Raw genomic sequence first — 144179 nt, 5'->3', positions numbered from 1 at the left:
AAACTTTTGAAGCAAGAGTGTTTTAAACAACCATATCCAGTCCACTTCTATTTTCACACAACTCATATTTTTTCCCCCGCCCATTTCTGCTCTGTGGTCTTTTCTCTCTGTCAGTGGGGTGGCCTCATCTTTTTATCTGTGCTCTATATCTGAGAATTGTACAGTAGCTACGGGAACAGCACTTTAGATACACCTGTTGTTGCTGTGTGTGCTTGTGCATTGATGTAGCAATGGATTTTCAGTACAGCCACTCTTGCCCTCGCTGTGCATCTCCATGGGTGTTCATTTGATGTTGAACTTTGATCCCTTTTCATTGTTTTCATCTCCCATGGCACGAATCCATCTATCTTTATGTTCCAACTATATTTCTATCTACACTTGATAATGTTCCACATTTTTAGGAAGCCCTCTGGTGTCATCATCCCCTTTTGGAGAAATGGAAAACAATATCCTTCTCACTAACTGTAGCATGATACAAGTTTGTATTTTCTCAAATAAAAAGTGAATTTAAGCTTTAGTTTTTCTTCAGAATCGTAATCTCCAGTTATTAACAATTAAAAACAACATTTGTTTTATCAGCTGTCTGCAGTTTCCTACATCCTTCACATATATCATTGTATTTGTATATCTTTTTTTGTCTTCCCTTTTTCTTCTGTTCTCTTCTTTTCTCCAGAGTCCAGATAGTTTATCAGTGGATGAGATGAATAGGCTGGGAAGGTGATATAGATGGTGGCTTTGACCTGTAGACACTCCTCAAACTCGTTCCAAATCAATTTACCGTTCCATCACTGCCACCCAGATGCCCATCTTTCTTCCCTCTCTCTGTCCCCCTCCCTATCTCTTGCCAATCTCCATTCATCAGTGTTCTATCTCCATTCTCTCCTCTCATCTTTTCTGGCAAAATTACTCAGACTTTCTTGACAGTGAGAAAAAAAAAAGTTTGTCTCAGTGTGCCGTACTTTAGAGAAGAAAGGAATACACCAGAATAAATTGGACTTTCAAAAGAAGTTTGCCCTGAAACCTTTTGTTCCGTGGCTCTCATGCAGTATTCATGTTCTCGATGAACTCTTCCGAGCTTTGCTTTAGTTCTTTTTACAAACTTATCAGGGACAGAGTTAATGACCTTGAGGCATTAGTAAAACAGTGTGACTCACACCTGCCGCATCTTTGCTGAGTGTGTGTGTGTGTGTGTGTGTGTGTGTAAGGGTGTAGGAAGGGGAAACAGGGGCCAATACTTTTACATACTTTTATGATGTTTTTATGATGCTCACGCTTTATAAATATGTTGTGCTGTCTTACATGGTTGTTGATGTTTTCTTGATATTCTTTTATGCTCTTTGTGCAAAGCAAAATCCCAATAAAGGTTTATTTCATTCAAACTTTGGAATCATTGGAATTTGATAAACGAATATAAGTTTGATGCTTTTTGTTCAACATGTGAATGCAACAGAACCAATCTGGCATTTGAATGTTTTTTTTTACTAAAGGCCCATATGCTGTATATCAGCATCTCCATATATGACTCGTTCCCCAGCACCAGTAGCAACTTTTGTGTCAACTTCTTCCTTTGTAATTATTAGTACCATACTTCCAGTATTACGGAAGCTTGACATGTCATTGTGGTATTTTATCAGGAATAGAATGAGATTGGGGAAAATCCCTTCTTGTTCCTTTCGTGATCCTGTGTCTGCTCTCCGACAGGGTATTGGAGACTTAGCAGAGATTAATCGATGATGGTATTTGCACAGTTCTTATCACACTGCCTATCTACTGTCATAGAAACCCAGGGATTACATTCACCTCTGATTTACCGCTGACAGCAGTAAAAGGAAGGGGGGGCTCCTATGATTTGTTTTCTTTCTTTCTTTCTTTCCCTCAGCCGTTCAAGAATACATATAAGAAGCACATAAACGTTTTCTGACATGAAGAATCTCTTTTGGTTTACATTGTGTTTCCTCTTTGTCTCACCTGAAATGCCTCCCGACAGAAAAAAAACTGATGAAGCCTACAGTTCAGTCAACTGATCACAGAACAGCAAGATTACGTACGGATGTGAACATTATAAGACATCAGACAAGAGCAGAACCAAGGGATTACATGGGGCTCACAACGTGCAACAAAGACCAAGACACAGAAGGAGAGCAGAGGGTAGGACGCTAACTGAGAGGGATACAGGATGGAGAATGGAGAAGAAAAAAAATCTCAATTAAAATAGGTATTGAAAATAAGTTGCCATGGTTGATTTGTTCAAACTTTTCTGTTGTTTTTTTCCTCAGAGTAAGTGTATTGCAAGCAGTGCGGAACCAGAACAAAGAGCCGCAACACACATCTGTCCTCTCTACTCTGCATGCAGGAGACCACCTCCAGCTGTCTGCATAATAAACACCCTCTCTCTAACACACACACACACACAGACACGCACACACCAAAAAACGAGCAAATATGCAAGCCTGCATGTACACAGTCACACGCAGCCTCAGTTCCTCGTGAACATTGCTGTGAGCTTGAACATTAAGATGTTGTAATTTTTGGGATAATTAGTTGGCCTGTCAGTTTTATGGCTGTACCTTGGTAGCTCAGAGATTAGGCCTCCGAGACCTCCTGCTCTGCTGCACAGCACTGTGCCATTCTGTGTGTGTGTATGTGTGTGTGTGTGTGTGTGTGTGAGAGAAATAGAGAGAGAAGGGAAGCGAGGAATAGAGAGGCAGAGTGAATGCCACTGAGAGGGAATTATAATGCCGCTATTTAATTAGCAAAACCTCATTCAACTTCCATCAGTGATTCCGAACCGCTATCCCCTTCAGTCATATATTGTAATGCGTCTTTGCACATATAATGATTGTAAATTCATAGCTGTCATTTATATTCAAATACCCTTTGTAATCACTGTGATCATAACTTTTCTGATAGAAATACCAGGGTTTTATTTCAGGGTGAAAAGAGCAATACAAATATAATCTAAATGTAATTCCAAAGATTAAAGAAGAGAAGGAAATGTCCAAAGATATGCAACACAGTCACGATGGAAGCGGTCTGTACGTCCCTGATGTTAATAACCACCATTATGTCCTTTTCACCTGCCGTGTTCTCCAGCTCTTTCTGGGAGATGCTGATCCTCTGTTCCCAGGCCACATGAGATATTTTGAGAGTAGAAAATAAACAGAAGAAAATAAAAACAGAAGAAAATTATACAAATGATACAGTAAGCCAGTGAGAAGGCAACCGAAGCTATTTAACTCTTCAACTCATCACGATGGTTCCACTTTCCATCCCTCACACAGGATACTGTAATCAGTATGTTAATGCGCATTTACTGATAAAATGCATGCACAGCACACACGATTGCATTGGCAAGCAACTGTGCCTGCACACACGTTCTCCGAGGATCTGACTTTTTTCTTTTGAAAAAAACTCAACAATTATCCAGCAAGCACAATATTGTACATGCTGAGGGAATAAACCTGGCAGCACAACAAAGTCCGGGTGTTATTCTTTTTTTTTTTTTCACAAGCTGAGATGCAGGAAAGGAAAGGACAGAAAGCAGGCAAAAAAGAGAGACGGTTCCATCATTCTATTTAGCACATGGCTGCAGCTTGTGGACATCTTAAACACCGTGTTTACTGGCTGCAGTCCATTAGCTCATACAGACTGTTAGTAATTAATCTCCTCAGACCTACACTTACACTCACCAACACACCCTCACTCACATGCACACGTATGTGCATGGAGCAATTATTCATGACTTGAAACAGGAGAAGACAAGTAATTGAATTATGTTCCACATAAACAATAAACTGAGGAGAAATAAACCTGCTGTTTCCATAGCCCTGGCTTTCCATACAGCGTTCTTGGCAAGCAGCCTGCATGTAACACACACACACACACACACACACACACACACACACACACACACACAAACAGGGTCATATTCATATTAATCAGTCTAGTCACATGAAAACCTCACAAGCCAAACACAGTTTTTAGTGGATTCTTAGTTCGAAATTTATATTCGGAATTTCAATGGATTTTTGCACCTCATAAATTAGCTATTATTATATGTTTTAGTAACTACAAATACTACATTGGACTGTGAGTTAAATGATTTAGGGAAACGTTGTACAAGTGATGCCAGCTAAGTTGTATCTTAAGGTTAAGAGTGTCAAACAAAACAAAAGATTGCAATGTCAAAGTTGTGCATTACACATTATGACTGAAAAGGTCTTGATATGTTGTGCAAGCAAAGCTGATGTTCATCTGGGCTTTTGTTCTCACTCGACCTCCTGTTATTTTGCACTTAGAGTTTAAAGAAAAGATAGAGAGTTCACGCTCAGAGCTAAAAATTCATTCATCTGCTCGCTGTCATCTCCTCGCTGTGAAGTAGACTCAATGGATGGTTAGTGACAAATTCAATGTAAGCTTCTAATTAATGGAAAGCAGGTCTCATTGGAAGTCTCATTACTAATTGGTATGATGAATGTACATGAACAGTATTGCAGATATTAATCATCACAAGATTCTCTTCGGGACTGATGGTATGTCGTGAGAATTCGATGCAGTAAAAACACTCTGTCATCTTTTTTTCTTTGCTTCTTTTGGTGATTTCTGAATTTGGCATTGGCACCATATGATTTCACCACTAGACGTGACTTTGTCCACAAAAAATAAAATGATGATGAGAATTTGTAGAAAAAGACGAGATGTGAATATGATTTCAGTCAAAATGCTTTATCAAGGAGCTGCTTGAGGCATCGCTGTCAGGAACTGAACCTATAACGGTGTCTTTGGCTACAGACATGTGTTATAACTTACAACTTGCGTTGTTCATACAGAATTTGGGAAGCCAGGGGGGCATCACATCTTTATCACTGCACTAGTGACTTCTACTGGTGGACTGACGTGCCTAAACCTGACTGTCCTCCCAAATAAAACATCTGAATAGGTCGTCTGTCCAAGGAGCTCATTACGACCACAGGCTGTATAAAAGAAGTTGATGTAGTCACAGCTGTCGCCATTTCGTTTTTATCGCAACCACTGAACAGAAGTTACCATATTTGGAGGAGGAGTGACGTAGCAACGGCGTATACGTTTCTGGTTGCGGCAGCGACCTGTCAACCACAGTAAGCTCGCCCTTCATGGTCTTTTTGACTCTAAATGGGACCATCATTTACTAAATGAGCATCATGCTGTATTGAAGAAGACTTGAAACCAGCGATTGAGACCATAAACTCAAGTTCAGAATGTTTACTGAGGTAATTAATCAAGGGAGAAGTAGAGTCATTTTATTATAGACTTTAATCCAATCTGACTTCTTTTTGCAACCGGAGGAGTCGCCCCTTGCTGGTCAGTAGAGAGAATGCAAGTTTTAAGACACTTCCGCATCTGCTTCTGCTTCATCTGCATTTTACTTATTTTAACTGACGTAACATACTTAACTTACACATCCCTAAGTTACTCAACAAAGATACTCTTTTACCCCATATGAGTCGTTTTGGGAGTCATTAGCAATTGTCGTTAAGGTGTAAGTATGTGTTGGTTTTACTGACTTTTTTATGACATTCTACACTATGACCTTATGACATGCTATTTTATGATTTTTTATTACTGTTTAATGACATACTATAATTACTTTTTATTCCATAGTATACTGACGTTTTGCGACATATAATACTATGACATTTCTTTGACTTTTTTTCTTTCATGCTATGACTTTTCTATGACTTTTCTATGAGTTTCTGTGACTTGTTAAACAGAACTCTTGTTTTTGTTCTTGTAAGATTCAGTTGTATATATCTCTCCCACTTCCCACCTAAATAATGTCTCCGTGGCCCTCCAAAAGCCATCTAGATGGCTTACATTATCATCCATCTTCCAAGGAAACAGATGACATTGGATATGGATACCTCTCCAAAGGTTTTGTCTCCTTTCCACAACTAAAGTACTTATTTGGAACAAAGGCTATGCAGAGAGGAAGCCTCCTTTTAAACTTCACTTTTCACAGTCAAATTGTGAAAGCAGGAAGAATAAACACCTCGGAAAGAGCAGGCTTAGAGAAAATAAGAGCCACTAAGAACATCTTATCGTGGCTGAGGATTCATTTATTTTTACTTTGGTCACGCCAAGAAGAAAAATGTAAATGCGATTCTATATTATTTCAAAAGATTAGATCCAAACTCAATCTAACAGATTGTTTTTTCCCCAGAGGTATACTTTTTACTGTACTCTAGTTCATATCCCCTGACAATGAATTTACCATGCATTGCTTCTTTTTTAGCTGATATAAAATTAAAGGTCATCAGAACTTCTTAAAGAAAGCGAGATAAAATAAAACATACCAGAATGAGGGATAACTATTTCAGGTATAATGTATAAAAAATCACATTATTTAATAAATGTGACGTAAAAGTCCAAAGAACAATTTATTAAGTAATAAGAGTAATATTTTGTTATGCACTTCACTTGTCTTTTTACATACCCTACACATCATGACTAATGTGCCAAATATGGTGGAAAATCAACAACACCAATCAAGTTGCAACATTACAGACTTCCCAGAGTGACCCGGTGACCTCTGAGAAACAGACGGCGTCTAGCGGACATCATGCTGGTCTGAGAGTATTGCCTTAGGGTATTACCTTATCCACCACACACACACACACACACACACACACATTTCCCATGGCTCTGTCCGGTCCAGCATATGGCAGACCTTGAGGTTCAAGGACACCAGTGTTTCACAGATTTAGGAGATTCATCACTGACAAACACACATTCATCTCAGGCCTTACCCTGTGGAAAACACACACACACGGGCACACACATCCATGCTTGTGCACACACACGTGCAAACACACTACACACGTGATAAAAAAAAAAAAAAAAGTAAGAGAAGCAGCAGTAGCCATCAGCTCTACACAGATTCGTGTCTATCTGGCGACTGTAGGTGCATGACAGTGGCTTAACAAAAGGACCCCTAAGGGAGAGCTAAACGCAGACACACACATGACTACACGCCATCTCTGTCGTTGACCTTGTGCCGATCCAAGAAGTTATTTCTAGTACAGCGCTGACACAAGCTTTAAATTTCTATTTAACAGTTTACATGAAAAACAATGTAAATCCTCATGTTTGTTTTTCTGGGCCAGTGTGAAATGGAGACACTTGCTTGTTATTCCTGTTGATGTGGGTGGGATTATATTTAATGCGTCCGCACAAATATTGAAATATGCAGACATGCTGTACATGTTATGGCGCGTTGATTCAGAGATACAAAATGCAGGTTATCTGACATATAGTCAACAAACAACTAACATTGGCTACCTCCTCTTATTTATCAGCAGCGTGGCCTCGGTGTCTCAGCCTGACATGTTTGAATAATCCGGCTTGTGCTTGAGTAAACACAGCTCTTATCAGCCTCCCATCGATCTGATTGATCATATATGCTGGCCCGAGCATTTGTCACGACAAAAGGAACAAACAGACACAATAGCTGAGGTAACTTAGATTTATAGTAGATGTTAATCCGTGACGTGTAAGTGTAGTTTGTGTGTCTGTGTGTGTTTTGACTTCACCTCTGCTATTCTAGTCAGATAACATGTCTTTTTGTCTCAGGATCTACTGAAAGGTTTAATGAATGTAAAATCAGTGCCGTACGATTTTTTTATGACTACACTGATTAATATGAATCTGACCCAGCAAGTATGTGTGTTAGTGTACGTGCGTGTGTAGAGGAACTAATTAGCCTGTTTGTTCTACATGCTTTATGGGTGCTGGGGGGACGACAGGAGATGGGCACATACACACCTTCCTCCCTGCAGAGGCCCATCTGTTGTACAGACACACAGACACACACACACACTCACGTACACATTGCCATAGAAAGCTACTATAAAACTGCTGATGAGGGAGCACAGATATTGATGGGATCACTCATTTGAGCTGTCTGTTTGGAAATATTGCTCCACTCGCTGCAGAACAGACACAGCGATGAAGAGGGAATGAAGAGGACAAAGAACGAAGGCAGGGGAAAGAAGAAAACAATTAGCATTTATTTGGATTTTACCATGATTTAAGTTAAAATTACTGGTTGCAACGTATTGTGAAAAGCTATCTCATGATAAACGACGGGTTCACAATGTGGATTTTGCGGATTTGCTCGTTGACTGGCGTGAAAAAAATGTGCTTGTTTCAAAACTCTAATCTCTTCAGATATAATGTTCTTAACACAGGAAGGCATCAATTTTCCCAGGATCAAACTCAGAATCGAGTTATTCTCACGGGTTTGTATGTTTCAATCAATGGCAGAGGTCGATGACCTTTCTATGATGCTTTCATCCACTTTCCTGCCATTCCGGCAATATGTTAACGGATTTAAAAAGCCCCCTGCAGAACAATGATAGTCTTAATATTGATAGTAAATATTTTCTGATGCAACATATAATTGTTGATATTTACAGCATGCTTGGATTTTGATCACTTTGATGAATACATCTTTTACAATATCTGTTTTATGAAATTTGCGGTTGTTGCTTTTTATTTAGTCTTTTTCATCCGTTTTTTTGTTTGTATCATATTCAGTCAGACTCCTCCAAGTCTGGGACAGTTCAGTATAGCATTACCATAGACGGTATATAAGATGTGGACATAATCACTGTGACGTCACCCATTGGTTTGTCGTCTACAGTTCAGTATCTCAACCCCCCCCCCCCCCCCCATGTCTGTGTTATCCCGTCATTGTCTCGTCATCTTTCTGGAAAAAATATATTTTTTTGAAGAATATAGTCATAATAATGCTGGCATACATGCACCTTGGTATCACACTATTACTCTGCTATTTGTCTAGAATACATTTTGAGGTAAAAATAGATTTCCGAAACACGCAAACTGATCCATCCCCCTCTGAAGTTCTCAGAAACTGCCAGCCTTTAGGCTGTGTACATCCCAGTGGAATCTATTTAATTATCACACCACACTAACGCTGCTCACACAAACTGAATGCATACAGTAGTACTTCAAACATCAGGGATCCCCCCACTGTACACTATCAAAACTCCCCAACAAAACAAAAGGAGGTAGAAGAGTCAATGGGACACCTTTCTGAGAGAGATAACTGTGAGACTGGGTAATAACACATCGTGTGGTAAGCTCTTTCTCACTTGGCTGACCTTGAATGACGTCTCAGATGAGAAGAAAATGCTATTTTCACCTCACTTCTGGGCCAGAAGTGGCTTCACTATGAGCTGTGTGTGTGTGTGTCTCTGCTCTACTTTCAGTCAGAGATTGCTTTCTTACAACCGAGGACATTTAATTACAGAGTGACCAGTTCTTTAGCTACACCTGTACCATCGACTGCATGTCTTACCTAATGCAGTCAAATACAGTAATAAATCAACACATAATATCAGGTCTGTTTTTATGTATTATTGTTTTATATTTCATACATGAATTGAACTGAATGTTAGAGACGCTTCTCAATACTATGCAATCCAACTCAACACCACCAGTAACAACAGACTCACAAGTTACAATAGAGTTGAGTTGACACCTCTCTGCCAAGGCACCAGCAAAACAAATATAATGCTTTAAGCATCACAAAGATGGTATTTATTGTAGGGCTATTGGAATAGATTTGATCCCTACTGTACACACACAGTATGTATGCATTTGTACAGGTAGTTAGACCAATAGTTCTGTACGTGCTTATCTCAATAGGAAACTAGAAACACAAAGAGTCTTCAGCCATAGCAGCTATGTTGACCATTTAGCGTGTTACCATACTAAGGTAATTGGTCTTAAAGTATATTTGGCTTGATGAAAGGTAGAGGGACACCAAAAAGATTGAAGTTCATCCTGAGGGGCACATAACGTACCAAATTAAATCCAAATAATCATTTTTGAGACCTTTCACCCAAAGCAACAAAGGTCCACCTCATAGTGGCCCTGAGGAAAAGTCAGGGGTTAACCAAAGTCAATAGGATTTATCCTCTGAGGACCATCACTGGCTATGACTTTCACCGTTTGATATTGCAGTCTGGACTAAAGTGGGGGACCAACAAACTGCTTGACCAACCAACTGACAAAAAAGCATATTTTGCCAACAAAAAACAAAACCTTACACTTGTGATAAAGGTATATTTTTGAACAATCTTCAAAATTATTTTTACTTTTGCCATTTTCTTTTCCCTGTATCGCAAGGAATCTCAATAACATATAAACCAGCTCGTTTATGGAATAACCTGTTCATACTTTCCATTTTTCCTGGTCAGCTGTTCTATCAGTGGAGGGATTATTCTGATAAATGGACGGGTTATTCATGGCAGCGGGAAATTTCAATCACAAGGTCCGAATGATCCAGTTACTTGAATAACACCAAGTGTGTGCAAAATCCAGGTCATCGGTACATGTAGAAGGATCATATTAATGTTTGGGTGACGTCTGACAAATATTATGAGCATGTGCGCAACTGGCTCATTTTAAAAGCAATTCATCTTTTCTCTTCTTCTTTTTAATTATTTTTGAGCTCAGTAGATTAAAACCAAACCAAATAAGTCTTTTGTTTAACTTCTAACAGTAGCCTGGGGGCTGTGTGTGTGTGTGTCCGTTCTGTTTGTGTGAGACTGTGTTTCCCTTTCAACATACCAAACCACAGTTGGATGTCGTTTTCATAAGTTTATTCCTCTATCCATCAAGCACTAGACCCTCAGACCTACCAGACCTCAGATCTCTCCTTCTCACTGTCTGTCTCTCTCTCTCAGTGGGATGCAGGGCCCTTTCCCTCCGGCCTATAACCTCTCAGGTCACATCCTCCCTGTCCTTGACCCTTCCGAGTCAGAGCAGCCTTGGGAAAGTGCCGGCAGACTGATTTACCGATACACGGGATGGTAGAGCTCCGGGGAGGTCAGCAGGGGCTCGCATTGCTTCACTCTCCCACGAACTAGGACCTGTACTCTGAGTTAGTGGTGATTTAGTGATATGGTGTTCTGGTTCTAAGAGGCAATGTCAAAGGACATGTGGGAGATATGTAGAAATCTGAGAAATGTGTCGCAACTGAGCTATTTCTCTGTTTGCAGCTCCATCATCTCGGGCAAGCAGGGAATGGGAGGGGAACAGCTTCTGGTTCAGTTAGACGGTTTCTGTGCGATAAGGTTCACACTCTCCAGTCTCAGGATATTGAACGATTTTCTCTGGTTATAAGCGTTACATATTTTAAATATTCAGGCAGGTGGTTTTAGAGGGTTCTTGTTTATTAGAAAAGGTGTTTTTGGCATATACGACACAAATGCAAAGTGATCAGTAAAGTAAGTACCTACCTTCCCACAGTGCCAATGGCTTCTAGTTGTGGTGGAGTTGAGAGATTAAGCATCAGGATATTTTTACTAAACTAAAACTTATTTTCTCTGTTTTTGAAAAACATCCTCTTCCCCTTACAAGATGCCAATTGGGATTGTACAGAATCTCAAACAACCGTCCATTGTGATGTTTCTGAACCCCATCTGCAAAAGTTATTTTTTTTGTTATCTTCTAAGGTTAAAAATAGGGAAGGAAGCCATAATGTTAACATGACACTTTGTTGGTCCCTGCAGGGAAATTATTTCTCTCTTGACCCCTTTTTACAGATAGGTCAGAGGTCAAGGTCAACTACAAAGCAGCTCCACTGGAGGTGGTAAAAGGTACAGGTCCATCTCAGTGATGGTCAAGTTTGAGATTCTTTTTCACCCATTTATTTACCTTTGACAGCATATTGTTGAGAGAAACAAAATGGTTGTTTTATTGAGAAATGCTTAACATTTGAATAAGATACCTACAGTGTTTCATCATGAGGAAAAAAAATAACAAAAAATAACTCATTTGTGTTTCAAATTGTTTTTACATTTGGATCATGAAGCCCTGTGGACATTTATACACTAGAGAACAGATAGAGGGAGTCGTGGATTTAGATAAAACCCAGTCTACATGGATTACCTTCACATTCGGCATTCCTCCTGTACATCATCAGTTTTAACCGTGTGTGTGACTGTTTATCTGGGGATTAAAAACATTGTGTGACAGAACCATGGCTCCTCTCCTTACATTGTTCCTCTTTGATTTTCAAAAAGATTATTAGCGTCATCCATCTACCATTATATTTTTTGAATAAAAACACAAACCTCACGAACCTGGGAATGCACTCACTCCTTCACTTACACTAATCTGTGGTAGTGTTAGATTTATATCCTGTACCAGAACATTTTCAAAAGAGTTCAACAAAACAATTTAACAAAGTGGGCGAATTACACAGTAAAAGCTGTGATTGATTACCTGATTGATTGATTGGTACTTGGTATTTCCTTTCAAACCCCACTACTCCAAATCTACCCTCTTATGCAACTATGTGGATATTAGTATACGTATACAATACTGTACAAACCTCATTACTATATATCTACATGTACAATTTGAGGTGATTTTGTTTTAAAAAAAACATACTTAAACATACTGTATTTTACCAGCATAATATTATGAAACCGTTTTATAATTGTGAGCATATTTAAACGATGTAGCACAGAGTTTACAGTAAATTAGTAAAAAATAAATAAAAAATCTTCCCAACTGGCGTAATACTGAAATTTACTGTATAATTTTACTGTCAACAAAAATGATTGTATAAAAATGATTGTATAAAAATGCTTAACAGAGCTTATAGCACTGCCTTCGGCCTCTCCATCATGGTGGTCCTTCATTTATTGCCTCTATTAATCATATGGCAGTCATTAATTCAGCCCGGGTAAAAATCACACGCATTTGTCCCATAACAAACATGAGCCGCTTCTGACATGTTTAGAAACAATGTCAAATCACCTAATGAAAGCTCAGCTGTCTTTAGGTTTGTTCATGTTTAGGGCTTCGCTCAAACAAACATCATCAATTTCATTCCACTGATGTTTTGCTTTTTCCATATGAGCTCAAACGGCACATAAACACTCATACTAAGAGGTTCCTTTCAAAATGCGATCCGCATACGATTTACATAAAATGTCACTCACTGCTAAAACATTTAAGCAAATGATTCACTCATTCACCAACATTTACTGCGTTACACTACAAAGCAATACCCCGTTCTGATGACATGTTGTATCAAACAGCCATGTTACTTATTGTGTTCAGAGAGCACAAGGCAGCTTTCATGATACTTGTCTTCATCATGAAACAAGCTAACAGTGGCTATCCTTCACTAAGGAGCCAACTGCAAACATTTCAGAGCCACTTTTAAAGCCTATAGTGATAATTGGGTCCCCGAGCCATGGTTTTATTTTGGGTATTCCTTTCAATTAGTTATTGGTATTAACCCTCAGAAGCCTGACTGAGCACTAATTAACTACAATATTAAATACAACACTACAGAATAAACTAAGATGTTAAGAGTTGTAAAGAGCAAAATAAACAAGTTTGGGTTGTTTTTAAATCATAGGCTATATTATTCATATAGGCTATTAACCAATAATCTATAATTAATAATACATGGAGACAGGACAAAATGTGTATCTTAAAATAAATAGTCTATACTATTTATATAGGTCACAAACGTGTCAAACACAGTAATAATCACACATGAAGACATCTGCTGAGTTGGCAAGCATGATATGAAATATCTCTAGGGAATTCATATCATGTACGGTATGGTAGTGGAAGGCTTAAGTGTTGATGCCCGCACAGTATGCCAGTTTTGTTGAGCAACTCAGACGAGCATATGAACATTTTTATCAACTCAGATCTTTATTCACACACATTTTATGGAGGGTGCCCAGTAAAATGACACGCACACTGTCCCCAGTGGGAATTACACCCTTGCGTGCCAGTGGAACTGTTGGCAGCCTGAAGCAGATTCTGAGTGTTGTTTTCATTGTAGCTCATGTGACTGGCAAGTGGATCCTTTTGTGTCACACTCAAAGTGTGAAAGTCCACGCATTGATCATGTTGATAAATGCTGCGTGTTTATATTAGTCTAACAACCCGATCTCATGGGAAGACGCATGAATAGCACCACATATCCGCGTGATATTGATACACATTGTAGGCCTTTCGTGTGTCATTATATGTCATGTAGTTACCATGAAGTGGCCGAGGTTATGTCTAGCCAAGGTTAGTTAGGTTTTTTAAAAAATATCATAGTTTGGCTTAAAATTAAGATACATACGGAAACAACGCAGAAAGTGAGACAATGTTTTTTTCTTTTCTTTTACTCATTCTTATGTTGTTTTCATGTCATCGTCGTCTGACAGATAGTAAAAGGTTGCTCACAAAATGTACAGTGCAAACTCAGCCTTTACAATCTCTTCACTCACTTTCCACTAAGTTTCCCCACATACACACCAACTGCACGTACACAACTGAACCCCTTAAACATCAATAAGGAATCAGCAAATCCCCGAAGAAACTCCAGCAGGCCAGATCTTCACACATTAAAGCAACCGACATCATGCCAGCCGCATCAGCCACCACGGTCTGTAATAGTTATACAGCTTACATTAAGAAGTACAGTATAAACAGCTTCGTCCATGCACCAGACTTTGTGAAAGGCAACAGTTGCTTCGACCAATCTGTAATAAGCACACTCAGCCCTATGGCACGCATTAAACATTAACACTGGGTCTATACAGCCTTGTAATCCAGCACTCTATTCCTTCATGTGAGCCATGAGGCCAGTTCTTTAAGCCCAAACAGAGATTTAAGCAACACACATCTTGCTTTCTTCAGAACAGAGTACATCAGCCACAGAGTGTGCCGCTTCAATGACAGGCACAAGTGCATCTGGTCACTTTGAACATTTTGTCCCCTACTTTCACAATGCGGTTACTGTCGAATGCATGCTGGTTTCCAATAATGTATGTATTACACGAGGGCCAACAAATGTCTGTCCTTTGTGTGGTTGAACAAGGTGAACCTTTTACCGTGAGCATGCTAATTGGCTCTTGCTACTAAAGCTCTGAAGTAGCGTGTAAAGCCATATTTTGGCAAGTGTTTGCAAAATACTGAGCATATGGATGAGATATGGAGGTTTGTGGATTGTGGATGTTTTTAACTTTTTTTCCACCGTTAAAAGTTGAGTTAAAAATAAAGTGGTAAGACCAAAATTGCAGTACATGTCATACAGACACAAACAGGAAGCAACACACTGTACCTCAAGTACTTTCATCAAGCTTTCTCTGTGGGGAAAAATCACGTTTTCCAGTTCCCATTCAAATGGTCACTTCAATTTAATTCATTTCACGCGGTTACATTTGTAGAGGAGGTGTATTAGATGACATTTTAAAGTCGTTAATCACATCATTTCCATTTCAATCCAGTGTTTTTCAGTGATTTACTTGAAAATGATTGGCTGGCCAGATCCAGTGACACAACTCATGGTGCTGAATGCTACTGAGATCATGGGATTCATTAGTTAACCACACTTCCCCTCTCTTTTCAACAGACAATGATTGCCAGGTAACCTCTGCTGTGGAAGCCTCTCCGTGATGGGTGATGACCAGCCTATGCTTTGTGATTGTTTGTGTGCCTGTGTGTATGTTTGTGTGTGAGTGAGTATGTTGCTGAGTGTGGTACTCCACATTGAGGATAATATGGCTTTTATACTACGCTGCTGCACTGGTGACAGAATCCCAAATTGGCTCGGCAAAACATAAAGGAAGACTTTCAGTGAACCTTTCCCCAGAAATGCAAACTGAATGCCACATACGCACGCACATCCAAAGCCTGGTCCTGTTTAGAGACAGGAATTAGGCTACACTGCTTAGTGGTTTGCAGTTCAACTCTGGTATTAATTGAAAGCTGAATAATCTGCTTTATCGGGAGCAGATGGCAGAGTTCATGAGATGTAACCTTTCTTTTATATGCATCCAAATTGGCTTCTGACTCTGTAACAAGAAGTACAGGATGTTGTTACGATATTTGAGACTGCTACCACAGCCGTAACAGTAAAGTTTGTCTTTTGACTTTAAATTGAGGGTGTTGGCTTTGGAGTTCTCATCATTACAAGTAGCGTGAAGTTGTTTTACTGTCACATTGTATTTGAGATTGAAGGTCTGGATGGACGATTGGGTCAAGTCTTTGACACTGGAGGTCAAGGCTCACATCTCGTCCCAACGGTCAATTTTGGTTACTTTCAATCGTGACAGTGGTTTGTCTTTTTTTGTTGTCTGGATTCTATGAAAATACCCCATTATGCTTTTGATTTAACGCTACAGAGAGTAATTACACTGTTACTCCCTCGGGCCAGCGTCGGACTACAGACAACCACTCTGAGGGGAACCAGACATGCTCCCGCAGCTGGTAAGCAGTTATTTGGGTTCAAGTTAGAGATATAAAAGCCAGGTCTGCAGAATGCCTGTACAATCATTTGGTGCAGAACATATTGAGTGAACAGAGACTACATGTGGAATTAGAAAAAAAACAATCAAGAATGACTGTCAAGAAATAGAAAAAAGGAATGTAAACTAATAAGAGTTGGTGAGGTTAAAAAGAATAAAACCAAATGATTCCACTTCAGAACATAATAAATTCAGTGCCTTAAGAAAATATATTAACATGACAATTCTAAATGACAAGCTGTTCAAATAGTTAACTCCAACAATTTAAATTCAAATACAATTGCAGTTTTTTTGCCAATAAAGTTAAAATGATGATTAAGAATATGACATTCCACAACAGAGATATTAAGTTTGTTAGAATAAGAAACGTTTGTTAAAAAAGTACATTTAGGGGTTTTGCAGTCCCAGTGAAAACGCTGTTGTTGCGGAGAGTCACTCGTAGAAATGAAAGGTTAGAATAGTTCCAGTGGAAAATAATATATACAATTCACCCCATCATTAACTTAAACATTCTGATGCAAAAGTAAGAGAAATCAATATCATGAAAAATATGTATTTATACTTTCTTGGTTTGGTGTTAGAAAAGGTGTTGGCTGTCTTTGTTCAGCAATGTTGATACACATATACAGCATTATGACTGTATTAAGATTTAGATGGACTTTAAGAGACATTTTTTTTTCTGGATTTAACAATTATTTATTGAATATTATTAATGATAATGCAACATATTGACTCCTGTGATGATATATTTCAGATAAAGATACAAATATTTATTTTGTAACTGAGGTTGAGACATATGGTAAGAAGGGCTATATAAATCATAAACTATCTGTACCGATAAATAAAAAACAAAAACTCATCTCATAATTTGTCAACCTCAAATAATTTAATTAAATGTTAAATCGTTTGTCAATTAAATTACCTCCCAATAAAAACTTGACTGTGAACTGTAACACTCCAGTAGATACAAAAAGTTTGGCAAGTGTGGCATTTCCCCTTTAAAGTGTCGGCGTTAACCAGAATCACGTGTGGTAGCAGGAGAGAGAGGGAATGCAAAAAAACTGCCGGTTATTGTGATTCAAGCCCACATTATGTATGATGTATCAGGAGGCAAAATATGCTTGATGGGATAGTAATTAGGAGCCATATATTTTCCCCAGCAATGTGACGCCAAGATCATTACCGCCTATCGCTGTGATGAATGTTTCATGAGACGTAGTGGTTATGAATATATTTGTCCACATTTTGTATGTACATATTAAAATTTTGGAAAGTTCCACTGAGAGGTTGTTTGAGAACATTTAGACTTGAGTTGCCGTCCAGTCATTGGTAACAGCTGTAGGTTGGATGCTGCCAAAAACAAACAAGCAAACAAGCATTAAATAGATCAATTATGGCATAGATAATATAATATTGTTATATGTTTCTCTTATATAATTAATCATTACTTGTATTGTTATTATTATTGTTGTACCTGGATCTTTCAGTGAAAGTTCTGTAGAAAACAGTGAATTCCTGAATAATTTTCTAGTTATTCAGCTATTGGCACACATTGTCAGCTATTGGCAGGATCACTCGAAAATGTTCCAGTGTTGTACGTGTCTCCAGTATATCAGTCGATATCAGTCTCTGGATCAGTAAACGTATTGTGGAAACAGCAACTTTAGGCCGAGCAATTTAAATTTACTGTACATTAAGCTTCATGCATCAGATGTAAACTGAACATGAAGAACTGTAAACACAGACTACTCAGACTTTCCGAAAATGGAATTTATCTCGCACGCAAATGTGCCCACACACACACTTTCACAGTGACACATGCTTGCACATGTACGTCTCTGTCTCTCAGTCTGTTGCAGGTGCAGCTCTTTTGACTGATGAGCCTGTAAGTGTTTCTAAAGAGCGAGCCGCTCTATGACAGCTGTCTCTACATACACTGTTAACATGAAACTCTCCCTTCCCTTTGTACTTTCCCTCTACTCTCGTCCCGCTTTTGCTGGCACTTCTCTCTCTCTCTCTCTCTCTCTCTCTCTCTCTCTCTCTCTCTCTCTTTCTCCCTCTCGCTCCCTCTTCCTCTGTGTCTTTCGGCTCTGGCTAAGCCACGCCGGAGTCAATCTTTCATCCAGAGGACTGAAGTGCCAACTCTCAAGGTACAGTAACAAGAATAAAACTCCAAGTCATCTAAAACAACTCTACTCTGCTCCATAGTCCGATAGGACAGGGTGAAAACCAATCTGTAGTGGTTTAGTGGTTCAGACCAAAGAAGGGAAGCAGCTGCAGCTATGCCACTGCCAGGATTGCATTTCTATCTCCACATATTGGCGGAAAGTTCAACAATCACCCCAGAGCCCAGCCTCAAAATATGATTAGCATGGACCCGGATGATAATGGCTTTTACATGCAATTACGCCAAAGGGGGAATTACCCAGTGTATGGGAATAATGTAGCTGGGGAATGGGACAATTGCTTGCTAATGTCTGTTGTTGTTGGCTGACCCACTGGAAATTTGTTTATTATAAGGTTTTATATTCAGACAGGCTGTGTCTGAATTTTTTTATTCAATTAATGACTTTGAATGTTTTGAAGCAAGACTACAGATGAGGCGATGGACATGTGCTGCACTGATTGAAACAAAACACGAAAGTAAGTTAACAATTTGCACACATTGTTTCCCTCTCCGATGAGAAGGGATGATCAAACTTAGGTAAGAACTCGCAAAGAGATGGTGGAATTGTTGTTCAGGGTTATGTGAAAGCCTGTTGTTTATTGGAATTAGCCGCCACAATTCTTGGCGGATGCAGCAGACACTACTGAGCGTCTGCCGTTGATTTCACTGAACGAAAATACAAACATAGTGTCAAACTCATCACTTTCAGCATTGTTTTGTTTTGAAGTAGATTTAGAAAGAAAGAAAAAATCCAGGACACAAATACTGAAACAGCAGGGGCATTTTCTTTTTAATGAAATAACATGAATAACTTCAAACCTTTGAGCAAGTATTTTTGGCTTTGACAACCAGGACACATGCAACCTGACAAGCCAAGCATTTATTTCTAATCAGACCTAATCAGAACAAACATCAAAATCAATGTGTCATGTTGTTGTTTTTTTGTTCTTTATTTGAACGCACCACCACACATATGGATATGTAAATGATGATCAATAATGATGTATTTCTACTGAGAACTAAAACAAATCAAAGATATAATTCTTTGAGGCTTTGTTTTTTTGTTTACTTAGTTTCGCTGCAAGTTACTCAAAAGGGAGAAAACAAATTAACTCATCACAAAATCTGAGCAAAGATGAGTACAAATGAAGATCAATCCCTTTAGGACTGTATGTTTTCTTTACCTTCTTTAAATTAGAATTTTTAACAAAGTAGATTGAACAAGTAATTGATTGGATGGTGCCTGAGTATTGTTAAAAAGAGAACATCTTTCCAGAATTTCCCCAGGCACCTCTGGTTGGGATCCAACAACAAAGGGAACAATAACTCTTTCTACCACACATGAACACAACTACACTTAATTCCCTGTAATCCAAGACCAAACTATTTTCCTCATCTTTCAGCCTGTGTACTACTGTCATAAGGACAAACAGTATTTGTTATAAATAAATAATAATAACAATAATAATGAGAAGAAGAAGAAAAGGAAGATGGATTGCTGGTGTAAAATTGACCAAATCATAAGTGGATTTTCAGACAAATTGCATTGCATCCACCATATAACACATTGAAAATGCTGACTGCGTGAGATATAATTTTCGCAGTTCAATATATATATCACTATCCAATCCACAGTGCTCCACTTCATTACTATTGTTTGGACATGCTCTGGCCAGAATGCTCATACAAGCCGTATAGCTACTACCCCACAAGGTCTGCTTTTTTCACTGGGAGTCAGCTGCCTCGTCTGGTGGTGTTGGGTAACCCACAGTCAGAGCTCTGTGGCTTGTCTTGGTGTAAACAGATGGTCTCGGCTCTGATGACTAACTTCTGATCTCACCCAGATAGGGAATCAGGCTGTCAGATGAGCTTTCCCAGCTCTACAGAGGTGAGATGACTGAAACAGCTTGAAATATGCAGAGAGTAAATAAAGGCCCTGGTCCCATTTCCTGGAAGAACTTCTATTTAGACAATCACAATCAAACTGTGTGAAGAGAGCCCACTGTTTTTGGATGTGTAGTGTATCTTGCTGCAATATCTATATCTATATCTGTGTTGATATCAAGATATTCTGCTACAAACAGGTGGTGCCGAGGCAGTCTGCAGTAACACCGTTTCAGACTTGCCAAGTTGGTTGCACTCTTTCTATATAAGACATTTCTCTTGCATTTAATGTTATACTTCAATTGTCTTGTTTTTCTTAGCACAAACATTTCAACAAGAGATACACAGGGGTCAAACTGTGTTGTGATGTGTCAGTTAGATGTCAGGCTAACTGTTAGCTAGACGTTTAGTTTCTCATTTTAACCATCAACTGAACATTTTAAACTCCCTGCTACATCCATGGAATTTAAATTATAATTTTAAGTGAGATATAATTTTAAAGAAAGCTATTTTTTAATGTAAGCTAACATTAGCCAAGATAATACAACTGGATGCTTTGTTAGTTATCCATCATTTCACAAACATTGCATGTAAAACATTTCTCAAACTTAGCAAAATTAGAAGTGTTCAGCTAATGCTGCTTAAAAAACATACAATTAATAAAATGATAGCCATGTACACAGCTAATCATCAGAGGTTAATACAACTTCACTTATTAAAATGTGGTTTAGTTTTAGCCATTTTAATGCCTTTTCTTCCTCTGTTTCTTAGATAAACAGAGGAGTGTTACTCTTTTGCTGCTACTATCAGTCTTATCGTGTCTATTTAAATAAGGTAGCCTATTGGACCATTTCACCCCAATACCAATATCTCAATCATTCAAAGCAAGCAGCTGATAAGCCAGCTTTGTTTCTGCAATCGGAAGATTCTTAAATCAAGTTAAGTATTCATTTACACTGAATGTTTTAAATAAAAATCCCAACTAAACAACCTCCCTTTTATAAACCATTAATCATCCTCGCAACTGCTGTAGCCGATGCAGTCACAGAGTGCAGAGCCCAGTCTTAATGAGAACCAAATGTCCTTGACCTTTACTCACACTGTCCACCTTCCCTTCACATTCTTCATACACTGACGGTATTCTTCCATCCGATGATGTCATCTTATAAGAACGGTGCAAAAATGGGGGAGGAAGAAGGACTTTCCAAGTGGGATGAAGTGATCATCCCTTTAGGTATTCTGCTCATAGAGCTTACAAGCTTTATGAGGACCAGAGCATCCAAACGAAGCTGCTTAATACAGTGAAAATATTCCTCTCGATCTCCCCACCTTGCTTTTCAGAAGGGAGACAGGGGGAGGAGGGAGGATTTGGAGGCTTTGTGTGGATTTGATCAGTGTAGACCGTTACTAGGATCTCTTCTCACATTTTCCGTCCAAAGAGACCGAGGCGCTAGCAGACCATCACATCATTACAAGGGCTGTGATAGCCATACCTCTGTTATAAGGGAAAGTAGGCAAGATGCCTTGTGTGTGTGTGTGTGTGTGTGTGTGTCTGCCTGTGCCTCATCTACCAGTTTGGTCCATTTCAGTTTGCCAAGGTGCACTCCAAACGAGAACATTTGTCAAGATCTAACATTTGTCTTAAATGTATGCTTCTCTTTTGTGCTGACTCTTCCTCGTTGTCCCTTTGAAACAATCCACATCATCATATCTGTTTCCTTTGTGTTCTGTAAATGTTGCCCATCAGGACTCTAACTAATCATTCATACCCTTTCGTACGCCGCAGGAACAGCCTGTGGGAGCAATTTTGGGGTTAAGTGTCTTGCCCAAGGACACATCGACATGGACTAGAGGAGTCAGGGATCGTACCGCCGATCCTCTGATTGAAGGACGACCCTGCTCTACCACTGAGCCTATGTCGCCCCTCAAGGGATAGGGTTGTGTTCGAACTATTATTTCTTCATTTCTTATCCCCGTATGCTTAAAATGTGTGTGATTAAAGTTTTTAGTTATCACACTATTCTTTGCGCTTTTACCTCAGGGATCAATCTGTTTTAATGTGGTCATCTGACATCTTTTTAGTGCCATCGTACAGTATGGCGTGCTTAAAGCAGGAGTAGTAATAGTCTTGAGTTAAAGTGGGTTTTATAGAGGGTTATGAGTGAATGATTTTCATTTTGTAATCTTCAAGCGCTGTTGTACTCTCAAACAAACCCAGTGGGGCTACTCTGCAACTAATAGTTGAAGTGAGATTGTGTTTGAATCTGACGCAAAGCAGCGTTGGATGTTTCTCACTATGAAGGCATCGTAAACATTTAGCAGGAGTCCAATGAGATGTTTTATCATAGTTTCATGTATTTCAAACCACAGTCTTGTCTTTTTTTGTAAACCTACCTTTGGCTATAGTCAATAATACTACATATTTTTAAAATCCCAATATATATCATGACTTTAATGCACAGTAATCTCCATACATGTATGTATAGGTATACACGTAGTCCGACATGTAATCAATAAAGCAAAAAGGCTTTTATTGCCCCTAAATGTTAGGTCTGTTCCTCCAGTGGCTTGCTATAATGCTGTATTAACAACATAATGCTTCCATTAGTACAAAGTGTCGTCTTACCAAATCAATACAGACATGTCTGACAGTCCCCACGAGTCTGTCTGTCTGTCTATCTGTCCCCTGCAAACTGTTCATGTCATTAGTGCATTACGGCAGGCACTTCCCTGAACTGTTTGGACGGCTGTAACTGGAGAGGAAGTAAGAACCAGAGCATGACAACCCAGCCGATGCGGCCCAGCTCGTTGATGTCATCTTCCCTCACATGACAATCATCGGAAGTGGAATAGTTTTATCATTTCACAATGTAGCAATAAGCTCTCTCCGGTTCCCGAGGGCCCTGCCAAAGTCTTTCTACATGTATACAGGTGCTCAAAAGAATAACAAAAAAAGTCCATGAATGCCAACCGAGCTATGGAGCTCTTATCATTTTGAGTGCTCACATTAATTTGGAAATGTACAATAAAAGCGCATGTGTGAGCACACATTTTGACACACATTCCTTGCTCCCTCGAACACTCCCACACACACCCACACACACACACACACAAACAATAACGTCCCCATGAAAGGAGGGCTGAGATCTAAGGAGACTTAACCAAGTTTGACAGTCAACAGCCCTATTAAAGCAGGCCCCACTGCAACCAAACACGGCGGTAATTGTAAATGTCAGGCAGAATTAACACAAGAATAAATAGCTCTGCGTTTCTTATGTGTATATATGAGAGGAAGGAAGAGAGAAACATTTTAGCAAAGCCCTAAGACAGCCTTACACAAGTCCGTCTTTAACTAGCTTCATAGCATGTCTTCTGTGTCATTTTAATCTTAAAGGGAATATGATCTGTGCTCAAAAGCATCAAATTATACATTTTGACAGTATAAACAGATTACACATATGTGGAACATGTCATGTATGGCTTTTCATCAGAATACATCTAATATACCATTACACTTGTATGTATTTTTCCACATTCTCTTCCTCAGTGTGATCAAATTGCAAATGAAATGACGATGATGAAAGGACTAACCCAGAACTGGACTCTTCTTGCACATTCCTGCAGGACTGTTGTGGTATGACTGACTGACTGGCTGGCTGGCTGACAGACGGACTGTGGTAAAGAATCTGAACTGGTTTACTTTGGGGAAAGGCCGGAAAGAACTTGTCATGTCTCCTCTGCTGACACAGAGACACACAAGAGGAAAGAGGAATAAAGGGGAGAGAGAAAAAGAAATAGACGGGGAATGTGAGGGAGATAGAAATCTTGCTCTATGCGCTATTTGGAAGCATTCATGCATGTATTCCTTATGGTCTCAGCAGTACGTCTGCTTGTGCCATTTGTTGTTTCGCTGTGTGATGTCCCAGTGCACAGTGTTTTGTTCACTGGTTAGGTCATGGTTCCTGGCCTGAGTCCTTCTAGACTGGGTATGGATTAGCTTACGATTGTTCTGGGAAGAGCTGCCCACACAGCAACTCCATCGGGAACATCCAGAGAACTAGTATTTTACATACTGTATTATGTGCTAACCATCATTTTGTCTTTAAGTCCTTAGCTGGAAAGGAAAAGTTAAAGTCAAAGTAAAAAACTATTTGTATGTGACTGTTGTAAAGTGCTGCGGTTTTTTTCTTTTTGTAATAATTCATTTTAGTTATTCTATATATCACCCATTAACCAATACTTTGTCAAATAAACATAATTTTAGTGTAATCCAGGCCCTCTAACCAAATAGTGCAAACCCACCCGAGAATGCATACGGCCATTTCTTAACCGCCGCAGCAGCTGGAGAGCGCTGGCTACGACATCTTCTGGAACTCAGCTGTTTAAGTCAAAAGTGGCATTAACATGTGGCCTTGCAATTCACGGAGGTCAAGCTGAGCGCGAACGCATGAAAAGTGCTAGAAACACCAGTAGTCAAAGACAGACCTTGTCAGAAATGTATCCCTGTGTCCCTGGCCCTCGACCCCAATCATAAAACTCACAGACACAGAGGAAACCCACCAGTAAATCAGCCTGTCGCTAGCTCTCCCACACTGGGTTTGATCCTGTTGATATATGGCTTTAATATGTGGATGGAAAGATGGTGCAATGAAGGGAATGCAAGACGGACAAAAAGAGAGAGAGAGAGAGAGAGAGAGAGAGAGAGAGAGAGAGGGTAAAGAGAAGAAGAGAGGCACAGAGTAACTTCTCAAATTGTGTGAAAGCTCTCTTAACAGCATTCATAAAAATAATACCATAAACAAATATTTATTTCACCAGTAAGACTGTGAGGAAATGTTCTTTACAATGTCAGCAAAATAAGCTGAAACTTATGCTAATCAAATTAAATTCTATGAATTGAATTTCAGTACTTAATATGTAATTTTAGAAGCATTTCCCTAATTGTGATGTACAGTAAACTATTTACAAATGGGAAACATTGTATTAACACTTTTTACTCTGTTCAAACTTGCTGATATATGTGTAACCTGATTTATTTTTTATTAAATTATATCAAACAAATATCAATCATGATCATCTGTATATCAAGAAACATCAAATGGTTTCAAAAACCCAAAGGCTGACATTTTAGACCAGCAACAGATGCAATACGGTTTTTCCATCATCAGTTTGAGTACACACAGAAAAGTCCCTTTTCCTGTTTACATGTATTTGTAACAGGAGAAGGCCTGTAAACTTGCTCTAATCTCTACAACCCCCCTTTTTTTTTCTTTTTTTTTTGCAAAAATGTCTCAGAGCTGGATGTGAAGTAAACAAACACACTCCATCACACTCAACTGTGTGAAATTCATTCAAGGGAATGATGCAAAAAGTGTGACAACAGTGGAAATCAGCCTCCTATTTAGCATCGTGATCATCATGTAATCATCCTGTCTGCTTCTTTAGAAGGAGAGAGAGAGGGAGGGAGTGGGAGAGTTGCCTATTTACTTCTGTTTAATTGATCCTAATTGGCTGTTAATGTCTAGAAATTGATCTTAATGAATACCACATACACTACTGCGTGATGCCAATAAAGCGGAATTGACTTGAAGAGCAGAGGAGAGAGGCAAGGAGATGAGAGAGAAGAGGAGGAGCGGAAAAGTGAGGACAGAGGGCACAGAGGTGAAGAGCGAGGAAAAGATACTGAACTGAAAAGAAACTGATGATGAAAAGGAACGGGGAGGGAAAAAAGACTAGAGAGAAAGGAGAAAAGAGAGCAACAAAGATGATGGAGAGAGAGAGAGAGAGAGAGAGAGAGAGAGAGAAAGACATAGAGAGATGACAGAGTGCTGACATCAGAGGGCCAGCAGTCCCCTCACATCACTCAGCTTTCATGGAAAATCAATTCTCCCCGGTATGGACGGCGTTGTCAACAGCAGGCAGGACCAGCAGCTCTATAGCCTCGCTTCAGCTATTAACATTAAAAGGCAGAGTGGTAAAGAGTGGTAATAGCAATCTTCAGGTATCATTACAGTCACTCTGATCCTCACATAGGGTTCCGGGCTGTGCACCAGAGTAGGTTCATTTGTGGTGATGTATAATGTGACGACACGTTTTAAGCACTAAATGTAGAGCTGGAGCTGTAGAGGAGCAGCGTTACTCCTCACTGCTGTTGGAGGTGAGGACCAGGTGGGCATTGATGGTGTGCACACTGTGAAGGAGTCACAGGAAGAGGGAGAGGAAGGGACCATCAGTTCCACTGCACCATGGCGACAGGCATCCGAGGAATGGGCGGCGCTCCCCATGCTCCTATGACAACATCGTTCCTCCCATCATCCCTCCACTGACAAGTGAGCAGCTACGTTAGCCGGGGTACGATCCAGCCAGTGAGGCCAAAAGAGGACAGCATCACTGGAGGACATCGAAGTCAGCCAGTTTATAATTACGTTTATTTTAATAAATGTTTTACTTAAAACTAAAACCTTTGATTTTTGTATGGCCTAAGGACATTTTTAGAATCTTTATAGACATTATAACGGTACCATTTAATTGTTGTGGGATTAATTTGTTTTGTTTATTTCTATGAGTAATAAATTATTATGTTTTCAACCCTAACCGTGTCAGACTACTTGGTTGCCTCTGTGTCGCCCTCTACCCGATCAAAGGAACCCCTATCAAAATCCAATCTCCTTCCCCTCTTTACATATACTATTGCACTACTTGTTCAAAACAAGCCTGTTCTGAACGGGCCAAATGCTTGCTTCTGCTTGCAGAAATAAAAATGGCAGTGAAGGAAAAGTCAGGGGATCACCACAGTCATTCGGATACGTGACTGAGAAATGGAAGTCCATTATTTGGCCCTCCAAACAATCTCACTCTCAAGTGGCGATGCAGAACTCCTCTGTGGGCGCCTGTCCGTGGACTGTCGTTCTCCTCTGTGTTCTCCTCCATAGCGCTCTGCAAGTAGCTGCATGGATTCTGCTCTGCACTTCTGTCACTCTGGGTTTGACCTCATCCTTGTGTGCCGTGATGCAAGTGAAAAATACACTTTGAAATCGGATTTGAGTGGCCAGAGCATACGGCAACTGCCTTCGTAAGAATCTGATTGGAATCACATTCTAAACCATTTCCAAATGTGGTCTGGATCCAATTTGCAAAAATCGCATTTCATGTGTTTCAGACTTTCTAAAATCAATTTGGATACAATCTGGATTTGCCAAAAAATGTATTTGGGCTGAGTGTTTGGACAAGGTCTATGACAAGAAGATTTTAAGCTGCCATTTCAGAGACCTAAATGTCTTAGTGTGTAGTGTGGGTTGAAGAGGTGACAAGGTCTAGACTGTGTTTTCCACATGGAGAGAGATGTGGGAAAAGCCAATCCAACACTTGAAATAGCTTGTTCTAAAAGACAGAAAACAGCAAGAACATTGTGTTGAAATGCAAAAATCCTGAGGGTGATTTTAAACTTCTTATGAACTTGTAACAAACACAAACACTGTTTCCTTTCTCGCACTTGTAACTCCTTGGTGATAGTGACTTTACCTTTGGTCTAGCTTGATCAAAACACACAACTACCTCTTCTTTCCATTTAAAAAAAACAAATGTGATGTAGTTGTCTCTCTGCCGTACCACCACTGGTGAGGATGCTGTGATGATAGCTTCCCTTTGTGATGGCACCATTTGTTAAAGTGACAGAAGCGGCCTGAGTACTGCAGTCGTGGGACCTGTGTGTGTGTGCTGTGATGATAACACTGCATGCAACTTTGGTGATAAAATGATTGAAGAGTCAGTGTGTGCTTAGGTTCCACAGAGAGCACAGGCATTAGAAAGCCAGCAACCAACATCCATCTATCTTTGTATGTGTGCACGTGTACATGTGTGTTGGAGGAGACAGTATTGTGACAGCTTAGTGTTCCCCGCAGTGTACATGTGTACATATAAGACCTTCTTTGTGTCAGCACTGCTTCACTTCGTGTGTGTTCTTGCACAGTCTGTACGATGCTGGAAGGCCAAGGCCTTAATTCTTCTACAATCTACTGCTGCACACAGATACACATGGTTCGTAACAAAGGTAATTAACTCATAACATCCCGGTTCTTTATCAGTCAACTTTGAACTCAGGAAGTGAGCTGGCGAGGACGACATTTTCACAGTAGGATGCATGGGTAGCTGAGCGGAGCAGTATGAATTTGCAACATGGCGTCAGGCCCTGCCAAGCAGCTGCACACAGCTGGAGGCCAGTTTACCAGGAACCGAGTGGGAAGAGGGAGTGGAGAGGAGATAGAGGGATGAGGCCTTTATAGGGAGGAGACAGCTCTACACAGGAAGGGTGGGCTATGGGCCACTGACTTACTCACTAACATGCTTTCGAAAATACAGACAGTAGAAAAATAAAAATGACTTGAGATTTGTTTTACAGCTGGATGGGAATGATGACTATATTTCCTACTGTCTAAAAATCTAAAAATCAAATTCAAACTACGGACCCACAATCACTATGGACAGTTGACACGTAATTCAAATAATTAAAAAAACTGCTTCTGAAAATAAAAAATAAAAAAATTGTCAAGGCGGCATTAGCATTTTGCCACATTTAGTAAATAACTTGTCTTTCAGCTTTGGTGTGAATGTGTGCGTAGACTTAAGGAGGTGGTTTTGCCTTCAAGTTAAAACTTACTGCAGCAAAACTGCTTGTGAAAGTTCTGAGACATCCGAGCCTGCATATCAAACAGTGGTGGACGTCAGAAATCTGGAAAAGGGAGAGCTGTATTTTTCATGATTGCATATTACCCTCGTTCAAAATGGGAAATGAATTTTACACATCATGACTTTTTGTTTTCTCGTTATCATTACTCTCCATGTGGAACCTTGCTTGCTGTATGTGTTGCAGCTAGGGGAACGCATTTCAAGCAACATGATGAATGGTGCTGGTTAATGTTCTCCTGAATTATTGCATTATCATACGCTATTGTTTCGAAAGGTTCTAATCTACTTGGACAGAACTGCCACAGGCATCACACTCCAGCACACCTGCCTGCTCCTCTCCCCTGAACTTTCCGTCCTCTCTACCTCCCCCACTTCCGCCCTCCCTCTGTCTTTCCCATCACCCCGGTGGTTTCAGCACCATAGAGGTTCTTTTAGACAAAAACAAGACCGAATTGGTGGCGTTGTCAAGCATACTGTGTTCATTGTTTCTTGAATTGGAGAGGGCAGTGTCCTGTTTTCTCTCTGTGCACATCTGCCTGAGAACATCTGGATAGTGTCAGTCTGTCATCAGTGAGCAGAGCAACCATCACTCTTTTCCCTGTCCGACACATCTCCTCTCCTCCCAGTCAGCAGGAAAGAAAAAAAGAAAAAGAGACAGCGCAGATCTTCCACATTAAAATTACACAACAAAATGAGTTTACCCACGGAGGATCGGAAACAAAATGCTTTATTGGATGTGGCCAGGAGAACAAGGAGGCGGCGGCAGGGAGGAAGGGATTAGAAACATAGGCTGAGGTGGAAGCTGGTTAACAGATGTGGGAGGGTTTGTGGACAATGGTTCAGTATAGACAGGTAGAGTGAAAGATTGTGGAGAATGTGTCTTGTGACAACCTGCTTGTGACAATCCGAAAACCAGACAGACAATAGACAATTCTGCAAAACCCCAGATATTCAATGGTAATTCGAAAAAGTTATTTATTTCTACCAACCATATGATAACAAATTAACATGGTAAAAGTATGGAAAGTTTAGGTAACTAGAAAGGGAAATAAAGACATGTGGAAGTCCTGGCCAGCAATACTAAAGTGGAATAATATACAGTATATAATCGTTTAATTTTCAAAATAAATATATCAAATTTCAAAAATGAAATTTTGATGGCTGTGTTTGCAAATGCTAAATTACTGTTTGACTTTAACATTTACATTTTAGTTGTGTCCAGATTTGTAAAATTAAAAAAAAACACAATTGTCCGTTTATGTGGTCCTATCAATAAAGGCAGGATTCTCTCAGGCATCTTTTGATGAAATCAATGTTAAAACACTTATTTGGATGAAATGCAAAAATCAGTGCGACTTTTTAAAAATGAAGGTACATTATTCTAGATGTCTAGAAGTTTAAGCTAAATAGAAAAATTAAGTTGGATATAACAAATATGTATTCATAATGTATGTATTCAAATGTTTTATTTTCTTTAATTGTGTAATTTCTGCCACAATATATCATATTATAATCTTGTTTTTAATGATTTTATCAGATTGTTCCCCCTTTTTTTTAAATAATTTTGTTTTACTTGACTAATGCTGTATATGTTACTTAGATGTACTGTATATTTATATTCTTCTATGACTTATTGCAAATTTAAATAGAATATTTTACATAATTTTCCACTTGTATATACTTGTAATTTTTACTTCAGAGTTACTTATGTTGTATTTGCTGATTCTTAGATTGTAGGCATTGATGGTGAAGACCTTTCTGGCTACGAATGACCTTATGGACTCCTTCTCTGTTCATGTGGATTGCCCTTTGAACTCAGTGATTTGAAACACATGTTCTGTACACTATATATGTCAGTCACATGATTGCTGGCTTTTATCCTGAAGAAGGCAATATGTGCCAAAAGACTGATCTATGGAGTGTAAAATAAAAAAAAAGATGACATCTGAGTTATGAGTGTTCCACTTTTGATCTTTTAAACAGATGAAAATACCCTTACAGTTAAAAGAAAAGTCAACATTATTATGTGTTAGAATAAAAACACAGGAGCAGGTCTATCATCATCCATTTTTTTGGAAAATATTTTGCGAATATTTATTATAAAAATATAAATGTATCCACTACAAATCATTTTACATTAGTAGACAAGGCCATCTACATTTGCACACGTAAACTCTCACACAGACACACGGGTCAGTCTTCAGACAGAGAATGAGGGTTCAGGATATTGGGTGCATAACAGTATTGCTCTCTCAGATGTCCCAGGTTTATAAAGTAAGTCAAAAACCAAAACACAGATAGCACTGACACATAATTTACTGTATGCTACAAAAAAAAAAGAATCAACATTGCGCTGTATAATGTTAACAAATAAATAATAATGTAACCATAATTGCTTTTTTATTGTAGAAAAAACAAAGCAGACAAATATAATCCAAAATAAGATAAAATATAATACAGATGATTTTTGTCTCTTTTTTAATTAAAAATGTTGCACAATTTTTATTTATTCTTTTATACATACAAACATTTGTACAAAGAGGGATGGCCATGTACATATAGTGGGATCCGTAGCGCTAGCTGCTATCATTACGATGGTTTACATTATGTACATGCTAATTAGAACACATAGCAGCAACAGCAGCATCCACAGGTAGACCGAGTAACAGAGGACCGACTGACGTACTTAACAGGGAGGGGTTTCCCAAAAGCACCAAAATCATCCCTCTCCATTAGATAAGGTTCATCTATACCGAGGCAATAACATTTCTAAGGGTGCTCCAATCTGGATTTTTTTGGGGGGGAAATCATGGAAACACTATATTTATCGTTGGGCATAACAACATTGTATATTAAGTATCAAGATTAAGAGATGAGAAACTTTGAATGAATGGGAAACTGTTTATTTATTGGCAAGCAGCGTGTGCAACATGTTCCACTGCCTACGCAAAGTAATGGAGCAACAATTCCCTCCTGGAACATGGTGTGTAAAAGCGTCTTTAGAGACACAACTCTGGGGAAGCCATTTTAGCAGCACATAGAACAATGCTCTTGTGTCTTCTGATCTGCCTTCATAGACACCACCGATCAAACTTTTACAAATGAATATCGACTGATTGGAGCACCCTTAAACATTTCTATTCTAAGTGCTCAAATATTGTCTATTAAGTGCTTGGAAGAAGCTTAACGACAGCACCCTTGTGGTTAAATAATACCCATCCAACATCCCAAAGTACCCAAGTGCCAGTTTAGAAATACTGGTTATTTGTAGCACTGGGGGATTGACTGGCAGGAGACGGACATTTTTAAGGTTGGACTTCATACCAAGATCATCTAAATTCTATGGTGCCTTTAGGAAACCCCATCCTGGACATATATCGTACGCAAAACTACCTCAGAAAGCAGTCACTTATTGAAAGTGTTCCTTTTCTTTCATTGCATTTTCACACCTTGTTAGTTTAGGGCAGTGATGAGAAAACCACTATGAGAACACGATAAAAGACTGTTGAAAATAAAATCGAAATTGGAGCTTTTTGCTTGGAAATCCTTCCATAATCCAACCCAACTAGAGGAGGCACTCTACTTTTTGCATTAAACACATCAGGATTTCATGGATTAATTAGAACAACATTTTTTTTTTACGGCGAACATCAGATCCCACATGGCTTTTGTTAATAAGTTATGAACTCAGACTAAAGCAAGACTACAGCACTCTCAGATCAGCTGTGTTGATCGAAACCTTCTGAACTGATCGTATGCAGATAACGAACCCCACTCCAATACCGAAAAGGAACATAATACCTGATGTTGTGTGGGGTTGATGATGCTAACCTGTCTTGCCTGAAGAAGAAACTCAGGTACAAACTCACTTCTAGTTTCAAACACTTCCGCATCACAACGAGAATGTCTGCGGCAGAGGCCTGAATGACACCACTTCATCTCTTTTTCCTCTTATAAATGTCTCTCTTACTGTTTTCCCCTTTTCTGTCTTTTTTAACCTGCACTTTTCACTCCTGTCTCTGCTCTACTCCCTCTGTCTGTTTCCCCTTGTTAGGGAAAATAGAACGAATAACGTACACATCCTGAGATTTCACACAAAGGGCATTGGGGGAACGGCATTATAACTGTACAATATCTGTTCATAAGCACATAGAACATAGATGTCACCATAAAGGAAATACTGTGTGTGAAGTGTGTTATGGCCCCTGTACCTTCCAAGCACAGCTTTCAATACATGTGACAGACTCATGGCTTCCAAACAATGAGACAACTTAACTGATTATCATAATTATTGCTTTTATGTGACATGTCTACCGAATGCAAATGCTATAGGTTAGAGCTACAGAGTAAAATGGCTCGGTTAACGTCTAGGTGTGTCCATTCCAGCTCAGTTCTCTCATGGATAAGAGACAATAAATGTAGGTAGTTACAAGAAAATCTCACACCTCAGCCCTCGTTAGTCCAGGAAGGGTCCAAATCCGGATGAGCTGCTGCTGTCTGCCATGCTACATGAGGCATCTCAGTCGTTTCACCGCCTCGTTCCGCAAGCTGCTTAGTCGGCGTGGTGGGAGGAGACTGTGAGCATGCCCGTCCCCTTTTCAGCTGTAAAGGGAAGGCTACGCTGTCCAGCCTAGCAAATACTGGAGAGCTCCGGCTTCATCCCAGTCCAGTCCCAGTTTGTATCCCTAGGCAGGCCTCCCTGACCTCCTTGGCTTTCATTAGCTCTTTCTACCCTCCTAATTGTCTGTAAGGCATTTCAACTTGGGGCATGGAGGGACGGATGGCTGAAGAGTGAGCCAGTTAGCTAGCTGGCAGATCTGCACTGAACTCTTTCCCATTTCACTGTCGAGACTTGACATTGTCTTTCAACGAAACAACGGAAGCCCTCATTTGAATCATGTCATATTCATCCTTCATTTCCATCCGTTTCCAGTTTACATATGAAGCCACTCTGTTAGACTGTGATTATTCAACCACACCGACAGACAGGTCTCTGGTGTTTTTACTCGTTAGGTTCATTTCTTAAACAGGTACTGGGCCATTCTTGGTGTGGGAATCTAGGGCTTTGAGGCTGCTCACGATCTTTTTCTGCGGTCCGACGATAGTCACTCCAACCTTTTTCAGATCCCTGGTTTGGGAAGGAGAGGGAGGGAGAGGGAGGGGGAGGGAAAGAGAAGGGGGAGGAGAGGTCAAAAACACAGACACAAGCAGGGAGGGAGACATGACGGAGGGAAAGATGGAAAGAAAAAAGATAGAGAAGAGTGCATTAGTGATCGTGGATGTGACACCCATGTGATATTTAATGACACGCTCCCAGTGCTGCTCGTCTCACTTTCCCTGTGCATCTGTCATTCACAAAGGACTACATTTCCCAGAAGAACACTGGACTGACACATCCCTGAAGGGGTGTCTAGGGGTGGAGGGGGTGTTGTCTCCACTCTCCATTACTAACAAACAGAGAGGTGGACCTATGAGGCTGCACTGACAGCTGCTATTATGACCCTGTCAGTGGAGGAAATGGCATGGGAGTGCCACGGCGGCAGAAAAGACCTAGCTTCCTGCATCACATTGAACCAGATTTCTTTGACAGGGTAGGTATAAGTATGTGGAGAGGAGCAACACTGGTACATGTGAAGGATATTAGACTCTGATTGTTAACTTGTTAAACTCTTAAAAGGTTAGTTACATGCATTCAAGTGTACTAAAAGTACATTTGTACAGGAAAGACATTTAAAATAAATTAGAGCGTTTCACGTTATGCATCATACACATCAAATACACACAGTAGTTAGTCAGCTTAAAGCATCAAGCCCTTTTTGAAACTTACAGGAACAACAACACCAACCTTAAAATACAAAGCATTATACACAAAGTATTGTTGATATTACAGCAAAGAAGGAGTCACAACGCATGTTAAGGCTCATCTCTTTTACCCATCTAGGAGTAATAAAAATGGTATTGTATTAGTAGAAGCAGAGGAGTTGGAGTCGGAGTGGTGGCATTACTACAACAGACACTTTCGGCTATTATTACTTTTTAGTTTCATTCAAAAATGTGCACAATTATTATGTTTGTTGTATTCAGATGCAAGCAGAGCATTTAGTTGTTCAGAGCAGCCAAAATAGAAGACATTAAGAAACATCTTGACCAGCCAGAAACTGAAACTGACATAAATCACAATATTGTTTCACTCAGTTCTACAAAGTAAAGGGATAGTTCAAATTAAGTAATGCTTTAGATGTAGACTGTACAATTTATTGTGTATTTTAAATAAGTTTGCAATACACAAAACCAAATTAATTGCTGCTTTATGTTGCAGTAACAAACAGCACAAGTATGCCATAAATAGAAAATCGCTTGGTTTCCATCCATCCACTGATATTGTCTTATCTGTTTCTAGGGAGCCTCTTGTTACATTTTGGAGCATTCCAAGTGTCTCTTACTTTTGTTTGGAGTTACAGCTGACAGCAGGATGGAAACATGGCTATTGAGTTATCACTGAATATCAACTAACTATCCCTTTAAAATTCAGACAAGTGAAAGCCCATCAGTGATTCTGGAGGTAGGCTGCTGCTCCCAGACGGGGCCAAGGTCTTTGTCCTCCACCCACCATCCAGAGCCAGAGGAGGCTGAGAGGAGCTGGGCGTTAGAGAGTGGTGATTCCCATGGACGGCTCCCATTCTGGGCAAGTGGCTGGTGTGACGTGGACCTCCGTCAGAACCACTCTACTGAGACACAGCCAGGCCCGGCAGCATTAACACATTGAACTGGATGTCATCAATATGTGCATTCTAGTCAAGAGCACATTTTAGTTGCAATAAATCAGTGGAACTCATGAAGCTTTACCTAAACAATATGAATAAATATGCCGTGGGACCAGAAGAGTAAAGGGGACCTTCTACTCTTAAGCTGTCTAAGAGTGCAATGACATTTCAAAAGCAAACAAAATAGGAAACATGACTTGAACACAACAGTGTTGAGTTGCAACTCATTATAAAGATAGATGAACTTAAAGTCATGTGCAGTAAAGTTGTTCTTTGAACACTAACACAATTATTTATCTCTGCCGTGACTTGATCTCGCTCTTTTGAGAGTCAAAGCAGCTGTGGTGTCATTTTCTCTTTGCATTACCACAGCTATATTTAGACTTTTTGATTCAAGATGCTTTCCTCATAATAAGAGTAGCAATGAGAGTAGATGAACCTGTTCCTCATCTTGATCCGATGAGACTTTTTTCTATGAAAGCCACATGCATCATCTCAAGAACAGGTAGTGATGGACTACTGCAACGTCAAACACGACTTGTGTTTTATTAAAAATCATACATTTAGAACCTTAAAGAAAGTCACACACACCATAAAATGAGAAAGATTAACAGTTGAACGTTTCTTTCTTCAGTGTGTCCGAGCTATTTTTCACATCCCAGAGTAAAATGTCTGCAGTTCTTTTTTTCTTCAGTGTAGTTAAACGTGATATCTAGTGGGGTTTTTTTAAGAGGAGCCAGCCATCTTTAACCACTATATCACTTTGAAATAGACATTGGGACAGGTCATTGTCTCATTTGTTGTGTCACGTTTTGAGTTGCTGAAAGAATGTGGATGCTAGGTAAGGTTTGGGTAGATGATTGATTGGGTAAATTGATGTGCATAGACCATGTGTCGTTGTCAGTGCCTTGTCACTTCAGATTACTTTCCTTTGTCTAGCAGTTAAGTTCATCATTTTCTCAATCAAATACTTGAAATGAACTTTGCATGCACTCTCTCTGATGAAGAAAATAGTCCAAATGATGCGCTATTTCCTAGTCAATCCATTCCATCCTGTCTTGAAAAAGGACTTCAATTTCTCCAGCAGATGAGTCAGCACACTGCAGCCAAGTATGATTACCGCTCCTCTGAGGTCAGAGAATTGCCAAGCCTTGTGCTGAATATCAAGGACTAGATTAAGACTGTACAAATCAATAGAGGAATCTATATTGAGCAATGCATAGTCCCAGCCAAGGCTTGTGGCTGAGCTCGCCTTAGGTGCCTTAGGTTCAGCCTTCACTGGATTAATACTGCACTGATCCAATTTAGCATCTAGATACAGAAAAAGCATCATAGACCAATATGATTTCTTAGGTGGGAGGTTACTACAGTGCGGTTTAAGTGAGATTTCTGTTGCCTTGACCCAATGTGGATTTCCACCCATTTGCAGTGTAAGCTGTTATTGTTTTGTAATGTGTTGACTGAAGAGAACTTTTCATTGATTAAACACGTTCATTGAATACATGGCATGAGCAATGCCGGGAGAAAACATATCTTTAGTGTAGTACCCTTGAGAAAAGAGACAGAGAAACAGAATGTTGCTACAACAGAGAAAATAGGATACTTCCCAATAGTTGCCATATGATATTAGTAGGAAATGAATTCCAAATACACTTCATTTACAAGTCCTTGCAATTCAATTTGCCAACGTTGGATGTTTTAAGCTCTTATTCTCTTCATAGTCCTTTAAAGGGCTCCTACTGGCCAACTAGTGACATCAACTCCACAGCTCATGATTATTTAAAAGGCCACATATTAAGCACTGCTTCTTTCAAGCCCAACACGGTTAATGACTATCTGGTTTGGTAAGTTATTGACAGGAGTTACAGCTCACTGACCGCCGCTCCCCAACTGCCCCCGCTGCTGCAATCACCACAGCGAATGGCTGCTTTGATCATAATGATTAGAAATGTCCAATTATTTACCCCGTCACATTCCACATCAACTAAACCAGCAGCAGGCCAACAGAGCAAGGGACAAAGAGAGAAACACAGAGAAAAAGTGACAAATCATTTCTGCACTCTGACTTATATAAAACCAGCCAGCTGTCCTTGATTTACCCAAGTAGCTGCAGTCTGAACTGTAAATTTAAAGGTTGCTTGTTGATCGGTTACATCTCCCAGTCTGTTACCACTAAGCTTGGGATTCATAATTGCTTTCAGTCTGCCAGCACAGGGCTCTTGGCAGAACCTGATCCACTAGCTCGGAACCTTTTGTCAACCTGAAGATCCTGTCAGTAAAGTCACACCTATAATCTCTGTGTCCGGTACTAAGTCTCCTTCATCCAATGACATTTATGTGCTAAACCCTATGCTGTGATAAATACCCTCTAACATCATTTCCCAAACAAAGTTCCTCAAACTAGTTCTGGATTTCAATCATTTACATATGTACATGTGTCGTCTTCGATATTTAACCAACACAACATTAACATGGTAAAGTTCAGAGAACCAAAGTGGCCTCAACATAACCATGAAAGTATCTTGTCTTCCAAGTAGTTTTCCGTCTGACAATCTTTTTTCCGCATTTTAATTCTTCACAGTATAGCGAGTGCTATGCATACCTATTTGACAGGTGTTCCTTTGTTTGCTCTTTCAAAGGCGCCTCTCTCTACCCTTTTATCTTGTCAAATCTTCCATCTCATCCCCTCCCTCAATAGCTTCTCTCTTATCCTCTCTCCCTTATATAACTTACAACTCTTATCCTCTCTCTTTCCTTCTCTTTTTCAATTTCTCTACTCATCTCTCTTTCTTTTAATGCTCTCACCTTCTCCCTCTGTGGTCATACTTGCAACACTAAGAGCATGGCTAAAGGCCTGTCATTATGAATTACCACAACTCTCATTCTTTAGTAAAAGGGCTGTATAGCTTTCTTTACTTAATGACAACAAGAGTGTGTGTGTGTGTGTTTTCTTCACCAAGAGTCTCTTCAAATCCTGGGCCTTGCTGTGTGTACTGGGGCCCTGTAAACACTGCTGACATGAATGGGCAGAGTTGCATAGTGTGTGTGGTTGTCTTACTCAGTGGAGGTCTTGGCCAGGGTGTCACAGGAGCTGTAGCTGACCCCAGAGAAGGCCTCTTTGCAGGGCAAGGTCCTCATTCCATCCATCCAGTCACCCAGCGTCCCCATCGCGGGAACCTCTGAACTGCTCCTGTCCAACAACAAGTTGGCCGGCCTGAGGGGACACAGGAGAAGGAGTAACATGAATGGATAATGAATGAAAAAATTGTACTTAAATTGAAATTCCTTGGGTAATGACCTGTAACATATTCAGACAAATAAAATATGTCAGTTTATCGCGTCATTTCAGAAACACAAAGGCATTAGTGTCACCCAGAGCATGAGCCCTAGTGGAAGGGGTTTCTTATGATGTGAATATTTACAGAGGGGGTCTTTAGCACATAAGTTCTGATCTTGACACTATCCACAAGCACACAACAAGGCAGCAGAGTCTGGAATGGGGAGTGACGATAAGAACCCCCCCCCCTGGGAAATCAAAGCTTATAGATGGACACTATGTATGGCATGGCTCGTGAAATGCTAGGTGAGCAGCAGCATACGTTGCAATGTTAGAACGAGTAGTGAAGGAAATTCACTGGCAGAAGAAAAGAGTAGGCAGCATGGTCAGCATATAGACGCCTTACTGCATGTTGCAGACAGTGACTGTGTCATGTGTGAGTGCAAAATGGCCAGCAAGCTTTGCTCTGTTCTCTGGACCTTGCCCAAGTTAAACTGTTTAAACCATTGATGTAGTTAAATGCTTTTTTCTGCCACTATCTACTATTGCTACTACTGTCACTAGCCAGCAACCAGTTCTTCATTCCAAGCTGTGTGAACATAACTATTCATCATCTAGTTGTTTTATGGACTGGTAAGTTGAAACCAAATTGAATAAATTCTAATTTGGTAGTTAAAGTAATTATTAGAGAAGCAATTGTGATTGGAATGGAAGTAAATTAATATAAGCAATTCACATTATTTTATTATATCGTTTTACATATGTGAACAAAATGTTTTAGATTTAATTTATGTTTTTTTAAATTTCATTTTCTGTATACATTTGAGCATATACATTATTCTACACATTCTGTGCTTGCATACCTATACAGAGGTAAATGAAAACCAGGCCTCTTGATCTCATTGAGCGGCACTCATCAGGGAGCCACCCACACACACACACACACACACACACACACCTACACACACACACACACACACACACACAGACAGACCGGTCCTATAAGTCTGTTGCATACAGTGCAGTAGTATTACCATTGCCTTTGGGCTTTGAATACAGGGGGGAAATAAAACTGTCACACAAATTATTTCCATAATGTATTAAACATATTCAAGAACAAGATTACTAACAAAAACGGCATCAGTTTCTGTCCAATTTCATTACAGTTTCCTGCAGTACATGTACCATGCGGCAAAATGCAACATTGGATTTGATTAGGGTTGATGGTTTCAATTGGATCAAATCAAATTAAATGCACCGCGTTGGGCTTTAGAGGGCCCAGTCAACAGTAGAGAGTGAAGGAATGGCTGCAGGCGCTGTTTTGACTCGCTCTGATTGATGGTTGCTGATTACGGAGGAAGAAGAGGGACGAGACAGGTGGAAAGACATCCAGAGAGAAAGAGAGGAGAGTGGAGGGGAAGCTGTCCAAGCTTTGAAGTCTTTAGCTGTGTCTTATACAAATGAGGTATACGTTGTTGTTTGGAAACCTGATCGCATCATGGTAGGAGATGGGAAACCAGGTCAAACCACATTAGGTCGAACTGGGACTCAAAACACAATAATCAACAGCTGAATGAGGGATTAGTTATAACATTGTGTATGTCTATTTCTGAATTTGTGAGTGGCATTTAAAACTGGTTGCAAAGGTACCCTTTTTTTATAAGAACACACTGCACCTGTTTTGCAGAGTAGACAAAGGCACCGGCGTCAAGACAGGCACAAACACACACCTACACACACACACACACACACACACGCACAAACTGGAATAGAGCCTTGTGAAAAAGGCAGGACAGGGCAGGTGAGAAAAAAGTTCTCCTGCCGGGAACACTATTCATAGCCTTGTAAATAAACTCATTAGAAAACCAGGAAGTCAAATGCCGCTTGACTGATTTGGAATGGCATGGATGTGTGTTTGCAAGAATCAGGGAAGTAATACACAATGTTAGGCAACTTTCAGGGAGTACAGAAAGTATAATTACATAAGGAATTAATAATAATTAGAAACATCTTAAATGATACATAGTCTTTTAGTAAAAATAGTTTCAATGTTCAATTGTTCTTGTGAAAGGGGCATTGGAATTCAAAGGGATGTATGCACATACAGTATATTAATTTAAATATATCACAAATACATACTTTCTTAACTATATTTCTTATTGTATATATATATATATATATATATATATATATATATATATATATATATACACACAATAGAAAATCAGTAAGCTGCCATCAAAAATGCCATATAGAGAGAAGAAAAGTGAGATGACAACTCAAACAGACAGGAAAAAGCGAAGAAAAAATGAGCATTTGAGGCAGTGGAGTGGGTGTTGTTACAGTGATTGAGTCTTTTCCTGCCAGATCAGAGGCCTGTCAAAATGCCGAGGGCCCCCCAGGACCCCCTGGAGATACTGGTTTGTCGGAAAAGGAGAGAATCGGGGGCTGGGGGGCGCAAGTGGGGGTGGTTTGGATGAGGGAGAAATAAGGAAGTGTGTAAATCTCAGTAGACAGTAGACATTTTTTTATGAGAAAAACGAATGCAAAAATGTTATTTTTTATGTAGTGTATAATGAATGATTGTGATGGTTATGACTGACTTTTTCCCACTATGCATTTGCTGGAAAAAAGTTTGGACAAAAACGTAGTTACGTATGTCCAAAATGTCTTAGATTAGAACTTTTGGGCTGTCACGGTAAGAACGTTTGTTGCAGGATTATTGATCCTCTCCTGTCCTTTCCTGTACCACTTTTCTTCTTTTTCTCCTCTGATCTCATCCTCGCCTTCATCCTCGGCTTTCCTTCCCCCTCTCCTGTACACCCTGCGAGATAAACTGCAAATGACCTTGTTTCTCCACCCTTATCATTTTTTTTTGTTTCCTTTGTTGTTACATTTTCAGCAACATCTCACGGCAGCTCAAGAGACAAGATGATTGGAGAGGAAAACCGAGAATCAGAGGGATGCTACGAAGGAGAAAATAAAGAGAAAAGCAAGCATCTGTCTGACGGTAGAGGGGGATTTAAAAACCCCTCCTGGACTTAAAACCATATAAGAACGCAGAAAACACCCGCTCGAACAGAAGGAAGTATAAATACACTGGAGAGAAAATAAAGACTACCCCTGTTCTCGTTTCCCTTCCCCTTTTCTGCTCCATCTTTCACTCTTCTGACCTCTAAATAACCAGGGCTGTGTAGTCTCTTGTTTTTAGAGCTCCCGAGGGAAGAACGAGGTGGAGGAGGAGAAGAGCTTGAACCGATACTGTACATGTGGGCAGGACAGGGTTAGACCAATGTAGTATGGGCCACATTTGGTATCCTCTGCCTCTGTTGGATGTGATGGATGTGATGACGTTTTAATCAATACTACTCAGGTGGTCTGAGGGAAGCCAATAACCTAAATTGATTCAAGTGTGACATTTTGATTTGATTCCAGTCAAGCATACATGGGTCTTACTCTGAAATCTTAATGTGTATTATTTTCTATTCTTTCAGTTTAGTTTTTTTTTTAAATAAGCTTACATTTGAACATATTAAATGTAAATCTAATTTAAAGGTTCTGTATTAGTTTTCAATGCACTGCATCCCCCATCCAGTTTTCTATACCCCACCTATTCAGCTTAAACAGTTGACATGGAAACAGCTGATGGATAGTGTTGCCCTATTATCTGCCTTTTTTGTATCGTATATATTTGTATACACATCTGTATTCTTTAGTAACTTGAACTGGTTTCCATTCATTGATCTCAGATCAGTTTCCTCTGCAGCCATTGCCCCTTTCTCCCAAGCCCCTCACCAATGAACAGTTTAGCGCTTGTTTCAACTCCAAACCCATTTCCAGCCCAGACCTAAAAACTGAAAATGAACCAAATATCCTTATTCACCAGAAATAATGTGTTAGACAATGAATTACAGAGAGGAGTAATGAAATACATTTGGTTTGCTGTTACAGGTTCACAGAAGCTTGTCATTATTAATTTTGTAAAAAAGCCCAAACCGACTATTTCATGTTGTTTGACATGTATTTAGAAGGAATAGTAGTTATATTCTAGCACTTTGGTTGCAGCCATTGTCAAGTTTTGTTGAAGACAAAGAAATCTTAGAGCAGGATAATCTGTGATCTCATCTGTTTTAGGCACTCTGTAAGGCCAAATCGGATAGACAGTGGCCTCCAACCCTGACTGGGCTCCTGTTGGCCCATAATTAGTCTCTGACAGCCAACCTTGGCCCACTGACCCCAGTCCCTCTCCATCCACATGCAGGGATAGTAAACTCTGACCAGGACCCACCCCTGAAGCCTCCAGATGCTTTGCTCTGGTCCCAGGCTTTAGTCTGGGCTTTGACGAGGAGGGGGTGCTCCATTAGCCAGCCAGGACAGCCCAGAGACAAACGAGTGTGGAGCTGAGTGCAGCTGCTCCCGCTGTGCAACTGCCACCACCACACACACACACACACACACACACACACACACACACACACACAGTTCTCATAAATCACCACAGCCGCCTCTGTCGGCCAGCCTGTGCTTGCCCGGTGTTAAAAGCCAATCAGGAAAATTACATGCAAACTCCAAGGGACCTATTTTCACTTTCTTAAGAAATCATTAGTCAATGTTATGAGCTTTGACGTCTCCGTAATACTGCAGCCGTCTGCCGCAGACCCAGCGCCTTTCCCCCTCACTGCTCAGAATTGACAACAGTACACGGGGTGCCCTGGTTCCCCATGGACCCGTGGGAGAGAATGGAGGTCCCAACAAAGGAGCAAAGTATAAAAGAGAGGGGGGAAATAGGGACAATGTGGTATAAGAACAAGGGGAGATGTAAAGAAGAATATGACTTTAGACTGTATTGCAAAAGGAAAGATGAATAATTCCTTTTTTACCAAGCACGTCTTTTGGTTGTCCAGTACAATAATAATGGTGAATTGTGCTTCATCGATGGAAAATAAAACTGCAACTTTCATCCCAAAGTCCTGTGATCCCAGAGCAGATAATGTGTGGACCAGCAATAACTAATAAGGATAGATAGATGGAAGATATAATGGGAACTACTTCCAGTGTTGGATTGACTAAAGCCAGGTGTTTGTTAGTCAGCTGTATGGGAACCAAAGCAGGAGGAATAAGAAGAAAGGAAACAATAGCCAAACCAACAAATAAAAAGATACCTGGATGTGGTGTTGGCCGTGATTTTGAGGCTTCCGGGGTTGCGAATGAGTTTATCCAGGATGCTGACAATCTGTTCAAATTTAGGCCGGTTATTCCTCTCTTTCTGCCAGCAGTCCAACATCAGCTGGTAAAGGGTAGCCGGGCAGTCCATGGGTGGGGGGAGGCGGTATCCTTCATCTACAGCTTTTATTACCTAGATGTAGGAAGGAAAAGACAAGATTTGAGAAATGACAGAGGAGATATTTTCAGTGCCCAACTGCATCTCGTTTCGCTCCTATGAGCCATAAACCTCTTCACAAAATCCATCTCATATAAATCAGTGGTAGTTGCTGGTACCGTCATTGATTTCATCAGCAAAACTTTTCAAATGTGCAAAAATGCAGTGGGGGGTGCAGTACTCACATCCTGATTGGACATCTCCCAGTATGGCCGTTCCCCATATGACATCACCTCCCAGAGCACAATGCCATAACTCCAAGCGTCACTGGCCGATGTGAACTTCCTGTAGGCAATGGCCTCTGGAGCTGTCCACCGGATAGGGATCTTACCTCCCTGAGAGACAGAGCATAGGAGGAGTATTAATCAGTTTGACTGTCTTTCAGTCAGTCAGTGGCACAATCTCACTGGCTGCAATCATCATGTACTTTGGCAGCTCAGCTTGCTCTTCGAATGAACGTTTGTGTGTTTTAAAGGTATACTAACTTGCTCTTTCACACTTGGAAGAATAAGCATTAAGACAAAAATATACAATACAGAAATATTTCTCAAACATTTTTGATTTGAAAGTAATCATATAAAATGGCATTAAACCTTATTGTAAGAAAAATGAATGTTAATATTCACTTTTAACCAATAAGGACCAGCATCAACCTTAAAGAAAGAAAGATCATTAATCAAACCATAATCTAAAGTGTCGTGCATGTCCTCTCTCTTCAGTGTCTGCTGCTCTTCAGTTTGTCATTCTAGCAGCAAAGCAAGACAAATGAAGAAAGTGGAGCTAAGGAAAGGAGGCCGATGGCAGCCAAAGCTAACAGAGACATTGGCCAAGCCACCCAGCTCTTGCCTGGTGCTGTGCAGTTACACACACACTGAATCTCTCAAAAACACACTCCTGTCCTGCATGATCCGTAAGGAAACACCGTGGGAAGGTATGAAACATCAAAAAACACACACGATCACACTCATGCTTGCTCAAATGAATACAGGTGCACACAGAAACATACAGTGCAAACGCAAACAGAACAACATACACACACACACACACACCGTACCCACCTGCTCCCCCAAGATGTGTAAACACTCACACAAACAAACACACAAACAAAGTAAAACTATATATTTTGCCTTAAAATTTGGGGCCAGACAAAAAAAAAGAAAAAAAAACTTCTGGAGCGGGCTGGATGGAAATTTGCGTGCATGTGTGGATCATTGTCAGTTACGGTAACATGGGCGAGTTTATTATTCTGTCTTATTATTTTAGATTATGTATTTCTGGGAGAAAGGCAAACGGCAAACTGAATGTTTATTTGACAAGCAATTCTCAGCCAGCAAATTATACAGTGTTTAAAAAGGCTGCACGCATGGCCTAGACCACAGGATCCCATGATGAAAATGACCACACACACGCTGCAAAGAGTACAGATGAATGTCTGAACTGTGGTGTGCCAACTGATAATGTTTCATTTTGTGACATGTGATTCATGACGTAAAAAGAAGTGAAATCTCCTCCGTCATCTGGTCTTCCAACATGTTGACACGTCTTTCTTGAAAACTGCAGTTTCTCACTGATTGGGCAATTAGCTTTGAGGTTTTGTATATGAAGATGCAAATTGGTCCTCGCTTGAGCATTGTGTTGTGAGAAAGATCATAAGGACCGTTTAGTAAAGTTGTTATGGAAACTCCATTTATAAATCGAATCAATTGCTGCACAAGCTGTTGCTGTTGTTGTTGTTGTTCAGATTTTAGTGGCGTCTTAAAAGTTGAGAGAGTTGAGGCCAAGTTGCAAATTGAAGTAAAGTAGGTTGAAGCAGTAAATATGACCGGAGACATGGGCAAGGGAATTTGAAAAAAAATAGGATTGTCCATGTCTCAAACTGTCTTGTTGGTACATACCGTTTTTCAATTACAACAAACCTTTAAAAAGTGAGCTATGTTGTCATTGAACATGAGTGCATGGGTTCCCTTATTGGATTATGCGTAGGACATTTGTGCCACATATGATGAACAAAGAATTCTGTCGAGCCTTTGACATTGCAGTTTGTACAGACTACATGGAGAAAATTGACACCCCAACAACATAAATGACTTTGTTATTGCACACCAAATGACCTACACATTGTCGTGCTTTTCATTCGCCTTTTTGATGAGACCGGGCTTGTCTTATCACAACTCTGCTGTTATTTATGTGTTCTTCTCCTCTGCCATGGTAAGAGATTGGAAGATATTGTGTCTGTTTGCCGAGATAACCTGAGTATACAGCATGTCTGGGTGTGTGTGACAAAGACCAAGATGAGAGGATAGCGGTGCTAACGTGGAGCCAATTTCATAATAATCTACATTATCATGAAGTGCTTGTGCATGAAGACAAGAACATTGATCATCATTGCCGTTTGGTGTTCTGATCATTCTTGCTGGAGAAGAAATATCGTGATTTATAAAAGCAACAGAGGATGCTGTAGACAGTTTAGATTGTGTTTGTGCTCCAGCTCACCCTGGTGGTGTAAGCAGCCTCCGGGTCGTCCTCCAGGACTCGGGACAGGCCGAAGTCGGACACTTTACACACCAGGTTGCTGTTGACCAGGATGTTTCGAGCGGCCAGGTCTCGGTGAACGTAGCCCATGTCTGACAGATACTTCATGCCCGAGGCGATGCCACGCAGCATGCCAACCAGCTGGATGCCTGTAAACTGGGCATCATGTTTCTAAAAGAAAGAAGAAAGGCAGAAAGAAAAGAACAGGCACACACTATTAAAGCCCCACTTTAAATGTATATGATATAGAACACAAAGGGAGTCTGACCTTTCTGACTATTTGCGTGAAATGAAACCTTTCTACATTAGTATCCAGAGCATTTCAATTAACCTTTAAAAAACACCTTTGACATTCTGTACCTCATCTTCAGCATTACTGCGAAATACCAGAAGCCAGAGACGCTAGAATGTATGCAAATTAGGATCATACCAATATGTTACAAGAAATCTATCCATCCATCCATTTTAGTTTTTACTCAGGGTTTGCACTGGGCTCCATTTAGCATGTGAGTGAGCACTTTGTCTATGTCCACTTGTATTTCCTTCCCTCACTCTTCACATGCACAGTTTTGCTCTGTGACGGTCATATACCACGTCATGTGCAAGATGAGTGTAAGATGAGTGTGTTTTCCTTTGAAAATCCAACTGGGCCCACCCTACCTCACATTTCGTCTGGAGCAATTAGTGGCCAGACCACCTGGCTTAGTCACTTCAAAGCTTTGCAGATTCAGAACACCGACATTAGCTACAATGCGCAAGCTATGCATTCGTATGTGTGTGTGTGTGTGTTTGCACATATGACACAGTTTCAATGATGGAGTGCAGGCCTTTGGGAAAATGTCAGGAAACAACAGCTACTCCACCTCAATGTGTCTGGATACTGTGCAGACACATGTGGAAAAGGGCTAAAAAAAACAAAAAAGGCATCAGTACACATGCTTTCATGCCAGTGTTGTGGTTTGGCTGTTGTGCTTTGGCTAATTTCAGTGAGGCAGGTCAATTCCTCATTAGAGGCATGGCACGAATACAATTCTCTCCTGGCCTGAACAGCAGTGGGGATTTAGTTCATAAAACGTTGTCATTTGATAAGCTCTGTGTGGAAAGTTTGGCTGAAACAGAGTCAGAACTGCTCAAATCAACCAATATCAGGTCCAGTATTTACTGGATTCATAGAGGTGCCTTCAAACTTTTTTTCTCGAAACAGGTTAGGAAACTTGCTGGTGGACCAATTTGGTTTCACAATAATAATAATAATACAATTATTATACTAAAAATTATATTTGGTCGGTTTGGTGGTGCTGTTTAACTGACTTTTTTAATAAAAACAAAACTGAATAAGAAGTTTTTGCTTTGTGAAGCTGACATAAATGAGAATAGTTGATACAATGTCTGGTAACGTTTGATATAATCTATGTTTGAAAAACATACTGATAACAGAAGACATTTAAACTTGTTGAATCTAGATCATTCTGATAACACACTCTTTATCCACGTGCTCATAGAGTCCTGCACTTTCAAGGTAAATAGTTGGACTTTTTAGACTTCAGCATTTGACAAATGCAACCTTTGCAAACAGATGTCATTTTTAAAATGTAAAGGCAAATATTGACTGTAGTGCTTGACAGAGGGACCTGATGCGTGACATAGACTGTGTGTTGTACAGGTGCAAGTCATTTTCTTTCAGCACATTATGTTCCCTGGTGTTCCTTAATCCTCAGATAGCCATCGAGTTGGTGTTCCCCAAACTTCCTCAGGGTCTGTAGCACTGAGATGCATCATGATTCACTTTACCTGTGTGTGTGTGTGTGTGCGTGTGTGTAGAGGGGGGGTGGGCAGATTGTCAATGTTAATACTTACTCTCAAGAAACTGTCCAGGGATCCGTTCTCCATGTATTCTGTGACAATCATGACGGGTTTACCTGTAACAGAGGAGGGGGGGGGGGGGGGGGTTCAATTCTTGGTCACATCATATCAGTTGTATCGATCTTAAAGAACAACAACAGAACTACCTGTCAAGCACTTCACCAAACAAAGACACTCACAGCCAAACATCATATTAACGTCAGTTCTTTTTATCTGAAACTGTCGTGAGTCAACAGGGAGGGCTGTAACTTGACTTAAAGCAGACGTACATGGGCCCTGATAAGGACCAGGTTGAGCTCTTTTCACACACACACACACACACACACCTACACACACAAGCACACACAAACACACACACTCAACAGAATAAAATGGTCCTAGTCATTGTTTTAGGGTCCCAGCAGGTCAGCTGTCAAAGTGTGACATCTTTATTTCTGTGGAAGATCTGGCTGTAAAGCCACATCGCCTGCTCTCATCTGTACCTGATCAGCCTACGGCCATCACAAGGTTTATTACAGGGGGGAAAAGGAAAAAAAAAAAACCTTTAAGAAACCTTTAAATCAGCCATTGTTAAATGAACAGCATCAGTGTCAGGACTTGTTTGTGTCCCAGATGGCTTTGTTCTCCCTGCTTCACTCTTGACTTACCGCCAGCCATATGCCTCTTCTCCATTTTATTCTGATTAATGTGCCCACCTCCCTCCTCCCCCTGCCCTCTTTTATTCCCGACCTACCTTTCCTCATCCCTACCTCTCTTTCACCATCACCCAATCCTTTCCTTTTCCTTTTTTCCCCTCTTGCATGTATTCATGTGAAACCTCCCCACATCTGGCAAGACACAGACGTTTTCTTCCATTTGTTCAAGGGAATGACACAGGGCTGAGCGGAGAGGGTGATGGAATAGGTTTTATAAAAGAAACAAATCTAATACTGTCATTGGAAAAACATTAGAAAGGATAGAAGTTGGCTGACTTAATATCTTTATTTAAATCAAAGCAGATTTGTTCTGACTAACAATTAAAAATGCCCCTATGAGTCAATCGGACTCTGATAAAAAAGAATAAGAAACTGCTTAAAGTGAATGAGCCAAGACAGAGGGTGTGCTCGACTTAAATAAGGGTGGTACATTTAAAAAAAATGTGTTTTTCACAATGACTGATGCTTTTTGCTACTGTAAAATAGATTTAACTCTCCCAACAGCATGGATTGTATCAATATAGATAACAAAATCTCTTATTATTAAAGTAAAAACTCTCCCATCATTGAAAAACGGTCACAGCTACAGCTAGACACCCTCCACCCACACCCACCATCCCTAAAAGGCTGTGATGGATCGCTCCGTTTACCAGCGGACGGCTTTTATAGTCTCAGACGGGAACACACACACCCGGTCCTCCCTCCTGTCTTCCGCCCTCTTCCCTTCCCTCTTTCGCTCTGTTCTCAACATTGGCAGCAAAGATAAAGGCCCCCAAGCCCCTTTATTTTGTGAACACAAGCGTGAGTGTTGTGAGTGTGTGTGTGTGTGTGTGTGAGTATGTGGGTGCGCCTGCAAATATGCAGGCTGTGGATCAGCCAAAAGCAGCAGCAAGGTAAATGGGGTGTGAAAGTCTCAGGATTATTAAGAATTAACAGGAGCAGCTTAATAAATCACCCTACAGCAGCCTGTGTGTAGGTGTGTGTCTGTGTGTGAGAGCATATCAAATGGACCTCCTAAAACTATGCCATGAACTCATGCTGCTAGAGCTCACGCACATCTGTTCAGGGTATCCCTTTAAATGTCATGTATATACACACACGCACACACACACACACACAAACACACTCATAGTGATGAATATTGGGCTTCCCCTATTAGTCTAAAATCAGCAAATGAAACCACAGTCTTGTGTTATTGCAGCGTTTTTCACCTACTGGGCTTTAATAGGAAGAGTGGCGTAGTGTAAGATGTATTAGACAAACGGTTTAATAATGAAGGATTGCGAACATAAGAACTCTTTCATTTTCAGGAATTCAAGGCTGAATAACAAGGAGGTAGGAACGAAGCTCAATTTGTCAGTGAATGTGCTTTCCTTCCAGAAGTACAAGTAAAACATTTTGTTGAACAAAAACAATACAAAATTTCAAATGTAAAAATTCTATACTGGGTCCAAAACTGGGTCCTCTTTCAACATTTTCAATATATTCACTTCCCTGTCATATTAACTGATTACCAAAACTTTCACAGAAAAAGTATGTGGTAACTTAAAGAAATTCAATAGCATATATTATTATTATTATTATTATTTAGATTCTTCTTATTTATTTATTTTTTGTGTTTTTTGTGTCATTAAGTGTTTTTGTTGTCTACAAAAGGAAATCAAGAGAATCAGAAAAGAGACGGATTATTCACACACTCAACGTTTGAGTGTCCTGTCTGTTGCCGTTTGTACATTACATTATAATTCCTTTGCGATGCTGTTTTTGCTTAGAAGAAGTCACGCTATTAAGTCACTGAAGTCCAATGACTGAAGTCTAAGAGTCAGGGAGCAATTAAAGCATTGAGATTACACAGAAAAGGAGAGATGAAGAAAAGAAGAAGAAAGTAAGGAATGTTCTCCATGTAGTTCATTCTACTCTTTAGAATAACCACACTGGCAGAACTACTTAACAAGCCGGGTGCCGCAGGGAGAGATGGAGGCCAGGCCCGTTTCTCAGCGACAAAGTTCAGAGTCATTATTTCCTTTTTCTGCAGTCATTCCTTTTTAAAGAGGCCTTCTGTGTGCTAATGATACTCTTATAAAGAGGCCCAGAGGGGAGAGACTCAGAGATATGGATTTATGCCCGCTTTGGACGCAGGCTTTGATCAAAGCACATTGATCTGCAGAGATTTACGCCACGGCAACTCAATAAAACTCCTGCTCTCGTTCACAAAAGCGTTGGACACTTTAGAGTCATTTGTCAAAAACAAATGCAAATCCCGAATCGGTAAAAAGACTCCCCGGATCTGTAATGTGAATGAAAACCATATCTCTGTTCTCTCTTACTATATCCTATTTTATTTTACTCTATAGTGTTATTATGTTTTGTTCTAATTTGTTCAGCATTATTACCAATTGTCTCCCAAAATGTATTTTTTCATTTTATTCAATTTGTTGGGACAATTCCAATTAATTTAACATAATAATAATAATACTATAATAACAATAATATGATAACAATAACAACAGTTAATTCCCTTCGATAGGCCTTTATGTCATGAATGCACTTACTGCGTGTTACCACCCCCTCCAGCCTGATGATGTTGGGATGGTCAAACTGTCCCATGATTGACGCCTCGGCGAGGAAGTCCCGCCTCTGCTTGTCTGTGTATCCTCCTTTAAGAGTCTTGATGGCCACACATATCTCCTTCTTGTTCGGCAGCTTCAGGCGACCACTGCACACCTCGCCGAACTCACCTAAAGATAAAATCAGAGAAGATGCAACAAACACAAAATGAAGAGACGTGTTCTTAAATGTTTTTTTTGTTTTCTTATCTCAAACATTTATATCTCAGAATTTGCTTTACTAATATAAAACCCTGCTTATGCAACACAGGGATTCGTTTTTTAATACTATGAGTTTGAATGGTCTTAGGATGATGCAAATGCAGGTATAGGTATAGGTAGCTATACATATTTCTCTAAGAAATCATTACAATTTGAAAATCCATCCATTTTAATTCCCCATAGAAGTTTAATAAATGATCTATGGTTCAACAAGGTACTGACCCTGAATCAATGCAAATACTTTAAAACTGTAAGAACAATTATACCATTATTCAACCTGGCTCTTAGGTTAGTTGTATCCATTCAGACTATGGGTCATGCTAACTTTACACTTGCCATCTCCATTGAGCCGCTGAAAGAGCCAAAAAGAGAAGCAATGTCTGTTTAACCACTAAGAGCATTGCTAACAAGCTTAGCATTAGGCAGAAACACTGTATTTGCAGTTCTGTTTTAGAATTGTGGTTTAACTGTTGTTTAAGGGGTCACAATGTAAAACTTTAACAGATGCAATGAACATTTAGAGTCAAAGATGAAGAATCCGATCAAGGAGGATGTTGATGATTACCCTGTCATTACTTAACTCCGATTAATCAGGGAGAATATTTGTTGATTTTGGAGAGAGATCCTTGCATACTTATGTGATAGACCACCAATTATAGTAATTACACCATGTGTAGCAATACACTTTGAAACTGATCCACCCAAAATCCACAGTCCAAATAACGCAGACAGCAAAGTGATCTTTCAACTTTCCTTCAGTGTCGTATTAAAACGCAGCGTGACTCAACATCCACCCTGGGAGAGATCAATTAGCATTCCTTGCTGGTGAGAGGGTGTGTGCGTTTTCCTCAGCCCATGCCTGTGTGTGTGTGTGTGTGTGCGTGTGTGTGTTTTGTGAGTTTCACCAGGTACTGTAAGCTCTATAAGCAGGCTGGCCACTTCAAAAGGCAGCCAGTCAAGGGATTTGGCTGGACTGTATGGATGAGTGGAATGAGTATATCTGCGTGTATGTACTCCTGTGTGAGCGTGTTTTACCCCATATTGTATATGCATATGGAGTGTGCTCATGCAAGGTGATGTCAGAGCTAAGACATGCGCCGATCTCTCGCAGTCCAGTACAATCATCTTCCACAGCAGCTCTGGATCACAGAGCACGGGTCAAACCTTGGACTTAAAGTAGTGGGGTCTGGAAAAACTTAAGCCAGACTAATTACAGCCTGTCTAAATACCAAACGCATGCCTGTTCTTCTGGCCCCTCAGCAGTGGACGGACGAGCCAGGCCAAGGCACCCTTTTTTCATGTGGTCACTCTGAGAAAGAAGATCTCGGTCTAATAAGGCTTGATTAGGGAAACTCACTCCTTTCCTGAGTAGAGCTAGGTATCCCACTTTGATGTTTAAGTCTGACCCACGCAAGCAGAGCGGAGCGTGTGTTCTGTCTTTTAACACACAATCACCGATTGGCAAGAGGATCAAAGTCTTGTTTAATGTGGACAGATGGGGATGGAGGTGGGGATAGAGAAGGAAGAGGTAAAGTTGTGTATTGTTTGGAGTCCTCATGTGGTCTCATAAAAATCACACAGGTGGGTTGTATTTAAGCTGACGGACAGAAATGTTTACATCACGGCTTAAGCTGTAATGTCCACCTCAGGTGTTCACTTCAAATGTACTTATTCTATAATAGATTAAGAGTAGAGAGCTGAAGTCCCACTCCTTTAACTAGCTGAGTTCAGCTGACACATACTGTACTATCACTCAATGGGCTTCATGCTTTTTCCCAAAAAAAAATAAACATGGTCTGAATGTTTTCTGTCTATTTTCTAAGGTATGCTGTGTCTACTTCTGCGCTGGTTGCTAACATTTGATTCCTGTAAAACCTGTATTTTTTTTTAGCAGCACTCAGATGTAGCAACAACACAGTATGTCCCAGAAACAATAAGAGTCGAAGCCTGAAGGGAGCTGCTTAATGCTAACAAAAGAATCATCATTTTGTCTTAGAGGTATAAATGAACAAAGGTGTGATTCTTAAGCTAAGTGTATCTGACTATCCAAACAGAGTTTGCCCCAAGTGGTTCTAATCATCTAGCACCTAAAGTTTGTTGTTGTTGTTGTTGTGAAAGCAAGGCAATTATTTGATTTCCCCATCGCTTTCCAGCACAGATGAAAATAGACTAAACACAATGTGATGTTGAACTTTATGCAAGTATGGAGAGGCACTAAGATAAATATACTTTGTCTTGGCTATGCACTGTGCGCATTGAACATGTATAGTTTACTGTAGTGTGGCCTTCTTTGTGTGTGAGGGTATTATGGTTCAAGCGATATTGGTTGAAGAGGGATGAGACACATAGTGGTATTAATTACATATATTATGAATTTCCCCTCATATTGTCCACAAATTAAATTGTTTTCTCTCTTCTATATATGCCTGCAACATTGTCCTGTAATGAATGTGTATTTGTGTAAAATGTCACCTCATGTTATGTAAATCGTGATACAGGGATTCCCATAGAGAATCAGTGTAGTGTTAATAGATTCTAGAGTTAATGAAAATACAAACACTTCATATCACAAATAGACACTGACTTGTCCATATTTGATTAATTAAAATAAATGAGCCAATATCTACTTGTGTATTGTAGCCCTATAGATATTCATATGCGTTGTGTCTGCTATATAGTATGAAAAATGCATTGTGGAGTGTAGCGTAGTCCAGTGTGGATTCAGGCATTAGACTCTCAGGCCGTCCTGACAGCTTTACAGTGTGGAGGGCTGGTGAGACTCTGGAGACCGGCCTGCTGTTATATGCTGTGTGCTTTAGTCTCCATCTATTCTGCCTGCACTCAACCTGAATCACAATGCATTACCCTCCCGTCGGCACTCCTGCTCAAGTTATCAGGCAGTACGTGTGGAGAGGAGAGGAAGCGTGTTTTACTGATGCAATCATTAGACTTAGTTCAGAATTAGAGTATTGGGCGATCACCTGTGGGAAATAAAGAAGAGAATGAAGAGGAAAAAGGTGAAGGAAGGAAAGAGGAGAGGTAAAAAATGAACCAACTGACGGTGAGCAGAACAACTTCTAATGTCGCCATTTCTCCCTCTCATCATAGAGGAGAGCTGGAAAGAAGGGACCTCAAGCTGGGGCATTAAATGCTTTCTCATTCCCAGCTGTGCAGTATATGGCACACAGTTAAACTAGCCTGCTGCTATGAAAATGTAGATGTATAGGAGCTCTACATGTACCTCATTTTTTCCTATATTCGATTGAGCACTAGGTGTGTCTTTGTCATTTCGAGCATGAAAGAGTAAAAAAGTAAAGTTAATGCAAGGTGAGAGTGAAAGGAGAGGCCGGTGAGAGGAAGAAACCATTTATTTCTCTTCTTAAACTTTCTATTTTTTCCCTTTTTGATGTGGAGTGACTTTGTTCTCTGCACGGATGAACATTTCCTTTGATGACCTAAGCAAACCGTTGATCTGAGCCCATGCACTCTCATTAACATCCCTACTTTATGCAGTGAGGCAATAGCTAATTGCTTATAGATCTGAGAAGTAGGAATATAATTAGTTTTACTAAATACTAGTGACGGTCTACTATAGTCTGCAGATTTTCCGAAAAGTCACTGATACATTCCATTCCAACAGACTAAAAGAAATTGACAAATTTATCCAAACAGGTTTTCAGAGGGTAGAAATGAAATAAACTGAATTTCCTGTTAAATCTTAGTTTAACTTTTCATGCCTGAAGCGACCTGTGTGGTGTTTGTGTGTACAGCAAAGTGTGGTCAAGCATGTTCCTTTGTCCATTCTCACCTGCTCCCACCACTTTGTCGATGGCGATGCAGGAGGCATCCAGCTCCTTTGCAAACTCGTGCACAGCCTGGCTGGGGTCCTCATATGTGTGTGGGTCCACATAGGTCCTGATACCCGGCAGACGCACTGCAGCAGGAGAGAGCGGGTTGCATCAGTTCATGACCATTTAAAAATAGCGCCTCCATAAGTGTGTCCCTGCAGCTATATGTCCTCTGAACATTTAATGACTTTGTAAGGACATATCACCTTGCTAGTGCTCAGTTTACTTTTTAAAAATAGCACTCAAAACATATTGAGGATAATTGAAGACATGTTTACACTGAACATTGGGCAACAACGCTTCAACTTTGAGGATGATGTAGTCTTCATATAATTGAGTTTTGGTAAAGAATTTCCATGAAATCAGGAGCCAGTGAACATCGGATCGTGTGTTAGGATACACACAAATTAACTTACAATGAATGACTCAACATTTGTTGTGAGATATATAGTTTAAGACAAAGTGAAGCTATCCTTTAAGTAATAAAGTTGGATTTATTAGTCCCTGTGGAGGAAATGTATGCTGTATATCTAACCCATCCAAACTATTCAGGAAGCAGTGGACGGCCGCAGTTCAGTGCCTGGGGAGTGTGGGGGCCGACACCTGGGTCAAGGTTAAAGGTTCCATATAAATAACACATTGTATATGAATAACGGAGAATAAGCAATTGAAGAGGGAGCAAGACAATGAGAGTTTAATCTTAAACATCTTGTCCCTTTGTGTTGGTCCACAGCCGACGTTGTTACTTTAAGCTATTTTACACATTGGTCCGATTTCAACTTCATAAAAAGTCGCGTGAGTGAGATCTTTATGTCACTGGTCAAAAATATATCAATGAAAATACGTTTTTTAAGGAGTAAACTTAAAATCATAAATAGTTTAAACCTTGAATCTCAGTTCATGCTGTAATACTGAGGGACACTTGTTCCCTATTTAAATGAAGCCTCCAGGATTGGTTCGCAAATGAACCGAGAAACCGTCTTCTCAACATGGTCTCGGTCCAATTGCTGTCTTCTCATATGACCAAATGAACCAAAGTAAAGGGGAAACCACTTCAAGCTTAAAAACAGCTGCTCTAAAACAACCACCATCAGTAAAGATAAAGAGAAATCTATCTCTCCGATTGTAACTAGCAAGCTGTCTTTAATGTAACTAGCTAGTTGTACTACTCTGTGAATGGTACAGTGCAGAGAGGAGATATTGAAACACGCCTCACAAAAACAGGGTGTAGTACTTACAGTGGCCGTTGCCAAAGTGCAGTCTTTTCTCATCAGGATGTTTGGATTTGCTGTGGCAACAGAACCTGCCAATCCAAACAGAGAAAGGTCATAAGTAGTGCCACATCTCCCAATAAGACTTCACCCATTGGCCCAGCCAGAAGGCTAGCGAAAGTTGTGTGTGTGTGTGTGTGTGTGTGTGTGTGTAATCCCAGCTCTTACAAACCAAGAGAGGATCAGTAAGTCTTATAATGAGCCATGGATTTATACTCTCTCTGAACAGAACATACTGCCAATTCTAGCCACACACACACACACACACACACACACACACACACACACACACGCACACACACACACACACACACACACAAACACATACAGTTCTTAGTTTTCTCTTATACATACACACGCACACCTACATACAGCTGTTCCAGTATATGTTCCAGGAATTGCAGAAGAGAAATAGAGGAAATCTTACTAATTTGGTGAAACATCAAAAAATAGAGTATGCAGCCATTTTTAAAAAAACGCATACAATCAACTTTCAGGCAGCATTGAAGGGGGACCGACCTGCCAATCAGGACGTAGAGCAGCACAGTGAGGAGGATGATGGCCACGGCAGAGGAAATGGCGATCAGAACAACCTGGCTGCTCTCACTGGAGATGGAGAAGGCTGCTGAAGGACAGAAAGCAACAGGTAATGAGCGGTGTTGAACTTAATTCCATAACAAACTCATGAACACACATCAACTATCTTTCAGTGACGACTTCACACAACACTTTCCGAAACCCAGGACAGAAATGATCATAAATCATCCAGTGGTTTCCAATAACAATGGCTTCATAATCTCACAATTCATTATCAGTTATTTCTCATTAAAGGACCGTATCGGCCCTGTGTCTAATTTTCAACAACAGCAGTATTGTTGATTACGATATTCTGAGCTGAACTCACAGTCAGGGCTGGTCTCAAACTGGAAACTGGGGCTGCTAGCTCCATATCCGGCAGCTGTGCGAGCTCTGATCTGCAGCAGGTAGGCGGTGTTGGGCTTTAGACCATTCAGAGTCACATTACAACCCCGAGCACGGAGGATGGTATAGCTGGTCTCCTGCTCCTCCTGTGAGACAAGATGGACAAAAGAAGAGAGGGACAGAGAAAGGAATTCAATATTTGTGAGACAGTTTTTTTATTTTAATCCTACAATTTACACTAGGTTGAAACTATTAATGAATACCATATACAATAAAGTAAAACACAGGATGCATTATGTGCATGTACACATGTAGAAACCCACACAAACATTTCAGTTTGGCAGCTTTCTTTCCAATCTGATGAATTATGTCCTTCCTATTTAATGACTTCTCTCCTACTGATCTCCACTGATAAAACAACAGGAGGATTTACACACCAGGGCTGCATTCGGCACATTGATTCCAGATGTGGAAGGAAGAAAAACGGTGGAGAGAAGATGAGAGGACAGGAGGTAGAGGGAGAAGAGAGTGCAGTGATATTTCCACAATGATAATAGGAGAGCCCAATCCAATAATGTGATTTATTGTTTATATATATATATATATACATATTGTGCGGTAGTATGCTTCACGTTGGTAATGTGTTACTTATATAGATATCCAGCCATCTAGAAAGATATAAATATGAAAAAAGTGAGTGGATCTGAAACAGTATGGATTACTTAACAGTCAGTTAAGCAATTTACTTATTGCTTACATTTTTGGTTTATTTTGCTTTATTCATGTGTGTGAGATTATTAAAGAAAAAATATATGAAGTGTGATTAAAAGGCATTTTTCAACTTTATTGCTTCAAACAAAGATGTCATAGTTAAAAACCAATGAATGTGAAAGTAGAATGCAAAAGCAACTTTATATTACAGAAGGTAGCCTGTCACTATCAGGACAGGGCAGCGTGATATAATTCAGCACCAGAATTAAAACACTTACTTTTTATTTTACCTTACTATAATTAAAAAAACAGCTGAATTATTTCTTTAACAAAAAAAAAAGATTTTACACAAAATGTTTTGCTTCTCTGTCTCTGCCTCATAACCCACGGTAACACATTGCTGAGCCAATCCAGGCTGAAGAAAAGCTTACAATTACATGATTACCAAACCAATTCGATGCCATGAAACAAACTGCTAAATAGGGGGAAAATAGGACTAGGCTGATCTTAAATCTTAATGACAACCTATTAGAGACGACTTCAACGATCCTAAAAATGAGCTACATGTTTTGCAACGTAGCCAAGCTCATAAAAATCATCCAAGGCCGAATTGTATTGAGGCATAGTCAAATCCTTATTTTATAGACCCAGTTATAAAGAGGCATTCATTGGTACGGGAAATAGCATAAACACAAGTTGACATTCTCACACACACACACACACACACACACAGTGTCCAAAAGAATCCATTCCATTAATGGAGTGGATCAGAGTTTTATGGCGCACAAAGCGTTTTAAACTGCTATATGTGTGAGGAGGTAACTGATACACCAGAACTGCACTGGGACAGCTCTTCATCACAAGTATAAATCTACTCGCAGCTTGTCATCGTTACGCATTCTGGACAGCATGTGATCCCCTGAAAATCACACACAGGTGAGGTACAAGCACCTTTTTGTGTGTGTGTGTGTGTGTGTGTGTGTGATCGAGAGATACAAACAGACAGAGAAAGAAACTCAAGTCAAACACCTCTCTTTTATGCAAACTGCAGCCCGACAAGTTGTGTGATTGACTATTCAATGTGTGTGTGTGTTTGTGTGTCTCACCAGAACACTGCTAGAATTTAATATGGCCTCTGTGCTGCGTTTTACTTTGACAATCTAAACAAAGCTGTAGCAAATTATAGCTTGTATAAAACACACACACACACACACACACACACATATAGATGCAAACTCAAGCAGACCCAAAAACAGGAGATGTGCAGCAGAAGTCTTGTAAATACAGTGTTTGAGCCAGCATTCCTTCCATCTAAGACTAAATAAACAGGCCAAATTAAAGTGGATCTGAAGCTCTCTCTCTCTCTCTCTCTCTCTCTCTCTCTCTCTGCCTTTTAGATTGCAGTGATAAAACATGCAAAAACAATCAGCAAATTCTATTCCCATAAATTCTATTTTCACAAAGTGCACTTGGAAATGCCTTATCGGCTGTAGAGCCCCCTTTAGCTGGTTAGAGCGTGAGGAAGATCGCACAGCCAGCCTGGGATTTCCAAAGATGAAACACCTCTCTTCTTCTGGGAAGTTTTCGGGTTGGAAATCCCCAAGAATATCACCAAACATTCCCTAAGAATTCCCATATATAGGATTCATAATTCGGGAACAGCTCTTGCACTTCGGAAACTTGGGCCTCTGGTTTCACGACCGACTGACAAAATGGTATGTGTTGGCCAAAAGAGCAGTGCGGGCCAAGACGGCGGCAAAAGAGAGGTTAGGGGGGGTTAATTCTAAATAATTTGTCGCGAGGTATGAACCACTTCAGCTTCTAATATTATGAAACTCTTCACATCTTCATCTTCCTTAAACGGTTTATATACAAACTAGCCTTACACTAAATGTGTTATTTATTACTATTCATATGCAATAAAAGCAGGAGAAATGCATTACTTAGCAGGATTGCAAGAACATTGTATGACTAAACATCATTCCTACAGTAATCGTATCCATCACTGGTACTGCATTTATATATCTTGGCTTTATTCAAGTTTGATTTACTTCAAATGTATCATACCATATAGTTTCATACATTTTGTTGTAAGTTTACTATATGATTCTCATTTGGTATCAGTGTAATGCAGCGACTGGCACTGCATCAGTTCGCTGTCTTTTCCTTTTAAATTGAATTGCCACAAATTCATCAGTGGAAATGTGATCATTCCAGTTGATCTCAAACAAGTATACATTTCATGTAACTTCACAAACAACAGATGCCATGCACATTGAAGATTATTTATGCTCTTCAAACCTCCAACAGAATGTATGTGCTATAGCAAATGATCTATTGGATGCACATGGATGAATATTAAGTCCATATTTTTCTCAGTTGGCAGGAAATCTTGCAAAACTGGTGCATTACTTTGAACAGAAGAAGTCCAATCAGCATTAAGGAGTTACAGTCTAAATGACTTGTGACGATTAATATTTGTGTTCTGCTTCACACTATAGAGTTCACACTAAAGCCTCTACAAATGAAATATTCCAACTTTTAAAATGCCCTTCTAAAGCTTTTCTTTGCCCTGCTTAAAGGTCAAAACAGTCTGGTGTGATTTTCAACCCCATAAATAAAACATAACTGTAATGACTTTCGTTGTCGGCCATTGGTTTGACCACAGAAATATATTGGTCCAAGTAATTCATCTACTATAAAGAAGTATTCTAAGTTTGAACGATGTGTGGTTGTTGGCGAAACGTTTTCTTCACTTTTCTACATTAAGAGAAGCTAGAGTCATCGGTGAATGGCTATTGGATTACATGATAATGTACACTGTGTATGTCTGTTTTAAACTTAAGTAAATAAAGACACACGATACCACAAACATTGAAAAGCAGACCGTCTGGCTGATGCTGCAAATCTGAACATCTTCTTGCTAAAAGCTCTTTTTTAATCTCAACCCAAGCTGTTTTTGTGTTCTCCTTTACCATCCTGTTTATGTGTTCATGCAATTATGTCTGCGTATGTGTCCCTAAAAGCCTCTTTCTGTCTCATAAGTGAGTCATGGTGTGGTCTTGGTGTGGGTTATTTGTGCTCCGACTCTTGTCCTCTTTCGGCCTTGATCCATGGCATGCTAGAGGCCCTCAGCGTCCCTCTGCCTGCCACACGAAGAGGCCTCTATCATGGATTGCTATGGGGGGGGTCTCCCCTGGTTGTCCCGGTTCGCTCTTCTGCATGGAATAGCCTTTTGTCTGGGGTTTGAAACCCCTGGGTATGTATGGCTGTTGTAGAGAATCCTCTGGGAACTTGTGTGTTTGTGCCTGTCCCTGAGTGTCTCCAGTAATTCCTGAGAGACGATGTGATTAGCAGGGATGAGCGCAAAGGCCAAGAGATGTTCCATTACAAAACTCTGTCACACAGGCTCTTCCTTAGACTACAGTCTTTCATTCTTTTCCATATCTTCTTTTAATTAATATGCATTTGTAATGTGTAAGCATGTGTGTGCGATCGAAAAAGCTGCAGCTGCTGAAGTAGAGCTTGCGTTGAGCTCTGACCCAGTAACAGTCATTAACTTTTCCTCGCGCTGTTTTCTGTTTGAACTTCTTAGGTAAGGATGGTTGAGCAGGGAACAGAGTTTAGAGAGGAAACAGCTTCTGTCTGCCTACTAATCAAGAGATTAGGGGCCACTGTTGGCATTCAAGCAAACTGGGATCTGGGGAACACACATACACGCACATACGCGTTGAATCTGCCAGTGATTAAACTTGCATCCACGGCTAATTTCACCATCAAATGTCAGCCATAGCACAGCATTGGTGCTGAAAGCCAGTGTAATTCGTTCTGCACTAATTTCCCACACAGAGGAATGAGTGACCCCAGAGACGCATTTACTGTCTGCCATAAAACATGTCTCCATTAAGGAGAGGAGGACAGGATGAGAAATAGAGGGAGAGATAAAAAAAGGGGATGAGAGGTAAACATAAGCGGAGGAGGGGAGGAGTGTGAAGCAAAAGAATAAAGACAGAAAGACAAAAAAAGAAGTAGAAAAAGACAACAGAGGTAAAGTAGTGGAGGAGAAGGATGGGGTGTTGGGAAATAGAGACGAAATGAGAGAAGGGAGAGGATGCAGGGCGAATTAAAAACGAGAACATTTTTGGCTCGTTATAGTAGCGATACTGGGCAACAATCATTCTCATGCCAAAGATTTTAACCCATTCTCAAACTTCCCCGTGTATCAGGGAAACAGGATTTCAAATTTCAAAACTGATTTAAAGTATCCATCAATGAGATGTTTTCTAATGCGACATTTCGCTCCAACAAGCATGATTGGGTGGGTCACTTTAAAAATGTTTTCTGATTAATTACAAATGAACTGTTCAAAATGTAGTCATTAAACCAAAGGCAAGTAACGCAATGTTAAAGTAATATGTAACTTGAATATTATCTACATTTCGGATTACCTAATTACCATATATGCAAATAAGAAAAAAGGCAAGAGAAAAAGAACATTTTAAGATTTAATTAAATTAACCTACAAGCAAATGTTTGGTCTGCTGGACCAAAAATTTTAAGCGGTCCTCTCATTTCCTACAATGACAATTTGTCTTTTCACGCTGGGATGGCTCTTGGCAAAAAAATCATAATTTATAGATTAATTAATTAATAATAGATTTCTGTTACCTTTTTTTTTTAATATCCTAATTGTATAAAGCTGTTTCATGAATATGGTTACTGCCCAAGGCTGATAACATGACATGGGAAAAAGTAGACAATCCAGCAAACACTCCGCTTAAAGCAATAGTTTATCATTTTGAAAATTAACTTTTCATTTTCTTGCCAAGAGTTGGATGAAAAGATTGATACCATGACATGGGATGGATGGCATGCCTGGAGTAGGACTCTAGTGAGCATGTTCTATGGGCCCAAGAATGTGGAAGCTTGAGCGTGCAGAGATTTCTTCAACATATGCGCCCAGTAAGCAAATAACATAATAAAATGTCATCTTTGATGTTGGTATCCTCTACTCCTTAATACATCCATGGATTACACCTTATATTCCATCATGTGTTGGCCGTAGCCTTTGTATTGACAAGACAGATATCACAGTGGTATCAATTTATGACACTGCCTTGCTGAAAAAAGGCACACAAAGCAATGCGTTAACAGTGATATGTTCTGCACCAACCTTTTCGTAGTATTTGATCTCATAGTCGAGGATAATGCCATTGGGTCTTTCTGGCTGCTGCCAGGACAGGGAGACACTGTTCCGAGATGTCTTTTCCTTTCTGATCACTGTTACCGGGGAGGGAGCTGGTTGGGAGACATAGACAGACATAAGAGTGAAAGAGAGAGAGAGAGAGAGTGAGTTCCTTCACAGTGAGGTTCAGTGGAAGTTCAGTCCCCGGTGTTGCATCCTGGCAATTGTCTATGGTTCCTGTTAGCCTAATTCAGTTTGCTGCCCGGTGGGGCTCCATTAAAGGCTTTGGCCCAGGGTTGGTGGGTGGAACGAGACAATGTACACTAATTCAAACACTGGCTTGTGCATATATGCGCACACACACACACACACACACACACACACACACACACACACACACAAACAAAGACTAGAAATATAATACTGACATCAGTGACGTGCATTTCACGTCTGTGAAAGCGAAGTAGATAGTGCTTCGGTTAGTGCTTATGACTCAACCTTAACTCACTAAAATAAAACTTAATGCATTTTACTATTTCGATGGCATTGCAATGAATCAGTTAGAGTTTGATGCTGTTTTTAATATTGGTAGTGGCGGCATAAATCTGTGTCAGTCTTAGTCTTATTGTCACCTCGACTCTCTTCTCTTTCAATGCATACTGAGAAAGTTTGCAGGAATCAAGATGAAGAAAGACAAAACTGTGCCTGGTTACCAAGTTAAGTGTCTCTGGAGCGGGCAAGTATATCAAACTCCCATTCAATCATTCACATTAGTTCCTGCTTACACAAAGCAGTAAAACGGCTTGTCCTTTAGCGTTTATTGTAGCAACCTGCTGCTCAGCATATCCTTTGAAATGTGTTTTAATTTTAATTTTAATATACTATACAAACCATCCCTTCCCCTTTGTCCCACTGCTGCCCCTGTCCCGTTTGGTGTGGCGCTTTCTCCCTCACCAATCTTCCCGGACAATCCTTCGCCCGTGCATTGTCTTGCCTCAGGGGACTTCACATGGTCCCAAGTAATTTAGCACATCCCTCTCTCTATCAAGCCCCGCACCCCTCCCTCGTTCTTTCTTGCTTTCTTGCTCTTCACTCCCTTCCTCATTTCCCTTTTTTACTGCTCTCTAATTGCCAGGCAGCTCCGGGGCCAGCCCGGCATCTGAGGCATCGACTTTTAATTTTATTAGACCACAGGAAAAAAACATGTTTGTCTTTGAAATGTTTGAGCCACTCTTGATTGTGATTATATAGCAGTGTGTGTGTGTGTGTGTGTGTGTTTGTGTTTGTGTATCTATCCAAGCATATACTTGTGTGTATTTCGGCGGGATGTTATTTTTTCTCCTGTAATGAATCCAGATGGGGAGAATCTGTTTCTATACCCCCTGCTCCTTCTCTCCTCCTCTCCCTCTGGTTCTGATAGCGGGGTGATGCATTTTATTGGCTCTGTGGTTTATGGTGGTAATGATTTACTGTGTCTGGGCCGCTTGGAGGCAGCTTCAAGTTCCTCTCCTCCTTCTTTTCCTTCTCTTTGCTTCTCTCTCTCTCTCTCCCTCTCGCTCTCTCCCTGCATATATATTGCCAAGCACTTAATTTGCTGTCACTCTCTGTTTCTGTCTGTGGAATAACTGTAAAACTAATACAGCATACCGGGCCCATAATGGCCTTAAAAAGTGGCCTTCAGCATCGTTCACCTGTGATGCGAGGGACATGACACAGCTGTCCGAACATCTATTTATCCTGTACAAAACTGGTGGACTATTCAAAGTAGTTTATTGGCAGTAACGCTATATAATTCAATGAAAGGAATGCTGAATAATGACTTGAAAGCATTGCTGATATCTGATATTGGCACACTGAATCACACCTATTCTTCTGGTCTTGTTTGTTTGCAGTCATACTGATGGGTTTTCCATTCAGGGAGTCGCCGGGACCCACAGGTGGTCATTTGAGTGGGTCCCCTGTCACATTTGTGTTTTGTGTTGTTTTCCATACTTCTCAGCTTACACATTAGACCAAATCACAATATCAATATATATATATAAGAATAACTATTTATTTTTATTTCAACATTTTGTAATAAAGATAAACTATTTCTGAATGTAAAAAGAAAAAATTCTTTCCGCAAATAGTTTTTACATTTACATTTTCCTTTCACTCATTGAGACTATGTACAGGACGTGATCTCCTTGCGCTTGATATATACGTAGACGGTAAGACAATGTTGAAGAGCAGCCATGTGAGTTTATGTACCAACACCAAGTTTGAAGGGCGAGGAATGGTCTTGTTGCTGCAAGGGCATTAAGTTTCTCCTGCGATGATGGAGACTACAAACACAGGATCTTGTCTGTGCAAGATAGATGTTCACATGGTAGGAAAATCAACAACCAGGTGAAGGAGTGATTTGCCCAGGCGTGTATATATAATGTATGTGCCTGTGCATTCTTCTTGTTAGACCCACTCTGTCAAGTTCAGCTGCAGTTCAGACTGTTGATATTAAACTACTCTAATGTGGATCACAGCTACTCTGTTGTTCGCGTAGTTATGACAATGAGTGGATGGCAAGGGAGGTGGGATAAGGAGGAGCAATCTGACAGCACCTTGACAGCACAGCAAGGACACACATCTCCTGCCCAGGGAAACACTTAATCCAGCTTTTAACAGCTTTGGCATCTGTATATGTGTGTGTGTGTGTGTGTGCGTGTGTTTATGTGAGAGAAAGTGTACTATAGACGAGTGGGGCTTGAGCACTGACATACCTAATCCTTAGTAAACTCTCAGGGCTGATGGGAGGGTGTGCAGCTGCAGGCGGAGATTTTGCTTAGAGGGGGAGAGGACTGTGTGCCTGTGTGGTATAATGAAGGTGCGCGTCTTGGTGTGTGCATGTGCTTGACATGAAAAGATGAAGATTCATCTCTTCTGATGATCGCTCAAACACTAAAGGTGTTTTTTAATCGTCGGATCACACGCAGCCCTATTAGCATTAGTGTAAGTCAAATCTAATAGAAATGCTGATCCCTCTGACTAACCACACCGATGTTTTTTACTAATAAAAGACTCAAAGGCTTTTAATCTCTATTGCCCTATCTCCTCATAACGACATATGATTTGAGTCCTGTCTTATCCCCAGGCTAGACACATGAGCACGGACTGTATGTGGACAAACACACACACACACACACACAAAATCTATATTTACCTCTCATCCCTGCCCTGTCACTTTAAACAGGTCATGTCTACACCTTGTCACTTTGTATACAGTCAAAGTGTGTCAACACCATTTGTCTGTATATTGTGTGTACATACAACCTTTCACATTAGCATATTTATTACACCGACAGGTTTCTTCTCGGGGAGTTTACATATGTATGATTTGTGTTTGCCCTTGAGTCTTTTTCCTAGACAACTGAAACGGTAAAGCTAAATGCTGCATGCTCATCATTATAATTCCAATCACAATTATGTCTTGATTTAAGGAAATGTGTCAAGTCCTGACTGACAGACATGTCCTGCCTCACTGATTACCTGCATATAACCAAAGCACCCGCAGTAACCTGTAAATCAAATCAACTCTCATGTCCCTGGGATAAAGCAGCTACAAAGAGGTGCCATGTGTGCATTCAAATCAAAACAAAGAAAGGACTCGCTTCACGCTTCACGACATATACTGCGACCACTCTGTTTAAATTCACAGCTAGTGCCATCTGCCTATCATCAAGGATGTGATGGAGCGTCTGACCTCGCTGTGTGAGAACTTTTAAGAGAAACACCCATCTGTTCACGCTGCTCAAAAAACACCTTCCAAGTGCTAAATCACCTCCCAAAGTTTGGAGAGTAAAAAAAGGCTTGCAGAAGCATAGGGAGCCATATAAAGAGGAGGAGAATAGCAGGGTGTGTGTGTTGGGTTGGGAAGGATCCTGTTTCCAGATGAAGAGAGAGATAATGATTGAGAGTAAATCAGTAAAAAAAAACTAAATCACTGAACGGCAGACACAAAAACATTACCAAGCACAAAGGCAAACTGTGGAAGAGAACATTGAAGGAAGTGGGGAAAAGGAAAAGAATAAATGGATGTACTACAGCCAGAGCATTGCACATTCCTTGCTAGAGTCAGGGATGTCTGAGGTTTGGCGCCTTCTACTGCAGCTAGATTTATTTCACCACTTCCCTTTGCATTCAAATTCATCTAAAGACTTGATGCGTGGAGAGATATTTGTATAAAAGATTGATGAGAGCTTTAGGTAACCATCCTCACCTTAAAAAGTGTCTGGTTTAAAGGATTTTTTTCATTTTGCAAAAGACATTCGATCCCGGTAGTTAAACAAGAGAATAGCGGCCTGGGATCGTCTTGTAAATGTCCAGTTCTGATGGTTGGAGTGCATATGTTTGGAGCACATAAACTACATGCTAGTTTATTATACGATAAGGATATTTAGAGGGAGAGGGAGAAACGGGGTGCAGTAAAGAGAGATGTATTCAATATTATCCATGTGTTAGGTAGCTACTATTCTTTTTTTGTTGATAGAGTTGCGGTTATACCCACAGTTACATTTAAAATAGACTTGCATTCATGCATTAGAACCACACATCCATGTAGAGTATACGCATGGTGTCTGAACTCTTGTGTTGTACTAAACCGCATAGTCTTGAAACCTAAGCCAGACTACATCTTGCAAGTTCGAGATTTTCATCTAAAAGCTGCTACTCAGTCAAATCACCCGGTGAAGATAGGCTTTGATAATATGTGGTTAAAAACGATCGCTTCAGAATATGTCTGTATGAATATGTGAGTGGATGCCTTTATCCATCTATCCATCTGTTGTGATATCTCACCAGCTTGGTTGGTGGTGATGGTGACAGCGGCGTACTGTCTCATCTTGGGTGCCAGCGATGACACACCGTTCAGTGCTTCGATCTCAAAGGTGTAGTTAGTGTGGGCTAGCAGATCTCCCACCGTCACCGTGGTGTTGTGGAGGCCCGTGGCTCTTGGCAGGAAGTGAACATTGCTCCGGCAAGGCTCGCAACGCAGGTTGCCAGCGTTACTGCCGTTAGCGGCCCCCCCACGGCAGCGTTTGCAGAGGACAGTGAAGGTGACGTCCCTGCGCCCGCCAGCGTCTTCCGGCCAGCTCCAGTCCAGGATAACGGAGGTCTCGTTAATGGAAGAGATCACATTTCGAGGAGCTGAAGGGGGTCCTGGTAGAGAAGGAGATGAAGTGGGATGGAGGTGAGAAAAGAAGGATGGGAGAAACATTTTGGATTGGGAAGAAAAAAGGAAGGAAGAAAGTAAATTAGTAGAAAGGTGACAAGAAAAGGGAAGAGCGCAAATAAAGGATAGATTGAAAATAGTTTACTTTAAGTAGCAGAGTGACATTAGGTAGGATTAGATTTAGCAGCAGTCATCTGCCAAGAAAAATGCATACAAGCATCTAAAAAGGGGGGTTGGTAGGTTTTCTCTAAAACATAGTGATGGCTTTATTGGCTGGAGTTTGTCTGTATTAAAGGCTCACTTTTTTCCCAGGAAGTGAGTTATCTTTAAAGTGCAAATGTAGCATACCTACTTGGAGATTTTTCAATCAATAAAAGACGTAGTAAATGTTGCAAAATGTATACAAAACCTCTGTAATTGCAGTTTAATTATGGTTATATCAAGGGTTTAGTTAATATCAGTCTGTGTATGTAGTCCAAAATGAATCTGTTTTCCTCTCTTTTTTGATCAGTATGAGGAAAAAAAAGGGCTTGACAGCATCTGTAAAACTCAGGCGGACATATAAAAGTAAAAATTACAAACAGATCCCTCTGATTATTTCCAGATTTGTGTATCAAAGCTACGACTGTAATTACATCGGGGAACAAAACAGAACTGCCAGATAATTCTGTTGAGAAGTTGCAGGAGAAGAAGGGAAATGGGATTAGTGGATTGTGTCTCGAGATAGAATGTTTGGTTTGGTTTGTTTGACAATTTACTCCACTCCCAAACTATGCATAGCTCCTGTCTTGGTAATCTGCATTACAGTCTTTGACTGTGTTTGCGCAAGAGAGAAATCAGAAGGTAGATACACCAAATACTTGAAAATAGAAAATTCCAATACAACTCTTTAGTTTAGGGCAGTTCTGCAGCTCCTAAACTGAAAACAATTTGTCCCAAGAAGTTTCTGGTTGCATTTTGAATGGCTCCAGTTCTGGAAGTTAGTTTTCCATTCATTCACTTAATTGACGTTTCAGAAAATATAAAGAGTCTCTTTATAAAGAGTTTTAAGAATGAAACTAAGCCAACTAACTATGAGATGAATCTTGACCATAAAACATTTGACTCTGTGCAAAAAAAAGGGGAAAAGGTATAAGACTGTATATATAATTATTTTTGTGAAGGAATTACCCATAAACCATTCCTGACGGCGGCTCGCCACCTCTGGAAACTCCCCAAAACTTTAAAACTGGCCATTTTAAAACAGTTTAGGCAACTGCATGGCTTATTCCTCGCTTAAAATATTGTCAGAAACACTTTTCGGTGAAGTATTTTTGTAATATAAGACAAAGTTGGAAATCCGGGAGCAGCACATGGAGCAGACACTGAAGACACATAAACCTCACTTGCCGCTCACGGTCAAGGAAAACATTTCCATGGTAACAGAGAGCTGTGTGAAGTGCTTTCCATGACGTTGTGAATAACACACGTTCATGCCAAGACTTGTGGCTTCTTCAGGAGTATACCATTGATTCACAATCCCATAGCTCCTGGTAAGTCTACCTTGGTTGTGATATTATGGTCAAAATCCCGTTTCAGAACATGAACAGGATTTTTTACTTCTGGAGATTCACGGTTGGGCTCTACTGAAAGCATATAATGAAATACATTCGAAGCAAAATAAGGACACACTGACGGGGTAAAGTTTGTAACAGGCTACTACTATTCAAATTTACGGCAAAAGAACATAATCTATCGTTTTATGATCAACGTCTCCCATATGTTTCCTAACCATTGATATCAGTGCCAATAGCAGTCAAGCAAACAACACCAAATAATTTATCAAGATCTACTGACAAAACTATTGCTCCTTTCGTTAACCCAGTGAAACCCTCCTTAGAGAAAGCAGCTTATGAATAGATACGATCATGAACAGTGTCTATTATTAAGAATGCATTTATCAACATACTCTGTGTATTCTTAAAAGTGAGACTGTATGTTCTCTGATAGTAATCTGACCCTGACAAGCCTCTGCCTCACCTACACAGCTAACTCCCCAGACCACATCAAACTCGTGGTCCTGTAATTCATTCAAGATATTACCTGTGCAGGCATGCACATGTACACATGCAGGCAATCATACACTAATTCCAAATGTCAAAATAATACATTGAGATAAACATGTGATATGAATTATGGTGTGTCAGAAGAGGGGATGTGTGCGTAATATCCGATCCCTCACGAGACTCATGCATTTGCAATTCTGTTTAGGCTCTTTCCAGCCTCCTACTCGTCACTGGAGATCACTACATTTTGAAAGAAAAGGGGATTTCATGGGTTCTTTCAGCAAGCCGACCAGCACTTTTGATTTTGGAGGAGGTGCTGTGGGACGTAGGGGTATTCATTGATGCCTTTTTAATTGATGAAACAGAATTATTGGTAGACATACTATACTTATATACACTGTTAAGACAGCTGTTACATAAAAGTCTGTGTTGAATACAGCAGGAAAATACAAAACGGATGAAAGTATGTTTTTTTTTTATCATTTGTTCGAGTTTATTATTCTAATTTCTCTGCCAACATTTTCAAATTTCCAGAGTCAACTCGAAACAACCTCTATCCCACCGCTAACAGCATAATCACGATCATTATCTTCCAACATATTATCTATTCATTTGCAGCTCTCGTGTCGCTCAATCTGTCCCGATGAGGTGAAATTTGCCTAGTTGACAAGATGGCATTGAGATAATCTCAACAGGGACCTACCGTGACTGTCATTCTAATTAGGATTCCGTCTATGGCTGGGGGCATCGATTTGTATTTTCTACTGTTCTCAACATGGTGCAAGACATTTTTTTTTCTTTTCTCCCATCCCATTTAGTAACAGATGTATTCATAACGTGACATCAGGGAATGCAGTGATTTATAGTTTTCTGGGGAATGCATTTTGGAAAGCTCGCAGGAGCTATCTGCATCTGCAATCCATTTGCATGACAGGGATACAAAAAAAAAAGAGAGTCACGTAGTGAACCATCTTAGGCAACCATGACTATGGTGACCTTTAAATAAATAAGGAATGTTAACGCTCTTTGGAGTAAACCATTTTTATTGGTGAATTGGGAAGCAATCTTTAACTGCACTATGTGTACGAATCCAACTACAAATGATATTCTGCAAACTAAATAAACTACAGATGAGTAGAAGCACAAGCCTCTGGATTCAACAAACAGTGTGCAAACACAATATAATCTTCGTTGTAGTATATGCATAACAATATGGAGCAAAGACAAAGTTTTCTGCTAAAGTGATTCAGTGTGAAAAGCATCTGAAACCATTTCCACCATCATAGGACACTAAAACTCAACGACAGCCAAATGAATGGGTTTCAGTATCTCTTCAAGGGTAAGACAGGTTTCACTGCATGTTTTATGGGCTAATGAGAAAAATCCCCCCACACCACATTGGAGGGCTGCTCTGGTCGGATATCAGTGGAAAGGGCGGCACCTGCATCAAATCAGGATGTCACCGACTCCTCATTTGATATATCAAATAGCCCCAAATGTTGCTGCAATGCTAACTGTAATATAAAAGCACACTTACGGGTACAGGCCATGGCTGCAGGGTCTCCCTCAGCACGGAAGTAGTTTTTTTCACAGCCACAGTGCAGCGACCCCTCATGGTGAGCGAAGCTATGAGGCGGGCACTTTGAACACTCCATATTTCCGACAGTGGATTTGTAGAAGCCCGCCCTGCACACTGGAGACAGAAGAACACAGACAGATGCATGAGTGTCATGCACATAGATAGCTTTCTAATGGCTGCATTCTTTGCCGGTGCACCTACAAGTAAGAAATGAAAGATGGGGATTATTTAATGCACTCACTCACACACACACACAAACACACGTAAACAAACTGCAAGAGGACTCAATGTAAATCTGCTGAAACCAATGACTGCTGGTTAAAAATATAAAATAAAACAATAATTCTCGGAATTTGTCTCTATTTCTCGCTCTCTTCATCTCTCAGGAGGCACAACATGAATAATGCAAATTGTCCCCTCAGATAAAAGGACTGTTCTCTCTAAATATCTGTGGTGTTAAATCTGCACTCAGCAGCTCTTTAAACTCCTACTCGCCACAAATCTGTTGCAATATGTGCAAGTAGTGTGACACGCCACCTCTGCAAAGTGTATTGCATGTGTGTGTGTGTGTCTCTGTGTAGGAAGGAAGATCAAATGCAACGTTCCCTTTTGTGTTCATCTCACCTTTCTTTATCAATTTAGTTCCATCGCACTTTTATTTTTTCTTGTCTTCTCCTCTTTCACATGTTTGTCATCTTATCTAGACTTGATGATGAGATACAAAGCATTTACTGCCCATAGCCAGCAGGGTTTAACACCAACAGCCCTGCACTTCAAAGCAATAGTATTTTTACTGCCATTACACAATAACTTCAAATAACATAGGTATTTCACAAACACGGCAGGAATTCAGTATTTTTAAGTGCGACCGAAAATGTCAAATCACATATTTTTGCTAAATTTTTTTAAAAAAAATCTATATTAAAAAGTAAAAACTGGTGAACTTTCAGATACTCGGGTGCCCATGACTGGAATTGGGGTCCGAATAGCATTAAAAACACTACACACACAGTCACGTTTAAGGCAAAATTGAAAGACTGTACCACTGTAAAGACACGGGTTGTATGTAGCTCATTTAATGGACCAGTTTTAATATAATAGGAGATGTGTCTACTTGTGCTTGTTGTTATAATAATGATTGTGTTTTTTTTGGTGGTTTTATATGCTGCCTATGCCTTACGTCACAATCTACAGTATGCACACGTAAACACACACACACACACACACACACCTCTACAACATCAAGGACCACAATGGAAGTAAGTCATGTGACTTTTTTGTGTTCTCTTACTTGTGCATGAACAGTACATTGGTGTTTCAATCATGCAAGTGTCTTTTTTTTTAAATTAATTGTCAAATTAGCAAAACAAAAAAACTCAAGTTCTTCCCCAGGTTAAACGGGCCTTATGTGTGGAGCTCATGCATGTTCTCCCCATGTTAGCGTGGGTTCTCCCCGGGTTCTCCGGCTTCCTCCCTCAGTCTAAAGACATGCAGCTTAGGTTAACTGATGACTCTAAATTGCCCGTAGGTGTGAATGTGAGCGTGAATGGTTGTCTGTCTCTTCTGTGTTAGCCCTGCGATAGTCTGTCGACCTGTCCTGTACCCCGCCTATGCCCTATGTCAGCTGGGATCGGCTCAGGATGAGCGGTTAAAGATAATGGATGGACAATTAATGAATCACATGATTGTTATTAAAATGCAAACTTGGGACTTTTAAAATAATCTGATATATTGCAGGCATACACAGACAAGCAAGCTCTCTCTCTCTCTCTCTCTCTCTCTCTCTCTCTCTCTCGCACACACACACACAGTAATCAAAAAATGTCTAGCAACAATAGCAGCGAGCCAGCAGAATGTGTGGGCTCAGCAGAACAGCTCTGAGAGATCCCAGTGGTGGACAACATTCTTCTGCAAAAGCCAACCCTGCTGATACTACTGCCATATTCATCACTGACACTGGCACACCAAGGTCCCATGCTGCATTAAACACTCCTCTTCCTCCCCTTTACAGTGTGGTTGTGCATCTGCATGTGTGTGTGTGTGTGTGTGTGTGTGTGTGTGTGTGTGTTTGTCTGTGTCTGTGTGAGTGAGAGTAATACAATGTGAAGCGGGTTTAAACAGCCCAATATAATCCTATTGATGGAATGACAACCACAACACTTGGTGGATAACACAAAACAGACCACCCTGATTGGTAGACATAACAGGAAATTAGACCTGACAGCCAGCACCCCCAGCCAATCAGGTAAGAGTAATGAGATAACTGCTGGGTCAGCAGAAATGCATAAGAAGCACAAAACAGAAGAGTAGATAAACAGACAAACGTTAGAATTAATCCATTTCATAACAGTGACCATCTGATCCCTGTCTTCACAAACAGCTGTTGACAGAGTACATATCCTGGCATTGAGCTCACTGGGGATAAGAAACTAATCAATTAGGGATATATTCATATTCACACGGAAATATTTGTGCAAGATTTTTTTTTTTCTAGAATAACAAATTAAGACAAATGAGATGGATCAAGACAATTCATTCATCTCAAAGAGTACAGCTGTAGACTATACAAGCCCATTGGCTCCTACTGAAGACTAATTCTTTCACAAGTCACATGTCACAAATATATAGATTCATTTTGAAAAAGGCTAAATAACAGCTGGGCATAGTAGTTTTCAGCAAAAAGTACTCGGAAAGTTGTAACAATACATTAGTTGAGGACCACTTTCAACTGTGGATTAATACATATTTTTAGGATAAGAACATATTTGTGGTACTGGGAGTCTGTAGGACTGACTAAAATCAAACCACTTAGCACATGCTTAGTATAAGGCAGGAACATGTCGCTCTGGGCAATGGTGTAGCTCATTGCTTCAGTTTAAAAAATGGAGGTAATATTACAGAGGACTGTGCAGTATAATTCTTTAGCTTCCAAAAAGACTTTCTAGAATAATCAATTTGTTAATATTACGGTTAAAATAACATAATAAAACACCAGGCTTATCCTTTAAGCAAGGCCCTCTGCAACCACTGGAGGAACTTAACATCTCATGAGACACGGACGAACAACTCTGATAAGTCAACACTCCACAAACGTCATAAAAACAGCCTCATTTCCTCTTGAAAGTTAAAAATATACAGGGATTTTACAGTGTGTAACACAGCCGTGAAACTTATTAGGCACAGAGAGGATCCCATAAACTTTGAATGTAAAAATCAATAACCAAAGCTGCACTTACGTTACGAGGTTTTCATATGACAGTATAGTGATATGTTGTATTTTCTTCACCGCAAACCCTAAAAGTATTTTTATAACAGTAGGAAAAGGATAATAAAAGCTGTTTCTTCCCCGTGTGTCTGCCATGATGAAAAGCAGCTCTGACAGAGGCTGATGGGAAAATCAGATTCGGCTCGCAGGAGGTTAACTACTCATGTACAGGAGACCCAAGTTGTGATACACTGACACTCACCAGCACTGTGTGCAGGGGCATGAGTGGATAGTATGATACCGTGTGTGGTAGTATGTGTGTGTATGTTTGTGTCCCGGGAGATGAAACACAGCACCTCTTCAGATGACAGAGTATGTGTGATTAATTAAAATATGTGTGTGTGTGTGTGTGTGTGTATGAAAATACCACAAACGGACAGACACACATTTCACAAGAGCATCAGTGCCTTGACAAATAGAGAGGAAATGAAATATTTGCAGAGGAGAAAAAATATGAAGGTTATCCCCCTGAATCATCTTTTATTTATTTTCAAATCAATAACAGCAGCAGGAACAGCGTGTAAGGTCTGTATCACTGTATCGCTGTAAGTAGTACTCACACGCATCTCTCTCTCACACACAGACAAACACGCATTCAAATTCTTGCAAACACTCACACACCCTCCAGGGTATAACACAACGTCTTGCTACTTTCTACATAATGACAGCTGGAACACAATCTCTTCGTTCACTTTTAGTACACACTTACATTTACAAACACACACACACACTTACATGGGCACGTGTGCACACGTACAGCTGCAGCAGCCACACGATATGGTGGTTGTAAAATAACTGGGGCTGCAATTTGCTCAATCAATAGTCTAGGTCATGGGACACCCTCATCAATAATTAACGTGACTGCTGGATAGGTCCAGTGGTCACAGGCAGTCCCTCTACTTTACTACGTGTTAGTTGACAACCTGACCCGACCTTGGTGAGACCGAATTTTGTTACTATGCATCTTTTAATAAAAGGGACGGATTTCAAAGAATTTTAAGACAACAAAGAGAATTCATTGTCTAAATTGACGACTTTAAAGCAAAGATAATTCACAATGTTAAGAGTGGTTTTAAAATAGAATATGTTTGGGATTAGCTTAGAGCTAAACGTTTCACATCCGCTGTCACTGTGTGAAGAAATGACATGAACTTTAGAACCACAAATCCATTACATGATTACAATCTCATCAGAAGTATTAATAAGCCTTTGATAGAATTTACCGTGCTCGTCGGCAACACGTGAGCGAAGATTACACTTAACATGCTACTTCTCGCATTACCTCTTCACCTTGACCTCAAAGGATACAAGTAAATTGACTGGTGTCACGTAGGGGAAATGGGAAAGTACCTCTTCCCTTGACCCCTATCTTTGTGTCAGCCTAACCCGAAGCTTCAGATTTGGTCTCCATCGCTCTCTCTCTCTTTCTCTCGCTCGCACACTTCAAGGTTCAGTCTAGCTGCAGCCGGAGCAAAACGCAGACCCAACAATTGATTTCCTGTTTCCATACCACCTCCACCTCTTTTCTTTTTCAATCCGACAAGATCCCAATGACTTTCGCTCCCTCTCTCCTCCCCTTCCATCTTCCTCCGTCTCCACCTCCCCTTTCTTCCTGCCCACCCTCCCCCAGTTCTTTTCTGTGGCTTTCCCTTCTCTTTCTTTCGCTCCATCCTTCCCCCCTTAATTGGAATAGCTCTCTTTGAAATGGAAAAGTTATTTACTTTGACAGCTCAGGCATTTGGCTGGCGGTCTTATCCGGAGCCACTTGTAATGTTACTGGAAACATGGCAACAGTAAACATCTTGCCCCCCTGCCATGAAATCCGCCTTCGGTCCAACCAGTAACAAGCTAGAGAAATCTGGAAAAGGTCAAAGTCTTTTATGAAACCACGGTACATTTTGGTGGGAGGATTTTCCCAGGCTGATAATTGTGTTATTGTTGAAGAATAGTGCATTTTGGCATGACACAGGCACATAAATGAGTAATAACATAGAAGTGCACACACAGCTATATTTTCAACAATTCATTAATGATGGTCTTTTTTTTAACCATCTGAAAATGAGCCGAGAGTTTAAGTATTGAATGCTGTATGAAGGATTTGTGGCATATTTTTCAAATTTAAAGAAATTTAAATATCAGCAGCTATACATGAATATTGTCACCTTTAAATCCTGGATGACCTAACCCTGAGATAGCTGTAATAACAAGCACACATGTCACAGAAAAGTAAAGACACATTGCTATACTGAGGGCTCCAGTCCTCTCTAAGAGACAAAGTGGCACAGACATCCATAAAGCTGAATCACAATCAATTTGTTAAAGCTAAAATGTCCGTAACCCGATAAAATGAACTCATTTTTGTCAGAGAGATAAATGAACGCAATCATCACAATTGATAGGTGGTGCCTTGGGGCAAATTGCTACGCATTCCATCTATCTTATGTTAAATTATTTTGTCATTTGCAATGATACTCACATTGGGAACATATTGGAGTTTTTTCTCATGTCATTATGGTGAGCGCCAATGTGCTGTTGCTCGCCAGTCCGAGCAGATAATGATTCTGTACATCTGCAAGTTTCCAGAGCCAGTATCCATCAACTGAAGGACACATTAACTGTCCAAACTAAACCTTTAAAGTGATTCCGATGAGAGCTGCCAAAGCCAATCAGAATATAACAAAGGCCTGTGATGAGCTTTCAGCTCTTTAGGTTGTAATTGCTGCTGATTTCTATATTGTGGTCGTTTCAGTTAGAGGAACGATTGGGTGGGATATAGCTGCGACATCAGCAGTAGTAGGTGGTTTCGTTGTTGATTTGTTAGAGATCTGTGTGTCTGTAAAATTCCTAACTGCTCAAATGAATCACTCATAGATGGAACATTATGAAATGGGCACGATCATTGACACATTTGAAAATGGAATGAACTACTCAATTTCTTTTCATGCTTTTAGGAAATACAATAGTGATGGCATATGATTAGACATTTTCGTTTACAGCCAACAAAGCCAAATCTATATAATCCAACAAACTGCGATCTTTCAGCCAGAAGACTGCTTTTCGTTCCCCATGTGAAACGAGAAGTAAACGTTGATGGGTTTTTTTTTATGGCACTTCCGTAGCTGTTTGAACCCAAATGATGATCTTTTCCTCAAACTAACCAAGTAGTTTTGTTGCCTAAACCTAACGGAGTTGTTTCCTGTGAAACTGTATTCTTGCAAATGTACCTTTTCGTAAGATATCTAATAAATCTGACGCATTAATAATACTTTTTATTATTATTATTAAAGCTCCCTGTTTTATTTTAACTCAATCTTAGTTCAAATGTCTCACTAAAACTAGCAATGAACCAGCTTTCTGAACTAGCAACAATGCTCATCTAAGTTTCCCACAGCATCTAAAATGAGGCCACCGGATCAATTTCTGACCCTGACGTTCAGTTATATCATTGCCATGACCTCATAAGCTGCATTTTCAGCAGCCATAGAAATGTAACAGTTGGCTTCGTCAGCTGCAGTGATGTGAAGGGCCAGATTGTGATGCTAACTGCAGGCTAATGGCCTGGAGAGACCCACTATTCAAGTCTGTTTATCTATACCCACTCAAAGAGACTCTTCTCCTGCCTGATGCAGTGCGTGTGTGTGTGTGTGTGTGTGCGTTCGACTCAGAGTCCTGAATACTAATCATTATACCACACAACCACCAGCAGTTTCTGTCTGTGTGAAAGAAAGTTACCATGTGTATGTGTTTGTGTGTTAGTGTGTGTTTCGTGCATGTGAGTGCAAGCGCAAACTGGCACAGAAGAGCTTAATTAAGTGATCTGATCCAACACTGATTTGCATAATAAAGCAGCCTGATGAGGAGGATAAGAGGAGGGCGAAAGGAAATAGAAGACGATGAAGGGATTTAGGGGAGGTGCATGTGAGGAGGTGAAATAGAGGTGGAGGAGGAGGAAGAAGAAGAAGAAGTGAAAGATCTGGAAGGTCTACTTCGATAGTAGCAAACAGGAACGCAGGAAGGAAATACATGTTTATAAGTAAAAACACTACAGGCCACACAAGTACATTATCATATGAACAGACCAGATACTGTGTATGTGTGTGTGTGTGTGTGTGTGTGTGTGTGTGTGTGGTTTGTGTGCCTCAAGGTTGTATGCAACCTGCGATATTGTGTTTGTGTGTGAAATGATACATCTTTCTCACTAAATTGTCCAAAAACATAATTACTTTTCAACATAAAAAAGCACAATTATTTCAAGTAGATGAGGAGTATGTCAGTGATTAATGTTGCTTATAGATGTTAATCATCTATAAGCAGTTTATCCAAAGCTTGCTGTCTGCATGCACCAAACATTATTTTGATAGTAGCAAATATTTGCCATCATATTTCAGTCTAACCTTGATGATGAAAATCACTAAACTCCTCCCTTTGTTTCCTCCCCCTCTCTTTTCACAAAAGCTCTGCTCAGTGCAGGGGGAAATTAACAGGATCAACACATCAGATAACGTCTAATAGAATATATTTGTTTGCGGAGCTGCTGCACTTTGGAATCAGCCAGGGACACCTTTGAATCTAATAAAAACAGTGAGGGGGCAAGACTCACATGTCAAGATATTTAAATTGCAGATTTAGGGAGATTTAAAAAACAGTGTTGAATCGGGTTGAATGAACTGATTGTGAGTGTGTGTGTGTGTGAGAGAGAGAGAAGCTGCTGTTTTGTGAAGGACAATAAACTGGGGCATGACAGGGCAAGTACTGCACAACCCCCCCCCATACACACACACACACACACACACACACACAGAGGCATGGATCAACTCCCTGCTGTATCCATCAAGAATGTAATAACTGTTTCCTACACCCTCCACACTCCAGAGATCAGCCAGGTCAGTAATAAAATCCAGGACAAACCACCACAAACACACACACACACACCCACACACACTGAGGTGATGATAATTCTAATGAAGGACAGAGATAGACCTTCACCACGCACATACGCTAAACACAAATGTATCTGTCCTCATTACACATCTGTTCAAGTTACATATTGATAACTTTGTCACCCCAAACTGTGTGTGCGTGTCATAGATTGGGAGATGGAGACAAAAGAGAGGATGAAGGAGGTTGACAGCAGAGACAGAGCGAGGGAGAGAGAGTAGAAAAACCCCAAACAACAAGATAAGGAGATGCTCGCACATTCCCACACTAACCGTGCACACACACCAACAATAAACCTGTTTGTCTCGATCCATCACACTCAGTACCAATACACTGTTAACATTTCCACGGAGACCAACACACTAGTAGGCCGATGTGTGTGTGTGTATATGTGTGTATATGCATTGTGTTGTGTTTGAAGATGACACTGACCTCTTAAAGCCCTCTCGCTTGCCCAAACACAGACACACACACACACACATGCACATTCCACTGTGACATGCCTTGGAAACGCACACTGCACAACCACACCGGCCTTAAACCCATTTGCCTCCACTCATCCTTTACAGGACTATTGTGCTGCTTTGAATGCAACTGATAAACAGCCATGTACACCAAGCACACAAACACACTAGCTGTCGTCATCTTGGTGATGTAGAGCCGGACACACCATTGTACCATAATCCCATGTGTGACAAAAGTAGCCGGTGGCAACCATGCCACCATTTCCATGCCAATATGGGAAAGTTGATGTGGAACTCTTGCTTGGTTTTCCATCTTCAACCAGAAGATTTATATATGTTATTTATATATATATATATGTTATTTCCGTAAGTAATCCATTACAGTGCATTTGTTTTCTGTCATAGGTCCTATGAAATCAGCTCTTCACAGTAAAATCTAAATCAATCAAAATCTGATTGAGTAATAGACGGATGCACAGAGGAATAGCTCTATAATGAATGATAGATGGATGGATGGGGAACTGGAGTGAAAGGATACAGGGTGACGGGGAGAGGGTGAGGAAAGAGGGCGAAAGATCAAGATAGTAATTCCAATTTCATAAGCATCTTTCAACAACAAGTAAATATGTGTCTATGTGTGTGTTTGTGTGAGTGTGTGTGTGTGTGTGTGCCAGGTCCTCTTTTTGTGCCCAGGGACAGTTTTATTGACCAGTGCCAGAGAGGACATCCTCTCTACTTTAAGAGAAAATAGGCCATCTACAACGCTGCACACACACACACACACACACACACACACACACACACACACACACAATGACGGTGACCCACTTCTCTCAATGTGTTCAATCGGCAATACTTAAACAAAGATCTTGATGTTGGGCACTTTTCACACTGATGCAAGACAGCCCATAAACCCGTGATATCAACAACTATTTATTGTTTTACCACACATAATACGATTTATAAAATCATAAACACAGTCACAGTAATCGAGTATAACGCAACATTTTAATGAGATGCAAATGAAATAAAAGTATTTTCAATTCATCATTTGGGGTTTTATTGAGCTTTAGTGATTTTCCACCATTATATTCATATATTTATGCATTTCTTCTCATTCCATTGTAAATATATTGCTTGTACGTATAAGCAACATTTCCCTTTTGTTATATACGGTGATTTTTTTTTATGTGTAGAACACAATGTTATCTCTTATAGATATAACTTCTGTTTTCTAACTCCAGTTTGAGGTCCTTTGAGTGTCTAATGTAATTCAGATGAATAAGCGTCCATATGGTTGCTGACACTGAGTCGGAGAGAAGCTACTCTGCCTGTTGAGGTCTGGGTGGAGAGCTGCAGTAAAGCCCACTAGGGAAGACCACTTTCACTGCTGAAACACCTGAGGACGGCTGAAGGACACACACACACACACACACACACACACATATGCATACACTGACTGACACCGACACACAAGCCTCAGTACGTGGCTGCTGCCATATGCTAAAGAGCCCCCAGGCTCCTCTCACTTCAGACAACATGACATTCTGGCTTTCGGATCGCCCACCGTGTTACTGTCACTGGGGTCTGCACTACCTCCACTGGAGAACGGATGCTGGGACGAACTGAAAACTGAAGGAAAATACAAACATTTGGTTCAAACAACTCCTGGCTTTCGTTTTCTGGTCCTTTCCTCACATCATCTTTGGGTTTATCTCCACTGATAAACATATGTCAGTGTTGCACTCACCCTCTCTCCTTAACTCAAATCTGATAAGCCCATTTTACTGTTGAATGTCTTATTAGATTATTGTTAGGACTGGAGATGATTTCATTCTGAAATAAAAAACAGCAACGCTGGTTCTCTGCAGTCTGAAATTCCAACATCTGGTTTCCGTCTGTTGCTACAGGAGACAACATAATCTAAGCTACAAACAGGGCCAGCATCCATAACAGTTTTAGCCACTTTAAATTTGCATTGTTCCACTGTAGCTAAAGCTGTTTCTTCATGTTTTAAGGACTCTTAGTAATGTTTGTTTTTCTTTTCATGCAATCTTTTAAAAGCCTGTACAGGATGCATGTGTTTTGAAGCATTAGGATGGATCAAAAGGGCAAAGGTAGATATAATACAACGGAAATAAAACTGGTTCTTCAGCTAAAATTCTCATCTAATGCCACTTCATTTTTCAGATGGCATTCCAAACTAGCACACCTTACCACAGCTCACTACATCACACACAACCAAATATTTGACATGCATCGCATTAGTTCTCACCTTGAAAGTGAACATCACCCTATGAATCTCTTGACAGAGGCAGGAAGGTCAGAATCTATTTGTTAAGGTCTGAGAATTCCTGTGTGCAGCCCATGCCCAAAGTGGCTAATGGGATTCTCCTGCATGCCGCAGGGGGATAAAATGAGAGGCAATTTGATCAGGGTTTCATACAACAAAATAATAATCACATTCACAGCTTCATGCCAATGTCGCAGCCCCATGCACTTGCAGCGATGAGCATTCAAATTAGCCCTATCTCATTTGATGCCGTGTTATGTTCCCCAGTAACGCTCCGAGCCTGTGACATTCTTCTGTGAGAGCAAACAAAAGAGGAGAATTTTACACAAGAGCAAGACACAGAAAGTAACAGACTGGGATGTCCAAATCTTGTTTTGTTTTATTTTGTAGTTGTTTATTGTTTATTTATTTAAATAACCACTTAACCTGGAAACCAGAGACCCTGACCGACACTTTCATTTCAAATGAACATTTATGAAAAAAAAAGTTACTTTCTTTGACTTGTTGTCAGGAAAAACATATGCTGGATAGAAAGAATGTAAGCGTGTTACCATGGAATCATTTCATTTAGCTGCATAATAAAATAGACTAGAAAGTCATGCACCTTAATTAAAGGGAGAAGGAATGAGCTGTTGTCGTACAGTAATAAGAGATTTTTACTTTAACTGTCTATTAGAACTTGTCATAATGGCTCAATCTTAAAATATGAATAAAAAACACGAAATCACACAAGACACAAGTATTTGCCAAACACATGGCGGAAATAATCTTATTTTACAGGAAGGTATATGGGATTATGTTTGGCTACAACGCAATGCCTATTGGGTCTATTGGGTTTTATGTTCTGGTTAGATTCTAGTGAGAATGTGATCATGTGGTGAACGCTCAGGGTGTTTCCCTCCCTTGAACCCAATGCATGTTGGGGTAGTGTCCAGTCCCAGCATGCATTGGGTCCCTCTGGAAAAGATTAAGTGAGCAGAGAAAATTCAGGAATTCATAACTGAACTTCCTAGTTCATGAACCACTGAGAGCTAAATGCAATGCTTTGCGGAAATAGCAAAATGGGGTCTCCTCAGGCAATATCAGTGTATTAGGTGAGTGCTTAAATACTATGAGCGTGTTTCTGTCATGTGCACATGTACAAATCCATAGAAAATGTGCGTGCGTGTGCGTGTGCGTGTGCGTGTGTGTGTGTGTGTGTGTGTGTGTGTGTGTTTGTGTGTGTGCAGCGGGATTCCTGGGGCAGGTGTCTCAGCAGTGGTTGGGGCAGAGCAGTGCTAAATCACTCCTCATCTGACACACATCACCACAGGGTGTCCAACCATGTGTTACTGCTAAAAAAAGGGGGGGGGGGAGAAAGAGAGAGAGAACCGTCGGTAGCGGTTACTGGGTCATAGCGAAGAATATCAACCTTTGTATAAATCAGCATATTCTGATTTAGGTTTAAGTTATGCAAGTGTGTGGGTGAGAGATAGACAGAGGGAAAGAGCAAGAGGGAAGGAATATATACATGCTATGCCCTTGGAAGTGTGTTAATGCATGCATGTGTGCACCCAGTGTGAGTGTGTGTGTGTGTGTGTGTGTGTGTGTGTGTGTGTGTGTGTGTGTGTGTGACAGACCAGCGCAGGTGAACCACAGACAGAGCCAGACATCCTGGCACAATCCAAGTACACATCAAGACTCTCGCCTTACCCCCCCCTCCCCAACTCTCTTGTGGATCCTCCTCTCCCTCTCCCATCATCCTCGGCTTGAGCACCGTATGCAACGCACATACAATCACACACACACACGTGCAATGGTACAAGCAACTAATTCATATTAAGGGCTAATAAGTATCCATTGTTACATATCGTCCATATGTTCACAGGAATGCAACCCTGCCACGATCGAATCAAACACACAGAGTATACTGAGCACAACCACAGGCTCAGAAGCCCGCTGAGTGTGTAAACAACATTGTTGTGTGAATAGTGTGTGTGCGGCGATGAGTCACCACCGTTGATGACATGAGCCTGGATAGTAATGGGTTCTTTCAAAACTAACTTTCTGTTCTAATCTTAGAACACACACACACACACACACCACAAAGGACGCTGTAGAGATCCATTCTAGCTTTGTGAAACAACGCACTAGAGGCCAATTAGAAATAACAAAAATAACTACAACAATTAAATATATGAAGACTTTTTCAGATGAGAGACACTGCCGAGAACATGTGGTGGAGTAGAAGAAAATCTACAATGTAAATATAGCTGAAATATAATTGCAGCCATTGGCAGGATCTAAGCAGCATGGGGATTGTGCATCAATTCACCAGTGAATAGTGTCATAGAGTGGCCATGTGTTGTATTTCATCTTCACAGTTGTCCTTAAAATGGATTAACTTGGATTAAGGACACAATTATATGAATTTAATTTCCTGACAGAGAGGGGGGGGGGGACCAGGATAATATGTATGAGGGTGTGCAAAATGAAATGAGATAATAATACAAATGTATGATACAAATAGATAAAAATAATTTGGTTTGGCATCAGATTCACGAATTACCTTTGCTCAGGAATGACTCAGTCTCGACTTTCTAAACCTTTCATTTCTGCGAGTGTGTGCCCTAGGGGTGTGGTGGATTGTGGATTGTGGGTGTTTGGTGAAAGTGAGGTTGAGGCTCTTGGAGAAGTGCAGGTTCAGCAGAAGTGTATTTCCTGTGTGGCGCCCTGTGGAGCTGATGTTGGCGGGAGTCTGAGGAGCCCCAGCTCATCGCAGCGGGAAACAAAAGTGAAATAACCAGATTCTTGTCGTCATCCTCCCAAAGCAATGCTTACAGATTCTACAAAAGTTGTTGTACAGTATACACAGTATTTCTTGCTCTCACACACACACACACACCTACTGTGCCCAAAATGATACGCTAAGGCAGTGAGAACTGTTTGCCTCGCACATTGCCTTATTCTATTATTATCATTCTTGGATGTGTGGTAGTTTGTACTAAAACATCTTCTTTGTGTACACACACAAACACACCCATCTGACCATTAATCAAAGAAGAACTTCTTTGAAACCAAAGCTGACTCACATTGTCAAAATGCTATTGGCCTTTTAATAGAAATCCGATACTGGCCCGTCTTTGTCTTCCACGGCTTCCTCCCTGACCACAGCTAGTGAAACTTAACTCAACACTCTGTAAAAACCTGCAATGAAACCTGCCTCACCCCGTCTAGAGAGTTATAGTGTCCTGTGATGGTCCAAATGCTGCTTCCGAAGCTTTACCCGCCCCAGGAAGAGAGTCACAATGTTCAATCCAATGCATTATGTAACAATTAATTCTTATTATCACAGCATTTTAGTCGAACTCTTCTCTTCCCACAGTCTATAAAATATGTTAACAGACGAACGGTCTATGTGGCAAACTGTCCAACTGTCCACAGGAATAGGACACCAGCAAAAGCAATCAATAAACTCTTGTTCAGGAAGATTATCCTTTCGTTTTAGCGCCATTGGTTCGCCTTTCTGTAGGTTAATGTTATGAGGAATGGCAAGAGCAAGAAAGGCTCTCACTGCTGCAATTCATCAAGGGAGAAAGTGAACATTCATCATAGGGTTGCCAAGGAGTCTTGTAAAGAATGGACTGCCACGGCCCATTTAAGTTTGAACCATAATTTGAATGCTTTTGCGTATTATTTCAGTATTAAGGGCCATTATTAAGGAGCCAAGTATATTGTTTCTTTCTATTTGAGAAATTATATGCAATTAGTGAAATGGCGAAGATTTGGAATAACACAAAACGATGAAAAAAAGACCTCTCTTTCTCACACACACACACACACACACATATACATACATGCAATGGTGTCCCCCTTAATACCGGGGCCAGTGACAGGCTGAAAGGCGAGAGTGATGGATGGGCAGGGCTTAATCACCTTTAATCAGCCCCGTCCTTGAATAATGATGAACAGCCCCTTTTACACACACAGAATGCAGAGAGAAAGAGGAAAAAGAAGAGAGAGAGAGAGAGAGAAGCTTGGAGAAAAGATGCATACTCTTTGTTGAATTCATGAGTAGTGGCAGATGCCGTCCCTCCTCCTCTGCTTTCATTCCATACATCCACTTAGTCAATGCAGCAGACTCACTTCCTATAAGGCACACTGGCTACTGCGTTCCGCTGCTTGGCTCTCACAAACTCATCCATGTTTCTTTATGTATACAAAAACCAACCAACAGACGGCGTCCACATTTAGACAAGCAAAAGCTAGAAGGCGGTGTTGTTTTGTTCTGTGACTGCCACGTTAATAGAAATTCCACGAAAAGCTGAGACATAAATAGGGTGCGACTCTTAAGCGCTCTGTGAATGTTATAACGTGCTCTCGGCTCTCCAGGTGTGAAAAGCATGCTGGCCCTCAGGAGTGAAGCTCCTGTTGAATGCAATAGTTAATCATTTTCGACCATTTCATGGTTAAATGCAACTGATTACATCTTTTCTCTGCTATCATGTTAAATGTCTCATCTTTAGGAGCTATTGGAAATAGCACTTAATCACTTGCACTGCACACTTCATGCACAGTACGAGTATGAATTCAGCTCTCATCAGACGCCGCAGACAATGAAGGTAATCCTGTATAAATAAAGCATTTTAGTAACCACAGCCCCAGCCTCTTGACCCCTCCCACTCTCCCATCAACCACCCCAGGTTCGGTGTGGATGACAGGCAGCTGAAGGGCAGTGCTGTCAGGGAGGCCAAAGGCTGAAGCGTGGGGGGCCTGGCGGGGCGGCTGAGCCGCAGGACAATGCCATTACAGTGGGGATGAGGACTGCATGAATGACCTGAGGAAATCATGGGGCCAGAAGGAATGTTCTCCTGCTGGGCGCACACATGGTATTTCACTCTGCAGCACAGTGATAACCCCCACTCTCCCCAATAGCAGCCACCCAGAGCAGTCCATCATTAAAAAGAAAGCTGGTGAAGGGTCCTCATTGGAGGCAGATGCAGATGCAGAATATGGCATGGTTATGTGTAGGCAAACATATGAAAGCTGCACCGTGCTCTCAACCATACTCATACTCTACGTCTCATGCCCCCCCATCCTCTACCGCTCAAACACGGAGCAGGCAGCCTTCCTTTACACTTGATAACAGTATGTGTGAGTGGCCTTCCTTTGATATCCATGCAGCCTCATGTGGCCCCATGTTATAAGCCTGAAAGGAGCCAACAGCAGCATGTTACAAGCCCTTATAGACTAGTCTATAGTGTCTGTTACATACTCTTCATTGACAGCAGCCACAGGTTACCATAGTTCACTGGCTGAGAAGGGTCCTGCAGTGGTAGGTTTTTGAGGCTAAATACCCTGTAGGACACACTGTGTAGGAAGGACAGTCCAACAGAGAACAGGTTGTGGAGCCCGATAGCTGCATAGTCACTTACAGTAAAGTCACGAGTAGCCGTGCTGATACAGTTGATCAAGCATAGCTAGCTGACTAGCCAACCCCACAAAAATAACACTGACATATTAGTATAATGATTCATGTGAAAGTGAGACCGACCAAAGTGTTATTTTCTTTTCCAATTGGATAACAGAGTAAAGCCCAGTAATATAGAGCATTTACCTGCTTAGAGATGAATTTTGTTCAAATTGAGACACTCACAATCTGATTTACATACACTTGCAACGGCTATCTGCCCATTCCCTGGGAGGTCCTATTCACAAAAGATATTGTCCTTTTTTTGCGACTGATTGCAAATATCCATCGGGCAAAGCATAAATGTTGACTTTGCGCCAAAAACACAGTGAAAAATGAAATCTTCAGAACATAAGCTACATGTCCCAACTGAAAAGGTGCCGACGCAATCCTCAAACCCACAGGCGAGCAATTTAAACATGACAGAGAGAAAACGTATTTGGGATTTAATATGCGATGATCACTGGAAAGTCAGGGCGTGACTCCGCTTATAATTGTGCTTCACTTACCACCAGCTCTCTGAAGAAGCTAATTATTTCATGTAACAGCATGTGGCAATTAGCGCTGTTCTTTGTGATTTGGACTGTTTTTGTAATGAGGTTTTATTTGTATAGAAAGGGGACAATTTTAGTATGTGGGTTCACGGACACAGTTTGGTCTCTCCAATTTCTAAAAGTCAGTCCACATAGTTGGGCTTGATTTCCACTTGTGTTCTGAAATATAGGACCGGCAAGCAGTGATGTGTCAGAGAACATACTGCATGTAAGAAAACATCTCACCAGATGTTAAGAATCTAGTGAAATTAACTGAAAGTGATGCGGTGTGCCCCATCTGACTCAACAGGCTTCCTCATCTCTCCCATGCACTGGAAGCGTCTTTCGTGCCAGTGAAACCCTTCTTCTCTTTCCTTATTGTTTTTAGTGGGCCATAAATAGCAGGCTAAATTAATGAGGCCACAGAGACGGTGATGGAGGAGTTTGGGAATAAAGGAATGGAGAGATGAAGGGAGTGATAGATGGCATCATTATGAAACAGCACATCTCACTTAACAGAAATGTTGGCTTTGGAAGTTGCATGTCTTAGCATGTGCCAAATCTTGTCTCGCTTTGCTTGAATGTACAAACACACACACATACAAAGTAGACATAGTGACAAAAGCAAACAAAGCTCTTCGATGCACCATATTCACACACACACACACACACACACACACACCGAGAAATCCGCATGAACATATACACAGACATACATACAAACTTAATATATGCAAGCTGGACCAATGAGCTCATGTTAAGCACCACGTACTGTATACACAAAAAGACCTTTCCCAAGCCCAAATCAACTCTCTCTCTCACACACACACACACACACACACACACACACACACACACACACACACACCACCATAATTAGCTGAACTGCAGCTATGTGAAATGAAGATAGCCTATTCTTTCCCCACCTGGGGACAATTTACTGAGTATCTCAGTTAAGCTGAGCACACTGGTAATTAACATTGAACCCTAGTCAGTTAGCTGGCTGATAGCAGAACTCTGCATTTACGCATTGTTTTAGGTGAAAGACTTTAAAGACCCCATTATTTTGCAAACCAGAATGAGCCATTCTGTGCTGCAGCATCCTCACACTAGAAGGAGAACTTCAAAATTCATATGGAGTAAAAACTAATTACTGAGAAACTAGAAGAGTGCTACACTGAACAACTCTCCAGCACTCTGTTAGATCCCAACAAGTAGCTTAAAGTCGGTTTGATAGGTGAAAACGGACAAAAATCCACTATATTTAATTGGTCCTTAACTCAGGGCCTGTGTAAAAACAATTGGCAGACAAATACACGTAGAAAATACATAATAGGAGTAAAACATTTACCTATTTGGCCTCCTAGAATTCGTGGTTTTCCACACAAATGTACTGTTGTCAAGGACGAGATGCAAAAGCAATAGAGAACGCATTATTTATCCTTAATACCAGAAAAAAAACGACACTGCAATTTCTCTTTAAAATAAATAATTTGGTAAAGAAGTACAAAAATAGACTGCACAGAGAAAAAACAAAACAATCCTGATACACTGCTAGGCAGAGTTGTGGGGGGAGATTGACATACAAGATGAAAGATGTTTGCGTCGTAATTAAAAGGTGTGCACTCCAGTGGTTAATGTATGACACTGCAATTAACACCTGATGTTGCTGTTAATGAGATGCAGCGCAATTTATCAACGATCGAGCAGTCATGTCTCTTTCTCCCACACTTTCCGTCTCTCAAGCCCTACATTTCTGCATGTGTGCAGAGAGTGTCACTCAGCAAGATATTTGCATGGTAAGTACATGCAGACGGCAGCCACAGCCAGTAACCTTCCAGGAGCCATTTACATGTAAATCGATGGATTAATTGGCTAAAGCTCATTAGAGTGGGGGTCTCATCAATACCACACACCTCAATTACCCCTGGCAATGAGCTGTCATCCCCAACCCACACACACACACACACACACAAAAGAATCAGTGGTGAACATTAGGCCTCTTAAATAGGAATTTGTGCTTGCCCAAGAAGTTATTATTATTATTATTGTATCATACAGATGTTTATTTAAGTAATTCAGATCGAACCAGATTAAACGTGGCTATTTATTGTGTAGTGATTGAATACAAAAAAACCAAAACATCATATAAGAGGAGAAGAAACTGATATCCAGGTCCACATCAATATAGCTGTTTGCACCAACAGCAATACAAAACCGGTGAGAAAAGCAGGGAATCTGTCAGGGGTCTTTGCATTAATCAGTGAGATTTATCTAACATTCCTCAAGGTTTTGCACCTTGGCATTGCCTCCAGGTGCTGAAATTGAACACATGATAGCAAAAGACTAGCAGAGCGGAAGAAATGGAAAAATTGGTCGGTTGTATCGTTAGGCGTGGGCCGTGCTACCTTCACCTTGACAAATGCCTGGTGCCATCCATTTGAACAGGAGAGAGATGAAGGGAAATGAATTGGAGGAGGTGGGAAATCTGTGGATGATGAGTACAGTAATCTTGTTGGACACCGCTGTCTGCCATTTTTCTCTGCTCGTCTTCAGACCACTTCTAACCTCCCGTGCATATTTGTGTGCGTGTGTACGTGTGTGAGAGAGAGCGAATGTGTGCGCGAGTGTGTAATTTGTAAGAAAGGTCAGTGCTCATCTCCACAGTATCCCTCAACCTTTAAAGGTTGGATCCTTTATCCTGGTATAAGTGATACTTTATTCCAGCCCCTTCAAGAGGAGAGACTTGGACAAAGACAAAAAGAGAGGCCTCTAGTTTAAGGGGAGTAGCATTAAACATTTTTGGCAGCACAAACACTTGTTGACAGACAATGGTGGTATTGGTCAAGCCTAAAGCGAGAATGTGGGGCTCACTGAGAATAATGAGCTGCATAGCTCGCCACGGTACCAGCAGCAACTCATTGATATCATCAACCCAGCTAATAACAATATAACTTTATTTTCATAGCCATTAGCTTTAACGTCACCATCGAGACCCAGCAGTCTCCAAATAAAACAAACCACATCTACTTAGGCATTCTGCTATGGGACATGAATCAGATTTTTAAAAATAGGGAAGTAAAGAGCAGCAGATTTAAAATACAGGCACAATGATGAGGAAATGACTCTTTTTGTTATAACATGTACATTTACCATGTAACATGCATGTTAATTAAACATGTAGAGCACTAAGGAAGGTACAGATATGACTCATGGTAAAGCATCATATAAACACACTCATTAGATGTGTGCATGGAGAGAAAGACAATGCAGCCAAAGATAAAGTGGATTATTAGATATATTAGAGAAAATTATTTTAAACATAAGATTTTTTTGTACATGATATACATTCAAAAAATGTGGTCAACAAAGTACATTTTCCTTCTTTGTATTCTTTGTAACTTTTTTTTCCAAACGCAAAGGAATCGCATTATTTACTATTGACAACAATGGAGAAAGCATTTGAAGCACATACAATTCCGTACAAACACACTCAATACAGTGTTTTGTATTGACGCTGGAAACGGGCATATTCTCATCCAGATTGCATTAAATGGTCAAAGATGGAAATAAAGACAAACACAGAAGTGGGCAAAGACACACTCACACAGCTGCAGACCGTTAAGGTTGTCTGGTGTGGTCTAGCGTTGCAGTCTGCATGCTTGGCTGCTCTGGGCATGCTCTGCTGTGTTTGGCATTCAGAGTGCAGGGACAGCTAAAGGCCTGATCACTGAGGCCTGACCGCTTTTAATCAGCACACAAACTGACACACACTCATATGCATACACAACAGACGTACATATCTTGCACGCTTGCACGCAAATGACCCCTTTCTCTATCCCGCGGGTGCACACATTCACACAAGTACACTTGCACACACCAGAGGGCATGTTATTCCATCTGACACCAGTTCCAAGTCAACCGCCGTTTCTGAAGGTAAAATGTCATCACTCTGCTTCTTGCAGGGGGGATAGGGATGGCTAGAGTATGCAATAAATGAGTGCAGGGACCTTTATCCTTTATCTCTATCAAATATGGGAGTAGGGAGAGTCAAGGATGCATGAAGTCTGAGTCTATGGATCATTTCAGAGAGACCGGACTTTCTGGGACATCAGTGAATCTTCACCGAGGGCCCAGGCTGAGAAATAAGTTCTCTTGAGACTGGTTACTTTATCGTGTTTCTGTTCACGTAATGGTGTGTGTTTTAGCAATGAGTGAATGGAGTCCACTGACTTTGGAGGGCTTCATTTCTTTGCAGTTATAGGAGGTACGTCCCTGCATAATTCATGGGAAATGTATGTTTTTGTCCAGTGCCTCCGAGCCAGCAGAGACTAATAAAGTCTCTACAGCTGATGTACTGTAGGTGTCCCAGTAACTTTTGGATCTCATTTGTGCCTTGTGCCTACGGCAGATCTTTACTCCAGGGTTCTTTTAATCAAGCTCTGTGACTGAGAGTGAAACCATTAAAAGAAAGGTCACTCCAGCTACTTGTCTCCACAGCGACACAAGCTCAAGCTCAGGTCCTATTTGATGGTCACAACAAAAGTTGACCTGCAAATCAAACACGTCTTGTGGGTAAACTCTCACTTCACCACGGCCCAATAAAGCCACTACAAATGGTGCTCACACTGCACCTTTTACCTACAAAATCCAGGTAGCAGGTGGAGCAGTCCAGAGTAAAGCACCGTGCCCTTAGCCTTGCAGGTGATTAACTTCATGACATCTTTAATTAAACTGAAAAGTCCAGATCTGTAAAATGAATATTACAAGCAGAAGGGAACAAGGTGCATCTTGGCCACAGTCCGACTTCCACCATAAACAAACCTGACTTGATGCCAATAGACTTCTACTACTTTTACTGTATGAAGTCCAAATAGATTGGAACAGCGCTGGTACCCCACACTGTCAGATAGTCTCCTACAGGATACAGCCTGTCAAAGTGTGCAGGAAAAGAGTGCAATAGAGATTTGACAACCTTGGGACCTGGAACTGGAACTGAAAAGTGCAGTGCAGCCTTTTCACAGCTTTTCATTCCAATTATAACTTGCCTCTGACCAGGTTCCTTTGATCCATTCCATCCTGCTCTTGGCCAAAGAGGGGAACGCTACTGACAGGCAGCAAGTTCACCCCAAGGCTGTGCCAGAGCAAAATGTACATACAGGTGGAAACTCCGGGAAATGATGTCTTAATGGATAAGTGTAGACAGCAAGACACTTGAATGCATGAGTGGTCTACGGAGGATTGATTTGGCAAACGTAAACGAATGCACGGAACAAGTTAAAGCACATTTCCGCACCATAATGTGTATGTGTGTGTGTGTGTGTGTTTGTGTGTGTTAGTGAGAAGCGGTTCCTGCTGCGGTAAGCACTTTGTCTTCCTTTCCTCACCTCTGCTCACTTCTGTTCTACTAATGATGTGTAGATATTGACAGACATGTCTCTAACACTTATGTTGTGCACTTATTCTCTCTCTCTCTCTCTCTCTCTCTCTCTCTCTCTCTCTCTCTCTCTCTCTCTCTCTCTCTCTCTCTCTCTCTCTCTTGCAAACACACACACTCACACACACAGACATCACTGAGGAGTTCAGAAGCCTCACTTCCTGCAGACTTGAATAAGACGGAAGATGCAAGCAATAAACACACCATGGTTAGCATAGGAAGGTCAACCAAACACGAGCAGACACAGGTACGAGGGAAAAAACAAACACAAAGAAAATAAAAAAGTAAAATATTAAAAGCAGCCAAGGTTAAACCATAGACCAGTTTTATTTATATTTAGTCAGTGTTTTCTTCTACACTCTGGGCTGCATTAATATGCTGCTGGCTGGTCAAAACGATATATTGTGCCTGAGTATTACCAGCACTATGTTGATCCTTTTATTAAAACATAAAGGAATAAAACATTTAAAATGCAGTATAAAATGTGCATGGAAAAATCCCCCTGTACACTCCAGCATGTTTAGTGGGTTGACATGATTGAATTGATTTGTGTCACATAATTTAGTAAGTGTTGGTGCTGTCAAAGTGATCAGAAATCTCCCAAAAAAGTCACTGTGAGTGAGATTTCTGAGTGCAGCAGTTCTAACGTGCCACTACATCAATGGTTACTGCCTGTGTGGTAACTGGCTAAGGCCTCACTGCAGCATTACCACTCGACTTCCATGCTGTGTGCCCTCCCTCTCAAAAGTGTTAAAAAAGACATGGCTTCCCTTTAGTTGGCTGTCATTAAAGAGTGCGCTGTTTGTTGAAACAGAAAGGTTGTTATGCTGACATCGGTGATGTAGCAGCACAGTGCGATCAGACAGCTGCTTGAAGACAGACATTTATGTGGTGACGCTTGGGTTTTTCAAACTGAAATGACACCGAGAGTCCTCTGTTCACTGAACGCATCGCAGCCGTACAACGAGACGATGCTTCTGACAACTGTACTCGCAATGTCACTATACATGCCTTACAGGACGGGTTTAGATAAGTGAGACACATGACAGCCGCAGCCCCTGGATGTGTCTGAGGTTGCAGCTGAGGGCATCTTCAGCACAGAGGACAGCAGACAGCAGACATCAGACTCGATGGATAGACAGTAGGCCTATTTTATTCATGAGTTACATACAGCATGCCAAATATTCTTACATTGAATATGTATTGCCTATAGTAGGAGTTTTAGTATGAGTAGTAGCAGTATGATAATTAGGCTCTTTGACAGGTTATGGCTGTATTCAATGGTTATTTAAACTCCATCCCCTGCTGAAGGTGGACATCAAAGCGAAGCTCAAATTAAAGGACAGACGGTTGTGAAGTGAAACACTGATAGAAGTAGAAAGTGCTAAAAGAAAGTGAGGAGAAAAAAGGTAAAATGCAAATGACCTGCTGATTAAGCTGTAGACCGGCAGGAGCCACTAGAAGTAATTGCGAAAAATAAATGACGGGGCTGGTTGTTATTAAATCAAATTTAGCAGTTTTATAATGTTTCATGTTTTCATCTGTTTTATGCAAATTAAATGTAAAACTGGGAGGAACAAGCCCCGTTGATGCAACACATTCTCAATCTCGACTCATCAAGTACGACGCTTGGTTAGTGGCCCAAGCTTCAAACTATGACGATCTATCATCAGGTTTGTAAATGTCAGTTTCCACTCTTTACATGCAAAGCGTCTTTCCAAAAGAAACTTCTGTCTTCACAAGAAGTAAGTTTAAGGCAACGAAACCACTTAGATTTAGGAAAAAAGCATGGTTGACGTCTTGTGTTTGTTTGACCCATCCACATATTTGAAAGCACGTTGCTTCGGTATGAGACGCTGAAAGGCACTGACCAACAATCTGTATTTGACGAGTTGGGAGTGAGACCGGGTTGACTGATGACTTCAAATCACTATTGCATTAGACTTTGATGAGGAAAAGCTAAATATTGATTGACTTTTGTAAATGTCTGAGAGTGATTTATCATACCTTGTGACCTGTTAGTGCTCAAGTTGTCATTTTATCAGACAACTCAATGGAACATTTGAGAGCAATGCACTCAGGTGAAGGATCAGTGGAGCAATGCTGAAAAAAAACCCCGGTCAGCCTCTGTGGATGTTGATTTAAAGCGGCAACGTCACAAATCAAGAAACAGAGTTTTCAGCGGGGGTCCATATCCCAGTGACAGCTCGCTTTCTTTCGCTCTTGACTCCACCTCCCCCCTCTCCTCCCTCTTCCACCTCCCTCCCCGGCTTGCTCCGTCTCATCTATCAGGAATGATGGAGGGACTCCTCTGTCCTACTCCCCTTCCCTTCCTTCACTCCCCTGTTACATTACATGGGTATCCAAACATCCACTGTGTCTGTCAGACAGGATGTTTCCCGCGGTGTCCATCCCTCTGTCCTTGCCTGTCCCCAGACAAACACGAGCTCACACACATCCGCACACACTAGTAATGTTGGGAGTCCCACGGTGATCGTGAGTCAGTCTTCAGAATAAGGAAATGCACAGAAGCACACACACGCACATATCCACATATACAGATAAATTGTCTGTGTTTGCACATTGCAAAATCACGTCTATGTGTACAGTACAAACACAAAACTCACACAAGTATACACACACACACACACACACACACACACACTCACACACTCACACACAAAGACTGATCACTGTGAAGTGGGCTTGTCAACTGGCAGGGGCCTCTCCAACAAATAAACACCCCATCTATCTGTCCCTCCATTCCTGGCATATGCCTGGTTGGGCGTGGGTGTGTGCGTGCATGTGGGTGTATTTGTCTGTGTGTTAAGTTGAATTCCTGAGCCTGTGGTTACCAACAGCTTTGAAGTCCTAAAAGCACCAGGGCCCCGGGGTGAGGGGCTCACCCGCCACCCCCAGCCTGCACTGGAAGGCCCATAAAGAGAAAAGCAAACAGGCAATAATACCCCGAATGAACAAACCTTTCCTGCATCTTTGGCTGCAGCCTCCTCCTCAGCCCTGTATGCCAGAAAACAAACACACACGGGCATACACACACTGACATACACACCAACACGGCATCGGAACGCTATAAGTGTGCACACAGAGGTACAGAATTTATTTAAAAGGGACTGAGATGCAAACAGACATGCGCTCATACAGTCTTTCAATCTGCATGTACAGCAAAGGATGGTCATATCAATGTGCTCTGTCTCTCTTCCTCCTCTCTCTTCACACAGATGTGCATACACCATACAGTATGTGAGCATATACTGTGCAACATTATTGCTGAGTTTCCTTGCTTAGTGAGTAACTCCCGCCTTTGGACTCCAGCTGAATGGTGTCTCTAATTAACACTATGCTCATTATCTCTCCCTCTCTCTTTTTCACTCTCCCTTCCTCTATTTCCCTCTCTCCACTCAGATTCCCCTCCCGGCTGCTGTGTTGTGGAGAGGGAGTCAGTGTGATTGCTGCAGGCTTCTCGGTATGCTTTAATCAGCACAGGTTTTTTTTTTTTCCTCTTTTTTTTGCACATCAAGGTTATGGAAGATCCTCAAAAAGTCAAACAGTACTAGAGGGACTGGAATTTTGGGCAGCGATGAAAAAAAGGTATGGATTAAAAATGAACACAAATAGATACAGCCTGAACTGAGGACGCACTGCAATGCAACTTGACATGTGATGAGGTGAATGTCAGAGGTGTGGACTCCCAAAAATAATCCCAAAGATATTCTTGATACATTTCAGCCATCAATTCTCTCTCTCTCTCTCTCTCTCTCTCTCTCTCTCTCTCTCTCTCACATTCAGCAAATGTTGTATGGTGTAGTGTTAACATCATAATTCAAGATCTTTCTCACTGGAGCAGTCAATCCAGGCCTTGTCCTTTCTTCTAGTCTCTCCTCTCATCTTCAGCTCCAAAAAGGCAACATGCCAGGCAGTGCACAGCCAAAAGACTGCAGCGGAGAAGGCCTCCACACTAAGCTAAACTGACAAGAGAGGAGGAGACTGATGCAATGGAACAGTAGTGTTAGAGCAGAGCCATCTACAGTATAACACGTCATTCATACAAACACACACACACACAGAGGACGGCATGAACTGATGTGATTGCCTGGATTGGCTTTGGAAATGTGTATATGAGTAACGCCGGCTCTCAACAACACCGATGGAGGTGCCCCTCAATAAGGAGCTGAACACCCAACAGGAACAATGGCTCAGAGGAACTCTGTGAACTGAATAAATAAAGGCTGCAACGCACACAGAGAAACAGAAATTATGCAAAAACATATTTGGAAACAAAAGAAGAAGAGAAAAAATATGGGCTGGATTAGAAATACTGTCATTGTAATTTAGGGGATGTGGTATTGTGTGTGAGGGTGTGTGTGCGTGTGAGTGTGTGTGTGTGTGTGTAGAACTGACGGGTTCTTGTGGAGAGTCGGGCGGTTGTATAATGGCCAACACAAACAAACAGAGTTCTTCCAAGGGACCAGAGGAGAGCCAATAGCTCCATGAATTCACAGCACTCAGCCTCAACAGTCTGGCAGAACAAATATACAAAAAACAATGTGGGTAATAAGAAGAATAAGAAGGAACATTGAAGAATAACCATAGGGATTCTAACAGCGCTGCTGGATCTCTTCTGCTTTCATAAATTGGCCTGAATGGGTATTTGATCAATAAATATGTGAAGCAGAAATCGAAGCCAACATATTTACCAGTTTTATTTGTCTCAAGAAAGAACACCATATATTTGACACACACAATCATTTGAATCACACCGTTCCATTCCTGAGAACAACAATGGATATAACTGTAAAATTCATGGGGTCACATTTGGGGCATGAAATCAAAATTGTAATCTGATAGCCTCAGAGTCTTTTCGAATAAACAGTACATCTAAGTTGCATTAAGGGATTTATGAACACTAGGGGGCAGAGAGACTCCAAAACAATCTTGCAAAAGCATATTTAGCAAACAAAAGCAACACTGGCATCCTTTTGGAGTCCGCTATCTCAATACTTATTGAATGTAAGTTCATTTTTTACTGGCATTGTAGCTCTAGTGTGGTCTGATCTCTCCTGAAAGTATGTGGGCTCCTTTGTGCAAGCTAAACAAAAATTAAGTTTCCTCACCAGCTGCGCTGGATTTCCACCATTTTGCCTCAACCCAAAACAATCAGATGCAATAGAGATAGAAAGTAATTTACAGTCCCAGCTCCACCAATAACATCACAGCAAGTCATGTGACTCATCGTTGAAGCTGAATACAGCTTTGATGCTGAATAATTCTGGTCCAGTCAGGTTTGCGTGACAAAGCCAATGGAAGATGTATAATGTGTCTGCTTGAAAGGCAAGCATGTCTGTGCATGAGGACAGCAGCTAAATCACTTAAGCTAGAGAGTGAAGAGTGATATAAAACATTCGACGTGAGATGGACGGTGGGCTTTGAACCGGCGGCCAAGACCATCAGCCACAGGGGTGAGCGGAGAGAGAGAGAGAGAGAGAGAGAGAGAAAGGAAAGAAGGAAAGGAAGTAAACAAGGAGAGAAAGGCCTTGCTATTTGGAAGTTATCAAAAAAAAAAATTTCAGAACATGTATCACCAGTGCAAAATAATCTACTAGGAATCAAAGAAAGCTTTACTTTATAGTGCCTTGAAACAAAATATCATGTATTTGAGTGTGTTTCTCTCTTCTTCCACTTATAATAAGATATGGGACGTAATCCATCTAAAACCAGCAACTCAGACTCACGTCCCTGTGTCTGTGTATTTGGATTTGCTGTATATGTGAAATTATAATAAGCATTATGGTACTGGCAAGTTTGGGGATTGTGTGTCTTGATAAATCCGGTAAGAATGTAAACCTGGGTCTCTACGCAACATACAGCAGAACAGCTGCGTGCATTTGCAACACACACTCACACACACTCAAACTCGACAGACAGACATCCGTTTGCTGTTTTAGGATCAAATTAGGGTTGCTGGAATTTCACACTGATGGTAGATAGGAGTTAGTTCACCTGCTCCGGTCTGTTCTAATGACAGATGAAAGACTGACTTAGCGAGATTAAATCTGGCCTCACATTCTCTATGGAAAGGCCGAAGCCCGCTCACAAAACACACAGTAATCCAGACGATGACTGACGCGTCCATTCACCTCGTACAGTCTGAAAAAACGCCATGTCCACTCACGGAGTTTCACCCTGACAAAAGATCTGATGACATCTGCTCCGATAAGGGTGATGAAATATCAAAATATGCTCACAGCAATACACACTGAATCCTGTGAATATATATGTATATGCAGCCATCAGCCACACACACGCAGACATGCACACACGCTCCCATAACGGCAGCTCGCACACATTGTGTCCCATTGCCAAAGCCAGACAGAATGTGTGTGTTCTTTTGAAGGCGCCACTGAAAAAACATCCTTGCTTTCACAACCATTTCTGGCTATTCACACACACACACACACACACACACACAGCCAGCAAGATAATGACAGTCTAATACTAGAGTGTATTCTATTAAAGCCCTTAAACACACTTCAGAGTCTACGTAAACAAAGGCAACTGCTCTCCTCCTCTCTCTCGCTTCCTCGCTCACTCATAGACTCACACACACACACACACACACACTCATAGAGCAGAGACATAGGTAAACAGAAGATGCTGCTACGAGGCGTTCGGTCAAAGAAAACAAAGCATGAAATATTCAGTGGAGGTGCTCTATCCATATCTGATTTGGAACAGTCAAAGCCAACAACACGCAATCCAAACTCTGGATCTTAAATCTACTCAACTGCTGTCGCCTGACAGCCTGCATGTTTACAGTAATTACTAGATTATTCATGTTGTGGTCTTAGCTGAATTTCCTTTTCCTTTCCCACTGTAAATATGTTTTCATCGTTCTTGCTATCTCTCTGTACGGTGACCTAACCCGCATGCACTCATCTATCTGTTAACACAGAGGGCCTGGAGAGCGAGCAGCGCGCTGGGGCCCCTGACGGCTGCACGCGGGGGCTGTGGGGGCCTGTTGGTGCAGCTGTCCCACTCCAGGGTAACATAAGACCTTATTAGAGTCCATTAGACCTCTCTGAAACTAATAAGAGATTGTCAAATACATCCAAACATTCACACAATTCACAGAGAGCCAGGAAGTAAACGGAGGGTGATACGAAGGGGAACAGGGGTCTGCCATTTGTCGACATAATATCCTATTCTTATATCTACATTTTTTTGTCCTTCTCAAATTTGGGCGCAAAGGCTAAACTGGTGGATTATAGGTGCAAACATTTTGCATGAAATGCTATAGCAAGATTTTCCCTTTAAGTTATCAATATCAATTGGATAAAGATTTTCAAATGGAACGTAGACATGGCAAACTTCCAATTAAGTATTCTAATGACTTTCATGGTGTTCAACACCTCTTTATTAAGGAGTAAATAAGGCTGAAAAGTAAATGGCACAGATTCGATGTTTACATTTTGCACATATAAGGTTCTTATCTGACAGCTGCAACAAAGTTCCTCCTCGCATCTGGACAGTGAGACCGGCTCGTCTGCAGTCAACAACCCCAGAAAAAGCGCTTCCCTTGGCCCTGACAGCAGGGGCTTGACCTGGGAGACTGCCTTTGATCTTTAATTAACACTGGGCATGGCCCTGGAGAGGACAGAGTTGATGAACATAGGAGCATTTAAGGCCAGCGACAGAACTAAGAGAACGAAAGACAAACTGCTTTTTTTCCTCCAACTTCATACTCTTTTTGAACTTTAAACCCATTGTGGAACAGCTGCAGTGCACTGCATGAAGAAAGTGGCTGCTTCCAAATAGATGCTGCATCTGGCTTCCAGAGTGAGGAGCTCACATAAACTGAGAAAAGAGGAGCACATCTAGTAAGATATGGACCGCAAAAATAACAGCCACATCAAAGAGAAGGTGGGGATTCATGGCGCACGCTGTCTTAGCAGATCTCTCTTCAGCATGAACAAAATATACAGAAGGATATCAGTGGAGGATGACGTAAGTATTTACCACTTCTATTGTAATGTTACATTAGGTACCGTGGTATTTAAATAGATCATGTGCTTTCAAATATAACATTTATTTGAATCACATGCAGAACATCTTGCTGCAGAGAAACACTGATGAAGTACTGCAACTGTAATTGAAGAAAGCTGCTACACTGGCCGCAGAAGCCACATTCAGGAAATTTAATTTAGCTAAGTTATCTCGTTATGTTATGTCTGTGTTCATGAACCCCTTTATAAAGAGAAAGCCAAAATAAACAAACTTTTGGGAGGCTTATAAACCATTACGCAGTGAGTTTTAATCACACTGGGATGTTATGTGGTATGATGAAAGGCCCATTGTGACACTTAACCTTTGAACCCACTGGTTGCTTTATCCCAAAGGGGATGTAGAAGTTGCCAAGGGGCATCATTTATGTACTGTCTAAGTAGTTGAGGTGCATTAAGTGAAATGAAGAGGAACAAGGACAGTCAAAGAACAAGTATACAAGCAATAAAAAGGTTCTCCGGGAAATAGCCGTATCTGTTTCACAGAGCCAACTGTTCTCTAGCACCAAGAGCCCAAAAAGAGCCTTCTATCACTGAGAATCACTGACAATTTGATTCTTTCCAATAACCAACTGGCTACAACGCAAAATAAATACCCGCTGAAAAGTATGTGTGATGATGATGATGTCGCAGACGGTTTGGAAATGAAAGGCAAAGCCAGGCAGCCAAGACGTATACTTTTTGGCTTTTGCAACCACCTCCAAGGCGACAACAGACTTTAGGGTGAGATCGAGTATCTCCAGGCTCCAGTGTCTACCCATTCATGACTCCACCAACACCCACAACCATCGCCGCAGCTATTCCATTATTCACCATCCACTCCAGCCCGCTCACTTTCTTCTGGGTTATCAGTACCATCCCTGCTACTCTGGTTAAGATCTTCCCATAGCTGATGATGTGTCACACAGAAGATTACTATTGACCTAATGCACGCTGCACCATGTAGCTCAAAGACCTGGATAACACATCACACACGCATGGAAAAGCACACGAACAACTGTCCAGCGACACTGTAGGATTCTTTTGAAGGTATCCCACATACAGAGTGCACACACACACACACACACACACACACACACACACACACACACACACACACACACACACACAGGTATACACAAAGGTTGGGTATCAGATATTAAAGGTTCTGGGCTGACAGATATTAAGTGTGACGGTCTTCTCATCAGACACTTTGCACACTTTGCAGCCTTGGGAAACTTTACATTATATCACACAGTATTTTAAACAACGACAGAAAAAAGGACAAATAAAGGGTAAATAAATAAATGAGTAAAACACATGAAAAAAATTTAAAAAAGAAGCTGTCTTACTTTGGCAGGTCTTGCTTCTCTCCTCGTAGCCCGGGTTACATAGACACTTCCCAATAGGTACGAGCCACTCCCCCTCTGTGCTGCAGTACATTCGCGGAGGCTCCTCCTCTTTGGAGTGATTGACACATGAGCCTTTGACCTCCACCAGTGACTGGGAGTCCATGGGCACCGTATCAGGGAAAGAGGCCAGATTCCTCACAGTGTGAGGGCACTTCTTGAAGTAAACCCTCACTGAAACTAAAGCTACGCAGGCGCCCACGTCCTGGAACGCCAGGTAGAAGCCCTTCCTGGTCATGGGACCCACCTCGCGCACCTCAGTGTTAAGCTTGAGAATGCGATCTCCGAGGTCCATTTGGGTGAAACTTTCATCAGCGGCGATAGTGTCAATCTTAGTATACTGGTGTTCTCTGAAGTGGCTTCCCTGGTCGTCGTCTGTCTCCTGGTACAGGAGGTTGAAGGTCTCCTTGCAGGTGCCCAAGACCAGCGGGATGGAGTTGCAGTCCCTCAGGGTGAACTTCAGCTCCACGTAGATCTTCTGGGCCGACTGGCGAGGGATCCAGTTGGTGCGCAGCCAGTTGTTCTGGCTGTACTCCATCACGTTGCAGACCTGGAAGGTCCTGATGGGAGTGTAGTGCTCATCCACCCCACTGATCTCCTCCCACTGAAAAAGATGGAGAGGAGAAGAGGTGGAAGAGAGAAACAGAGGAAGACAAGAAGGAGCAACAAACAAGAGAGAGAGAGAGAATCACATGCAAGAGAAAAAAGGGGGAGTATTTAAGGTTAAAGGAAGAGGAGGGGTGGTGGAGGAGGCAGATAAGGAAAGGTAAAATGAAGAAAGTTATGAAAAAGATAAAGTAAAAAAGATGTGAAGACAAGAGGAAGAATAAGGGAGACAGAGAGCAAGTAGGGTTTCCAAGACATTGGAGGAAAGTTGAAGAGGAAGGGGTAGGAAAGAGGGAATTTGGAGCAGAGAAGTAAGAGGATAGAGGGAAGGAGGGGTAGATAGCAGAGAGAGAAAAAAGTTATCTCCACCCTGTAAGCATTTGCAGATGAATTATTTAGATTCAGATTCACTCTTGCTGAATACTAAGCATCTAATAAACACTTAAGGGTGAAAAATCACACTACCAGATCTCTTGTAAATTGCTAAAATTAATTAAAAGCAAACTTGCTGCCGGAGCCAAATTTTCAGAGCACTGTGACAATATCTCTGAGAAAAACCATGAAGTGTGATTTCCCGTCTTCGAAATAAATAAATGTGTGTGAAGCTGCTTAATTGTTGTTAAATATTAGCAAAATCCTATAGTGTTTTTTTCCACCCTTTTACTAACATGTTGTTTTTTTCTCTACAAATGAGGACTTTCAAGCTGCTGGTTATTTGCATCACAGAGCTACGGTTACTGAAGGAAACGTGCTGAATCCACTATGAAACAAAAAGAAGCTACGAAGTACAGACAGATGTGAGTGTATACCAGGGACGTTCGTGTCTATCTTACATTTTCCCTCCACTGGGAGAAAGCAATGAGAGGAGAGGAGAAAAAGAAAGCGGGGTCATTCCTTTTGAATTCAACACAGCGGGAAGACTCATTGATCATGCGCTTTGGCTTCGCTGTCCAGGCAAATCAACACTGAATCGGAGCGATGATGAATGGGCAAACACCTGAAACACTGGGCTCATTGTGGTTAAAATGACAGTCATTAGAACGAATGGGCCTAAATGTGTAAATTGATGCTTTTTCAACTTTTTTCACTCTGTGAAAATTCAGAATGGATGTATGCCTGAGTGAGCAGTGCTTTCTTCAGAGTGAGTGAGAGAGAGAGTGAGAGAGAGTGAGAGAGAGAGAGAGAGAGAGAAAGAGAAACGCTTTCTGGGTAAGTGGAAACTGAATTATCGCTCCTTTCACACAGGCATTAATGGAAACATAAACCCCCACACACACATATACATTCACATAGGGCTCATGTGAAGTGTTTAAAGACCCATAGCAGGCGGACACAGCAGGTGCTTTCAGCCTGAACACAGGAATTAATGACGAGCTAAGAAAGTCGAGGTTCTCTATTACATGGTTTGGTGTGCGGGTGAAAGGCATATCTATGAGTGTGTGGTGGTCAAGGAGCTCTTAGGCTGAAGGAGGGCCACTTGCTTTTCATCTCACAGTAAAGTTAATGAAACACCCCTGAGAGAGAGAGAGAGAGAGAGAGAGAGAGAGAGAGAGAGAGAGAGAGAATAATGAAGGGAAAAGTCGAGAAAGTCAAAAGATAGAGCTGAAAATAAGCAATAGGAAGAGGGAGGGAGAGATAAAGAGAGAGGAACATTGAGGGGATAGATTCCATTGGTGTTTAGTCTCCCCCGTCATGCTTTCCTTGGCGTCACCTCATCCATCTGAGTGCAGTCCAAGCTCTCTATATATCTAACAATAACAGGCAAAGTAGACATTACTGAGTGGGGCTAAATATTAAGAGGGGAAGCTAAACTTAACAGTTCCCCTTTGCTCTCGAGTTTAACAGATTGACTTAAAATATATGTAGAAATAATGATGTGTTGACATGCAACAAAGATTTGATGAGAGACAAAACAGAAAGCAGAGGCAAGACAAGAGCCGCCACTATGATTAGTGACTATGTTGACGTTATGTTTGATAAGACAATGTACTTACATGAAAGTAATGCAAACAAAGCATCCTAATCTGCTTCGGCTTTATATATACATACTTTCTGCCAGAGTTCAACAATGTCTTTCTGCCAGGATTCAAAGCAGCCGAACTGAGAATCAAACTTGTTTGTGCAGATGTGATGCGTCACTTCTGTTGGTTAAAAATATTACCTGCTAAAAATACTCAATATAGAAATAGACTGATTTTATTTATCCGAAAATACAGGAAAAAAGCCATGTGTCTATGAATGTGTTCATAATCACAACTCTGTCTCCTAGAAATTGCATTTATACTAATTAAAAGCACATTTTCAATAAGGGAACATTTTGATGAAAATATCTGTGTCATTGTAACGTAAAGCATGAATACTGTTTTTAAGTACTTGGTTGTGATTAGAGAAAAAAATTCAAATATTCAAAAAGTTAAGACTTGAAGGAGTGGACACGATGTGTTTACTTGTTGCTTTATTTGTCCAAAACCAAAATCTCTTACTAACCTTTACCGATGTGTTTAAAAAACTAAATGTGCACCTCAGGATGCGAACCCTGGTCTCTGGTGTGCCAAAGTATTGTACTTACAAGACCACAGCACTTTTTCAGAAGAGAAAAAGAAACATTATTCTAGGCAACAATTTCCTTTACATTGTATCCTACCAAACAAATGAAATGTAATTTCCGGAACACAGGGTTGTTTGTACATCTTTGCCTCTCTGACTATGATTCTAATCTATTCTATAAGATTACAAGTTGTTGCTTATAGTTTCAACACAGTGGCAAACCACAGCATGGCCATGTAAAAATGTAAAACATTCAATGTTATAGCTGAAAAAAATGCAGTTTATTTTCCAATATATGAGCACACAGCATGTGCAGTATTGGAGGACTGGCTCTGTGCCTTTCTCTCTACCTCTTTGTGATCTGACATCAAATGAAAAACCTAAGAGGATGGGGCAAATGTAAATTGAGCAGAATTAAGTACATACTCTGGATTGCAGCTATCTCACTATCTCATCTGATTCAAGAGCTTCTCCACTTATTGTGAATATTATTGCTGCATTTCATTGTGCCACATTTGATTTTCCGTCACCCTGAAAAGTAAGCTACTCTCGCAAAATTGGTTTCTAACGGAACAAGTGGCCTGAGGGTGGAGGGCACAGTGTTTGTGCAGTACTGTACATATGCCTGTATTGAGTATTGTATTGAGCTAGCAAGTGTGTGTGTGTTTATGTGTTGTGAACTTGAACTTTGTTCCACTCGCTGCTATGAGCATGCTGTGAGGGTCTATGCATTTGTGTTTCTGCATGTGTGTGTGTGTGTGTGCATAATTCTCAGTCTTTGTAAGCAGATGTCTGTGAGAGCTGCAGGATTTACGTCTTATCCCTTTATGTACTTTCATGTCCACCAATATGATGCAAACTGGGCTAAATCTAAAGCGACTGCGAGTGATTGCTCTCTGCTTTAAAGCGGTCTTTGGGAGGGGTCTGGAGTTTGCCCAAAATCAAAGCCAGGTGTGTCTATGCGTCTGTACGTATGCGTGCATGCGTTTCTTCGGGGTGCTATATCCTATTCCAGAATAGATGACTTGACTTGAGCAAAGTCTCTGCCAAAGTAAATGAGACCTCCACTATGATGTGAGGATTCCACTCTGAAGAATAGCGTCTCTGACATGGAGATATCCTCAAGCTTTACATCATGAGCATGACCAGCCTTGGATCACATCGCTTGGTTTGTTAGCAAAGGGTTGTTTTCTGTCCTTCACCTGACAGGGAGGAAGAGGGGGTGAGGAAATAAATAGAGAGTGTGTCTCCATAGTTCTCTCCACAATTATCCAGATCCAGAAAAGCATTAGTTAGGAGAGTACTCACTTGTACATAAAGCACCCAGCATGAAGAAACAACCAGCAACAGACGCGAGAGTTAAAGAATGTTGGGCAATTCGACAAAATTGCACGACTACGTCTCGCCCCCCAGAGGCAACTCCCACTGTGAATGAGTGGAACTGTTTGTGTCAACCAGGATAAATAAAGGTCCGGTAAAGTGAGCAGCCACCTCCTTGTTTCTCTCCAGGGGGGCATAATCCCCCCCCCCCCCCTGCCCTCTAATTGATATATAACAACACTAGCACCCTACACCAGTACTTGTGACCTTTGACTCCTACCCCTGATGGTCACAGTCGGGGCACAGTTTGGTGTGATCTCGTCTGATCTGTGCTGTAGGTAGGTGAAGCAGCTAAAGGAACAGTAAAATGGAGTGTGGTAACTTGATCTGCTCTTGACATTACAACTACGGCAACAGGCACGTCTCAAAGTCACCCAGTCAGCGCGCCAGTTCACCCACTTCAAAGAGACGCAGGTCAATGAGAGTTAATGATCCAGTATAGGGTAACAATGCATTAACACTAGAAGGAAGACTGTGATGGGCATTTATAATTTAAAAAAAAGAAAAACATTGGAAGAAGCAGAGTTCAGATATAGTGTATATACGACTGTCTATTATGTTGCTACAGCTGCAGAGGGTAAATCTTAAAACTGAAGCACCACAACAAGTGCAGAGCTCTTGGGCTCCATAGAGGTCAGTGGGGTCACAGACACAACAACTGCAGCATATCAGTCAGAGGACATTTCATCAGCCGGTCTGAAGGGAAACCTGAATACACACTTCATACATTCTCCTCTTCAACAGCTCCGAGCCATGCCCTACTAATCCTTGTTCATGCTTTGCGCGGGGACACGTCAGCAACAATTGCTGAAGGAAGCTGGAAGATTCATAATATTTTGTGAGTTTGATGTTTTTTTTGTGCTTTTTATTCATGCTGAGGTCTAACATGTCTTTTGTTGTTTTGGGGAATATTAACGCATGTCGTGTACCAACGGGTGGATTTGATATCATTTTGAATATGTTGTCATGCTGTTTACTTGTTGTCAGTCAGAGGATTTGCATCAGCTGGTCCAACCAGGAAGAAAGTAACTACTGACACAATTCTATACTTCATCCTCTTCCTCCTCCTCCTCTCTGGTCCCCTGCCCTCACTGCTAATCTCCGTTTATGGATGGGCTTTTCTCTGTACTCCCTCTCTCTCTCTCTTTCTGGGGGGCAGGGGGAGCGTTTTATGCTGGTCAGGCTGATTTTGCAGATGGGGTGGTAGCAGCAGTGCATGGGGGGGGGGGGGGGCTTTAAGAGCTCTTGGGTGACTAAAGAAGTTGAAACAGCAGTATGACAGGAAAAAAATAATTGTGAGCTGGCTGACTGACGGGGTGAACCTAGTCCGAAATATGAAAAGCCATGCCATTATACTGTGCATGCCCCCCTCCTCTCCCAGTCCTGAGAATTGGAATGTGAGATGTGAATGAGTCTGTGTGAGTGCAATATTTCTCATTATTCCTGACAGCATATGCAGAGCACACACGCTGTGACTGCTGGCTTTTTTCTATATATGTCAAGCATTTTTATCGCAATACAAAAGCTCAGTCAATGCCATTGTTAGTAGCTTTTTAACCACTTACACAGTCCTGCAGAGTATGAGCCTAAACATCTAAAAACATTTCACTGTGCAAGCAACACACTTTCTATTTTTTGATGTTGTTATTGTTCATCTTTATTTATTGGATACTGATGTTCCCATGAAGAACCATGTGCTGTGTAAAATCTGCCATAAACTTGTTCTTATTCAAGCAAAACGTATTTTAACATTTCAACATTTCACTTTAACAAATCAAAATGCACATTGTAACTAAAACGAGCTAAGCAAAAACATCAATGGCGTTGTATCCCCTGCTGGTTCCTATGAAAAATGGACTTTACTTTGAATGTGCCCATTATTTCTATTTTGTATGCACAGCCAGTGTCTGGGGTGTTGGTTTGTTGCTGAAGAATGCTTTCAAAGTACACAAGAATGTAATCTTTAACACTCTTTAGTCTTATGAAGGGCTAAGCCCCCTGGACACTGCTCAGCAATCAGCCTGCCTCCCAGACAGATAACAGTATATCTGGATCACACGCACTCCACACACACACACACACACACACACACACACACACACACACACACTTGTCAGTCTAGCCGGTGGCTCTGGAGTGAACATCCTGGGGAGGCTAAGCTCTTAATTTGTTCGGACCGGAGCACGGTGTGTCTCGGTAGGCCAATAGCCATGGCCTCTCCATCAATGTGAGTGTTTGTGTGTGTGTGTGTGTGTGTGTGTGTGTGTGTGTGTGTGTGTGTGTGTGTGTGTGTGTGCGTGTGAGTGTGTTCGAGGGCTCAGTGCCACTGCCACATTATGAGAAATCATTTATGAACAGCAGTCTCCCAGGGCAGGCTGCTTATCAGAGCGCAGTCAGTGGATGACGTGAGTAATTACAGATGATTCACCTTGAGGACTTGATCATCAGCAATATCTCTCTCTCTCATCCTTTCCTGTCCTCCCCTCTCTCCTCCTCTCTCTCTCTCTCTTTCTTCCTCTCTTCCCTTTGTATCTCTCTGTCTCTCTCCCTCTTTTTGATCCTCTCCTATACCCTCGTTTTCTCATTCTCATTTAAGGATGACATTGGCTTCCAGTCCTGCAGCATTTTTATGAAATGTACAACCACGCGCTTTTCGTCTGAACTCGGTCAAAGCAAGTAACGGGAAATAAAGCAGAGCTCGCTGCGCACACTGCATATCCTCTGTCACACATTCCAACGTCCCGAGCCGGGTCAAGTCTCCGATATCGGAACGCATTTTCCTACACTCTAATAACTTCTATCAGCACAACATCAATCTATCCCTTGACATGGTCACGCAATTGTTCTGAAGCCAGCAATTGTCTTTGCACTGAATGCATTTTAAACAGCCTGATGCACTTTTTCTTCTGGGTCATTTTTTTCATTGTGGTTCAACCCCATGAAGAAACTGAGCGTTTTTTTAAGGTGCCAGCAGTGTATATGGCCGAGGGAAACAAGGTTTGGCAGCTCCACGGAACATTTGACTGGATTACCTTAAGCCACTGCCAAGGAGTAATTCTAACACTTAATAAAGAAAAAACGAGGAAGTGTGTGTGTGTGCATATGTGTGTGTGTGTGTGTGTGTGTCATTGGGCCAGCCCCGAGGCACAGTAGTCTAACTAGCTACACAAATAAACACTAAGCGGGAGCCCACTGGAGGGACTTTCGTCGCAGAGAGAGGCTGATAGATGAGGCTGCTGAGTTTTTTTTTTTTTTTTTTCAAAAGTATGGAACTGAAGGCTGTACGGTTCCCACGTGCAATCATATTGTTTTGTTGTGGGAGAAAAAAAGTTATAGAATTTTGGCAAAAATAACTAAATAATTTAAAATGTTTGCTATATTTTGCAACTACACAGTGGTTGAAAGTAACAATACAAAGCCCAAATCCAGAAGTGAGAACTTTGATTAGAAATTTCAGAGTTTCCTTTTTTGTATTTATTAATGGATAACACTCACAGATTTAAAAAATGTGTGTTAAGGGACTAGGAACAGTATTAAAGCATGTGTGACAGACAGAATGGGTTGGTGCGTGTTTTCAATTGAGAACAAATGGATTAACAAGTGAAATCTTAACAATGGAATTACAATGTTAACATGCAACAGCAGTAAAAATGTTGTTGATGTAATATTTACTAAAAAAGGGGCTTATCGGCTATCTTGTGTGGATGCATTAGTGTCTACAACCTAAAATCCTTTAATGCCTTAATCTTTCTTTAAACACATGCACACACAAATACACAAAACACCCACACAGTACATTTTCCCATAAGCATCTTGACCATATGGCAAGCTCCGAATGCTTAACCTTTAACCCGAGAGACGAAGAATGGGCAAAAAACGTCTAAAGAGAAGTGGGTTAATCTGCACTTGGCTCATTGGGTCAACATGGCATAGTGAGAACCACAGGAGTTTGAAAATCCTGATTTCATGTGGTGTGGGGTTGAATCCAACACACAGTTCATGTTGATGGATCTGCCCCCCCAAATGTAAGCATATGGAGACATGATGTAGGTAAATGTAGAGATAGAGGATACTCACCCCATGCGTTGGGTAGGAAATCCATCCTAACTCCCCTTGGCTTGCTTTAGAGTCTAACAGGTTGACTGTGGTGAGAAAGAGAGAGGGAAAACAAAGAGAAAATGTGAGTGTCTAGTCCTTGTTAGCCCCAATTAGCCTTCATATAATCCCAGAGGAGGGATCACCAACCTCCAGCACTGATCATGACTTTATTTACTCAGCTGCCACACACACACACACACAGACACACACACATAATACACATATCCTACGCTGACCAACAGAGAGAGTCGGCTTTCTTGTCTCGCTGTGTAAAGCATCAAAGCAGAAGTTGGCCGGGCAAAACTGGCAACAACACAGATATCCTGAGGAGATATTGAACTGTAATAGATCCAACATTAAAAAAAAGAAGTCTCACGCTTTTGACCCATAACCCCCGTTCTACTTAGCCACACACACACATACACACACACACATGGTGATTGGAAGTAAAACTGCATCAAATCTAAATGCTGATGCAATCCCCAGTTTGAGAGGTGGTCAGAAATGCAATTGGCCTCAGTGAATATAATATAAGATAATATAATATAATACATTATTGCATTTTTTTGTGTGTGGTAATTAATTCATATCAAACAGAAACTAAGATGCAGAGAAGGAAATCTGTGTCTAGATGGAATATGACATATCAGACACGGAGCTCCATTAGTGTGAAGGTGCAAGTTGAGGGTTTAGGTTTCATATGTTATGGTCCCAAAGCAGCAGTGTTAGTACTCATGGTGCTTGGTGTCATGACATGATGGTCGCCTATGGCACTTCTATTCCACACCTCCTCAGACTAAATCAGGACGCACTGCAAAGTGCAGGTCACTTTGGTGCACACATGAACAGCTTCTATTTAGCAGCCCTTTATGTAGGGCCTAAATCAGCTCTAACATAGAAACGAGCCACTCCAGCTATACTATTCTTAGTATGTACACATGGCAGCGGTGTGAATTATTGTCATCGAGCACAACTGTCAGAGTGTACCATGACATATGAAGTGGGGAATGTGAAGGCAGCCTTGTGCTCCATGGATTCCCCACTTCAAACCGTCGCATGCGTTTTGGCACCAGATTCTGTTTGGGTCAATCAAGAGACAATAGCTAAATACAGCTGGTGAGTACTTCCACCTCAAATGAAATAACATAAACTATTTAAGTGGCTACAATACAACTGAGGAAAATAAGTTGGCAATATACATAAATTTGTTATTAATTTGAGTCTAACTTGTATTCCTTTTCATTCTGTTTCCCAGAGACCAGAGAAAATTAATATGATGCCCTAATTTAACATGAGATGAACAGATAAACCCAGTGGGTGGAAGTTTGCCAAATGGTGATACAACCATTGTTAACAAGACTCATCTTAACAACAACGTTCAAACTGACTCTGCTTGCTAACATCGTTTGCTTGCTAAAAAGCAAAGCCTGTTTTGGGTATGAATCTTTAAAAGAATAGTAAAGTAATTATGTTTGTTTATATGTAGTCATCCCAAAAAATATAATTCACACGTTGCTGTGATTAATAACATGCATACTCAGCGACCTGCATGAGAAAGTGAGGGATGAATAATCAGCTTTAAACAGATGGTAGAACAATAAAGTTCCACCGTTCTGATGGTCTCTTCTTTTAAGTTTGAACCTGAAACTGACTCAGCCTCTTCCTCATCCAGAGAGGGAATCATTCCACAGCTCAACACACACAAACAAGTGCCTACTTACACACACACAGACACACACTTACCCAAGCGAGCGCACGCATACACAACTAAGTGAAGCAGCAGTAGTGCAGTCAGGCCCTGCAGCTGTAGCTCTATTCACTGTGAAAATATGAGGAATACCATCTCCCTGTACTCTCCCATTCAAAGCTTCAGTAGGCAAGAGAGTATACATCTCCGAAGACAGCCAAAGAGAGTATTTGTGGGTCAGGAAGGACTGCCGTGGTACTGTGAAAACTACTTCAGTTCACAAGCAGCATGAACTAAATATGCAGAGAAAAGGGATTTTGCTGCTCCATGAACTAATTGTTGTTTCACACTAGAATAAAGGTTGAGATGGAAATCATCATTTTCTTCAGGCGAGTCTGATAACTATCAGCCAGTGTGGCATAATAAAGAGCCTGAAAGGGAAAGCAGAGGAGAGAGGAAGACCCACACACACACACACGCACACACACACACATTATTATCAAATACTAGGTTCGACAATCTACTGAATTGAGGCTCACCTGAGCTGAAGCCATGCTAAGCCACTCAGCCATTTGAGTGGCAGTAGACACATTCCTATTAGAGTCTAATGAAGCTATCTGTTCATGTCAGATAATAGCAGCTCAGCATCCAGGGCCATTGCTTCCAATTTACATTTCTCAACGAGCCGAGCCCACCACTCAAATTGGGCCGAGCGGGGGAATTTGAGAGCAGAAAATTAGACGGCTCTCATATCGCAGGAGGAAAAAGCCCCCTCCAGCTGCACTTGGCTGGGGAAATCAGCACCCACACACATACACACACACACACACACACACACACATTCTCACAAATGCATGCATAAACACTAGCACTGAGCACAGCTATACGAAAAAAGACAAAGTCGTACCAAGAAATGCACCTCACCCAAGAAACTAGAGGAGTAAACACACACCATGAAACACATGTATTTGCACTAAAACGTAATAGAACACATGCCTATATGTATGCACTCTTTCAGACGCTCACCAAAACACATTTTCCCTACACATGCGTACTCGAAAGATGCACGAAATAAGAGCGTACACAAACAGTCTTTCTCACTCGCACTCCCCTCTCTCACACAAACACACACACACACACACACGCGGTCGGTTAGCAAGCTAGCGTCAGCCAAGCATATAGCCCCTGCCCCATCAGGGAGAGCCTCTGAACGGGAACTAGGAGTATTAATAGCAAACTGAGCCAGCCTGTCTGGGAGGGAGCAAAACATCACAGAGGTAGAAACAGGTGAATCAATATATAAACCTATAGGCCACCATCTAACACCCACACACAAAAACGCACCCTGAAGAAACAGAAGTTCCGTAGACTGATGGGAATGCATGAATGGGGGTGTGGTGGATGGGCGCTTGCTGTATCATCAAGCCAGTAAACCTAACAAGCAAACACAATTCGAAACTTGTCACGCAGCAATGTAATTCTCTTCTTTTTTCACTTGCCAGTGACCTACTATCGCTCGGTATAGCATATGTTGAAATATTAACATGAAACATTGGAGCAAAGATCTACAGGGGGCCCATTTTGATGTCTACGTTCTCATAATTTAAGAGCTAAGTTAACCATCACTGTCTAGCACACACTCGAATCCAATAGCCCCTCACTTCCAGCCAAATATGATGATGTGAAAACCGATTCACAGCAGATGTGAAATGTAATCTTCAGCCACAGACACAATTAAAATGTTGGATGGGCGGAAGAAGAAAATGTCAGTCAGAGACGCTGGTGTAGAATCAACACATGGCTTGATCAGTAAAGCAAGACCCCTCCATCTGGACTAAGTCCCTCCACTCAGAATGGAAAAGAAGAGAAAAGTTGAACACGTGTGAGTAATATCGCCCATCTAGTTGTAAACACAGTGGTGAGGGCTTTGTCTTTGCAGCCTGGCTCTGTGCATGTAAAGGTTGGCAGGCCGCAGTGCAGGCAAAGCAAGGCGACTTGTGTCTGTGCTAAAGGGTGAAGTGTTCACCTCCCATTATGAATTATTCAAGTGCAGAGTCGCTCTGTCTGATGTTGCTGCTGCTTGCCCAACCCTTCTGCCCCCATTCCTCTCTTTCTTTCTTTCTTTCTTTCTTTCTTTCTTCTATCCATATACCATCTGCCTTACACGTACTGTACATCTGATGTACACAGAAACATGTAGCCTCACATAAAGGCATAGCACCCTTGCACACATACTGTATGATCTGATACCTCTTTAAATATAAGCCTGAACACATAAACACCAAGAAAGACACACAAACCTTTTTTTTTTTTGTATCTCAATCTGAAGTCTAAAACACATGCTGTTAAACTGAAGATGACACTCTCCATCTACAGCTCAATGTTTGGCCAACGCACACATATGCATATAGTCCTTTAATATGTTTAGAGAAAGGGGTATATTTTTAAAGGAGGGTCATGTGTAAGCATATTTCCAGCACCTCTGAAAGGTACCATCGCTCACAAACGCCCATCTGTCCCAGCGGGACTGCAGCGCCGGGCTCTGCGGGCCGAGCCTCCCTACCGCCGGCTAAAAATACCCGAGGCCTCCCGACGCCCTGCAGCGGGCGAACATCACACCACGCAAACACGCAAAAGGGACACGCTGCGCCACAGTAGGGCAACCAACAACGTTTTGTTATTTTTTCGATTAAATATGGAGAAATATATGACGATATATTCTCAAACAACATCTGATATCGTATTTCCGGGCAAGGTTCTAGTGAATCCGCGCCACAAATGATATTCTCCGGGACTTCCTCTGAATTTCCCTCAACTTTTCCCCGAAGTTTCATACCCGACCACGACGACCTGATGAAAGCCACAGAGTGAATGCTGTTCCTAAAAGCTATGGTGGAGGCACTAGTGCTGAGATGGGACAGAACATTACACGAAAAATAACTGGTTTCCTTATAAATGGGAAAAGAAATAATACGTTTCCCACGATCCAGTTCAAAGTTCAGGTTTGTTTTGCATGAAAATATATTTGTCTTTACTTATTCTGTAATTTATTAATTAATTTCCATTAAGTCTATGAAAAGTCCCACAGAGTCTTTAAATTGGCAAAATAATATTTAATTAATTTCCTTGTATACTGATATCGATGTAATATAAGCTACAAACATATGTCGACGAATTTACAGCTGATCCTTTGATGACTATCGATTTTATCGAAGTTTTCAAACAGGCATCCTTTGTTAACTCTGGGGGCTCTTTCATAATCTGCTGCGCGTTTACAGATCTGATCAGCAGCAGCCTGCCGGCATGAAAATACAAGCCAGTGTAACTTTATTCTTTACACATGTAAACACTGGCCAGGGTTTCGTGATTCGTCAGGTTTGTCATCGCTTCTAATTCTAAACATGAATATCATTTAAAAGGAAGACACGTACTTTCTGGCACGTTTAGTGACTTTTAAAACTAGTGAATCAGTCTCAAATCGGGCTTAGCCTATACTCCCCGACGGTGAAAGCTATAGTGTCCTCTCCTTAAAATAATTCCAGGAGGTAAAATGCGGTGCAGCTCCGTGAGTTTCTAACTTCATGATGGTGTCACTATCTGCTCCACCTCTCCCCTGTACTTAAGATAGGACCTGTGACAGAGGCTGGAACGAGGAGCATGATCAGATTTAGAAGGCAAAGACGATCCGTTTGCACCAACACACTTAAACATTTCAATCGGACGAGGGGAGCAGCTCTGTACTCATTCTAGGTGTGTTTTACCCTGTTATACGTTCAAATGTAGCAGTCTGTATGAATTTATATAGGCTACAATATGGAGACGGAGCAGCTCGATACTGACCCTCTCTGGCAGATTTACGTCTTAGAAAGGTGAATTTAATTACCCGATTAGTTTCACATATTGAAACTTAGCACTTTGAGGTTCTCTCTCTCTCTCTCTCTCTCTCTCTCTCTCTCTCTCACTCTGTCCTCCCTCTTTTTTAAAACTTGTAACACTCTCTCTCTCTTTCTCTCTCTCTTTATCACACACACACACACACACCTACACACACACACACACACACACACACACACACACACACACACACACACACAATCTTACTAATATATTCTATATTTTATCAGGGTGATGTCTCTTCTGTATGGTTTACTTCCTCCCCCCAGTCCTGCTAAATGCCCATCAACTTTAAACCTCATAAGCTCCTTAAATCTCCAGTATTATATCTGTTGAAAACAAAAGTTTCTCGGGGCAGAAGCCGTTCACAGATTTCCTGCAGGCCTACGATACTTGACCTTGACACAGTCACTTTTACTGATTTGCACCTTTTTTTTTTCCAGCTTACCAATTCGTCCACTCATGATTCCATGTGATAGCCTACAACCTAGTCATCTCTAAGCAGTAGCACCAGACAGCAGGATGGCAAGACACACGACGTGGCGCACAAAACGACACAACTGTAATCAATTGGGCACCTTTTGGTATCGCATGATTAGCCTATACAACTAACACTTTCGTTCAGAAGACACATTTAGATTTTCGGTTAAAACTTGTCAAAGAACAATTTTAATATGAAGATTAAACAAGCTTCAGTAGGCTGGTTATCGGCCAATGCAGTTGCAGGGGTCCTCAGTGTCATCGGAAACAGCACAATCGATGGTGGATTTGGGTTCTCTATGTTTCCGGGCTTAGAATGTTTCTGCTAGAATGAGGACTGTTGTTCTGACCTAGAGAACAACACTTCCCATCCTACAGGATGAGTTACGTTCTCACAGTCCTCGTGGAACTGTAGGGAAAGGATCGGGAACACTCTTCTGTGCCTTCACCACTTCTGTCTCTGAACATTTAATTACCGCGGAGTAGATTACTCCCACTAAAGGCTCATTCCGATTCAATTAATTACTTTATGTTATTACGGTTTAAAACACTCAAACCTATGTTGATATCTTCACGTGAAGCACCAGTCGTGAATAAATGAACTATCTATTCAGTGACATGTACAGCGAGTAGGCTTTTTTTTATTTATTCGTTGTATTTCTTACAGGGGATAACTGTAATTGTGAGCTTAGTCCCTTTAGACAGTTTGACCCAAATCTTCACCCAAATGTACTTCACCCTCCCTGTGGGCAGTTTTAACCTTTACAGAACTGAGAGCACGCACGTGCCTTTCGTTTTTTACTTTGACCCCGCAACAAAACACTTTAACAATGACACGTATTTACAGGACGTGGAACTGGCAATGCTTTTTGAACAAACAAACAAAGAAAGTTACGAAAATGTGCAAGTAAAGAAGGAGACTGATTAATTTGATTCCACCACCGTCATGTTTGTAAAAGAGACTGCTGAAAGTGGACCGGTCAGTTTTATTGTGCCGGGTCTCAAAATATCACCACATGCTTATTATCGCTGAAGAAGTGGCCGAAACTTCCACTGGAAATAAGGGAAATTAAATCGTAGGGTTCCGCCGGTTTAATTGGCGAACGTTGGGTTTAGCTATAATTTCAAAAACAGTCATTACATGACTCCATAAGATAGACGGTTTACATCAGCCCTCAAGTCAACTGTTTTGGACGTATTCAGGTCAGAGTCATAAAAACAGACATCCGCGTTTTTACGCACAATGCGATTGTGCTCATCTTCTATTTATTGCCTTTAAATCGGCGAGACTGCACGCGTAACACGGGGCGTCCACTCCAAATGGTGTTTTGGATAAAACAGATCAACATGAACCTCTAACGGAAACACAGACACCGGAGTTTATTAACATCTCTTCGCCCCATAATAACTCCGCGATGGGCGCTTTGGGAGCCGTCTCGCCATCGCTCGGTTCACTCGTCCACATTTAAAAAACTGTTAACCCCCCGTCCGCGAGAATATCCGAAATGAGGCTGCATTGTCTGCCTTGTTTGGATATACTTTTAAGTTTATTGTCTAAATATGGTATATTAGTGCTCATATTCCGGTTCTATGTGATCCCCGGTATCACCTCTACGCGCTTTAGATCACCTTGTTATTGTTATCCCTATAATAATTTGGACAGTAGCAAGTCCGCGGTGGGCGCACAGCACTGCTCGCGATGTGTGCCGTAGCGCACCATTCGCACACGCGCGCACACACACACACAGACTCACACACATTGACACTCGCGTCCGCAGACAGAGTTCACTTACCTTCATTTGGGGGGTAGATGATAGGAAACGCAGGAATAACGCAGGACAACAAAAGAGGTAAAATGAGAAGGAGTGATCGCGGATTGCAATCCATGGCGGCGGATCAGAGGTACATAACTCCATGAAGCCACTGACTGATCTGAGAGCGTCTTCTCTCCACTCGGCTTTCTCCCTCTCTCTTGCTCCGTCTCCCTCCGGTTGGAGCACTTTTCCGCTGGGTCCTACAGAGTCTGACAGACAGCAAAAACACAGCGCTGAAGTTCACCACAGGTCACTTTAGATCCTTCACGTCTTTTTGACGTGAAAGACAAATTCAGCTCTTCAGCATATTTTACAGGCTGAGTGGATGCAAACACTGAAAGTTGATTCCCTAAAAGAGAGAGCAGGGAGGAGAATTATTAGGAATTTATCAAAAGGGTGACACCATATGCCCCTGTGACCTATAACTCAATCTGTTTGATTCAAATAGAAAGTTATTTTTAAAAAATGGTTTGACCATGAACAGCAAATATTATTCTTTCTTTTTTGTATTCAGCTGTTTTCAATAAAACAGCCAAAGGTGGCCTGTGACTTTGAATCTTACTCAATAAGCGTCTTGGTTTTCATTTAGACTGCAGAGGAAACCAATATTGCTCAATAGCTACACCAGCTAACGGTATCCTGTCACTCTTAATCCAGATTTTGAAATGGCCAGGAGCATAATGCTTTTTAACCTTATTTTGGAACGAATTGAACCCAGTCGGTTGTTTAGGTCGGAGAGAAAGTGATGTCGATTATACGAACAGTGACTTTTTTAAATGGCAAAATGAATGCATGCAAGTTATTTGTTGTTATTGTGGCCGTGCTTTAGGAAAATCACAAATTGGAGTCATAATTCACTTTTTTATGTTTAAATATTTGAGTTGTTACTAACATCCAATATTGACACGTAAAACCTATAACTAATACCCTACATGTGAAAAAAAGCATCATGTTTATCTATACTTTTCCCAAGTTTCCACACTTCTATTCATCATTGTTTAGAGGGACATATTACATGCTTGTATTTGGGTCTACTGTGTGCATTTTTCTGTGAGGGCCATTAGGGGCCCCTGACACCACAATACTTGATCCGCACTGAAAGACTGGGGTGGCAGTGTAACGTTAGGGCCCTCACTGAGACGCCAGCTGTTGCGGTGGGGGGTTGGAGACTGGAGGTTTGGAAGGCATCTGACGTATGGGAAGCGTTAAAGGACACAACACACACAAGCAAACTGAGCAACACTTGGATTTGTAGAAACTGCAAAATAAATTCTAATGACTTTATAATTTCCTGAATGTAATTTATTGTACTGTGCGGCTTCAGCAGGAGGTCTCACTCAGAGATACAAGAAATGTCTAAAGAAATTCCTCTTGCATTGAATAAGGCAAGATGTTATCGGTTATGAAGAACTAATATATTGAGCCTATTTCAATGTTTGAATAAAAACACCGAGGAGGATGCCAACAGTCACAGTTTAACTAATGCTAATGTTATGTTCCACTTTTTGAACTCAATTAACTGTCTTTTAGAAGAACAATTATTAAAAAAAATTGCAAAACATTGCTACATTTGAGGAAATGTGTTGAAAAATGGCTGCATGTGTGGAGCATTACTTTCACATGCTGCTGCATTTTCAGGAGGAAAACCTTAGTTTTTTTATTCTATTTCATTATTTGTCTTGCTCAGTATACTATGTAGCTGGCGATGTGTTCAACAGTTCTTTAAAATTAACTGGGGCATTTTATAAAGCATTCTAGAACAAATGACTTAACAGCGAACTCAGAGCACCGTCATACTCTGAGAGATTTATTGGTCTCAGGTTGTCGATGGCTACAGTGAAGAATGATGCCGCAAGGTCTCTGGCCACATTATTAAGAGGCTGTGGCATGTGGATTTACAGCAGGTTTTAGATAGACCAGCCTTCGTCATACATCATCTTCTACATCCCACTAATTCACTTATTACACACTGAAAGAGATTAATACAAGAGGCCCCACAGCTAACAATCAATTCAAAGGCTGGTCGTTCTGGGCTTGTAGTTTTCAGATATGAGGATGCCGTTTCAAAGGAGAACATTTCGAGGAAACTACTGACTTTATTTTACAGTACTTCATACAGTAAACATGAGAAATTGTCAGAATTAGAAACACACCAGAAGTTGGAAAAGAAAAGGGAATTATGAACTTAATATATTCCTAATTTGAATAATTTTACACTTTACATGCACTTTTCCTACAAAGTTCAACATACTAAAATAAGAAGCAGAACAGCTGAACATTAAATTATTTACACCAATATAGTAAAAAAAAAAGAGTGGACAGAGGATAAAAAGTGATCTAAAGCATTCTCGTATAAATAAGCATAATAAAGTATTAATATGATCATATTACGGCACAGGAAAGAACAGTCAAATGTATTGGTAGTAATTGGTTTCATTTGGTTGTCTGAAAGGCGCCTTCACTGTGTTTTTAGTCAATAAACGTGCATGTTGGTTCAGACTAATTGTTGAAAATCTGTTTGTGATTGTGGTGGATTGGAAAAATGCGATGGGTTCCTCCCGTCCATCCGCTCCAGCATTTCTTTTCCCCCCTCTTCTCAATGAGCGCTTGTCCATTCTTGAACTCTTGCCAATGGAACAATCCAGTATGAGATGGAGGAAAATATTGATTTAGAGCCGCAATTGCAAGCCACGATGTGTCTTGACATGGCTGTATAGGGCTGCAAACTCACAGAACAGATGCTGTTTAGGAGCAGCTTTGAAGCTGCCAAAGCCCGGCCTCCTTACACAGTAACATACCAACAAACAAACAGAGAGGATGACTGTGTTTACTGCTTGCTGTCTGTACCCTCTTCCTCCCTGTGGTTCTCAGGCGGTACATTCCTCCGTATTCACAGCGCACAGGAGGAGAAGCCAGCGGACTGCTGGCATGTAACACTACCCCCCCCCCCCCCTCACACACACACACACACACACACACACCAAACATCATACCAGCGCCGCTTTCTTACCATCGCCAGCACCACCAGTCTTCACCCTTTAATCTAGTTGCAGCCTTACAGGGGATTCTAAAACTGACGAAAATTGCAATGGCCTGGTTATTGTTTGAAATAAAGCACAATTCAAGTTTTCTTATGTATATTTATACCCACGTGTATTATAACAATACTGATACAACATATATCCTTCCATTGAAGAGAAGTACTTATAATACTGACATTATTTAGTTTAAAAGGGTGAAAAAAAAAAGAAATTGTTGACATAAAGCCCCAGTTATTTTATGTCCCCAAAAAATTTAATGGGCAAACAATAATAATTTATTGAAAGGATGTACAAACCAACATGTACTCGCTACCATTTAGTAGAGACGGTACTACTTGTCTCCCTTAAAAAAAAATTCATCAGTGATGTTGTCAAAAAGCATAACCTGATTGCATGGGAAGGCGTATAACATGTCTGCGTGTCATTAGCATGGATTTATGGTTTGTCGCGTGTCATTTATACGCCACTTTTTTCCTGTTGTTTTTACGCCACAAGGATAGCGCTGTGAAACAGCTTTTCCCGCGTCACTTAACGCTACGTCATTTCATTGAAACGGTTAGGTTTGGGCAACAAAATCACGTAGTTAGGTTAAGGATAAACATCATGAATGGGCTTGAAATAACCATGTCAACTAAGTAAAATACGTACGTATACAGCATAACATAAGAACAGAAAAAAATATCACTAACGTAAAGAAACAACAACATTATGGGACACCGGTATACATGGCATACAAATGACACAGAAAAAGCAATAAAGGGGTTCTTATTGCACGCTAAACAACCTACAAATCGTTGTGTCACTCATATGCCATTTGGTGAGAGCGGGCTGAATAGCTAGATCAAAATCAGAGAAAGTCAGTGCCTCTGATTTTGGTCTCTGATAGTTTCGCACAGTTGCAACAAATTTCCAGTGAAAGTTTGTGATTTAGCATTCAGGCATTGTGTTTGAAACACGTTAACGTCAGCGCCACACAAGGAACGTTCATTCTTATCTAATGATGAATGTGTCTCGTTGAGTGTGTCGAGATGTTTACACAAAGAAATCAAGTGCCACCCCCCCCACCCTCCCACTTCCCATTTCCTGTATTTGCACCCATGATTAATTGGGTCATGGTTCATGTGGCAAATTCTCCTCGTCACCCTCTGAGAGAAGGCTCTGATAGGACAGACAGGCCTGCCATAACAGGGTCCTGTGAGACAGAGCAGAGCTCTTTATTTCTTTCCACATCCAGCCACAATAATGTCCCATCAAACTGCAATACAGAGGCTAACAGGGATGAGAGTATAAAGCATGATGGATGCAGATTCATGGATTTACTGTTATTTACTTTGTTTGTTTTTTAAATAAAAGATAGAATAGGAGAAAGGATTATTGTCCATTGCTATAAAGGACTGTCACCCTTTTTTAAAAATGATTTTCCTTGATAAGGTATGTCATTTTGTAAAACGTTTCCATGATTTATGGTCCAAAATGTCTTTTCTCAGGCTTATTTCTGCCATGGTAAGAACATTTATCTGATTTACGGTCACATGTGTGTCTGTGTGAGCGACAGCACTAGGAGCAGTTGGTTGTGTTATTGCCGGAGAAAAGCAGCAACATGGCAGAACAGAACCCGTCTTTACTAGTTATATGACTGTAAACGTCATTACAATAATGTATTAAAGATGTTAACCAAATATCAATGCATGAAAGTTTCCATGTTTGGTTTTGCTGACAGGTGAATACTGGATATTACATTTGGGGGATTTTTTATGATTGATATGATGAAAAAACAGCAATAGTCAGGAAGCCTGGAACAAAAGGCAAATAAATAAATAAAAAGTAAACTAAGAAGAGAGGGAGCGAAGAAGGAAAGAAATAAAGATGAGATGTGAGTGTAAAATCTGAATGTGAAACCTAATTACAGTCCCCTGACAAATGTACTGGAGAAAAAAAAAGAAACCCGATACACCTCTCTGAAAAAAGGTGCTATTTATTGTTGTAGTGTTTTTGTGCTAGTTGAACAGTGCAGAGGATACAGTGACTCTTTTCCTGTGAAACTACTTGAAATATCAGTCGATGCTGTTTCATTGTCCGTTCAGGGTGGTTATTGTTGCTCATGCAAAACAAACTGATTAACCAGGAAAATGTATGACTCGTAACTTCCCACATTCCTGAGGATTTCTTTTTTTTTTTTTGACCAGAGGATCAAAGCCTTCACGAAGCAGCAATAGGTTACATCACTACTTACTTATATCTACAGTTTACGTTAGAGAGAGAGCATTATAACAGAGGTCTAACTGGATGGGAATGTGAAAAGCCCTGAAACAAAACAGTCTGACATGAGCGTTTATTTACTGGAGGACAGCTAAACAAGGCTTAACCATAAGGGCTGGTAATTAGAGAGGGAGGAAACAACATTTGGTCTCCTTGATGGCATTGAGGTTTTGTTACAAGGAGACACAAAAATACAAACAAGCAGACAGAAACTCTCTCTCTTTCACCTCTCTCTCTCTCTCTCTCTCTCTCTTATCTTGTGAGGAGTAAGATTTGACGACGGGTCTTTGGTTGGTTATAAATCATTAAAACCGACCTAATGATCTATTTACCTTCTTTATTTTTCTGAATATAAATCCATGAACCTTGCATTCCTTATTCCTTATATAAAACCATGTGTGGCTCCCCGACTCAACTACAATTGAAAGCAGTCATTTTGCGTCATGAAATGTGTCGAGGCAAAATACTAAATCAGTAATTTGACTGCAATAATAATAATAATAATAAACTCATTTCCTTGTGTTGCAACATGACAGCCACGGCCAAGTACTTGCCTGTGATAATTAGTTAAAGTGAGTGGAAGTGTTGTGTCGTCTGGGAAGTAGTTCTGTCCGAATAAAAGAGGACGTCGTCATAGAATGAGCTCTCATCAATCTTTGAAGGACACTGTCTTAACCCTCATCTCACTCCCTCTGCTGTCCCTCTGCCAGTATTGTCTTGGATATTATTCCTCCTCCATCTGCCATAGGATTAGATTCACGCTCACATGCCTTCACGCACACACACACACACACACACACACACGCGCACACACACACACACAAACAGAAACTCAGGTTTTAGAACAATGTCTGTCTAATAAGACTTTGGAAGCAATGAACTTGACTTATTAAACCACTAGAGTGACAGAAATGAAGTTATGCAATTTCATTAGTAAAATTAACTTTAATGATATATTAACAAAAAATGAGGCGAATGGATGGGAAATCTCAACTATTTAGTTTGAAACATTTTTTAAAGCAACACATAAATAATCAAAGTTAAAAACAGTTTATTCATCAAAAGAACATAGAGTTGATTATATTGTTTGGAGTATCTTCAGCAGTGATTATTCATTTTGTGTATTTATTTTGACATTAAGAGACAAATGTCTATCACAATATATCCAAATGTGAGGACAGTAAGTACCGCACATCAATCAAAAGTAACAAAGGTGACATCAGGCACTTCACTAATGTGTGTGCGCTTTCCTGTATTCTTTCTAATGCTGCACTCTTGGAGCACCAGTCTTAGACAGCCAGCTCTGTTGCTGCGCTGTTGCAGAGACATTTAACTAAAATATTCAGGAGAAAAGCACCTTAATTATACAGATGATGGAGTACAGGCCCTGAAGTCGTGTGTGTGTGTGTGTGTGTGTGTGTGTGTCAGTATCACACAGCTTCCATAATAGCATTTAATTGGCCTATAGCTCCGCAGATCCCTCACTCTCATTGGGTGCATCTGTGTTGTCTAGACTGTTGCTGCAGTTTTTCCACATCTATACGTTGAGATATACACACACATATATGTACGTATGCATTTTTGCACAGGATAGATATTTAATAAAGCACACATATACAGACACATAGACAAGTGTGCATCAACACTCACTCGCTATGCACATCCACACAAACAAAGGGTGGTGTATTGTGACAGACTGTTGTGTTTACTTCTGGTGCTGCGGGAGAGGAAGACGAGACAAAATGGAAGACACAGTGGAGTCAGGAAGCACAAACACACAGACACACACACACACACACACACACTTGTTGCCTGCTTCCTGCCAAAGCCACTAAATGAGGTGTTCCTTTTTCATTAATCATGGCTGTTGTTAAGGTTACCTGAGCGACACACAGTCAAGCTGTTTGGGGAAAGAAATGGCATCTGGAGCACTGAGTGACACTGAACAGCCTCGCATACGCACTAATTATATTACATTAATGTGATTATTTCAACACCTACTCATTAAATTACCCTCTCAGCCTGCACAGTGCAATAAGTTCAATAAGAGTGTACGGTTTGATTTATCTGTGAAGGAAAATGTATCGGGCTTTCACACAGAAGCATGTACTGTAGATAGAACATGAGGATTAATGAGCTCTGAATAAGTGAAACAATTGTTGCTTTGAGACTGGCCAGTTTTACTCTAAGCAAAAGCTAAAACAGAACAGGAAGTAATGCAAACGTCTTAATAGTGATGTCTTTGTCTACTGTTGTAAACCCCACATGCGAGGATTTCTGTGTTTCTGTCATCTGCTCCTAGTCTTGCCTGTGGAGCTATGAACAGTTGGCAAGCATGGTGCAAACCAAGGCTTTGGGCGTGGTGCACATCTACATTTAATTCCAACTGCATTAGTAAAACCTTGTGTTGCAAAAAAATCCAGAGCGTCCTGGCTCAGTTCTTACTGGAAGCCTCACTGTGATGTGTTTGATGCAACACTCCTAACCGTGCTACAATGCATGATATGCAGATTACAAGCCTACTGGAACCATAGCTAAACATTTCTTACAATGTAACTATTCATTAGTGAAACATCACGAGACAAACCTTTCAACCACAAGGCATTTTAACCACTGTAAAGTAGTGCCATGGAATACTTGCCTTGAACTTTTATGTGTTTAAAAGATGAGAAGTCCATTAGAAGCGGATATAAGCTTTATCATAATCATAACAACCGCAAGAGTTACTTTAGATTCATTATCATCTTGTACCCGCAGCCAAACAAGTATTACATTTCTACATGTCGGGGGGTGTTTTGAATGCAGCAATACATGTGCATTTAAAAGGAAATTATGGAGCATTAAAAAGAATTATGGAAACTGTTAGAAAGTGCAGTCTACTCATGGATAAGTAATTCCGTCAAAGAACTCAAGTAAAACGTAGGATAGCGAGGTTGAGTTGCCGACGTGAACAATTATGTGTGCTTCTTCGACTGGGTATGATTATATTTGCTCAGTTGAAAATAATCGCATCGACTCATAATAACAGGTTGTCACATTAGTGATTATACATTGCTGAAGATGCTCAAATTGCTTGCTCATCAAATAAACTGCACACGAGGACAAAAACCACCATCTATGAAAAATAAGACATTGTATCAGCTTGTTATTACCCACAGTGTGTCTGCTGGATGCATTTAATCTTTTCCAGCAACACTTTGCCATAAAAGAAACTGTTACAAAAACAACTGAGAGATGTCCAGCCCAGGCTGAACGATCCACCCAAAGCCATTTCAAATAACTCATATGTGTGGACAGTGGTGTTTTTAGGTGGAAAAAATGGTAGTGTAACAACAGATAAAGAAATCAGAAAATACAGCAATTTTACAATTTTACACAATGTGCTATCATAATGCTTTGTCATGGATAACCGCTACACATTTAACCTGTTTGTTTGCGGCTGGTGGGCACCGTTGTTTTGTTCATAATGACCACGGTTACTATCTTCTTTAGAAGGTGCAAGATTCTAAGATTGGGAGTTTTCTAATGCCTCTCAACGACTGTCGACATGTAGACAGCTGTAGAGCAGCTCGTAGCTAACTTTGCTAACATCGCTAACGGTGAAAGTTTTGACAGACCTAACGAGGGGTAACCAGAGTTTTGGTGCGACGCTTGCACAACGACGCTGTTGGTCGAAACGGCATTATCAGCTATAACAGCGTCCGTGAGTTAACCGGTGGGGCACGCTCACATGCACTAACATGCACTAAGAGCTATGTCAACAAAGCACAGAGAAGCTGGGATAAAAACACACAGAGTGAGAGCGACTGGGCACTTGACATTGCAAGTATGGGGCCTTCCCAACGTAGTGGCCTCTTGTACCAAGTGCACTAAAACACCATTTGAAAACCTTTCTATTAGCCACTGACCTTACATTGAATTATACTGATAAATAACAGCAGCAATGAGGTTGTTTCATGTCATGTCAATCCAGAGATATTTATACATTACTAAGTTACTCAGTACAGCTAAAGCCACACTTTTTTTCTGCTGTGCCCCACTTGCCTTAAATGCCTCGTTGCTACTGTGTGTGTATATACTTTATTCTAAATCACTGTTTATGAATGATTGAAAGCAACAGTTCAGGTCAAGACGAGCCATTGACTCCATCATTGCTCATCACAACCAACCGCGTTCCCGTAACAAACAACCGGCAGTTCATCACGGATCAGGTATGCTGGCATCCATTATCCCATTATTTTCCGGTGCAGTCGGAGGATGTATATCCTCTGGCACACATGGTTACCATCAGCACGACTCTCACCACAAAACCACAGTGTTAGTCTAATCTCTAAATACCGTGTGTAATGGGCCCATGTCATTATGTTGCTTCGTTTTATGACACACACGCAGTCCTCAATACGGCACAGTGATGAGTGTGTGTATCACATCCAAACAGAAACACTGTAATACTGAATGGAAAAACCCTCATCAGTCCTCACAGCGGCTGTCTTTCATGTGAAAAGTGTCTGATGCTCTTCCTGTCTTGTTTCAGAAACGCTTTCAGTGCATTCTGGAGAGGGCTTAACACGCTTTTCCCGACATGCAGGCACACGGTATGAACCCTCCCTCCACTTTTGTGTCAGGCTTTTATCTCTGTGGGTTCATGGGTAAGGTGGGGGCTTGCCTAAAGTAGAGACATTTGGGTAAACTTCCTATCCTGTGTCTGTCTTTAACTGTCACACTATCTCTCTTTCTACGTCTCTCCGACTACCAATACTCATCCTGAGAACAGAGATTACCTCCATTTGTCTTCATTAGCATAGAGGCTAACAGGCCCTTTGCTGGAGCCCGTGGGAAACAGCTGTAATTGCTAAGATAGCTGTAGACTAAACCACTAAAGGAATCTGTAGAGCTGTGTGTGCGCATGTTTCAGTGATGCAGGGATTTCAGCGATGAACTTCACCTTGACACTCATGCCTCAAGCTCCTCTTTTCTGTCTTATATCTCTGTGTGCGCACTGCATGTTAGAGGAAAGCGCCGAAGAAACAACAGCCCACAAAAAGACAGAGCAGCCAGCTGCTTCTGAATATCATCCGAGGTATTTATCAACAAGCATAATTCTGGCGTCAACCTCCTATGGCGATACGAAGATTTCCATGAAAAGATTCATCACACAAATTTAGCTAGCTGCTTATGAGGGGTATTTTTGACTTTCCAATTCATCTGAATGAATGCAGAAATGAATTACCCTTGCATATCTGAACTACTAGGGAGGAGAGGTTGTTTGATCCATTCTAATATATGGATGATTGCAATACACTTTGATTCAAATTATGAAGCCTGCACTCATCCTCAAAAACTCCCTATACAGTCCAACTTGCAGCTGAAATGCTCCAAATTGCAAGGCACAAACAAACACGAAGATTACAGCAACTGTGCCCAATTAGGGGATATTTTTGCATTGCTTTCTGTGGTTCTATGGTTGATTAGCTGCCTGTTCAGGTAAATAGTTACCATTGAGTACATCTGGAGTTCAAAGAGTTCAAGTGTGACTCCAAATGTTACTGTGAATTCAATGGAGTTTGCAGGAGTTATATCAATAAAATAGGCTTAGAGAGTTGATTATATTAATTCAATAGTTAGCTGAAAGTTGAAGGTTACCATGCTGCACCAGTGAGGAGTTTTATTTATATAGTGCTGTTTGTTTGCAGTTACTAGCATTCATTTTCTTGTCCACGTGTCTTATTATGTTAAAAGAAGAGGAGGGATAGGAAACCAACAATGGAGGATGACTAGCAACCTTTCCTGTATATAGTATACATTGTTTGTATTAGTCAACATGCACTATGAATCCTACTGCAATCCCAAAGAGCAAAATGAGATCATTGTTGACAAAAAGGGTAACAGAAAAGAAGGGCAAGCAAAACCACAGACAGACGATTATTTCTCTATGTAAGCACACACTATGCTAATTTGGCCTGGGGGTGCCTGGCTTGCGTGTTCAATGCAACTAACATTCACACGCATGCTAAAGCACTGTGACACAGGCCCGGTGGCACTATGTCACTGACTCACATGCTGAGCATCACGCCATCTATTACCTTCAAATGACCACTTTTTTTGTCCGAGCTTCAGCAGATAGCAATATACTGTGCAGTAGAGAAACAAAACGTCGCGACGCAGTGTGATTTATAACCGGCTGGCCTTGCATGTTCATTCTTTTTCACAATCTGTACAACAATTCACAGAACTGTTGTTGTCTTTCTCAAGTGATTATCTCAAGTCAGTGGAGTGTGTATCCAGGGATGGCATTCACACATAAAGACACTTACAGTTTCGCTCATTTCAGCAGATCTGTCACAGCAGAAAAAGATGCTGTGTCACAAAGTCCCCACTTAAAAGCACTTTCTGAGCACAAGATTGCTATCATTCATTTTCTTGTGACCTGGACTGGCAAATAGTGCATCAGATACACTGTCATTTCTGAGACATGCTTACCAAAGCTTGTCTACAACTAATATATATATATATATTATTTTGCAAATGCTCTTCTTGAATGCGCGCATAAACCACCTCTCCAGACATCAATGTAAAACAATAAAGTAGGCTGAGCTAAGTGCTAATAGTCACATGCATTTCAGGAGGAAATAACATTTGAATGAGCTGAGAAAAAGCACTGAATGTTATGAGCTACCAATCTCTATGTAAGAACCAGTTTTAACTTAGAGATGTGTAAACCTCCTCTTATTTAAACCGTTATGTTATAACTAGATACCAAGTTTGAACTTATGAACAACTGGGGCAACCCGTGGTGTGGCACATCCCGACTGAATAAACCGAAATAGCTAATAAAAGGTGAGGACTGGTGGAGTTTGGCAGTGAGGTTGGCTGGAGCCTTCTCCAAAGGATTGATTGATTGTGATTAGAGGTGCCATGCTGTCTGCCAAGGTACTCCGGCACCACTTAGATTCTGCACACTTTGCCAACCCACTCTCCACTTCCACCGTCCTCCCATCTCTCTTCTCCTCCCCTTCATCCATCTATCAATAGGAAAGCATTTGCCAGGGGCAGAACCACACTTCCCATTGGCAATGCCCGACAATTCCAGTGAAAACAGCATCGTAATTGTGTTGCCTGAAAAAATGCTTGATTGAACTGTCCGGTGAAATGAAGAAGGGCAACACCGCTTTCCTTCCTCCACACTCTCCTGTCTCTCTTTCCATCCCTCCCTAACTGTTGTCTATACTTCAGAGCCAATGCCTTTCCAGGGGCTGCCAGGTCGAAGAACTCAGCTGCATGTCAGACATCTCACTCTGACAAACTACCCTCCCCCCCTTTCTTCTTTCTCTGCCAACCCCCCCCCCCCACACCTCATCCTCCCATAGGCTTTCATGGAAAGTTACCATCTTTTGTTGTGCCAGAAGCTGCATCCAAACCGAGGTAGAAGAGTTATTCAGGATTGGATTGTTTTACTCCTAACTAAAGCAATACATCATATTTTGGACCATCCAGGACAGGTTAGTACAGTTCTTTCTTGTGTAGTAAAGTAACAGCAAACAGGGCGGTCTGACAGCTGGGACGCCTGTTCAAGGATTCTGAGGATACTAATTCACTCTGCTATCCTCAACTGGCCTCACACCAACTCTGGGTCAATCAGTCAAAGTAAACAGTCGAGATAATATCTCCTTTGCGATGGCGATCTGGCAAAGAAGGTAGCAAAGACAAACATTGAATGCACGTCAATTTCAATGAAATAAAAACAAAACAATGCATTATAGAAAAAAAGCTTGAGTCCACGCATCACCGGAGGAGGTTAAACAGACACAGACAGTGTATGATACATATAGACAAAAATGCAACAAGACATGATGAAATTGTTACACATCGTTGCAAGAACAGTTTGTGGTTCAAACAAAAATAAAATAAAAATAACAAAACTACTGACTGCATGCATTTCTTCATAACATATTCAGGTCAGGCTTGTCAGCAAAGCACTGTGAAATCTATCAGTTGCAAACTCACAGATACACAAATGTAGGGATGCTTGATGTATTGGCAAACTGATGTGTTTGCTTAAACCAGTTACACAAACACATGCAGGCCGACTGCCAGAACAGTAAGCCAAAAGTTATATGGCTTTCCGCAAGATGCATCCAGACCCCCACCTTCACACCTCATGGCCATTTATGTTGTGTTTGATCACCTATAGATTTACTGTGGACCACCTGTGAGACTCAAATACCAAGCACAGACACGCATCCACACACACGAAATACAACCAGCTGGCGGACAGAAGACATCCAGTAGAAGAAAGCTATGATTGATGTATATACAGACAGAGGAACAAATGAAACCAATCAAAACTAATCAGGAATGGCAGCTCAATACATCGGAGGCTGGGCAAACATAAGGAATATGTCCGCCGGTTGACAAGGATGCAGCTACATCCTCTGATTATAATAGCGGCCTGCCATACTGTATACAATCTGTTTCACTGTTCACTCAGTTCAGTGTTTACCTTGAGCAGTGGATGATGAACAATGACTTTCATGGGAAATAGATAAACAATGTTTTACTGACATTGAAAACAGTCACTGGGTTTTGGCCGAGGATAGAGCAGAAGCATCCAGCTTCTCATCATCAACTGCAAAGCACACCAAGCATGTGACGGACTTAAAACAAAATGTGGATATTGACTGTGTTGAAGCGCTGAAGGGTGATTTCATTGTAAAAAGAAACATGTGTATGCACTTAAATGACTGGCCAAAAGTATGCACCCAGTTTAATACATCAGGCACAGATAACACTAATGCAGATTAATACAACAGTCCTGTAATAATCCCTACCTTGTTAAGGTTCAAATGTAATTTTTTAATTGACACTGTCAAAGAGAGAGATTTGATAAACTCCATGGCCATTTTGGAGGATGTAGAGGTTGTGGTGCTGTTGAACTGTATTGCAGTATACAGAGAGGTGTTTCTGTTATTTAGCCCATTCCCAAATCATGAAGTGGACAAAATAATAGTTCCTGATTGAATTGGACAGTTACTGTTTGTAGTGTGCCGCTTTTATTCTGTGGAATTTGAGCTCATATTGTTGTATGGCACAAAATAAAACAGGCCTGAATTTACTGCATTGAGCTGTGCGTTATGACTGTAAAGCGGTTGACAAAACACTTCAGGAAAGGGGATTTATTACTGTAGTAGCATAACTGAGCTAAAAAAACACAGCTGGCAATCATCACTAGGTGAGTTTTCCAGATTACTTGCATGTAGATTGATTCAAATACAGTTGAAAATATCTGATGTGTCAAGACAAGACTCAACATGCCCAGCAAAGAGAAACAGCAGCTTTCACTGTTTGAGAGTATGATTATTGTTTTCTTTGCATGACTGATGTTTTCCATCTTTCCAGGAGGAGCTTTGGCCTTTTTATTATGAGTTATGCCTGACTGTTTCAGAAAGTTAAAAAAGTAAATAACGTGGACAGTGCAGACCTCTGTCTGATGATGTGAAAGGAGTTTTCAATCACTTTAGGACAGACCAAACCGCACTTCTGTTCTGCGTATTGGCCTTAAAGCTCAAAGGTTTAGGAAGTTAGAAGTAAAACAGGGTGGGACCCTATTAATGGTTTGGAAGTAGTTAGCACAATATAGTAATTAAGTATTGGTGGAATTGCAGTATGGGTGTATACTTTATTCTAGTTACACTGCGGTCTGCTGTATCCTGTAGAGCTGGGGGCGTTGGTGAGACAGTTTATTTGAGCTGGAACAGCAAATTGCAGCAGTATGAATGACTTTCTCCAATCTGAAGGTTATTCATTAAGCCTTTTTCATTGTTATTGTGCTCCAAACATGTTGACAACAGATGTCTTACTGGTACTGGCATCACAAAGTACTGGCAATAAAATAAAGTCACAGTAACTGTACCATTAACCATATATCTGCAGAGAACTTACTCACCCCTTGCAACACACACACACACACACACACACACAAGCATACAAAGACATTAACACATCATGGTGGTGCAGTTACTCACTCTTCATAAAGCAGCAATGTTTTCTTAAGCAACCATACAAGATAAATTCTCTTCAATACTTAGTGGGTGTGTTCCTCACAAACACACCCACAAACACACAAAATCCACACATTCAAAAACACAAATCACTTCAGGGGATGTATCAACAGATGTTGTCAAAAAGAGACGCCTTGTGTTAAAATTACAACAAAGAACCTTGAAGTGAGGTGAACACCTCTACAGCATTACTAAGGCTTGTTTTGTTCTGGAATGTATACTATTTAGGACAGTAAAGTGATACTTATTTTAGACTTTGCATCATGATTACCCCTTAGGTCAACTACGTGAGCGAAGGTATTTGCCCTGATACATTAGAAAGAGAAGAGAATTTACAACAGAAGTGTGTTGTGCATGTATTCTTGCATTTTGGTATTAAAAAGAGACATTGTGACAACAACGTGCCAACAACAGGGCAACACACAACTAACAATAGCACTGTCTCAATAAAATCCTAGCTCTGCATTGGTGTGGCCATTTTGCCACAAACCCTAGCTCTTGTGATGTAAAAAGAACAAGCGTGATGCTTCAGTTTGACATGCACAAGACCAAATCCAGCACTCCACCATAGGCAAACCGTGTACAAGAAGTAATTACTGCAAGGAATTAGTGTTGCTGTGCTTTCTATGACATTACTTTTGAAGTTATTACAAGAAAAGGCGAGCTAAAAATGACAGCCACTAGAAGGTGGAATATCCCAAAAATAATTAAATGTCATGTGGGCACACATGGCTCTGAAGCAATGCGTTCTAAAAATATAACGCTAATAAGAAAGCGCTGATTGAGGCATTTAATATTGGGCATGTTGATTATCAACTTGGACAATGAGGTGTGGTGTGACCACATGGAGCAAAATAGAGGCTTATCCCTTTTTTTATTGTTTGTGTGTGTGTGTGTGTAGCAACTTGTCTCCGGCCACCCAGTCTACAGAGGTATCGGGGGGGCTTTTCTACAAAAGACAAGTCTCACTAGAAATGCCAAGGGCGTTTCACGTTCATGTGTTTGCTGTTACTGTGTCCCTGGCTTGTATTAACGATCATTGAAATACAGGATTATTTCTGACAGCCACAATTATGATCCGTTTATAAAATACTGACTGAAAAATTTGAACTCACATGATGGCTAATTCCTCTGTTTTTCTGTTGTAAACAGTGCGTAAGTGGTCCACTTTTTGAAGTATACAACTGAAGAATGGCAAAGTATGCTTGCTAAGCTACAGAAGAAAAGCAGGAGAGGCTTTATCCCGTGATGTTGTAAATGTTGTAAATGTCTTTAGACCACAATTGAGACCGAAATGAGACTAAAACTGTCAGACAGGGAATTTTTATAAAAAAATCCAAACCAGAAAATGTTACCTGAAATATAAAGAATGGTTGTGCTATACTCTTAAAGGTTTAAAAGGCACAGTCCAGCTGGAGTCATACCATCAGTAAATCACCTTGGAAAGAAGTACATCTTGTTTTCCAGACAATCACAGTGTTGAGTTGCCCTCCCAACAGGCCTTTCCTCTGCTGCAGCTAGCTTAAGTCATTGCACAGTGTGAGGACGATGATGTCTCCCCTGGAGATGGTCAAGAGGTAAATTGGAACTGAAGTGAAGGGTTCTGTGTCCACTGTGCAGAGCAGGGGCCCAGACAAACCCTGGGGTCTCCAGGCCCCTCGTTAGCAGCCTGGCCTACATGTTTTCATTTGCTGGCAAACTGCAGGAGGTCAATTGCTGCTAAATTACCAGCTTTGGCTGGGAAAACAGCGTGCAGATAATTAGTTCACTCTGCCTGTCCACACGATTAAGTTTTCTGAAAAACAGTCTACGAGACGATTCAGGGCTCCAGTGCGCTGCAATTAGACCAACATTAGTCTAGCATATGTGTATCTGTGTTTGAGAGGCAAGTGGGAAGCATGGGAGAAAATGCTGATCAGTGTTTAGTCGATGAAAAAAAATACATCTTTTGACAAATGTCAGCTCCTTAGAAATTGCTTTCAGCTTCTGCTCGAATTGACACTTTACAATAAATGTTTTCAATAAATCATTCACATTTTTTCAACGTTCATGCACATATCAGTGGTGGCATTTTTTTCTCCTGCTCCAAAGTAGCAACCATAAATATCATCCAGTGCAGCAGGATTAAAAAAAGCACTATTTGAGCATGACTAAGTACTTCAAAACTGTTACTTTCCTGTCCCTAAAAGAGATACTTCATCCGTTTCCTGCCGGACTGAAGATTAAACTCTACGTACAAATACAGCCACGCTTTGAGAGGGGTGGGAGTGGGATTGATTTCTTATGAAAGCCTACATTCCCACAGCATTAGCCGACAGTACAGATACAGCATGAACTGAATATGTGTGTGTTCTTGTGTTTCGGTTCGAATGAGGGACTTTTTCTTTTTCTCTCAAGGCCAAAAAGCTGGGAAACACCATGAGAATTGTCTCAACCTTGTCCTTGGACACACTTCATTCAGAAGACAACTGAACATACGGTTGGACAAACTGTGGAAGGGGGATACTTGAAGATATCCGATGATTAAACACAAGCCCTCCCCCCCACACCATATTATGTGCAGACTAGTTTTGTAATGTCTTGAGATGGTTATCTGCCGGCTCCGAGTGCTTTTAAGTATTTTTTTGTGATGTACTCAAAGTTTAAGAGGTAATTTTCTTCACTGGGCAGGGAGAGCATTTATAAGCTCTCCAATGTGTATTGGCATTGATTTTAGCGAGTTAGTGTTTTGTGTTAACATAGTTATTATTATTACGAGTGAGTATAATCACTCGAACACTGGAGACATGGACTACTGATGTGCGACATCATGGCTTGAGGCTTCCCTTCGGTCGGACTACAACACAGTAAAGACAAAAGACGTTTTAGGTCATGAGGCCCACACTGAGCCCTGACGACCTGGGAGGATTGAGCTTTATGACCTGGTCCTTCTCTTTGTTTCATAAGCAACCTGAGGAATTTGGAGGCAATTACATCCCTAGAATTGTGCCAACATTTATAGTAGTTGCAGCTATTGCTTCATAAACTTACTGGCATCTGAAGAGAGGAGGAAAAATAAATTGCACATGAAATGAAAAAATAAATTATACTAGAATTATACATTTTAGGTTTGCATTGATTTACTTTCTCTACAGATATTTAGAAGATTTCATACAGAAGGCGAGGATCACATGAAAAGTGAGCTTGCCTTTGCATGTTCTTATTTGAATAATTAATGGTGGGACATTTTTTATAAAACTAAAATAGCCACTGAACATGTCTCTTTTTTCTTTAAGATTCGTACATTTTTTGTCTCAGAGCAGGAATGTTCTACCTCACACACAAAGAGCATTGACAGGGAACAAAAGGGAGAGGCAACCCAGCCCGACAAAATAAAAATGGATACTGTGTGTTCATTGTAATTCAGTAATAAAATGAATTGTTTTGTCAAGCTTGATTTCAGTGATAGCCCTTTTCTTTTTGCAAATAGGAACTTAACCAAAAGAAATTAGCTCAATTTTTGCTCCAGTGTTTTTAATTACACTCATTCCCCTCTCCACTTACAATGTTTCCTTTTAATGAATACATTTACATTAGATTTTCAGAGTTAAACACAAACACTGCATCTACAATTTTAAATAAATGTTTACAATGCTGTTGGTCAATTTCGAGGTCTTCTTTGTCTAAGACACAAAACAAATGTTGACATTTTAAATGGAATAGAAAATGAGATGAAGGACAGGTGGAAGCAACACTGACAGACCTTCTAAGCAACCCTGTTATCTCCAATTATCTGTAGTGTATAATCCATGGGGTAAATAGAAAGTAATATGTGGGCTGTGGACACAAGGATTTCCTCCTGATGTGTGGAGATAGAGATATAAACATAGTTATCTGCTGCACATGCACCTAGCCGCAGGCTTTTAATGCTGGACCGACCATTACCCATGATGCACACATGGGGCCAACAGACGCAAAACACACCCGCGCACGCATGCATGCACAAAATGCTTGTGTGCATGCCCCGAGTGTGCAAACACGTTGAATGGGGGGATTCATGCGTGCGTGCAGGCCAGGCGCATAGGCACATAACACACAACACACATATATATTGTTATTCTATTATCTCACTTTCTCTGGCTATCTCCATCATACAGGCCTCCTGTGACCCCGGGGGTCAAAGTTGGGTGTGCATCCTCCCCCAGAGTGACCTTTGTTGAGGTTGGCAGGGGAGACCCCCAGGGAGGCTCTCCAGTGGGGACAGAGCCACACGCACACAAACGCACGACACTCAACTAACTCAACATGAACATAACTTAGGTGACTGTAAACTACGGGGGAAACAATACATTTGCTATATATGCCTGCACCCAGTATACCTGCGTGGATGTACTTTACTCTTTTTGAAGATGTTTAGAGACACATCAAACATGAAGAAGGGCCATGATTTAGTGGTAATTGTTGGACTGTATCACAAACTGCCTTCCTCCTGAATATTCAAATGAACTATGTTTGTCATGCTGAGTACCTGCTTCCTATTAAACCCTTTAATAGCGGGATGTCATCAAACTGCATCACTCCTCTGTACATCTGCATCACCAAGCTTTGTAATCATAATCCGAAATAAATTGTGTTCATGAATGAGCCGTATGTTCGACAACAATACACACACACACACACACACACACACACACACAGTCATCCAAATTGATGACACCCCAGCTGTTACCTGGGTAACGAAACAGGTGTTTCATTGTCGAAACTGAATGCTGCTCTGCTAGTGGACAACATAAAATCACTCCCGAATCCATTCATTCTCTACTGCCTACACAATAAACAATGAATGCTTTACTCTATTCAGTAGTGAGCAGTACATTTTGATTTCAGGCACTTATAAATCATCATTTATTATTTTACATCATTATGACGCCAGGTGCAGTGCTGCATAACTGCTATTTAGACATCTATCAAATGTGCATCATTGCATTTAGCAAAATGTAGTGCACGTGTTATGGACACTAGGGAGCAAAAAGGGTGCGATTTTGGACACGGCCACACACACACATAGATGCTCACATATGGTCATACAGAAGGGATTGTTTATCAGCAGTCAGGTGAACAGCTGACTGTCCCAATATACATATTGTTATTATACAATACATGGATTATTATTTTTGTGATAATTGCAAAATTTTGCAAAATAACTATTTCTTAAATAGTTTAAAATAACTAGTTTTCAATTGAAAGCTCCGAAAGGTAGAAAGAGAGTAGACATTTCAGCTTGAGAATATTTTGTAATGACCAAAATAAGACTTTCCTTCAGTCTGAAGGACACAATTACTTCCATTCTCACCGTGAAAATCTGTGGGACATTATTGGCCAACTCTTCCTCCCTTTACGGGATTGGCTTCCAGTTAATCCACCTATTGTTATTCATTAGGTCCATCTCTTATCACAGCTTCATTTGTGACCTTTGACTTCTCTGTCAAGACAGATTAGCTCATTGACTCTGATTAGGACATCATCTGCCCCACATCGGGGGTCAAGTTTATTATGTGCCGTCCTAATTACAGATTTACCTTGTTTAATTGGACACGTTTGATCGAGCTAAGAAGGGTCATCTGAAGGCTGATTAAAGATTCGAATAAGTAAATCTTAACAAATTAAGGGACATTAATGAAAAAGATCACATGGGTCAGTATGGCCTGTCTGATTTCTGAGATAGTGCGCCGAGAGGACGAGGATGACTTTTCAGCTCGCAAAGTCTCCACAGAGCACTACTGGGACTAGATGAGTGTCATTGTGGAACATTTCCTGAGACCAATCATCAAAATAATTGAACCTTTCATCCAAGTGCACTTCACCCTGGTTCTCCCATCTATTTCCAATTCCAGTAGCAAGGGCTTCCTTCATTTAGCGTTGGTATATGTGACTGGTGGCTATAACTCAAGGAGATGGAGTGAGTGCGAAGAAAAGGAAAAAAAGAGGGGCCCCGGCCCTTGTATGAAGAGTAAAGTGAAATATACACCTGACGTTTGGAAAGGACCATTTCTTTTTTTTTTTAATCGAGCTGGTAGAAATGGAATATATAATGAGGCTATATTTAGGGCTTGATAACATGACTGCACGACCGCAGTAATGAAATAGCGAAGGTGGAGATTCATTACCTGTCGCATTATGATTTAATCAAACTGCACAAAATCATATTCATTTTTGTCAGACAAAGGGCTCCTTCTTATCTGGCCTTTTCCCCCTTGAGCCTGCTTGCTTGCGCCTGCTGAGGATATGGCTGATGGTCTGTGGCAGACAGAAGGGGGATCTTTTATTGGATGTGGTGATGATGAAGGTGGATTGAATTTTACAATTAAAAGGCATTGTTACACCAATATTAGTTTGCCTAATCACTGGGTTGTGTCAGCCTCTCATTACAAATCAGACATCAGATATTTAAATGAATAACCGTCAACCTGTGAGCTTCATTAGTTTCATTTTATCATAATTAAATATTAAATACATTTTAAAAAAGTGGTTTAAAGTCCTTTACCTCCATTTTGATCTCATTCCACACAAGCATGTACGAATGAAAGAACCCTCCAGCCTTCCACCATTACTTCCAACTTTAAAAACCCAGTACTGGTCAAAGATCTGCTGTTCCTCAGCCTACATTATGTAAACCATGTCTGCTTTGTTTTAAATCATTTACACAGACATGCATTAGATATGTGTAGACATGAACATGAACCTAGCTAGCCTGTAGCTCCTTGCACAGGTCAGCGGGGCAAGCGAAGGGAAAATAGCAGGAAAATTGGTCTCACTTGTGCTTAAGGTTTTTTCAGTTTCTGTGACTGATTCCTTTGACTTGAGTTTGGCAGTACATGTTGCAGATATACACGACGAGAAGTAGATTGGAATTAGGCCAAAAATCTGACTGACTTGACATTTTCCGATGAGAAGTCTCTATCGGCAGGATGACATCGTTTGTCTGAGCCGTGCAAAACTATTACAAATCACTTTTGAAAAAATAAATCAAATTCATGATCTGGCGTTGCTATGAGTAAGGTTTGGCTGAGTTTAGGCACATATAGCTTTGTTAAGATTAGGCAAAGATCACGGTTTGGATTCCAATAAATACTTTGTTAAGATTAGGGAATATTTGTTTTCATGGTTACTATTATAATGACTTGGTTAAGGTTAGAGAATTACTGCAGCCGTGTTTAAAAGAAACCCACATTGTCTTTGGAAAACAAGAGATGAATAAGGGTCTCCTGTAATGGGTCCCATGTTTTGTTACCTGGTCTCTTCACCTGACTGCC

The 144179-nt window shown here is 40.9% G+C and overlaps 1 protein-coding gene across 1 annotated transcript; it reads right to left on the bottom strand.

The window, feature by feature from the left end:
- Positions 1–31167: 31167 nt before the first annotated feature.
- epha3 (eph receptor A3) lies at positions 31168–121621 on the bottom strand. The gene is made up of 17 exons (XM_079170452.1): positions 121509–121621; positions 113634–113698; positions 104967–105627; positions 73137–73292; positions 69182–69541; positions 64340–64464; positions 58439–58601; positions 58054–58159; positions 57502–57566; positions 56224–56349; positions 52140–52325; positions 48887–48948; positions 46991–47200; positions 44683–44832; positions 44280–44473; positions 38899–39054; positions 31168–34204 (listed from the first exon to the last, which is right to left on the bottom strand). The coding sequence occupies exons 1-17, from the start codon at positions 121600–121602 to the stop codon at positions 34099–34101; spliced, it is 2985 nt and encodes a 994-aa protein (XP_079026578.1). The 5' UTR covers positions 121603–121621; the 3' UTR covers positions 31168–34098.
- Between the last annotated feature and the right edge of the window lie 22558 nt (positions 121622–144179).

The sequence above is a fragment of the Pholis gunnellus genome, assembly GCF_910591455.1.
Source record: "Pholis gunnellus genome assembly, chromosome: 12".
Classification (NCBI taxonomy): Eukaryota; Metazoa; Chordata; class Actinopteri; order Perciformes; family Pholidae; genus Pholis; species Pholis gunnellus.
This window is presented reverse-complemented; position numbering and strand designations above follow the sequence as displayed.

Excerpts from the sequence above, each read along its gene's own strand:
- epha3 (XM_079170452.1), bottom strand. The coding sequence starts at position 121,602 with ATGGATTGCAATCCGCGATCACTCCTTCTCATTTTACCTCTTTTGTTG. Across the intron at positions 105,628-113,633 it reads TTTCCTACCCAACGCATGGG|TGGGAGGAGATCAGTGGGGT; the intron begins GTGAGTATCCTC and ends CATCTTTTTCAG. Across the intron at positions 73,293-104,966 it reads GAGAAGCAAGACCTGCCAAA|TGTGCAGGGCGGGCTTCTAC; the intron begins GTAAGACAGCTT and ends TTCTGTCTCCAG.